Source organism: Rhinoderma darwinii, chromosome 1, assembly GCF_050947455.1.
Source record: "Rhinoderma darwinii isolate aRhiDar2 chromosome 1, aRhiDar2.hap1, whole genome shotgun sequence".
Lineage (NCBI taxonomy): Eukaryota > Metazoa > Chordata > Amphibia > Anura > Rhinodermatidae > Rhinoderma > Rhinoderma darwinii.
In genome coordinates this window covers 590769893-590914071 of record NC_134687.1, presented here as the reverse complement: position 1 = coordinate 590914071, position 144179 = coordinate 590769893, and the positions used below count along the sequence as shown (strand labels likewise).

The 144179-nt window shown below is 43.8% G+C and overlaps 1 protein-coding gene and 1 long non-coding RNA gene across 6 annotated transcripts; one reads left to right on the top strand and one right to left on the bottom strand.

Moving 5' to 3' along the window:
* Positions 1-44650: 44650 nt before the first annotated feature.
* Positions 44651-124165, bottom strand: LOC142662012 (von Willebrand factor A domain-containing protein 5A-like). Of its 5 annotated transcripts, XM_075839817.1 has the most exons (23): positions 123589-124165; positions 108378-108445; positions 98932-99134; positions 94628-94850; positions 93440-93609; positions 91808-91949; positions 89335-89397; positions 88314-88483; positions 88073-88161; positions 86965-87109; positions 85890-85969; positions 84755-84869; positions 84445-84603; positions 84074-84177; positions 81283-81491; positions 79589-79672; positions 66104-66127; positions 64792-64809; positions 56426-56449; positions 55835-55858; positions 49540-49703; positions 47742-47868; positions 44651-45372 (listed from the first exon to the last, which is right to left on the bottom strand). In XM_075839817.1, the coding sequence occupies exons 1-23, from the start codon at positions 123672-123674 to the stop codon at positions 45293-45295; spliced, it is 2571 nt and encodes an 856-aa protein (XP_075695932.1). In that variant the 5' UTR covers positions 123675-124165; the 3' UTR covers positions 44651-45292. The 5 variants fall into 5 exon arrangements, with proteins under 5 accessions (XP_075695932.1, XP_075695950.1, XP_075695941.1 ...); XM_075839835.1 differs by lacking the exon at positions 55835-55858; XM_075839826.1 differs by lacking the exon at positions 66104-66127.
* A 76-nt stretch (positions 124166-124241) lies between these two features.
* LOC142746690 (uncharacterized) lies at positions 124242-127068 on the top strand. The gene is made up of 3 exons (XR_012881708.1): positions 124242-124281; positions 125383-125497; positions 126749-127068. It is a non-coding gene; the product is annotated as an uncharacterized LOC142746690 (long non-coding RNA).
* The last annotated feature ends 17111 nt before the right edge of the window (positions 127069-144179 follow it).

The following is a 144179-nucleotide window of genomic DNA, read 5'->3' as shown; positions in this document are numbered from 1 at the left end:
CAGTCGACGATGCCTTTCAATACAGTTGAAAAAAAAAAGTCTGGTCAGGCATATGCCAAAAGGATGCTCTACTGGCAAATGTTCGGTCCATAGAAGTCTGTGTATAACAGGCATATGCTGTATTTTCCTGGCATGTACGCCATATATACATTCTGAATATAGTGTGAACAGTAGCTTAGATACATCAATTCTTCAGACCGTTTCACATATTATAGATTTAGAAACACCCAGCTAAGCACACAATATCACACATGATAAGCGCTTAGGCACAGACAGCAGAGCGTATCACTCATGTAAGACTGAAATACACCAGATCATCAGACATTATCACACATCATAGGCGTATTATACATGCACAGTCTCCGCATACAGAATCACACATTATAGGCTTCGATACACAATCACAGCAGACAGTATCACACATGATATACTTCGATACACAATCACAGCAGACAGTATCACACATCATAGGCTTAGATACACTTTCACAATGTCTCTAGAAATCATTTTCTAATATTGGTAGCTATGCATATTAGTGGGCTTCAATTTTTTTATTGTAATGAGCTGCTCATCCTCAGTCGGCCGTCCAGTCCTGCTGTATATAACGTAAAATATCATAGCCAAGAGCTGCAGCCAACGCGCGCTTTGTTTTGGCCACCAATACTGCACGAAATTGTTGTGGATGCCAAAAGACAGGATGGTGAGCCGTTCAGAGAGGGATGTGCCGGTGTACTGTGTATAGTTTTGCTATCCTCCTTTGAGGCCCTTTAAGGGTATGTTCACACGGCAGCGTCCGATACGGCTAAAAATTACGGAGCTGTTTTCAGGAGAAAACCTCTCCGGAATTTCAGACGTAATGGCAAGTGCAGGCGTATTTCGCTGCGTCCATTACGGACGTAATTGGAGCTGTTTTTCCATTGTGTCAATGGAAAACGGCTCCAATTACATCCCAAGAAGTGACAGGCACTTCTTTGACGTGGGCGTCTTTCTTACGCGTCGTCTTTTGACAGGGGGGCATAAAAAAAATGACCGTCGGCACAGTGCATCGTAAAACCCATTCAAATGAATGGGCAGATGGTTGCCGACGCTTTGGTGCCGTATTTTCGGACGTAATTCGAGGTTAAAACGCCCGATTTACGTCCGTAAATAGGGTGTGTGAACCCAGCCTAATATGGGACAATGATCGGGCAGAGGAGAGCTCGTATTACGGCTCGTTCCTGATCATTACCATGTGCAAACAGGTCAACCGACAAATGTGTGAATGCTTGTTTATCAGCTCATCAGATCTTTTATGCTGCCCAAAAATAGTCGCTTGTCGAAAGCACATCTCCCCATGTAAACTAAATGTGCTGGCAACAAAATGCAATATGGTTTCAACTGTATTTTTATTGAAAGTTTTCAAAATACACACATGACATTAGGACGCATGGGCAAGTCACGCAGTCCATTTGACATAGCAGTAATTCCAAACAGACAAAACAAGACACCTGGGAAAAGACAAAGGGGAAGGGGGGGAGGACAATCAGAGATCAATCTACAATCTAAGGGCTGATTCAGACGAACGTGGCGTTTTTGCGCACGCAAAACACGCAGCGTTTTGCCTGCGCAAAAGCCACTTACCTGTTCCATGAGGCAGCATCATATGACGTGGTGCTTTTCTGTTTACATTCATCCTTTTGACAGCTGTTGCGCGAAACAGGCAGTTCGCACGGAAGTGCTTCCGTGCGACCTGCGTGGTTTTCACCCACCCATTGACTTCAATGGGTGCGTGATGCGCGAAATACGCCGAGATATTGAACATGTCACGCTTTTTACGCAGGGGACAAACGCTGCGCTAAAAGCACGGACTGTCTGTACTGCCCCATAGACTTCTATTGGTCCATGCGAGCCGCGTGAAAACCACGTGGCCTGTACGGACGCAATTCACGTTCGTGTGAATACGCCCTAACCCTGAGATATCGGTAGCCAATACTTATCCCACGGATCCCACACCACTCTAAACCTGTCCAGCGTATTGTCAATTGAGGCCGTCATATGCTCCATAGTGCGAATTTTCCTAATTCTAGTCAGTAAGTCGATGTGAGAAGGAGGGGCGGTCTGTCTCCATTTCCAAGCAATCAAGGTAATTAGCGGCAGTGAGAAAGTGCCGAAAAAGTTGAGCTAGTGGTTTCTCCAAGAACCTTGGAGGGACATTCTCGAGATAAAGAAGAGGTTCTAGTGGAATATCCTGATGCAACACCGCTACCGTCAAATTCCTAACCTCCAGCCCAGTGGCGTAACTACCACTATAGCAGCCGTAGAGGCTGCTACGGGGCCCGCGGCATGAGGTGGCCTGTGTCGCCCGCCGGCACGGGCCCCCACCATGGCCGGAGGCTCCGCTAGCAGCCGCTATGGCTGCTACAGCGCGATGCCACTGAACACTACGGCAGAGCAGGAAGGTATCTCCCCGCTCTGCCATTAAACAAAAGACATGTATCCCCTATCCACAGGATAGGGGATACATGTGTGATCGTTGGCAGCGATAGGGAGAACGGGGGACTGAAAGTCCCCCAATGTTCTCCATGACAAACCTCGGACTTCCGGGGTCTGTGTTGGCAGCTCCGTAGAAATGAATGGAGCGCCGGTCGCGCTTGTGCGCATGCGTGACCAGTGCTCCTTTCATTTCTTTTTTTTTTTATAACATATTTTTATTGCATTTTTCCAAAAAAAACACAAATCATACAGTAATGCATTGCCATAATAATAAACATTACAAAAAATGTACAAATGAACATGAGATAGTAAATACTTCCTAACAAAATAGGTTTAATCATGGATGGTATTCCCCAGAGGCTATCAACCCTCCTTCATCTCCTCTGCCCTTCCCATCCATTAACCCCCCATGTCTGGTAGTCCTGTAAACCTAGTTACATAAACTCGCGTAACTGCCTAACTAACACATCAAAACAATACAAAAAACAAATAAAAAATGAGAGCATACATAACATCTGGAGCTTCGTGAAGCAGTTCACCCACTCAGGCAGCTAGTCTGCAAGAAGAAAGAAATCAAAGAGGAGATATACGCTTTACTCCCGTGGTATTTTCAGTGCCCCTAAAGTGCCCTTGAGATCCTCAATCAAGTACCATGGCGTTCCTGTGAATGGGCCTATAATGTCCCTTCGTTCTGTACTAGTGAAATATTTTGTGAGGAAAAGCTTCCATTTCTCAAAGAATTTTTTACTCTGCGTGTCTTTATTCTGTAATATACCAATGCGGTCTAGATAAAACAGTTTCCTCAACCCCATGACCACCATATTCTGAGTCGGTACTTCAGCTACCAGCCAGTTTTGGAGTATGCACCTCTTTGCCACTATCAGTGTGGCATGAGCCATGGGGGATAAATGTGTCACTTCTGCCTCTTCTAATTCTCCATCGTGTTGTATATGGAATAAGACCTCCTTTGGCCCTACAGTCCCGTGGAACCTGCCCACCTGCTGCATTAAGGATGTTATCTCCCCCCAGAATGTCTGAATATGTGCACACGCCCAAAGGCCATGATACATGTCCGTCTTTGAGATATTACATCTAGGGCATGACGTTTTCCTATCTGGTTGTGAGGCGGAGGGGGCCAGGGTAAATGCATATATTGCTTGGTGTATAATCTTCAGTTGAGTTTCCCTCCAGTTTTCGTTGTGTACGTGCGCCCTGAAATCCACCAGCCCTTTTTCAATATGCCTTTCAATGCCTGGTAAATTAAACAGTTTTTCCCATCTCCCAAAGGCCTGCTCCGGGGACATCTTCAGTAGTAATGGTCTGAGTGTACTATATAATTGGGAAATGGAGTGTCTGTGATTGTCCGTGAACCATGAGTCAAACAGGTTGGGGGGACCTCATCCGCTACATCCGCAAGTTTAGTTTTACAGTGATTTACTATTTGCATGTATTGTAAGTGCTGATGCCGTGCAAAAACGTATTTATTCTGGAGCTCTTGCAAGGTTAACCACCTCTTATCCTGTGCGTGAAACATATCCCCCAGTGTCGCTACCCCTTTCTCCCTCCATTCTGACATTAGTTTGTTAGATCTTCCTGCTGCAAACTCTGGGTGCTGCCATAAGGGCATATATTTTGAAATGCGGTAAGAAAGATTATAATGTTTGCGCAGTACCTTCCAGGCAATGATGGTATCTCGTAACAGAGATGATTTCTTGACGATCTTTGGGAGACAAGTGAACGTTGTGTGTACCAGAGCCATGAGATCCCAAGGTTTTGCTAGCTGTCTCTCCAATCTAGTGTTGGAGTGGAACTCTGTGTTGTGTTTCCAGTCTAGCAGGTATCTACTCAGACAGGCCAGGTTATAACCCCGGATGTTAGGGAAATTGACCCCTCCTTCCGCCTTCCGCATTATGAGTTTCGTGAGCGCTATTCTCGGTTTCTTTCCCCCCCCCCCATATGAATTTGGTAAATGATGAGTTGAGTATATTGATTTCTGAGTGTTTGACCAGAAGAGGAATAGTCTGGAGCGGGTAGAGTAATTTCGCAAATCCTGACATTTTGACCAAACAGCTCCTTCCCATAAGTGATAGAGGTAGACTGTGCCATCTCAAAAGATCTGCTTGGATATCCTGTATAAGGGGAGGATAATTTAGATCATATAGGGAGTTGGGTGCTCGACCCACCTTAATACCCAGATAAGTAATGTTTGGCTTTGCCATCTCAACATCCAGGGTGGCTAGGGACCGCCTATATGCTGGGTCCTGTGTTCCCAAATCTAATAACTGGCCTTTTAACGTGTTAACTTTGTACCCTGAATAGCTCCCAAAGTCGTTCAATGCCTGAAAGATACGCGGAACATCTTTAAGGGGGTTTGCGAGAAATAACAGGATGTCATCTGCAAACAACGTTTCCTTGACCTCCATCTCCCCCACCCTTATGCCCGTATATAGATTGGATGACGCCAAATAACGTGCCAGCGGCTCCAAAGCCAGATTGAACAATAGTGGCGATAGCGGACACCCCTGCCTTGTACCTTTACACAGACGGAATGGTTTAGATTGAAAGCCCGGTGTGGAGATTCTAGCCTTAGGGTCTTTGTAAATGTGGTGTAATAAGATCCTGAATGCCCCCGTTATTTCCATCCTATCCAGGACTGCATCCAACCATTTCCATCGGACATTGTCAAAAGCTTTCTCCGCGTCTAGTAAAAGTAAAGCCGAATGTTCCTCCGGAAATGGGGTATGCTGTACTCTATCTAACACTGCCAGAACCGTCCTAATGTTAGTGACCGCCGACCTACCTTTAATAAAACCTACTTGTTCTGGGGCTATGATGAACGGCATTATATTCGCTAACCTATCAGCTATGATTTTGGAAAGGAGTTTGGCGTCCACGTTTATGAGCGATATGGGCCTGTATGACCCTGGTAGTAGGGGATCCTTTCCAGGTTTTAGCAATAATTTCACATAAGATGTGTCTGCTGATGGTGGTAGTCACTCCTCTCCCAGAGCATTGTTAAACAAGGAGACCAAAGTCTCCGTAATCTGTTCCCGCATTACTTTAAAAAATTCGCCGGTCAGCCCATCTGGGCCAGGTGCCTTACTATTTTTTAGGTTTCTTATTGCCTCATCTACCTCCTCCCTTGTAACCCTGGCATTTAGCAGTTGCAGCTGTTCCGCGGAAATGACCGGTAAAGTGACCTTGTCTAACAGTGTGTCTGTCAGCGGAAGGGAAGATGTATCAGAGTACAGCTCCTCATAGAATTTGGCCAGGATGGTGTTAATACTAGATGGATCGCATGTTTCTCGCCCATTATGATCCCTCAATTTCGCTATGTGTTGCACTGAGCGTTTTCCTCGAGCCATATTGGGCAAAAGTTTACCCGCCTTATTTCCAAACTTATGTAAAGTAGCTTCAAAGTCTCGAGTATGCAGTGTTTCTTTCTGAGCTGCCCACTCGTCAAAAGATTGTTTTGCCTGAATCCAGGCCTGTCTAGCATCCAATGTGGGGTGTGCCAAGTATGCTGTATAAGTTGCCCTCAGTGTAGCACTAGAGGCATTACATTTTTGCGTTATTTCCCGTTTTTTGCTGACGGTATATGCCATTATCCTCCCCCTCAGCACTGCCTTGGCCGTATCCCAGAACAGTGAGGGGTCATCTCTGTGTCCTGAATTCGTCGACGTGTATTCTAACCACCACCCTCTTAGCTGTCTCACAAAGGTGTCATCAGTTGCGAAATGAGCCTGGAATCTCCATATGAAGTCTGTTCCTCTGGGATATATTTCCTGGAAATCTACCCATACCGGGGTGTGATCTGAGATCACTAGGTCCCCTATCTCGGCGACCCCCAGCCTCGGTTGTAATGTTGGAGATATTAAAAGGTAGTCTATCCTGGACCAGGACTGTTGAGCGTGGGAGTAATGCGTAAATTCCCGGGTATCCGGGTTACCCCTTCTCCAGGGATCTATTAAGTGTGTTCTTTCCATCAGGGGTCCTAACACTCGGTCCTGTTTTCTGGGGGCCCTTGTAGGAATGAATTCCGTGCTTTGTGAATTGTGTGTGCGCCTATCCTCCTTGTGATCAGAAACTGAATTAAAATCACCTCCCACTATTTTGTGCTGGACATTATCTGACAGAAGGGCCCTCTCCAAACCATTGAAAAACGAAATATTATCACTGTTAGGTCCATACACGTTATAAATGCTTAATACCCCGCATGGTGTGCTTAGAGTAATATGGAGCAGTCGCCCTTCCTTATCTGCATCAGTATGAATTACCTCATGTACCAGGTTTCTATTTATTAAAATAAGTACCCCCGCTTTACGGCCACAAGCTGAAGAGCCGTATACTTGGCCCACCCACAATTTTTTAATGCGGTGGAAGTCGCTCTCCTCCAAATGTGTCTCCTGAAGAAGAGCGATGTCTGTATGGAGTTTTTTTAAGTGACGGAGTACCATCATTCTCTTGTTAGGGGACCTGAGCCCCTTTACATTCCATGAGGTCAGCTGCATAAATTGGGCGTTCCGAAAAGGTTCACTATTGACTGGTCATATATATCTATTTCTAGGCAAGAGTGCTTTGCTGCCTTGGTAGCCGCTCGGCGGCGTCTGCTCCAGATTGCTCCCAACATTACAATAACAACATTTACATTTGGAGCCAGAGAATTGGCACAACCTTTAACAACAAAATGCCCATCCAGGTATGTCACCAGCATTTCCTGTGAGACAAACTTTAAATTGGCATACATAACTTCACTTTTTTCTGGTCTGTGACCCATCCCCCCCTCCCCTTCCCGCCATCTTTTCGTGACATACTGGATATTCATATTTCAAATTTTTAAAATATTAAAATAAGTTGGACTTCCTATACATCACAGGTACAAGTGCTTATGCCTATTATAGCAGGAATTTTGTCGAAATAACATCCCACCCAAACCAATTGCCACATGAATATATAAGGCACAATCAAATGCGCTCATGGAGCCCCTATGAGATACTTATCAGTCCGGGATGGTTGCAAGCCGGTTTTCTGAGCGTTGTCGGTGTGGCGTCTTAGACGATTCTGCCCGTTGTTGCTTGGGTGAGGAAGTGGAATTGCGGGCGATATCTGACCATGTACAGTCCCTCGGTGGAGAAACTGGTGCACGGGGTCCTTCCCCTCCTGTACCTTGACTCGCCGTCTCCTCTCCCGATTTTCTAGGGCCCCGAAGTCCAGGAATCTTGTCTACATACAATGCCGCCTCCTCAGGATTGTGGAATATCTTGGTGGCGCCATCCGTCTGCATGATCCTCAAGGTGGCCGGATATTGTAGTTGGAATTTGATTTTGCGTTTGTAAAGGGAGGTGCAGACCCCTCCAAATGCTCTCCGACGCCTTGTGACTTCTGCCGAATAATCTGCAAACAGGATGATTTTTGCACCCCTTATATGCAGAGGGGTATTACGGTTCCGGAAAGTGCGCAGAAGTTCCTCTTTATCATTGTAATCCAAGTAACGCATGATCACCTGGCGCGGTCTGATTTGCGGCTCTCCTTTGGCGTTGGCGCTCGGACCAGGGGGGCCCACTCGGTGCGCCCTTTCCACTCTGCAAGATCTGGTCAGGCCTAGCTCTTCTGGTAACTCCGTCTCGCAGATGCCCTGGAGAAGCTGCGGTCTAATATGCTCAGGCAGTCCTACTATCCATAGATTATTCCTTCTGGAACGATTCTCAAGATCTTCTAAGCGGTCCCTGAGTTTTGTGTTATCTCGCATTAGGCCTCTAATGCAGGTATATGCCCCTGCAGATTCATCTTCCATGAGACCAACCCGCTGTTCCAATTCATCTAGTCGATTGCCATGAGATGTCACCTCATTTTGGAGTTTTTGGAGCGTTGTTGTGACTGTGGCTATTAGGGAGTCTCTGATGTCGGGGGCCAGTTGGGTAGCCACCTTAATTGCCAGCTTCCGATAATCAATCTGAGAGTCAGTCATTACCGACGGCGATAACATTTCCCTCTGTATTTCTGGGCTCTGAGACCGGCTCTGTGAAAGTGATGGCTGCAGCGGCGCCGCCATCTTGGATGGCGCCTCACCTCGTGTGCTGTGTTCGGCCGGGCTCCGGAGGAGATATCTCTCCATAAACCGCCCGGTTCTTGTCACCCAACTCTCCTCCAAACGCCTGGGTGGTTATATCCTGCGGGTGTGTGGCGTCGATGGGTTAGGGGATCAGGGCTTCAGGAGCTCATGCAGCTCCGTCCTCACATCCCAGCGCCGGAACCGGAAGTTTCGCTCCTTTCATTTCTATTGAGCTGCGCAGACGCCGGAAGTCAGAGGTTAGTCATGGAGAACTTCGGGGGGACTTTCGGTCCCCCGTTCTCATCGCTGCCAGCGATCACACATGTATCCCCTATGCTGTGGATAGGGGATACATGTCTTTTGTAGGACACGCAATAGGTCGCATTTTTTTGGGAGGGGGGGGCTGTATGGCGTTCCCTGCAGGGGGGGCTGTACGGCGTTCCCTAGAGGGGGGGGCTGTATGGCGTTCCCTAGAGGGGGGGCTGTATGGCGTTCCCTACGGGGGGGCTGTATGGCGTTCCCTACAGGGGGGGCTGTATGGCGTTCCCTACAGGGGGGGCTGTATGGCGTTCTCTACAGGGGGGGCTGTATGAGCCCCCTCTGTAGATAACGCCATACAGCCCCCCTATAGAGAATGCCATACAGCCCCCTCTGTAGAGAACGGCATACAGCCCCCCTCAGTAGATAACGCCATACAGCCCCCCTGTAGAGAATGCCATACAGCCCCCTCTGTAGAGAACGCCATACAGCCCCCTCTGTAGATAGCGCCATACAGCCCCCTCTCTGTAGGGAATGCCATACAGCCCCCCCACTGTAGAGAACGCCATACAGCCCCCCTGTAGATAATGCCATACAGCCCCCCTGTAGATAATGCCATACAGACCCCTGTAGAGAACGCCATACAGAGTCCCCCCTGTAGATAACTCCATACAGCCCCCTCTGTAGATATCTACAAAGGGGGCTGTATGGCGTTATCTACAGGGGGGCTGTATGGCGTTCCCTACAGGGGGGGCTGTATGGCGTTATCTACAGGGGGGCTGTATGGCGTTATCTACAGAGGGGGCTGTATGGCGTTATCTAGAGGGGGCTGTATGGCGTTATCTACAAGGGGGCTGCTGTATGGCGCTATCTAGAGGGGGCTGTATGACGTTATCTACAGGGGGGGCTGTATGGCGTTATCTACAGGGGGGGCTGTATGGCGTTATCTACAGGGGGGGCTGTATGGCGCTCTCTAAAGGGGGCTGTATGGCGTTATCTACAGGGGGGCTGTATGGCGTTCTCTACAGGGGGGGGGGCTGTATGGCATTATCTACAGAAGGGGCTGTATGGCGCTATCTACAGGGGGGCTGTATGGCGTTTTCTACAGGGGGGGCTGTATGGCGTTTTCTACAGGGGGGGCTGTATGGCGTTCTCTACAGGGGGGGCTGTATGGCGTTCTCTACAGGGGGCTGTATGGCATTAGCGCCATACAGCCCCCTCTGTAAATAACACCATACAGCCCCCCCTGTAGAGAACGCCATACAGCCCCCTGTAGATAATGCCATACAGCTCCCCCTGTAGGGAATGCCATACAGCCCCCCTCTGTAGATAACGCCATACAGCCCCCTCTGTAGATAACGCCATACAGCCCCCCCTGAAGATAACGCCATACAGCCCCCTCTAGATAGCGCCATACAGCAGCCCCCCTGTAGATAACGCCATACAGCCCCCCTGTAGATAACGCCATACAGCCCCCTCTAGATAGCGCCATACAACAGCCCCCCCTGTAGATAATGCCATACAGCCCCCTGTAGATAATGTCATACAGCCCCCTCTAGATAGCGCCATACAGCAGCCCCTGTAGATAACGCCATACAGCCCCCTCTAAATAATGCCATACAGCCCCCACTGTAGATAGCGCCATACAGCCCCCTCTGTAGATAACGCCATACAGCCCCCTCTGTGGATAATGCCATAAAGCCCCCTCTGTGGATAACGCCATACAGCCCCCTGTAGATAGTGCCATACATCCCCCTGTAGAGAACGCCATACAGCCCCCTGTAGAGAATGCCATACAGCCCCCCTGTAGATAACGCAATACAACCCCCCCTGTAGATAACGCCATACAGCCCCCCCCTGTAGATAACGCCATACAGCCCCCCTGTAGATAACGCCATACAGCCCCCCCTATAGATAACGGCATACAGCCCCCTCTAGATAGCGACATACAGCAGCTCCCCCTGCAGATAACACCATACAGCCCCCTCTAGATAACGCCATACAGCCCCCTCTGTAGATAACGCCATACAGCCCCCCTGTAGATAACGCCATACAGCCCCCCCTATAGATAACGGCATACAGCCCCCTCTAGATAGAGGCATACAGCAGCTCCCCCTGCAGATAACACCATACAGCCCCCTCTAGATAACGCCATACAGCCCCCTCTGTAGATAGCGCCATACAACCCTCTCTGTAGATAACGCCATACAGCCCCTCTCTGGATAACGCCATACAGCCCCCTCTGTAGATAGCGCCATACAACCCCCTCTGTAGATAACGCCATACAGCCCCCTCTGTGGATAACGCCATACAGCCCCCTCTGTGGATAATGCCATACAGCCCCCTCTGTGGATAATGCCATACAGCCCCCTGTAGATAGTGCCATACATCCCCCTGTAGAGAACGCCATACAGCCCCCTGTAGAGAACGCCATACAGCCCCCTGTAGAGAATGCCATACAGCCCCCCTGTAGATAACGCCATACAACCCCCCCTGTAGATAACGCCATACAGCCCCCCTGTAGATAACGTCATACAGCCCCCTGTAGATAACGCCATACAGAACCCCCCTGTAGATAACGCCATACAGCCCCCCCCTGTAGATAACGCCATACAGCCCCCTTTGTAGATATCTACAAAGGGGGCTCTATGGCGTTATCTACAGGGGGGGGGGGGAGGCTGTATGGCGTTATCTACAGGGGGGGGGCTGTATGGCGTTATCTACAGGGGGGGCTGTAAAAAAGGCACTATCTACAAGGGGGGGGTTGTGTGACACCCAGGGGAGGGGGGGCCCCAGTCAAAAGTTTGCTATGGGGCCCAGTCTTTCCTAGTTACGCCCCTGCTCCAGGCAAAACTGTTGCCAAAATGCAATATGTATGGAGACGAACGATCATATTACCGATCGTTCATCTGTTAAACCCACCTATATCTTGGCTTCCAGTAATACAATAGAGCTGTCATTACCTTGTCCACCCTCTAACGATAATGAGAAGGTTCTCCTCATCCTGTACCTGTGAATAGTGAGCTATAGAGAACAGGAAATATCCACGCTTTATGACACATCTAGTGGCCGGTGTGAAAATTGTTACAGAAAAAAAGGAAACCGACAATAATGTTGAAAAAGTATTTGTTTAATAAAAACCTATGTCATTTTAGAACGATTCATGCACTTTATAAAGTTTTTCAGCAGTACAGCCACTTTAATTATCAGGTTCTCCCTTCAAACGCTATTAAGTATCTCACCCCCTCAAGTTTGTGGCCTCCTGCAGTCTATACACAATCCTGCGCAGGAACACGGAACGCGTCTCACACTGCGCCTGACATCCCACACAGTACGGTACACACAAGGTCTTTAAGTAACAGATTTATTCCTGAACTGAAGCTGAATGATCAGCAAAGAACAGACCATTTTTCATCCGTATGAATCTTTGTGTTGCGTCCGTTCGTGTTTTTTTTTTAACTTGTGTCAACTGTTCTTCTCCTGTTATTTTCTCTGCAAGCCCTTTCTGGTTTCACTTGTTTTTCCTGCATCGCTTTGCAACGGATCCATAAAAAAATAGACCGCACTATGGATCACGTAATCTGTCGAGATTTGGATAAATCTCATCCACACGCTGCAGAAAAAATCAGCTGAGAAAATGTTCATAAATTGACCTGTGTTGTGTTTTTTTTTAATCCACAGCATGTCAATTTAGGGCTTATTCAGACGAACGTGATATACGTCCGTGCAACGCGCGTGATTTTCACGCGCCTCGCATGGACCTATGTGAGTCAATGGGTCAGTTCAGACAGTCCGTGATTTTCACGCAGCGTGAGTCCGCTGCGTAAAACTCACGACATGTCCGTTCTTTGTGCGTATTTCGCGCATCACGCGCACCACACGGAAGCACTTCCGTGGGACGCACGTGATTCGTGCAACAGCAGTTTGTATGAATGTAAACAGAAAAGCACCACGTGCTTGTCTGTTTACAAACAGAATGTCATAATGATGGCGGCTGCGCGAAAATCACGCCGCCACGCATCAAAGGGTGATGACACACGGAGTTGTTAAGTGCCTTTTGCGCGCGCAAAACGCTGCGTTTTTTGCGCGCGCAAAACGCACACGCTTGTGTGAATCCGGCCTTATGCAGTGGAATCGTTGCACTTTTGTTGCGGTTTTTCCACATTAAGTTCAATGGGGAAGTAAAAGCCTCAATGTTGCGATTTTTGTGGCGAAAAAGCTACGATTTTGCTGCAAAAATCACAAATCTAAAAAAATTAATTAATAAAATATTTTTCAAGTTAAAATGTTATAAATAAAGTCCTTACACCCTGGCATTGTCATAGAGACAGACCCTTGTCCTCCGTGCAGCCTGGCTTCCTGGGATGAAGTCACAGGCTGTAGCGGTCAAATGGGCAGTGTCATCACAGGAGGCCGGGCTGCACGGAGAACAGAGGGAGCACGGAGAACAGAGGGAGCACGGAGAGACGTATCGCTATGACAACGTCAGTGAGGTAAGTATTGGCTTTTTTTTTTCTTCATCTCTTCTATCTGCAGCAGCGATTCGAGTCGAAAATCTGTACTACAATTCGGTGCGGTTTTTCAGCCGGAATTCCCTGTGGGTTCTAGTTCGCATACACTTTGTAGTTTTACGCAGTGCATCCGACCTGTGGGGACATACCCCAAGGCTATATTCACACGACAGTGAAAAAAAATGTCCATTAAAAACTGATCAACTGTCCGTTTTTCATGGCCATTTTGCATCAGTGTGTCTCCAAATTTTCATCCATTTCCAGTCCGTTTGTCTGTTTTTAAGGGCCTGTTCACATCACCGTTCGCTTTCCGTTCCGGGGTTCCGTCTGAGGTTTCCGTCGGGTGAACCCCGCAATGGAAAGTGAAAGTGAAACCACAGCTTCCGTTTCAGTCACCATTGATATCAATGGTGACGGAAACATTGCTAATGGTTTCCGTTCATCACCATTCCGGCAGGTTTGTGGTTTTCCGACGGAATCAATAGCGGAGTCGACTGTATATGATGCCACACACCTCCCTGTATATGATGCCACACACCTCTGTATATGCCACACACCTCCCTGTACGTGATGCCACACACCTCCCCGTACGTGATGCCACACACCTACCTGTATATGATGCCACACACCTCCCTGTATATGATGCCACACACCTCGGTATATGCCACACACCTCGCTGTACATGATGCCACACACCTCCCCGTACGTGATGCCACACACCTCCCTGTATATGATGCCACACACCTCCCTGTATATGATGCCACACACCTCTGTATATGCCACACACCTCCCTGTATATGATGCCACACACCTCCCTGTATATGATGCCACACACCTCCCTGTATATGATGCCACACACCTCCCTGTATATGATGCCAAACACCTCCCTGTATATAATGCCACACACCTCTGTATATGCCACACACCTCCCTGTATATGATGCCACACACCTCTGTATATGCCACACACCTCCCTGTATATGATGCCACACACCTCCCTGTATATGATGCCAAACACCTCCCTGTATATGATGCCACACACCTCTGTATATGCCACACACCTCCCTGTATATGATGCCACACACCTCTGTATATGCCACACACCTCCCTGTATATGATACCACACACCTCCCTGTATATGATGCCACACACCTCCCTGTATATGATGCCACACACCTCCCTGTATATGATGCCAAACACCTCCCTGTATATGATGCCACATACCTCGATGTATATGATGCCACACACCTCGATGTATATGATGCCACACACCTCCCTGTATATGATGCCACACACCTCCCTGTATATGATGCCGCACACCTCCCTGTATATGATGCCACACACCTCCCTGTATATGATGCCACATACCTCCCTGTATATGATGCCACACAGCCTCCCTGTATATGATGCCACACACCTCCCTGTATATGATGCCACACACCTCCCTTTATATGATGCCACACACCTCCCTGTATATGATGCCACACAACTCCCTGTAGATGACACACAGCCCCGATGTAGATGATGCCACACAGCCCGGCATGAATGCCCTACATACTCACCGATGCAGCGCTGTAAGGTCTCCCGTCTTCACTGGATCTGAGAAGGCGACTCGATGACACTCACCGATGTAGTTCGTCTTCACGCGTGGTCTCCTGTCTTCACGGGATTTGCGAAGGTGGCGTCGCCTTTGCAGAACCCATGAAAACTAGCGACCACACCAGAAGAAGACGGCGCTGCATCGGTGAGTGTCATCGATTCGCCGATAGCCAGCAAGGGAACTAGTAGTTCCCTTGCCAATCTCCATGTCACAGATCCGTTTTTAACGGTTGTTACATGTATTGACAGCCGTTAAAAACTGATCCATTGACTGATATGGGGGCCGTCTGCCCGTGAAAACGGCCAAAAATAGGACATGTCCTATTTTTTGACGGCCATTATTCACTGGCCGTTAAAAGAACGGCCGTGTGAATACACCCATAGAACATCATTGTTCTGAAAACGGCCGTGTGACGGCCGTTAAAAGAACGTCCGTCACGCGCCGTTTTTCCACTGTCGTGTGAATAAGGCCTAAAAGAGTTAACAAGAGGCCTGGATGTTTCTCCTGAGTGTAACAATATTACAAGTTATGGTTATTAGATCACTGGAAACGGAGCATTGATCAAGGGATGTATTCTAATTAAAAGAGTCGGAAGATGAGGAACATTGGCTTTTGCCCCCTGATGAGGGTTCTTTCCTTCATCTGGATCAATTGATCAATATTACAGGATACTATGCTGAACTGGATAGACTTGCAAACTATTTTGCTATGTAAATCTGGTATAAGTTATGCTCTTTTTGTATATAGTGATATGGACCATGGTATAATCTGGGCATCTTCTGCTATATAATAAAATATACACAGCTGGTATAAGTTATACATCTTTTTTTATATAGTGATATGGACCATGCTGGTATAACCTGGGCATCTTCTGGATATAATTATATATGTACAGCTGGTATAAGTTATACACCTTCTTGTAGATAGTGACATGTACCATGCTGGTATAACCTGGGCATCTTCTGTATATAATTATATATGTACAGCAGGTATAAGTTATACGTCTTCTTGTATATTGTGATTTGTATCATGCTAGTAGTACCTGGGTATTTTTGGTATATAATTATATATGTACATCTGGTATAAGTCATATATCTTCTTGTATACAGTGATATGTATCATGCTGGTATAACCTGGGCATCTTCTGTATACAATTATATATGTACAGCTGGTATAAGTTATACATCTTCTTGTAGATAGTGATATGGAGCATGCTGGTATAACCTGGGCATCTTCTGGTATATAATTATGTACGTAAAGCTAGTTTAAGTTCTACATCTTCGTGTATATAGTGATATGGAGCATGCTGGTATAACCTGGGTATCTTCTGTAAATAATTATATATGTACAGCTGGTATAAGTTATATATCTTCTTGTATAGAGCGATATGGAGCATGCTGGTTTTACCTGGGCATCTTCTGTATATAATTATATATGTACAGCTGGTATAAGTTATACACCTTCTTGTAGATAGTGATATGGAGCATGCTGGCATAACCTGGGCATCTTCTGTATATAATTATATATGTACAGCTGGTATAAGTTATACATCTTCTTGTAGATCGTGATATGGATCATGCTGGTATAACCTGGGCATCTTCTGGTATATAATTATATATGTACAGCTGGTATAAGTTATACACCTTCTTGTAGATAGTGATATGGAGCATGCTGGTATAACCTGGGCAGCTTCTGGTATATAATTATAGATGTATAGCTGGTATATGTATATAGTGACATGGAGCATGCTGGTATTACCTGGGTATCTTCTGGTATATAATTATATATGTACAGCTGGTATATGTATGGAGTGATATGGAGCATGCTGGTATAAAATGGGCATCTGCTGGTATATAATTATATATGTATAGCTGGTATATGTATAGAGTGATATGGAGCATGCTGGTATTACCTGGGTATCTTCTGGCATATAATTATATATGTACAGCTGGTATATGTATATAGTTATATGGAGCATACTGGTATTAACTGGGCATCTGCTGGTATATAATTATGTATGTATAGCTGGTATATGTATATAGTGATATGGAACATGCTGGTATTACCTAGGCATCTTCTGGTATATAATTATATATGTACAGCTGGTATATGTATATAGTGATATGAAGCATGCTGGTATATAATTATACTGGTATAAATTGAGAAACTGTTTAGAATATAGAGAATTGATTTCTGTAACACGATGTAGTATATAATATTTTCTTGTAACAGTTGGCATTGTGAATATAGACACCTGCCGCTACATTTCTCGACTCTGTATAATATAAAGTCTTAATACAAACAAAACCAGAACGATCACACTTCCTGCTGGTACTTGTGTTGTTGTTATTTTGTTACATTGTCTCAGTCACAATAGCCCCACTTGCAGCTGCTGTTTGGAACACAGAGTCCTGAACGGTTAATGAGAGGGAGGGAGACGAAGACAAGAAATGGAGAGAGAGGGTGAGATCCGGGGTGGTACAGAACAGAGTGTTATGTATCAGAGGATGAGACTGTTTAAGAAAATATAATGTTCCAGACGACAAGTTTTTTCTAAAAAGGAAGGAATAAAAAAGGTGGATGGAGGGGGAGATGGTTTGTGGGTGTAGGACTGATGCAACAACATAGAGGATAGTGGGTAAACACAGATCCTGAGCCTCATCCATGTGGTAAAGAAGAACGGCCAAAACACAAAACCAGTGAAAATGATCTTCTGATATGTCATTGACACACGTAAGAAGATTACATTGGTTACTCTAGGATTTCGGAAGCTGCCCAGGTTATACCAGCATGCTCCATATCACTATCTACAAGAAGGTGTATAACTTATACCAGCTGTACATATATAATTATATACCAGAAGAGGCCCAGGTTATACTGATTTCCAAAATAAAAGGCCTCTATAGAGAGACTAAACCCCTTTGGCACTGCTCATAGATTTCTTTTCCTGGACAAGTGACACAACATTTTGCAGCATTCTTATAAACAGCAGATACAGCATCCAGGTAAACATTGACATACAGTGTCCAAATAAACTTCAGATGCTGCATACAATGAGTTGATAAATAGTGGCACACAACATCCAGATAGTGTCATACAATGTCCAGATAAATAGTAACATAATGCACTGTCTTGATAAATTCTAACATACAATGTTGACATCAATACTCTATATAATATTCAGATAAGTTGTATATGCAGTCTTCAGATAAAAAGGAAGATAAAGCTCACAGATAAACAATGACATACGACATCCAGATAAAAAGTTCTATACAGTGTCCAGATAAATGTTGACATACAAGGGTGGAAATGGAGGGCAGAGCTGATGAAATGGTAGTAGGCGGAAAATTTGGGTCATGCAGAAGCTTGATGGGCGGTATGGGCCTTCTCACATGACATAACCCAGGACAGTAGAAGGTCGGAATTTAGTCCTGAAAATGAGGACAGCTGGCATATATGCACATACAGTATATTAATAACATATGGAGATGAAGAATCATGGGTGATAACTAAAAGGGACTTGCACATTTCTATTCTACAATTTTCAAACCCAATCAACACATTCTCTAACAAATCTTCACATTCTCCAGCAGGGAGGTCACCCGGATTTCTTTGTTTTTTTTTGTAGTGATCTAGCACAATGTAGTACTTTATTGGATGACACAACATGTCTACATCAGTGTGGCCCAGTCCTACCAAGGGTTGGGGTGGGGGCACTTTTGTGGGTTATATTCGCCAATGTGAAAGGTGGAGCAGTCATTTAGATCGTACATAAACTATCCTTTATTTTATTGTCAGCATTCTGTATAATGCTTCTCGGAGGATCTGCGGCTATTTCACACTAAACCGGAACTTTCTCTAAAGCTTTATGGTTTTATTTATTCGATTTAATAAGACGAAGCATTATGGATCTCTAGCATTAATGATCACAATGTTCCAGTATGTCCACATGTCCCATCCAACCATCTACTCTGCATTCTTCCAATCACCGTAGCTTGAAAGCTGTCATGACGTCTTGACCATTTGTATAACTGGGCACATTATTATTCATGTTTCAAAAACGTAAAGATCCAGTAAGGAAGAAGAATAAATATGGTGAAATTCACCCTCCCCTCCCCCCCCCACAGCATCCTACGTTATTACCAGATGACCTCGGGGCCTACAGTCCAAATTGATAGATGACCGGAGCTGGCAGAAACTGGCCAGGCAGAAGCATTGTCCCCAGACCTGTCCCTAGTTGGCACACTTGCTGACTATATGGACCATGAATCATCAGCGCGACAAGTCGATAACGCATGTATTGAATACCTCTTCTTCTGACATCTTGGTAATATTTGTGAGTTGCTATGTGTTTACATTGATGTGTGATGTGTTACATATATTATTGTGTAGAGGATGACAGTTCTCTGAGATTCCATAATGGACAAGATGTCCACATTCAGTCTTTATCCTCACATGACCACCAGAACTCCGCAAAATATCATTAGTATTCAGGGAGTGAGACGGCAGAGACAAATCAGAAAATGAGGTCCACGCTGGTCCCCTGAAGTTTTGTAGTTTGAGGGATGATGGGTAATTTTCAGGGGATGAAGGAAACGCTCCTGACTGATCCCCTAAACGGCATCTCGTATTCGGGGATTTTTGCTTTTTCAGGGTTAACCTGATCAAAATTTGGGATCATGATGCCTTGTGGATACTGCATGGACGAGGAAAGTATATTATGTGATATGTTTTTTGTGTACTTTTTCTTTGTTAATATTGCAGTCAATATTTATAATGATGATAATAATAATTAGATTAACCCTTTCCATACAGAGGATTGAAAAAGTCTACACACCATTGTTAAAATGCCAGGTGTTTGTCATGTTACAAAATCAGTCGAAGATGTATCATTTCAGAACTTTTTCCACCTTTAGGGTATGTTCACACACACACTAATTACGGACGTAATTCGGGCGTTTTTGCCCCGAATTACGTCCGAAAAATGCGGCTTGAAAGCGTTGACAAACATCTGCCCATTGAAAGCAATGGGCTGACGTTTGTCTGTTCACAGAGGCGTATTTTTATGCGCCGCTGTCAAATGACGGCGCGTAAATAGACGCCCGCGTCAAAGAAGTGACCTGTCACTTCTTGGGGCGTAATTGGAGCCGTTATTCAATGACTCCAATTAAAAGCAGCGCCAATTACGTCCGTAATGGGCGCGGCGTTCAAGCGCCTGCACATGCCGTTACGGCTGAAATTACGGGGATGTTTTCTCCTGAAAACATCCCCGTAATTTCAGCCGTTACGGACGCTGCCGTGTGAACATACCCTTAATGTCACCTATAATCTATACAATCGTATTGAAAAATAAACTGAAATCTTTAAGGGTGGAAAAATAAAGAACAAAAATAATGTGGTTGCATAAATATGCACAACCTTAAAGGGAAGGTGTCATGATTATTTTTTTTTATTATTATTATATTGCTTTTAATATAATATTAACAAAAATTGTATTTAATTGTGTTCTCATTTTTTACTTTTTAATGTATTCTTACTTTACTTCTCTATAGGAGCTGCCATTTTTTTAAAATCTCTGTATATGTCGATTAACTACACATACAGAGATGGAATACGGCACATACAACCCCATAGAGAATGCGAACGGGAGCCGTTCCATTCTCAGTTGCGTGCGCCGTCTGTGTGGGAACAGCGCATGCGCCGCTCCCACACAGACCAAAACGAAGCTCGTTCGTAGAGCGAAATCCGGCGCCATTTTCATGTGGACCGGAAGTTGCTGCCGGACAGTAAGATGACGACTTCCGGCCACGGCTTCCCGCCATATGTTCAACGAAGCGAAGGCGCAAGGAAGAGGAGCATAGACCAGCGGAGGCGGCGGCAGGAGCAGGTAATTTATGTTTGTGTATGATGTGTGTATTATGTTCGTGTATGTGATGTGTGTATTATGTTCGTGTATGTGATGTGTGATACTGTCTGCTGAGCCCAGTATCTAATCCTCCTACACTGTGCAGTCGCTCAGAAAATGGCAGCTCACAGTGTAGGAGGTTTGAAGACATTCAAACCCTTCCTTCTCCTGGCACTAGCCAGAAGAAGGGAGGGGGGATTGTGTGAGGACACTAGAGGAGAGTGTGTCCACCCCAAATTTGCAGCATAAATCATTGAGGTTGCTTTACCACAGTGACCATGCTGCAATTTTGGGAACTGCTCCCTTTAGTGGCCAGCACATGGAAATGTTATAAATTAGAATCTAATTTATAATATTTCCTGACTTGTGAAAAAATTTAAAAAATTAAAACAATGTGTAATCACTTAAATACTAATTGTTTAACTGAAAAAAAAAAATATTTCTAGCAACACATTCCCTTTAAACTAATACTTTGTTAATTACCCTTTGACTTTATAACAGCATTCAGTCTTTTTGGGTAGGAGTCTATCAGCATGGCACATCTTGTCTTGGCAATTGTTGCCCAATCTTCCTTGCAAAAGTGCTCCAAATCTGTCAGATTGCGAGGGCATCTCCTGTGTACAGACCTCTTCAGATCACCCCACAGATTTTCAACGGGATTCAGGTCCGGGCTCTGGCTGGCCCACTCCAAAACTTTCATCTTCTTCTGGTGAAGCCATTCTTTTTTTGATTTGGAGGTTTGCTTTGGGTCGTTGTTGTGCTGAAAGGTGATATTCCTCTTTATCTTCAGATTTTTAGCAGTGGCCTGCAGATTTTGTGCCAATATTGACTGAATTCCCTCCACCTTGACTAAAGCCCCAGTTCCAGCTGCAGAAAAACATATGCAAAACATAATGCTGCTTCCACAATGCGTCACTGTGGGTATGGTGTTCTTTTGGTGATGTGCAGTGTTGGCTTTGTACCAAACATACCTTTTGGAATTATGGCCAAAAAGTTCAACCTTGGTCTTGTCAGACCATAACACGTTTTCCCACATGCTTTTGGCTAACTTGATGTAGGTCTTTGCAAAACATAGCCGGGCTTGGATGTTTTTCTTTGTTAGAAAAGGCTTCCGTCTTGCCACCCTACCCCACAGCCCAGACATATGAAGAATACGGGAGATTGTTGTCACATGAACTACACAACCAGTACCTGCCAGAAAGTCCTGCAGCTCCTTTAATGTTGCTGTAGGCCTCTTGGTATCCTCCCGGACCAATTTTCGTCTAGTCTTTTCATCAAGTTTTGAGGGACTTCCAGTTCTTGGTAATATCACTGTTGTGCCAAATGTAATCCACTTCTTGATGACCTTCTTCACTGTGTTCCATGGTATATCTAATGACTTGGAAATTCTTTGGTACCCTTCTCCTGACTGATGCCTTTCAACAATCGGATCCCTTTGATGTGTCGTAAGCTCTTTACGGACCATAGCTTTTGCTGTCACGTGCAACAAAGGCAATGTCCGTTAAATGGGGTTACTCAGAATCACTTTAAATAATGGCAGCTGAGTACTGACTACTATTTAACATGAGTTTAAATGTGATTGGCTAATTCTGAACACAACCACATCCCCAATTATAAGAGGGTGTTCACACTAATGCAACCACATTATTGTAGTTTTGTTATTTTTATATTTCTCCTCTAAAAGGTTTCAGTTTGTTTTTCAATACGATTGTATAGATTATAGGTGAAATTAATGGTGGAAAAAGTTCTGAAATGATTCATCTTGTACTGATTTTGTAACATGACAAAAACCTGGCATTTTAACAGGGGTATGTAGATTTTTTAAATCCACTGTATGTCCCGTTTGGCTGCGCTTAGCTGATAGAGAAGGTCCACTGCAGGATGAGTCTAGCGGACCATCAGAATCAATGGATGCCCTGAAACGCAGCATAAATGAGCTTTGAGGCTGTGGATCCCTCGTCATTAGCTGATTTGGATTCTTTTTTTCAATTTTGCTTGGGGCGTTGGCTGATTGTCCCCCTTGAAGGTTTCTACTGCTGATAAGTCATCCACTGCCCAATTTTCTGCAGTATTAAAGTTGGAGTATGTGGTCAAAGATGCTGGCACCCTTACAAATCTTACAATCAGGGGAGCCCACTTATGTAAGCCTTGTAACAGTAGTGGTGGTGGTGGATACACAGGAATCAAAAAATGAGCAGCAACTCCAATAGTTTAGGTGAAAAAAAGTGGGTACTTTATTGCCCGTGCAACGTTTCAGCTCCGTCCACTGGAGCCTTTCTCAAGCAAATGACAGAGTGTAGGTTCACACAATATAACAGGAAACCAATCAAGCAATGTTACAACAGTAATCAGTGAAAAAGTGAACAAATCATACAGAATAACCAATATATGGCATCAGATACAGTATTGATGTGTGACAGAGATTTCAAACAATATGTAAAACGGCTGTATTGATACATACAGACAGGCATATGTATGTAAAACGTATAAACAGGGTGTGTAAAATCAGGTGTTACGTGAATTAAAATAATTACATCACCTCTCATTATGCCATAAGTGTTATCGCCGAAAGCGGCGTCCGTGCACCGCAACTGCACATGTCCGGAAGTCAGTCTAGTTGCGGGTAACAGGATATAGACGGCGCATGCGCCGTAGAGAAAATGGAGCCAGAATGGCCATGGAGGTGTGAGTAATATCGTACAAACGCCAGAAAGCGTGTGTAAGTATGTAACATCAATGATTAATCGTAATATACCTCTCGGTCATTCTGATAATATAGAGTAGAAGAAGTAATTACAAATATTAGGGAGATAGGGAAAACAGTTGTATCGATGTGTCCATATAATGTGTACACGTATAGTAGCGTAACATGGGTATATTAAACCATGTGCCAGAACGCCAAGGAAACCTCATAGACACTGAATAAGGGAGAGAGGAGTGAAAACAATGGTCATCGTCGGATAACCACAGTACACACCCCAAAACGCGGGGTACCAACAACAGGAATATGCGTTAGCATACTCTTTGGCTTAGGGGACCCCACATAGCACCCTGGGTTGAGTGTGGGGGAGACCACACATATGTGTAAAAGCAAGGAGACCAGAGCATGGCAAACGCAGCACTAAATGTGACATAAATGGGCATCCAATAGAGTTTCCTATCAGGAGACCAATTTATCAGAGAGGTATATAAAACAGAAAATACATCAAATTACCCTAAAGTAGATAACATAACAAGAATATAACAAAAAGACACCGATGAGATATCGTAGAGGTGACGAATGTTCATAAAACTGAAGGCAATATCGAAAACAGGGTCAAGAAGGTACCACAGGGAACAGTGGCCTCAGACCAAACCACCTAGAGCAAAGTCCACATTAAGCCCATTTGGTTTGAGAGAATTAAGTCTACTGATCCATTGGAGTTCACGGATCTTAAGTGCTTTCGACCTGTTACCCCCTCTCCTCAGAGGAGGAATATGGTCAAGGATCCAAAACCTCAACTGGTTTTCTTGGTGTCCCATGTCAGTGAAATGTTTAGACACGTGCAAGTCCAACCTCTTTTTCCTAATAGTATATCTGTGTTGGTTAAGTCTGGTCTTGAGGTCAAGTGTTGTCTCACCAACGTAAAGTAATTTACATGGGCATTGGAGAACGTAAATAACATGGGCACTGTCACAGGTAAGAAAATGTCGTATGTCATACGTTTTGTTAGTAGTAGGATGTGTCAAATTAGGTCCCTTATGAATGAGTTTACAGTTGACACAACTAAGGCAAGGGAAACAACCTAGTTTAGGGGATGTAAGGTATGTTTGTCTACTCACTCTATGCGGCCCCATATCAGTTTTCACAAGTTTGTCCTTCAGATTGGCCAACCTACAATAGGAGAACAGAGGAGGTTTAGAAAATTCAGGAATGTGTTGATGGCAGTTGCCCAACATGGGCCAGTGACGGCGGATAATATCGGATATCTGCCCGCAGATGTTGTGGATAACCTCGTCTCTTAAATTTATTGACCATATTGTCAATGGAATCCTTTAGAAGTGTCAGTGTTACTCACAATTCTCTTGACACGCATGAGTTGGCTAGTGGGCAAACTTCTCACCATTTTCCTGGGGTGATTACTGTGGAAGTCAAGCAAGTTATTGCAGTCAGTGGGTTTAACATACAGTTCGGTTGAAAAAATGTTTCCTAGTGTGACAAGAACCTCAAGGAACTGTATCTATTTATCAGAATATACTATAGTGAATTTAACAGTCTCATCTATCCGGTTAAGGAAAGTGTGGAATTCTTGTAGATCTGTCAGATCACCTGTCCAAATTAAAAAAATGTCGTCAATATAATGCCACCATCTTAGGACATGTGTAAACAGGGGAGAAGTGTAGATCAATGTTTCCTCAAGTGTACGCATGTACATGTTGGCATAGGTGGGTGCCATGTTTGAGCCCATTGCAGTGCCTTGTAGCTGGTAAAATAAATTGTTGCCAAATAGAAAATAGTTACGTCTTAAAATAACATTCAATAGTTGTATAAGAAATAAACGTCAATCAGCAGTGTAATCAGAGTTACGCAGAAAATATTCAACAGTAGAAATGCTCTTAGTATGATCAATGACCGTGTATAGACTGGTTACATCGAAAGACACAAGTCTCAACTGGGTACCTGGGAGAAACGTAACATTTTGTAATTTACACAGAAAGTCAGAAGTATCTCTAATGTGAGAACTGGCGTCTAGTGCATATTTTCTCAGAATTTTATCTAGGAAAACTGCAATGTGGTAAAAAATGGGCAAAAACGTTACACTGACGTATGGGTGAATATACCTTTTTTCACTGAATTGACCTGTGTTGTGCTGCCTATTCGTTTGGAAATACATATGTGGGACTGGAGTCTGAGGTCCTAAGGCTTGTGCACACACAACTACGCATACTTTGGGTTTATATGTGCTGCTCTTCTTTTTTTCTACTAGATAGATAGATAGATAGATAGATTAGATAGATGTGATATAGATACTTCACTGCCAAACATTTGCAATTCTACAATCTTCTATTGTGTCCCCGCTAGATACATGAGCAGGACCAGAGATGTCTGCAGCTTGGCTAAATGGTAATGGTAATTATGTTTAGGGGGGATGAGTGGCTGTGGGACAATTGTGGTACCACTTATCTTGGTGAAAAAAAAACACCCGTCCAGTCTATTTTTGTACAGAGAGTCCCATTGCCCTATACACAGAGTATAGGCTAGCCCTGCAAAGGCTGGCATCTACCAGGGCCCAAAACACCCCCTTCCACTCTATACAAGCGATAGCGCCCAATGAGGAACCCCAGCCGATGCTGTGGAGACGATTACTTTTGACGCCCCAGTCTTTGACATTTAGTGACGTGCCTGGCATGATGATAACCCTAGTCTGGGGCCCAAGCATTCTCAGCCCCTTCCGGACTACAAACCTATGGCGTTTTACTTTGTGATTTTGTCAGATTGCATAATAGATACTTGGGAACTGAATCAGGATTATAGAAAAAGCATATAGGGGCGAGTATGTAACTATGTACTATAAGTATGGAATTCCCCTTTAATTACCTAACACATGCTGGGAGCGGTAGTTCCACAACAGCTGGAGAGTCACAGGTTGCAAATTACTGATAAAATGTTCCAGGACTATTCAGTACAAGTATACACAGTCTCCTCATCCTTATACATTAGGTGATAAATGAACAGAATCCCAGAAAGAACAATTCTCCAGTGTTCTATGTTGTCACGGAGATATCAGAACCCGAATTCTAAGAAAATGTGAGATTTAGAGCAGAACAACTTGTGCCGTTGTGTCTGCTTCTTAGCTGATATAAATAATATGCACTTTAAACTTTAATAAGGAATTCTAGTCACGACTCTAATAAGCGTGAGCGGCGGGAGAGCGGAGTATATGGCAAAATGACTAATAAATAATACACCGCACATACACATCAGTAACCTGCTCTAAGGTGTTAATGTGCCCGTTCAGTCTCCTGTAACTAAACCGTAACTCTTTAAAGGACCAGAAAAATTATTATTTTTTACTTTCCGGCGGTTACAACTTTTTTACTATTTCGTTGACATAACAAGATGAGGCTTAGTTTTTTGCAAGATGAGTTAAATTTTAGGTGCCATTTTGAAATACGTATCAGTTAGGGCAGTTGTCTCCAAACTGTGACTATCATGGCATGCTGGGAGTTGTAGTTTTCCTATAGCTCATGAGGCACAGGTTGGAGACCACTGAGTTAGAGCATAGTCTATATGGACTGCTACTTTATGACATTTTTACATTATTTGTTAATTTTTAGGTCATTATTTTGACATTATAAAGTACTAATCTATTAAAGTAGCCTGTGTATGACTTATACCTAAACATATCCTATGCCGTATGCAGTGTACAAGGAGTTAAATGATGTAGATCAGAGGTCTAGATTGCATGGACACAACCCCTGTCATATAGTTTCCTAATCTCCTGAAATATCTGGAAGACTCCTTAAAAAAGTGGAGACCTCTAGGCTTACGGGAAGTGCAGGTCAATCTACTGGGGGCCGGTTCTTGACTCCTAATGCCAGGACCGATGATCTCCTTCGTCCTTGGTGCCGGCGCCTGGAAATAGACCGAGTAGAGGAAAGTGGGTCTGGGGTCTGCATTTATTCTGGGGTCTAGTTTGGGGTCTGAATTTATTTTGGGGTCTACATTTTTGGGGGAATCTGTGTCTGAATACATCTTACGCCTCATGCACACGAACGTGCTTTTGCGGCCGCAATTCCCCCGAAAATCCACGGGAGAATTGCGGCCCCATTCATTCCTATGGGGCCATGCAGGAGCCCGCACCGCAGAAAGAAAAGGCATGTCTTATTACGGCCGTGTTCTGTGGTCCGGGCTCATTGAAAATAGTGGCCTCGGCCATGTGCACGGCCCGCGATTTGCAGGCGGTTCGCGGCTGACAGTCCACTGTCGGACGACCCGAAAATAACGGCCGTGCACATGGCTACAGTCGTGTGCATGAGGTCTTAGTATTTGTGCGTCGCCACTTATCACACCATTTCTCGTAATTTCCCTGATGTCACTGCTCAAATGTAGGCTAGTATAGTTATGCATGATGTCACAGGAAGGGCTATATTGTTGTATAATAAAAGATTTTTCAGCTTTTTAATATACTGTATTTTTTTTTTCATTCTTCATCAATTTCAAGATCTTGCTGTCAGTAAAGGGGCGTGTCTTGCTTGCATTTCGAAGTAAAAAATCCGTCCTGACCTAGAATTTCTTTTTTTTGCAGGCGGAAAATCTTTGCTAGGCCTGCACGCCGCTTTTCGCAGCGTTTTTCGCCTGCGGCCATTGAGCGCCGTGGGCAAAAAACACAGCGAAATACGCTTTCTCTGCCTCCCATTGATTTCAATGGGAGATCAGAGGCGTAAACGCCCGAAGATAGGGCATGTCCCTTGATTTCCCAGCGAGCCGGTTTTTCCGCTCGCGGTAAAAAAATAAATTCTGCCTCCCATTGAAATCAATGGGAGTCATTTTCGGACGTTCTTTGGCGCGTTTTCCGACGCGGTTTCCGCGTTAGAAAACTCGTAAAAAAACTCTGTGTGAACTCCCCCTTTTACAGCTGTCGGGTTTTAACAATGTATCAGTGTAAGAAAAAATTAGTGGCCCGGTGACCAGCACAGTAGAGAGTTTTGTTCTAGTTCTGTATCTAGCTCATAGAAGATTACCTGCACTGACACATTGTAACAAGCACGTCTTAGATACTGTGGAAGAGCTTTAGGGGCAACGAAAATGTAGTTTTTGAAATTTATGAGCTCTTTTATACCCAACAGCCGTGTAAGCAGGACTAAGTATCCGAGATCACCATTGTTCTTATCACATGCTGGATTAACAGAATTTCTAGACTATTGTGTGCCGGACTAATGGACATTTAATGTAATTAATATCATATAATAATATGCTAGCTGCCGTTAACACAGCCTATACCAGTGGTCTTTCACCTGAAACTGTTAGTGCTGTATAACTACAACTCCCAGCATGTCAAGTTCTTTATATAATGTAAAATATACTACAGATAGCACTTCTTGTAGATAATACATTCATCAATGAACATCTGGGATACGGAGCTCAGTCACATAACACAGATGAGTCAGTGGTGATGCCCACACACAAGTCAGGCGGAGGTAGCACGGAAGGAGTGGGGGGCTACAGTGTGCGGGGGCTGCAGCTGGCCATGTTTGCAGATAGCCGGTTGTCATGACAACAGGGAGAAGCTCTACCAAGATCCGTAGCAATGTACGACAGTGTGGTCTAGAGTCTCTGTTAATACTGAGGATCATGCCACCAAAAACATAAGAATAATAGAAAACCAGCCCACCCATAATTATACTAAAGACCCAACCCCCCCATAAAAATACTAAAGAACTGCCCTGTCCCCATAACACAAGACAACCACTGAGAATGACACCCGGTATATAAAGATCAGTAGTACTGTGAATTATATACAGATCTAGAATAATAATATATACTGAGAATGACACTAGTATATAGAGATCAGTAGTACTGTGCATTATATACAGATCTAGAATGATAATATATACCGAGAATGACACCCGGTATATAAAGATCAGTAATACTGTGCATTATATACAGATTTAGAATAATAATATATACTGAGCATGACACCAGGTATATAGAGATCAGTAGTACTGTGCATTATCTACAGATCTAGAATAATAATATATACTGAGAATGACACCTGGTATATAGAGATCAGTAGTACTGTGCATTATCTGCAGATCTAGAATAATAATATATACTGAGAATGACACCAGGTATATAGAGATCAGTAGTACTGTGCATTATATACAGATCTAGAATAATAATATATACTGAGAATGACACCAGGTATATAGAGATCAGTAGTACTGTGCATTATATACAGATTTAGAATAATAATATATACTGAGCATGACACCAGGTATATAGAGATCAGTAGTACTGTGCATTATATACAGATCTAGAATAATAATATATACTGAGAATGACACCAGGTATATAGAGATCAGTAGTACTGTGCATTATATACAGATCTAGAATAATAATATATACTGAGAATGACACCAGGTATATAGAGATCAGTAGTACTGTGCATTATATACAGATCTAGAATAATAATATATACTGAGAATGACACCAGGTATATAGAGATCAGTAGTACTGTGCATTATATACAGATCTAGAATAATAATATATACTGAGAATGACACCAGGTATATAGAGATCAGTAATACTGTGCATTATCTGCAGATCTAGAATAATAATATATACTGAGAATGACACCAGGTATATAGAGATCAGCAGTACTGTGCATTATCTACAGATCTAGAATGATAATATATACCGAGAATGACACCCGGTATATAAAGATCAGTAATACTGTGCATTATATACAGATTTAGAATAATAATATATACTGAGAATGACACCAGGTATATAGAGATCAGTAGTACTGTGCATTATCTGCAGATCTAGAATAATAATATATACTGAGCATGACATCAGGTATATAGAGATCAGTAGTACTGTGCATTATCTGCAGATCTAGAATAATAATATATACTGAGAATAACACCAGGTATATAAAGATCAGTAGTACTGTGCATTATATACAGATTTAGAATAATAACATATACTGAGAATGACACTAGTATATAGAGATCAGTAGTACTGTGCATTATCTGCAGATCTAGAATAATAATATATACTGAGAATGACACCAGGTATATAGAGATCAGTAGTACTGTGCATTATATACAGATCTAGAATAATAACATATACTGAGAATGACACCAGGTATATAGAGATCAGTAGTACTGTGCATTATCTACAAGTCTAGAATAATATACACTGAGAATGACACCCGGTATAGGGATCAATAGTACTGTGTATTATATACAGATCTAGAATAATAATATATACTGAGAATGACACCAGGTATATAAAGATCAGTAGTACTGTGCATTATATACAGATTTAGAATAATAACATATACTGAGAATGACACCAGGTATATAGAGATCAGTAGTAGTGTGCATTATCTACAGGTCTAGAATAATAATATATACTGAGCATGACACCAGGTATATAGAGATCAGTAGTACTGTGTATTATCTACAGGTCTAGAATAATATATACTGAGAATGACACCTGGTATAGAGATCAGTAGTACTGTGCATTATCTGCAGATCTAGAATAATAATATATACTGAGCATGACACCAGGTATATAGAGATCAGTAGTACTGTGCATTATCTGCAGATCTAGAATAATAATATATACTGAGCATGACACCAGGTATATAGAGATCAGTAGTACTGTGCATTATATACAGATCTAGAATAATAATATATACTGAGAATAACACCAGGTATATAGAGATCAGTAGTACTGTGCATTATATACAGATCTAGAATAATATATACTGAGAATGACACCTGGTATAGGGATCAGTAGTACTGTGCATTATATACAGATCTAGAATAATAATATATACTGAGAATGACACCAGGTATATAAAGATCAGTAATACTGTGCATTATATACAGGTCTAGAATAATATATACTGAGAATGACACCAGGTATATAGAGATCAGTAGTACTGTGCATTATATACAGGTCTAGAATAATATATACTGAGAATGACACCTGGTATAGGGATCAGTAGTACTGTGCATTATATACAGATCTAGAATAATAATATATACTGAGAATGACACCCGGTATATAAAGATCAGTAATACTGTGCATTATATACAGATTTAGAATAATAATATATACTGAGCATGACACCAGGTATATAGAGATCAGTAGTACTGTGCATTATCTGCAGATCTAGAATAATAATATATACTGAGCATGACACCAGGTATATAGAGATCAGTAGTACTGTGCATTATCTGCAGATCTAGAATAATAATATATACTGAGCATGACACCAGGTATATAGAGATCAGTAGTACTGTGCATTATATACAGATCTAGAATAATAATATATACTGAGAATAACACCAGGTATATAGAGATCAGTAGTACTGTGCATTATATACAGATCTAGAATAATAATATATACTGAGAATGACACCAGATATATAAAGATCAGTAGTACTGTGCATTATATACAGATTTAGAATAATAACATATACTGAGAATGACACTAGTATATAGAGATCAGTAGTACTGTGCATTATCTACAAGTCTAGAATAATATACACTGAGAATGACACCCGGTATAGGGATCAATAGTACTGTGCATTATATACAGATCTAGAATGATAATATACTGTATACTGAGAATAACACTGGTATATAGAGATCAGTGGCACTGTGCATTATATACAGATCTAGAATAATAACATAGTATATAGAGATCAGTAGTACTGTGCATTATATACAGATCTAGAATAATAATATATACTGAGAATAACACCGGTATATAGAGATCAGTAGTACTGTGTATTATCTACAGGTCTAGAATAATATATACTGAGAATGACACCTGGTATAGGGATCCGTAGTACTGTGCATTATATACAGATCTAGAATAATAATATATACTGAGAATGACACCAGGTATATAGAGATCAGTAGTACTGTGCATTATATACAGGTCTAGAATAATATATACTGAGAATGACACCTGGTATAGGGATCAGTAGTACTGTGCATTATATACAGATCTAGAATAATAATATAGTATATAGAGATCAGTAGTACTGTGCATTATATACAGATCTAGAATAATAATATATACTGAGAATAACACTGGTTTATAGAGATCAGTAGTACTGTGCATTATATACAGATCTAGAATAATAATATATACTGAGAATGACACCAGGTATATAGAGATCAGTAGTACTGTGCATTATATACAGATCTAGAATAATAATATATACTGAGAATGACACCTGGTATATAAAGATCAGTAGTACTGTGCATTATCTGCAGATCTAGAATAATAATATATACTAAGACTGACACCAGGTATATAGAGATCAGTAGTACTGTGCATTATATACAGATCTAGAATAATAATATATACTGAGAATGACACCAGGTATATAGAGATCAGTAGTACTGTGCATTATATACAGGTCTAGAATAATAATATATACTGAGAATAACACCGGTATATAGAGATCAGTAATACTGTGCATTATCTGCAGATCTAGAATAATAATATATACTGAGAATGACACCAGGTAATAGAGATCAGTAGTACTGTGCATTATATACAGGTAAATAATATTATTTTGATGTTTTGCCTGTATTATACTATTGTATATAGTTGATTTTCTTAGTATTCTTTATAATGATAACATTTAATAGATTTAAAATCTCACCCTCCAGAGAATATTGCTGGGTATGTGACGCCCTCTAGAGTTTATTGTCAGGTATTGCATCTAAAGTAAAAAAATAAATAAAACAATTCCCTCCAAATGAAACTTAAAAAAGAGACAAAAAAAGTCTTAGTTTACATTTTGTTGAAAGCTATGTGGGTATTTAGATATTTTTCATGATGATGTGCCATTGCCCTGTACTCCAGGAATCAATATATTATTGTCTAGGCCGATTCTAGCCTTTCTGCTGCCTGAGGCGAAAATTGAAATGGCGTCCCCAAGGTCTTGATTGACATCCCCCTGGCTGTTCTACATCACTAGCAGCCTACTCCAACTCTTGCAGATTCACCATTGCCTTGTACTCCCCAAGCATGCGCGGTGCACCCATAAAGCCGGGCGGAGTACCCCTCGCTACACGGTGTGTGCCCATGGAATGGCGCATACGAGAAAGTTGGAGGAGACTGGTAGGGATGTATAACAGCTTATAACAGGGATGTCAATCAAGCATTGTAAGATGGGTTTGGAGGCAGGAATATGTGACTCATTAGGATAGCGGTAATGCCCCATGACCCTTTAATGAGTAATTAGCATATAGTGTGCGCCGTTTTAAAAGTTCATTATATAGATTTTGCTGCCTCTGAAAAAAACATACAAGGGTATGATTGAAAATATTGTCAGGTCATGTATTACAGCATGGTGGTGGTTCAAGGGGTTAAAACTACCTGACAGGTTCCCATTAAATATACAATGAATTTGTAAAGGATCTGCCAGGCACAACTTCTGTGGATACGCCCATAGGTAATCAGTCTGCACCTGAGTTTATGTCTCTGAGACTGACTCCAGCTTCCACCACTCAGGATGGCAGGCTTAGGAGTGGGAGAGCCTATCGCAGCCTGGCCAGACGGAGCTAGCTCCCGCCCTCTGTCTATTTATACCTGCCTTTCCTGTTCCTCCTTTGCTTGTGATTCTTCCCGTGTGGTTTCCTGGCCCAGCTACAGCTTCTGACTATTTGATCCTGCTCCATACTGACCCTGGCTTACTGACTACTCTCGTGCTCTGCGTTTGGTACCTCGTGCACTCCTGGTTTGACTCGGCTCGTTCACCACTCTTGTTGCTCACGGTGTTGCCGTGGGCAACTGCCCCATTTCCCTTAGCTTTGTGTACCCTTGTCTGTTTGTCTCGTGCACTTACTGAGCGTAGGGACCGCCGCCCAGTTGTACCCCGTCGCCTAGGGCGGGTCGTTGCAAGTAGGCAGGGACAGAGTGGCGGGTAGATTAGGGCTCACTTGTCCGTTTCCCTGCCCCTATCATTACAGAATTGAAAACAATTCCATCTGCCCTGCAATTTAGTTATTATAAATATATCCTACATAACTACAGCTCCAGAACTAAGCTCAGTACATAAATACAGCAACAGAACCAAGCTTAGTACATAAATACAGCCCCAGAACCAAGCTTAGTACATAAATACAGCACTAGAACCAAGCTCAATACATAAATACAACACCAGAACAAAACTCAACAGATAAATAAAACACCAGAACCAAACTCAACAGATAAATACAACACCAGAACCAAGCTCAGTACATAGATACAGCACCAGAACAAAGCTCAGTGCTTAAATACAGCACCAGAACAAAGCTCAGTACATAAATACAGCACCAGAACCAAGCTCAGTACATAAATACACCAGAATCAAACTCAACAGATAAATACAACACCAGAACCAAGCTCAGTACATAAATACAGCACCAGAACAAAGCTCAGTGCTTAAATACAGCACCAGAACAAAGCTCAGTACATAAATACAGCACTAGAACAAAGCTCAGTACATAAATACAGCACCAGAACAAAGTTCAGTACATAAATACAGCACCAGAACAAAGACAAATGTCAGTACATAAATACAGCAACAGAACCAAGCTCAGTACATAAATACAGTACCAGAACAAAGCTCAGTACATAAATACAGTACCAGAACAAAGCTCAGTAGAGAAATACAGCACCAGAACAAAGACAAAGCTCAGTACATAAATACAGCAACAGAACAAAGCTCAGTACATAAATACAGCATCAGAACCAAGCTACATATATACAACACAAGAACAAAACTCAATACATAAATACACCAGAACCAAGCTCTGTACATAAATAGAGTGCCAGAACCAAGCTATGCACAGTACATAAATACAGCACCAGAACAAGACAAAGCTCAGTACATAAATACAGCAACGTAACAAAGCTCAGTACATAAATACAGCATCAGAACCAAGCTCAGTACATATATACAACACAAGAACAAAACTGAATACATAAATACACCAGAACCAAGCTCTGTACATAAATACAGTACCAGAACAAAGCTTAGTATATAAATACAGCACCAGAACAAAGCTTAGCACATAAATACAGCACCAGAACCAAGCTCAGTACATAAATACAGCACCAACACAAATACAGCTCAATTTTGTGCAACACCTGCCATATAGTTTTGTACGGCATAAAACTACAGCTTCTAGCATGGCCCAAAAAATGGTACAGTGACTACAGTACTGATTAGAGGAAGAATAAACATTTACATTAAGTGACAGGTGTAGTCTTCTCACATTCTAGTTCTTTTTCTCTTTCCTTCTCCATCCGGTCCAGACCTCTATGTTGACTTCTCCCTGCGACAGCCCATTTCTGCAGTTTGCCGCTCAGATGTCTTCAGCTTCTCACTTTTTAAACATATCTGCACCTATAAACCAAGATGAAATTTTCATGGTGCCACTCACTACGCCGCTAAATATAATAGCACCATACAGTGTGTCCCTGATTATAATAGCACCTAGGGTTGTCACGATACCAGAATTTGAACTTCGATACCGATACTTCGTGTAGTATTGCGATACTCGATACCAAAACGATACTTTTGCCAACAATAATGATAATAATAAAAAAAAAGTTCTTCCATTTTCTGATGTGAGGCACGTGGTATTATTAATTTTGAACCTCCATGTGCCTCACATTAATAGTAATTAACCCCATCATGTTCCTCATAATGGACAACATTGGGTTAATGTGTGAGGTACGTGATGGGTTTAACCCATTAGTGACCGGCCCATAGTCTTTTTACGTCGGTCACTAACGGGCCTTATTCCGATGCCATAGACTTTTTACGTCGCGGCATCGGGATAAGTAAACAGAGCAGGGAGCGTCCCTGCTCTGCCGGGTGAGATCGATATTATTATCGATCTCACCCATTTAACCCCTCAGATGCGGTGCTCAATAGCGAGCACCGCATCTGAGTGGTTTTGGAGAGAGGGAGGGAGCTCCCTCTCTCTCCCACCGACACCCGTCAATACGATCGCCGAGTGTCTGTGTCTCCCATGGCAGCCGGGGGCCTAATAAAGGCCCCCAGGTCTGCCTGTAATGAATGCCTGCTAGATCATGCCGCAGGCATGACCTAGCAGATGCCTGTCCGTCTTAAACGGACAGGCATAATACACTGCAATACAGAAGTATTGCAGTGTATTATAATAGCGATCGCAGAATCGCATATTAAAGTCCCCTAGTGGGACTAGTAAAAAAGCTAAAAAAAAAGTTTAATAAAGTTAATAAAAAAAAATGTGAAAAAAAAATGAAAAACCCACTTTTTCCCCTTACAAACTGCTTTAGTATTAAAAAACCAAAATAAAGTAAAAAAGTTACACATATTTGGTATTGCCGCGTCCGTAACAACCCCGACTATAAAGCTATTACATTACTTAACCCGCACGTGAACGCCGTAAAAAATGTAATAAAAAAAGATGGAAAAATTGCTGTTTTCTGTAAATCCTGACTTTAAAAAAATGTGATTAAAAAGTGATCAAAAAGTCGCATCTACTCCAAAATGGTACCAATAAAAACTATAAGTCGTCCCGCAAAAAAAAAGCCCTCATACAACTGCATCGGCGAAAAAATAAAAACTTTACGGCTCTTCAAATATGGAGACACGAAAACAAATAATTTTGAAAAAAAAGCGTTTTTACTGTGTAAAAGTAGTAAAACATACAAAAACTATCGTAACAACCCGCTGAATAAAGTTATTGTGTTATTTATAGCACACGGTAAACGGCGTAGATTTAGGACGCAAAAAAGAGTGGCGAAATTTCAGATTTTTTTCTATTCCCCCCCCAAAAAAAGTTAATAAAATTTAATCAATAAATAATATGTACCTCAAAATGGTGCTATTAAAAAATACAACTTGTCCCTCAAAAAACAAGACCTTATACAGCTATGTCGACGCAAAAATAAAAAAGTTATAGCTCTTGGAATGCGACGATGGAAAAACTTAAAAAATAGCTTGGTCATTAACGTCTAAAATAGGCTGGTCATTAAGGGGTTAATTACTATTTATGTGAGACACATGGAGGTTCAAAATTCATAACACCTCATGCCTCACATTAATGAGTGAAAGCAGTTTTTATTTTATAACAGCGTAAACATAAATGACGCTATAAATTTATTACGGTCGTGACGATACCGAATAGGTGTATATTTTATGTATCGAGACTTACTTTAATGTTGATTGTAAAAAAATATGTGTTTTTTTTAAATTTAACGTTACTTTGTTTTTTTTACTTTTTATTTTTAACCCCTTAATGACCAGCCTATTTTAAACCTTAAACTTTAATGTACTGGCATATCTATATGCCAGTACATTAGCCTGTGTACTGATAGTCCACAGGCAGTTGTTAGGACATACCAAAGTATGCCCTAACAGGAAACATGGTCAGACAGCCCTGGGGTCCTTTAATGGACCCTGGGCTGTCTGCCCATATATGGTATGGCCCTCGATCCGTCACAGGGATTCCCTGTGACGCAATCCAAAGGGTATCCCCTTCTCATTTACCCCTTGAAAGCTGCGGTCAGCATTGATCGCAGCATTCAAGGGAATAGCGGCGGAGATTAGAGGTTTCTCTGATCTCGGCCGTTATAGCGGGACTGTGGCTGTGCAATACAGCCATTGCCCCGCTCCTGACAATAAGTGCGCGCGCACGGTCAGCATGAGGTGATGCGGCCAGCGCTGCACTAATGAGCGGCGGCGCAGGCACTGAAAACAGAACATGGGGGTGTTTTGCAGTGCGCCCACCATGTTCTGTCTTCAGTGCCAGTGCTTATTAGTGCAGCGCCGGCCGCATCACATGGTGCTGACAGCTTAGTATCGAAATACATAAATTAACGGTATCGTAATGTTTGAGGGTGCACAATATCGAAAATGTATCGAAGTTGCGATGCATCGTGCATCCCCGACGGCACCATACACTGTGTCTATCATTATAATAGCACCATACACTGTGTCCCACACATACACAGTGCCCCCATAGAGCCCCCTGTAGATAGTGCCCCCAGAGTCCCCTGTAGATAGTGCCCCCCATAGAGTCCCCTTTAGACAGTGCCCCACATATATAGTGCCCCCTATAGAGACTCCTGTAGATAGTGCCCCACATAGAGCCCCCTGTTGATAGTACCCCCTGTAGATAGTGGCCCCATAGATCCCCCAGTAGATAGTAGCCCTTGTAAATAGTGAACCACAAATAGACCCCCCTGGAGATAGTACCCCACCCTGTAGATAGTGTCCCACATACTTTTAACAGTATGGACAGTGACGTCAGTGGCTCCTCTAGGAGCGGAATCCCTGGCCAGAATGGTGCCGTCGCTCTGGCCAGTGATTCTGATCCTGGAGAAGCCCCTGGCATCACTATCCATGCATGGACCGTGACGTCAGGGGCTCTTCTTGAATCGGAATCCCCAGCCACAGTGTGGCCGATTCTCTGACTGGGGATTCTGCTCCTAGAGGGAGCCCCAATGGAGCTATATACAGGGGGGTGTTATCGCTATCTGCTCGTAAGGTGGCGCTATCTTTAAGGGGATGTGGCACTATCTACATAGCACTGTGGCACTATATGGGCACTATCTACATGATAGACACTGTCGCACTATGTGGGCACAGGCACTTTATATGTGGGCATTGGCACTTAATATTTGGGCACTGTGGCACTATCTACATGGGCACTGTAGCACTATGGGGCACCATTTACATGAGCACTGTGGCATTATGTGGGCACTGGCACTTTATATGTAGGCACTGGCACTATGTGGGCATTGTGGTATGTGGGTGCTGGCACCATCTTTGTGGGCACTATCTACAGTGGGCGCTATCTACAGTGACATTGTGGCACTATGGGGCATTATACTGTACGGGGGAATCTGTGTGCGCATTATACTCTATGGAGGCAGCTATGAGGGCATTATGCTGTATGGGAGCATCTGTGTGGGCATTATAGTGTATGGGGGCATCTGTGTTGGCTTTATACTGTATGGGTGCATTTATGGGGGCATTATACGGTATGGGGCATTATACTGTGCGGGGGCAGCTATTTGGCATTATACTGTGGAGGAGGCACTATGGGATATTACACTGTGTGGGGGCAGCTATATTGGCATTATACTGTGTGGGGGTTCTATGGGGGCATTATACTGTGGGGAGGCACTATTCGAGCATGATAATGTGTAGGCTGAACCGGGTGTGTCATGGGCTGGGTTAGACGCGTGGCTTAAAAGTAAAAAAATTTGCCACACTATGCACGCTGACTGTGTCATTGTTCTGTAATGTGTTATTGGGAAAGTGCCAGAGGTGTCCATGGTGGTTTTCCATATTCTTATGTAGATCAAGTGTGCAAACCTTCCAACTTTCAATGATCGCAAAGAGGAACAGCTTGTGCCCCCTCCCAGTATCAAGCCACTGAAGCGTCCCCACATTGTATAATTTCCCTTATTTCCCTCTACACAATATCCTGCCTTCATAGTGCTCTTACACAATATCTTCTTCCTTTAGTGCTTGCACATATCGTCATTCCCTCATAGTGCCCCCACACAGTGGGATGCCCCCATAGTGCACCCACAGTTACATGCACCCATAGTTTTATTTCTTGACAGTGCCCCCACTCAGTATCATGCTGCCATAGTGCCCCAAACAGTATCATGCCCCCCCCCCCACAGTATTATGCCTCAATAATGCTCCCTTCACACAGTATAATGCCTCCATAGTGCCCCAGAAACCCAGGGTCGGACCAGAAACTTGGTGTGGCACATTGGAATAGGTTTATGATGAGCCTGTATTGATTTAACTTCTTGTGTGTATAATAAAAATGTTTTTTTTATCAAGAACACTACAGTGCTGCGCTGCTCTATGCTTTATTATTTTAAAGGTGACTGTATTGTGTAACAAGAGAGAACACAGTAAAAGGTCCAATTTTGCCGACAGCAACAACTTACTTTTTAGGGTAATCTCTGATCCTGGCTGTTGTAGCAGAGTGTCAGCTGTATGTTACTACTAATGTAGTGGGCACAGATTCTGAACCCGCTACAGCCCCACGCCTTACATTTACAGCGCATGGGGAAGTACATCCTGCTAAGGTAGGTCATGCGTGGGAAGGGGTTAAGAACAGTCTGTAAGTGGTATTTATAGTGGTATAAGTGGTGGGGGTAGTCATGGTGGTTGGGTAGCATCTATTCCTAATTAAAAGTGGACATTTTGAATTCTTGTGTCAGACTCAGGCCGGGACTGAAAATCTATTGTTTCTATCAGTCTCCAGATGGACCGTTTTAAGCAACTGTAGCAGGGCCAGCCTCTGGTATAAAAACAAATAAATAGGTCTAAAGTAGAGATAAAGGGATATAAATCTCACAGGGACAAAGAAAGCTGTTGAGATTCTGACAATCCTTCCTATTGAAATAAGAAAAAAAAAAACATCTCTCTAGTACCACCTCTAGATGACTACCCTGTGTCACGATCCGTGGGTATGTGGACCCACTAGGCCGCACCGCCGTAGTGGAGTAGCAGCTGGCCAAACAACAGTTCTAGTACAAGAGTACCTTAGATAGTCCAGACAGTAGTGGAGGCTTAGGCACATATGGACTTGCAGGCAGATGACACCCGATGTGGTGTGAGACAGCAGGCGTGACAGGTGGCACAACATGATTCCAACACTGCAAGGCACAGGAACTACTATAGCATGGGTACAGGATACAGGTAGCAGGGCACGGGAAAAATGGGAACAGGAAAACACTAAGGGACCATTTGCTAAGACTAACATGGGTATAAACAACGCTCAGGCAAGGAGTAGAGGGCCAGGGCCCTTCTTATAGTCCAGGGTGATCATGGGCTAATTAATGATTATTTGCGCGCACTAGCCTTTTAAGGCCGGGCACGAGCGCGCACCCTAAGAGACACAGCAGAACGGCTGCGGCAGTCGGGAGGTGAGTAATCCCGACGGTCTGGGGCCGTGGACGCTAAACCCTGTAAGTAAATGTCCAAACCTTTATAGAGCCTTGAAACACAACTCTGGTTAATAGGTAAACCAGAGATACTCATCTGTAGACAGCACTGTTTCTGAATTGTTGCTCCTTCACAGTAAGGGCAGATTCAGACGAACGTTGCGTTTTTGCGCGCGCAAACAACGCTGCGTTTTGCGCGCGCAAAAAACATTTGACAGCTGCGTGTCATCCATGTATGATGCGCGGCTGCGTGATTTTCGCGCAGCCGCCATCATAGAGATGAGGCTAGTCGACGCCCGTCACTGTCCAAGGTGCTGAAAGAGCTAACTGATCGGCAGTAACTCTTTCAGCACCCTCGACAGTGAATGCCGAACACAATATCGAGAAACCTGTTAAAAAAAAAGAAAAAGGTTCGTACTTACCGAGAACTTCCCTCCCGGCCGTTGCCTTGGTGACGCGTCCTTGGTGACGCGCCTCTCTTGACATCGGGCCCCACCTCCCTGGATGACGCGGCAGTCCATGTGACCGCTGCAGCCTGTGCTTGGCCTGTGATTGGCTGGAGCTGTCACTTGGACTGAATTGTCATCCCGGGAGGTCAGACTGGAGGAAGAAGCCGGGAGTTATCGGCAAGTCAGAACTTCGTTTTTTTTTACAGGTTCATGTTTATTGGGATCGGTAGTCACTATCCATGGTGCTGAAACAGTTTAACTCTTTCAGCACCCTGGACAGTGACTATCTCCTGACGTTGCGTGCCGGGTTCGGCCAAAACGAGTTCGGCCGAACCCGGTGAAGTTCGGTTCGATTGTCCGGGTTCGCTCATCTCAAAGACACTCCATTTGGATGTTTGGAAACAGAAAAGCACGTGGTGCTTTTCTGTTTACATTCATCCTTTTGACAGCTGGTGCGCTGTTTCAGTCGGTTCGCACGGAAGTGCTTCCGTGCGACCTGCGTGGTTTTCACGCACCCATTGACTTCAATGGGTGCGTGATGCGCGAAATACGCGGAGATATTGAACCTGTCGCGTTTTGTACGCAGCGAACAAACGCTGCGCACAAATCACGCACTGTTTGAACTGCCCCATTGACTTCTATAGGGCTGTGCGTGGCGCGCGAAAAATACGCGGCCTGCACGCACGAAAATCACGCTCGTGTGAATCCCCCCTAAAGAGGAGAGCTATTTTGCAAACTTTCCCTGGGAGCATTCCCCTTAGGTTTGCCTATCAGCTGGATCTTCGCAAGGAGAATCAGAACCTTCCAAGAGCTGCATCAAAAGCATTTCACAAAGCCAACAAGAACCCGACTGTACTGATGAGAATCAACAACTCCAAAACAGTGCTGTCTACAGATGAGTGGCTTTGGTTTAGCTATAAACTTGACTCAAGTTTCAGGGCCCTATAAAGGGTCAGACATTGATTTACAGGGTAACCTATAGGCGGCACTAGAAAGACAGTTTTCTTCCTTCTGGAAGAGATCTATTATACAGACTTACTTCCAAAGGAACATGGCCTTTAAGGGCTTACACATGGCGTAGTAACATTGTATTTCCGCAGCGTAAAAATGCAATGTTTGCCTATGGGAAAAAAATTCTGCAACTTGCTGAATATTTTTTTCATAGGTATATGTAAGTTGCACTGAAAAAACGCAATGCAAGTATGCCGCATGTGTGCGCACCGTTAGACTCCTTACCAGATAGACTTATGCACGGAGTATTAGGGTATGTTCAGACGCAGTGGTTTCAGACGTAATTCGGGCGTTTTACGCCTTGAATTACGCCTGAAAAAACGGCTCCATTACACCAACAAACATCTGCCCATTGCTTGCAATGGGATTTACGGTGTTCTGTTCCCACGAGGCTTAATTTTACGCGTCGCTGTCAAAATACGGCGCGTAAAAAGATTCCCATGAAAAACAAGTGCAGGACACTTCTTAGGACATTTTTGGAGCCGTTTTTCATTGACTCCAATAATGACCGTAAAATACGCAGCGAAAAACGCGAGTTGTTTCAAAAACTTCTGAAAATCAGGAGCTGTTTTTGCTTGAAAACAGCTCCGTATTTTCAGACGTTTTTTGTTAAGCCGTGTGAACATACCCTTAGTATCAAGCTGGTCATGACTGAAATACTCTAATGATATTACAGTTGCTTATTTGACTAAAACTTACTGTGATGTCATAGCATGTTACTTGTCTGAAACTCACTTGTGATGTCACAGGAGCAGACACCAAAAAAAGAGGCCCCTCTGCAAGAACAGTATATGGTCTTCTTAATTTCTGAATACTACTTTAATTTATTATTAATTCATTTACTTTATTAAATAAAAAAATTTCCAAAAACGTTTTGGACTCGTGGAAGTATTGCACCTAGATGGTGTATTTTTTACAGTGGATCCCACGTGGTTCCCATTCTTTTTATCTACCTGCATTCACTCCCCAGTGAGGTTGGCACCTGACTCTCTAGGGATTACGGCACCGTACGGCAGCATTCTTCATAACCAACTGGCTCCGCAATAGGATTGTGCCTAGCCATGCACAACCCCTAAAGGTGAGCCTCCTTTTACTATACCTAACAGAGAAAGCCATTGCTAATCTGATGTACTGACCCTATGTAGTAGCGCCTGTTTGTTCTCTCTTTGTTCTCAACCAGCCTTTATATACTAATTTAATGACAGTGGTGTGCTAGAGAGACCCCTTCATGGCCTTCCAGATTATCCCTCATTGCTGCACCAATCCACCAGTAATGTCAGACATGGCTAGAAAGGAGTGTAGCCCCTTACATATAATTATATAGACAGTACGAATTACTATTACTTTTTTAAGACAGCAGAGTCACCCATAGACTGCAGGGCCCCATGATGCTGCACAGGTTACATGTAATGTCCACCCCTGTAATAACAGGTTGTTATCGCACACTTTGGAGGTACAGCTGTGAGATAGAGGTGTCTATAATGGTGGTGGGCTCGTGAAAAAAACGTAAACATCATTGACGAAACTAAAGGGGGTGCAGGTGCATCTGGTGCCTGAAGAAGCCCAATGGCCCCTCTGTCACATAAGATAATAATTGACTCTGGTATAGATTTTGCATCTGAGCCTAGGCGCTTCATATTACGTTTCTGATAAATGTGTTCCTGTGATGGACACAGATGACTACAACATCAACATCTGACCAATAACTGTGTTTATTTATAATGATATGTATACACGTGCCGAACGCTGTAATCATTGATTAGATCATTTAATAAACACTTAAACATTTCAAAAATGTATGACTGGAATATGTAAAAAGAAAAAGACCCACAATATGCACAAATACCATACATAATAAGCTGTAGACATGCCCGCCCTGCGGTCTCTACTCCGATTTTTTCCTATTCACCATAGTTGACCCATTGTTAGAGGTTCTGTCAATCATAAACCGATTTTAGTAAAGAGTAATTCCACCTATCTCTAAAAATGTCACACATTTGTGTGTGTCTTATTGTTACATCACTAGTACGCCAATATGTCAATACACCCGTAAGGACTGTCCTCCTGAATGAATACATTTTGGGTGGAGTTGCTCCTTACTTTTTAATAATATGTGGATATTGAAGCTCCTGTATAATGAGAATATAACTAGAAGATTATTCTCTAGGATAAATACTTCTATCTTTGGCTTGTGTTCTAGATGTAGAGTAATAAGGCACAGACATATTATTATGCAAACTGAATCCAAAGTCAAGACGAGAAGCAGCGACATTCTGGAGGACGGCAATATTCAAGGATTCAGGAGGAGAAGCCTTCCGCCATCTTTATTCTTCCTCTCACAGGCCAAACACTTTAGGATCCACGGAGGATTTCAACAGCTCATTCCCAACTGTGACAAACTTATCCAGAGACGAACCTGAAAAAATACAAAATGCCCCTCCCGGTTAGAACCATCAATAGCATTAGACACATTACCTAACTGATCAAGGCAATTGCCTCACTAGCTGTGACTACAACCAAAATGGTATACTTTGGAGCTGCATTTGCTGGAAATAATTCAATGTAAGTTGAAATGTTGGAATATGGATTATGGATTAGTAATTCTGCCTCCAGCAAATACAGCTTTGTTATAGACAATCCGCCTTTTGGCAAAATGGCGTCAAGGAGAATTTTTAAAGATTTGCTCATCTGTAGCTCCAACATGTCTAGAATAAAAAAAACTAAGCAACTGTTTTGTGTATATAGGTCCAATGCAGACCTTTGTGGGTCCATGGTTAGACTACAAACACACCGTGTGTCAAGTCAGATAAAGCAGTCGTGTATTCCCTTCCATCTGCTTACGTTTCTACTGACTGTAGGTTATTAAGAAGAGGGAGAGGAAGTGAAATAAGAGAAAACTGCAGGATCAGACTATACACGGTTTGTAGTCTGTAACCATGGAAAAAAATAGGTTTGCATAGGAACTGTGTTCACAAACCTGTAGGAGACTTTTATTCAATACTATTTGAAAAACTGCTTAATTTTTTTATATTAGATACATTGGAGACATACAAAAAATGGTGGCACAGGTCATATGACTCATGATCCTGCACAATCTTGTCTTGTGCTTCGTTCTTCAGGCTTCTTGTCGACATCTTCATGAATTCTATTATTGTCTCCATTCACCACCTTGCTATTTGGTTGGCCTTTTTTTCTTGTTACTTTATCTCTTTTTCAAACTTTTATCTTCTCCAATGAGATGTGTCTTGTCTTAATATGTCCAGAATTAGATAAAACTTAACTGAATGTAGCATTTTTTTAAATTTAAAATCCATCCCTTAAGATGGCGTTATAGGAGACACATACTTCCTTCCTGTATTGTCTGTGTATATATATATATATATATATATATATATATTACAGCAGAGTGTATGCTTTACGGCAGCTCCAATGAATGGAAGTCAATTAAGAGAAATGACATAGAGTAATACAATTTCCAGGAAGTGATGGAGTACAGCACCTCCCCCAAAGACCTAGGAGCGACAGGGGAGCTGAATACAGAGCCTACTCTGTGTGTTTAGTGTTACTATCCTGCCTTATCTAGACCTCCAGCAGTACAATAGAGATGTCATTAACTCGCACACTTTTTTATGATAATGAGCTGACTGTTCTCTTTCTGCCCCAGTCTACACAGCAAAGCTGACAAGTGAGCTACATGAATAAGGAATATTTCTATATAATTTTTACGTAGATAATAACAATAAGAAAACACCACCAAAACAAAAATAAATAAATTTATAATACAACCTGATTTAAATAATAGGTTATTTTCTTAAGATACAAGAATATGTGTATGGGTAATAAAATTAGAAGACTTGTGTCCCTGCACACGTTGCGTATCCACAGCAGAGTTTCCACAGCATTTTCGTAATATGAATTTGACATGTTGAAGTTTCAGAAGCCGCACCGCAGGTCAATTTCCACGCCTTTTCTGCAGATTTTTTTCCACAGCATGTGGTTGCGATTTGCTTAGATCTCATCCACTTTGGTGCTACTGTAACATGGGGCGAGATTTCTGCACAGAAAATGCGAATGGAAGCTCTGCAGCAAATACACAACGTATGCAGGAGGCCTTAAAGGGAATGTAAGTATCATAAGTCGATAGCTAAAGGCTTCCTTGTACTTCTCTATAGCTTCACGTCTCACTGAAGCTTAGAATTTCCTTTTTAAACTCATGGATCCTTGTTTTTCCGGGTTTGTTTCCATCAGTATCTTTACCTTTGTTGTTGTTATAGTTGCCTTTGTCCTTCCTGGCAGTTCTGAATGTTTATGCATCATAATTTTTACATTTTCCTATATCTATTGTCCTTCTCATTTCTTTGTGTTTCCTCTTTTCTAAAGCGGACTAAAAATATAGCATCTACTTTTCCTATTAGATCCTTCGATAAATTAAAATCTATGGGGTCCAACAGAACCTTGCTTACCTTACGTGCACTCATACAAGTGAAACAGAACTGAAGGGATTGTTTATTGCGGCTTGTGATCGTTTGGGTTGGGTAATTTTAATAGATGCCTGACTATTTGTTAATGACCACAATCGTTCATATGTCTTGGAATGATGATCCAAACACATAACAGCCACAAAATAATCTGAAGGTAAACAGTCCTGCCTAAACCTAGTATTCTCCGTAAGATTGGACCTATGAATTTGAGATGTCCGTCGTTTTGACGGGAAATATAGCGCTGCACATTTAGTTAAATAGAATCTGCGATGGAGGCACTGAATGGACTTCTGTGAGATGTTACCTGCTTTGGCCTTAAGCCAAGAGATGGCTTTTCCCTCCAGTAATTCCCATTCCTCTCTCTGGTCCTGACAAGATGTATGGAGCCAGATCACAGCAAGGACTGTCGCCCACACAGATGAGTCCATTTTCTAATGAGGATGAAAAAAATTGAATCAAATTGGAATATAATATTTATAGGAATAAATACATATAGATGCTAAATCCGTACAGATCTAATGTTTCTCCACTCACAGCTGAGAATTTTCTACGCAGTCTAGACAATCTTCTGTCAGCTAAGCACAGCAGCACAAATCTTTTTGATGTCTCGAGGGTTTGTCGGTGATAAACACCCCATATGTGTGTACCCTGTGCAGCTGCACCAGCGCCCTGCTGTCAAGGGGGCACATTGCTACGTCAAAAAGAAAAAATAAATAATAGTAATCCCAACTTTCTACTAGATGATGTGTCAGGGGATACATTCCTTCCTATCGATTCCTCACAATTACTGGTGGATTGGTACAGCAGTGAGGGATTATCTGGATAGCCATGAAGAAGGTAGTCTATTGCTGGCACCCCACTGTCATTAAATATGTATTCCGAAATCAAGGAGCCCATATACTGTTCTTGCACAGGGACCCTCCTTTTTTGGTGTCTTCTCCTGGTTGAGCTGCTGTGATATCACAAGGGTTTTTCAGTCGGGTAGGCAGCTGTGACATCACCAATGTGCTATAATGAGGTAAACCTCAGTTACATCACAAGTGCGTTTTAGACTGGTGACATCACAAATATATATCACTCAGTTATGCTGCTGTGACATCACAACTAACTTTAGTCAGGTAAGGGACTGCGATATCATGAGTTTCAGTCAAGTAAGCAGCTGTGACATCACAACTTTTTCTATCAGGTTTGCAACTGTGACATCACAAGTGTGTTTGTGTCAGGTAAGCTCAGGGCTGGAAAACACAGATAAGACATGTACTGTTCTTGAACAGGGGTCTTCTGTTGTTGGTGTCCGACCCTGGGTTTGCTACAATTTGTCAGTGCACATATCAGTCTGGAGTCCAGTCTGTCTAGCGTACGAAGCGGAGGATTTTCTACACTGTCACATTGTAACAAGCCTATCAGCTTTGTGGTAAGTATTAGGTCAGGAAGTGTAGTCAACCTCTGGATGTAAGTAATAAATATTTCCATTTATTGACAGCTAGCACAGATCTTGAAATGGTTAGGAATTTAAACACAAAGGGGGAATTTATTACTAGTTCTGTGCAAGTTTTCTGGTGTAAGAAAGTAGCAAACGGCACATAAGTCGGAATTTGCATAAAAAGATAGTGACTTTAGTGGCAGGGGCGTGGCCAGACACAGCCTGATAAATGTACTATAATTTTGGCGAGAAAAAGTCATAAATTATAGCAGAAATTTACGCCAACTCGTAGCTGGCATACACATGCCTTTCAGGCGCACAGAGGTCTTGGAATGTGCTTAAGTTAATAGGAGGTGTGCGCCTCTTAATAAATTAGGCAAATCTTACTCCAGCGATCTTTGGAATAAGACTGGATGAAATGTAAGACTTAAAAATCCCCCATTTATTTAGAGGTTGCAGAACTTTTCATTATACAGTGATTATGACTTATTCACAGACAACCTCATTGTACATTTGGCCATTTCGTCAGCCCATGATTTGACCATCGCATAGTTTTGGATGAATTGTTTTATGGGTTTTTAACATTTTAAATGAAATAAACACCACACGTTATACAATGTACATTATCCAAGAATGCTAGAGCAAGGCTAAGATTATCCAGACACAGTATCAGTCATACCTGATCCGGATTCTTGTTGTTTATATCCTGCTCAGATATTCCCAGCATTGAGGAGAACGCAGGGTTAAGATTCCAGGAACCGTCAGCATTTTGAAGAGAAATCAAACTGACAAAAGAGGGCGTCTTCTCGATTACAGCTGAACACGCATCCATGAGGAATTCATCTTATTTAGGCAAAAGACAGAAAAATACAGATAATTACATTAGACATTAAGTAACAAGAATTATGCAGTGAATATTTCACAAGTATCAATGACCTGATACCGATGAGCTCCATTTTACACTTTGTACAATAATATAATCTACAAATAAAGTTGAGTCACTTTGCAAATATATTACATTACTGAGTTACAGTATTTTGCTCCAGAGCTTTATTCACAATTCTGCTAGCTGTTACTGTAGTCAGCAAGCGTGTGGACAGCCACCTACCTCCCTTAGGTCTCATACACACAGCCGTGCCCAATGGCTGCCCGCATTTTCGGCCCTTGCTCCCATACAAATATGGGAGTATGGCCTGTAAAAAGCAAAAGATAGGACAAGAAATAAGTATTTGATCCCCTACCAACCATTAAGAGTTCAGCCTCCTCCAGACCAGTTACACGCTCCAAATCAACTTGGTGCCTGCATTAAAGACGGCTGTCTTAAATGGTCACCTGTATAAAAGACTCCTGTCCACAGACTCAATTAATCAGTCTGACTCTAACCTCTACAACATGGGCAAGACCAAAGAGCTTTCTAAGGATGTCAGGGACAAGATCATAGACCTGCACAAGGCTGGAATGGGCTACAAAACCATAAGTAAGACGCTGGGTGAGAAGGAGACAACTGTTGGTGCAATAGTAAGAAAATGGAAGACATACAAAATGACTGTCAATCGACATCGATCTAGTGCTCCATGCAAAATCTCACCTCGTGGGGTATCCTTGATCCTGAGGAAGGTGAGAGCTCAGCCGAAAACTACACGGGGGGAACTTGTTAATGATCTCAAGGCAGCTGGGACCACAGTCACCAAGAAAACCATTGGTAACACATTACGCCGTAATGGATTAAAATCCTGCAGTGCCCGCAAGGTCCCCTTGCTCAAGAAGGCACATGTACAGGCCCGTCTGAAGTTTGCAAATGAACATCTGGATGATTCTGAGAGTGATTGGGAGAAGGTGCTGTGGTCAGATGAGACTAAAATTGAGCTCTTTGGCATTAACTCAACTCGCCGTGTTTGGAGGAAGAGAAATGCTGCCTATGACCCAAAGAATACCGTCCCCACTGTCAAGCATGGAGGTGGAAACATTATGTTTTGGGGGTGTTTCTCTGCTAAGGGCACAGGACTACTTCACTGCATCAATGGGAGAATGGATGGAGCCATGTACCGTCAAATCCTGAGTGACAACCTCCTTCCCTCCACCAGGACATAAAAAATGGCTCGTGGCTGGGTCTTCCAGCACGACAATGACCTGAAACATACAGCCAAAGCAACAAAGGAGTGGCTCAAAAAGAAGCACATTAAGGTCATGGAGTGGCCTAGCCAGTCTCCAGACCTTAATCCCATCGAAAACTTATGGAGGGAGCTGAAGATACGAGTTGCCAAGCGACAGCCTCGAAATCTTAATGATTTACAGATGGTCTGCAAAGAGTGGGCCAAAATTCCATCTAACATGTGTGCAAACCTCATCATCAACTACAAAAAACGTCTGACTGCTGTGCTTGCCAACAAGGGTTTTGCCACCAAGTATTAAGTCTTGTTTACCAAAGGGATCAAATACTTATTTCTCTGTGCACAATGCAAATAAATATATATAATTTTGACTATGTGATTTTCTGTATTTTTTTTTAATATAATCTATCTCTCACTGGTAAAATTAACCTAGCCTAAAAATTCTAGACTGTTCATATCTTTGACAGTGGGCAAACTTACAAAATCAGCAAGGGATCAAATACTTATTTCCTTCACTGTAAGTACATTACAAAGTTTTATGTTTTCCATTGTTTAGTTTAATTAAAAGTAATTTTTTGCTTCCGAAAAACCCCTTTAATCTAGAGAGCAGCCCGAGGTTACTTGTTCATATCCGTATTTAACTGTTATTCACTTTTTTAAATAATTCCACTAGGGGACTTGATCTAGAGATTGTTGGATCGCTTGCACAGTATACTGGAATACTTATGTATTGCAGTATATTTTATTTTTTTACCGGCTCCTATTAAGCCCTGCCTCTGGAATCTTTTCCCCCCTTACTCAATGTATTGTTATAAAAAAAACTACACATAATTAGTATCGCCGCATTTGTAACATCCTGCACTATAAAATGAATATGTTATTTATCCCGCACAGTAAACGCCATCAAAAATAAAATAAAAAAACAATGCCAGAATAGGTGGTCCTTAAGGCTAAAATTAGTTAGTAACAAATCTACAATAAAAGTTACATATTTGAGAGGGTTTTTCCAATTTTAATGTGACTGTCAGGGCTTATTTAGACGAACGTATAATATGTCCGTGCAACGCGCGTGGTTTTCACGCGCGTCGCACGGACCTATGTTAGTCTATGGGGCCGTGCAGACTGTCCGTGAGTTTCACGCAGCGGGTGTCCGCTGCATAAAACTCACGACATGTCCTATATTTCTGCGTTGTTCGCGCATCACGCACCCATTGAAGTCAATGGGTGAGTGAAAATCACGCGCAGCACACGGAAGCACTTCCGTGTGACGCGCGTGATTCGCGCAACAACAGTAAAAAGTATGAATGAAAACAGAAAAGCACCACGTGCTTTTCTGTTTACAAACATACAAACAGAGTGTCATAATGATGTTGGCTGCGCGAAAATCACGCAGCCATGCACGGAGCTGTTAGTGCAAAACGCACACGCTCGTGTAAATCCAGCCTCAGGGGTTACCCCTATGTTATTTCCCATTGTTCATTTTCCAATGGGAGACACAGCAAATTAATGAAAGTCTGGGATTTTCATGTCCGTTTTACTAAACTATGTAGAAAAAAAACACTGCAAAAATATCACTTGTGAACACAGTCTGTATTATCAGCGGGTGAATAATAATTGCACTTTTCTGCAGCAGTTTATCTGAAGTCAATGATAACCTAAACCAGAAGATGACACTTTACACACATCCATCAGTCCATCTGATGTAAAAAAATAAAAATTAGACCCTGTGACACTTTTTCTTTATACAAGTCCCCTCTATTTGTTCTACATGGATGTAATGCATTATTGGTATGCAAGAAGCAGCACATTTGACATGCACTTGTAAGTCTGGATTCCCATACTGAAAACATGATTACAGTACGGGACAGTTGTTCCGCAGTGAGGCAGGGACTCCTAGCGTCGTACATAACTATGATGCTAGGAGCCCGGCTCCCTGCAGTGTGTTCGGTCCGGGACTTGCGGCCGAAATACGTTCCGTCCTTTAAGGACCGAACATGCTCGTGTGAATCCAGCCTAAAGCTTATATGGGAAGACTGGTTAAAATGGTGCATTTGGGAATGTTTAGCTAATATTGGGGGAATTCATCATGGTCTCTCTTGATTAGCTGGAGGACAATGTGCGTCCAAAAAAAAAATAGGACACTTGTTGATATCAATGGGTAGCATGTATGCAGGGATGGAGCGACCATTTGGGCATAATAATAGTGCCTGAGGGTCCATGGCAATTTGGGTCACATAGGCTTAAGCATTAAAGCTTAAAGGGGTTGCCCACGAACGGACAACTTATAACCTATCCACAGGATAAGTCATTAGTGTATGGTTGGTGCGGGTCCGACACCCGGACTGCGCACTTATCAGGTGATCCGACTGCCTCCAGGCATCGGATGTCCATTCCGGAAGCAGATGGCTCCGGTCACGGTATAGCAGCCGAGCTACAGTACTGCAGCTCTGCTCCTATTCAATTGAGTAGGACCAACACCAGCAGATGACATGGCTCCCCAAACCATCACTGACTGTGGAAACTTCACACTGGACCGCAAGACACTTGGATTGATGCCTCTCCACTCTTCCTCCAGACTCTGGGACCGAGATTTCCCAATGAAATGCTAAATTTACTTTCATCTGAAGACAGGACTTTGGACACTGAGCAACAGTATTGGTCCCCACTGTGTTATATCAAGTCCAGAGTCAGCACAGCGTCTAGCAGGAAATTTTCGAGCACTTCATGCCTCCCTCTGCTGACAAGCTTTATGGAGATGCTGATTTCATTTTGCAGCAGGACTTGGCATCTGCCCACACTGCCAAAAGTACCAATACCCGGTTTAACAACCACAGTATCACTGTGCTTGATTGGCCAGCAAACTCGCCTGACCTAAACCCCACAGAGAATCTAAAGGGTAATGTCAAGAGGAAGGTGAGAGACACCAGACCCAACAATGCAGACGAGCTGAAGGCTGCTATCATACAACCTGGGCTTCCATAACACCTCAGCAGTGCCACAGGCTGATCGCCTCCATGCCACGCCGCATTGATAACACCTCAGCAGTGCCACAGGCTGATCGCCTCCATGCGACACCGCATTGATAACACCTCAGCAGTGCCATAGGCTGATCACCTCCAAGCCACGCCGCATTGATAACACCTCAGCAGTGCCACAGGCTGATCGCCCCCATGCCACACCATTGATGCAGTAATTCATGGAAAAGGAGCCCCAACCAAGTATTGAGGGCAGATGCTGTACATACTTTTCAGTAGCCAACACTTCTGTGTTAAAAATTATTTTTGAAATTGGGCTTATATAATATTCTTATTTTCTGAGACACTAAATTTTGTGTTTTCATTAACGGTTAGCCATAATCATCAACATTAAGACAAAAAAGGCTGGAAATAGATCAGTGTGTAATGAATCTATATAATATATGAGTTTCACTTTTTGAATGGAATTACAGAAATAAATTAACTTTTTGACGATATTCTAATTCATTGAGAAGGACTAGTATGTGATGTACACACACACACACACACACACACACACACACACACACACACTATGGACAAAAGTATTGGGGCACACCTGCACATTGAATTGAGGTGTTTCATTCAGTCCCATTGCCACAGGGTATAATATCCAGCACCTAGCCATGCAGTCTGCCATTACTAACATTTGTTAAAGAGTGTGTCGTAAAGAGCTCACTTAATTCTAGTGTGGTACTGTAATAGGACGCCAGCATTGTAACCAGTCAGGTCGTGAAATTTCTTTTCTCCTAGATATTCCACGATCAAATATAAGTGGTATTATTATAAAGTGGAAGTGTTTAGGAACCACAGAAACTCAAACACAAAGTGCAGATCACGTAAAGTTACAGAGCGGGGTCGCAGAGTGCTGTTGCACATAGTGCATAAAAGTCGCCAACGCTCTGCTGACTCAATAACTACAGAGTTCCAAACCTCCTCTGGCATTAACATCCGCACCTGTGCACCGGGAGCTTCATGGCGTAGGTTTCCATGGCCGAGCAGCGGCATGCAAGCCTTACATCACCAAGCACAATGCCAAGCGTCAGATGGAGTGGTGTAAAGCACGTTGTCACTGGACTCTGGAGTAGTGGAGACGTGTTCTGTGGAGTGATGAATCACACTTCTCTATCCGCTAGTCTGACGGACCAGTCTGGGTTTGGTGAATGCCAGGAGAACATTACCTGACTGACTGCATTGTGCCAACTGTAAAGTTTGTTGGAGGAGGGATAATGCTATGGGGTTGTTTTTTAGGGTCGGTCTAGGCCTCTTAGTTCAAGTGAAGAGAAATCTTCAGCATAACAAGATATTTTGGACAATTGTAGCTTCTAACTTTGTGGGAACAGTTTTGGAGAGGCTATTTTCTGTTCCAGCATGACTGTGCCTTAGTGCACAAAACCACAAAGAAGAACTTGACTGGCCACACAGAGCCCTGACCTCAACCCATCGAACACCTTTGGATGAACTAGAACGGAGCTTACGAGACGGGCCCTCTTGTGAAACCAACCTCCCTGTCTGACCTCAAATGTTTTTCTGGATGAATGGGCAAAAATTCCATCATTAAAGAGCCTGTAGGTGTAATGTGTAGGTGTCCCAATACTTTTGTCCATATAGTGTATATATATTTCAGAAGATATAAAGCACATACACCTTGCTGTACTATCTATACGGACAATGCAGGAAGAGTGTGTCTTCAATATGGCCGATCTTAGGAAAGTTTGAAAAATAAATAAGCTACAATATGAAAAAAAATAAAAAAGGACAAACACACTATTTCTCTTCTATAGACTTAAATATAATTAATGGAAGTAAAATCAAATACACATGTTATTCCCTTTAGGGTAGTACATACCAGAAATATGGGCCATAGAAGATTCTGAAAGAAAAGCAGATATTTATGACAAGAATTAAAAACCCTTGTACTGGATCTATGTTGATCCCATAATACGGTACTGATCTGAGCTCACAAAGGACGGTAATGTATCTGGGCCTAAGGGCTGATTGGAAGTTGTTTTAGCTGCAAAGGGGGGACCAACTCCATATTAATGCCAGTGGATTTAGAATGGGATGTTATAAAAGATCCTGTAGGTGTAATGTGTAGGTGCCCCAATACTTTTGTCCATATAGCGTGTATGTGTGTATATATATATATATATATATATATATATATATATATATATATATATATATATTTATTTCATAAGATATAAAGCACATACACCTTGCTGTACTAGCTGTACGGACAATGCAGGAAGAGTGTGTCTTCAATACGGCCAATCTTAGGAAAGTTTGAAAAATAAATATTTAATATATAAAAAAAAAAAAAAGGACAAACACATTATTTCTCTTCTATTGACTTAAATCTAATTAATTGAAGTAAAATCAACTACAAAGGATATTCCCATGCTATACAATATGCTATTCCCTTTAGCATAATACATACCACATTTATAGACCATAGGAGATCCTGAAAGAAAAAGCAGATATTTATGACAAGAACCAGAGACCCGTGTACTTGATCTATGTTGATCCCATAATACGGTATTGATCTGAGCTCACAAAGGACGGTAATGTATTTGGGCCTAAGGTTTGACGATTCCATATTTAAAAAGAGATACATAACAGTGATGAGAAAACTTCATGAGAGTCGAGAATATCCGTCACTGGCGCAGCCATTAGCAGGAGCTGCACTCTGCTCTAGGATTGGAAACTTGATAAATGCTGTACCGGCATATGACAGATACACAGTACTGTGCAAAAGTTTTTGAAAAAGGCTTCAAAATAAGAATTCTTTCAAAAATAGAAGTGTTAATATATATTTATCAATTAACAAAATGCAAAGTGAATAAACAGAAGAGAAATCTAAATCAAATCAATATTTGACATGACCACCCTTTGCCTTTAAACCAGCATCAATTCTTCTATGTACAATTGCACACAATTTTTGAAGGAACTCAGCAGGGAGGTTGTTCCAAACATCTTGGAGAACTAACCCCATATCTTCTGTGGATGTAGGCTTATTCAAATCCTTCTGTCTCTTCATGTAATCCAGACAGACTGTAAAGGATCTGCCAGGCATAGCTTCGGGGTTAACTTCCATAGGTAATCAGTCTTCACCTGAGTCTATCTCTCTGAGACTGACTCCAGCTTCCACCACTCAGGCTGGCAGGCTTAGGAGTGGGAGAGCCTATCGCAGCCTGGCCAGACTCAGCTAGCTCCCGCCCTCTGTCTATTTATACCTGCCTTTCCTGTTCCTCCTTGCTTGTGATTCTTTCTGTGTGATTTCCTGGCCCAGCTACAGCTCCTAACAATTTGATCCTGCTCCATTCTGACCCTGGCTTTCTGACTACTCTTCTGCTCTGCGTTTGGTACCTCGTGCTCTCCTGGTTTGACTTGGCTCGTTCACCACTCTGTTGCTCATGGTGTTGCCGTGGGCAACTGCCCCTTTCCCTTTGCTTTATATTCCCTTGTATGTTTGTCTCGTGCACTTACTGAGCGTAGGGACCGTCGCCCAGTTGTACCCCGTCGCCTAGGGTGGGTCGTTGCAAGTAGGCAGGGACAGAGTGGCGGGTAGATTAGGGCTCACTTGTCCGTTTCCCTACCCCTATCATTACATAATCACAAGCCCATATACCTAGTCTACCCTGGTCCCTGACACTACTATGGACCCCCTTGAGACCCTGGCTCAGCAAATGCAGGGTCTCTCCCTACAGGTCCAGGCCCTGGCTCAGAATGTCAACCAGCCTGATGCTACCTTGGTAGTTCCCCTCACCTCAACTCCTGAACCCCACCTCAAGTTGCCCGACCGGTTCTCAGGGGACCGGAGGGCTTTTCTCTCCTTTCGGGAGAGTTGCAGGCTTTACTTTCGCTTAAAGCCCCACTCCTCAGGTTCTGAGAGCCAGTAAGTGGGTATAATTATGTCCTGGCTCCAGGACGGGCCCCAAGAATGGGCCTTCTCCTTGGCTCCTGACGCCCCTGAACTTTCCTCCGTTGATTTTTTATTTTCTGCTCTCGGACTCATTTATGACGAGACTGACAAGACTGCCTTTGCCGAGAGTTAGCTGGTGACCTTACGTCAGGGTAAGAGACCTGTTGAGGAGTATTGTTCTGACTTTAGGAAGTGGTGCGTAGCTTCTCGGTGGAATGACCCTGCCTTAAGGTGCCAGTTTAGGTTGGGTCTGTCGAATGCCCTGAAAGACCTGCTAGTTAGCTATCCCTCTTCTGACTCCCTAGACCAGGTTATGGCTTTAGCGGTACGACTTGACCGACGTCTCAGGGAGCGACAACGCGAACGTTTATGTGTTTTCTCCTCCGACTCCCCCATGATGCCTCCCGAGTTTCCGTTGCTTCGTTCTTCCCCGGAAGACTCAGAGGTACCTATGCAACTCGGGGCCTTCGTGTCCCCCCAACAACGTAGAGATTTCCGCAGGAAGAATGGTCTCTGCTTCTACTGTGGGGATGACAAGCATCAAGTGAACAACTGTCCTAAGCGTAAGAATGCAGCCGGAGAACTTCCGCGCCTAAGTGATCATCGGGGAGGTCACTTGGGCGCACAGGTATTTCCCGTAAATATGAAACGTAATAAGATCTTGCTTCCCTTTCAGGTCTCTTTTGATGGTAGGTCTGCTACCGGCAGCGCCTTCGTGGATTCAGGGTCCTCTGCTAATATCATGTCTGTCGAATTTGCTATGTCTCTTGCTATGCCTTTGATTGATTTGCCTAAACCTGTCCCGGTAGTGGGTATCGACTCCACTCCTCTTGCTAATGGTTATTTTACACAGCATACCCCTGTTTTTGAACTCCTTGTTGGCTCCATGCATTTGGAGCAGTGCTCTGTACTGTTGATGCAGGGATTATCGTCCGATTTGGTTTTAGGCCTTCCCTGGTTGCAGTTGCATAATCCCACGTTTGACTGGAATACTGGGGAGCTTACCAAATGGGGTAATGAATGTTTGACGTCATGTTTTTCTGTTAATTCTATTTCTCCCCCTGAGGAGGTGAACACGCTACCTGAGTTTGTTCGGGACTTCGCTGATGTTTTCTCTAAGGAGGCCTCCGAAGTGTTAACTCCTCATAGAGAATACGATTGCGCTATCGAATTGGTACCAGGAGCTAAGCTTCCTAAGGGTAGGATATTTAATCTTTCTTGTCCCGAACGTGAAGCCATGAGAGAGTATATCCAGGAATGCCAGGCCAAGGGTTACATTCGCCCCTCTACTTCTCCGGTAGGTGCTGGCTTCTTCTTCGTAGGGAAGAAGGATGGTGGTCTTAGGCCATGCATTGACTACCGTAACCTGAATAAGGTCACTGTAAGGAAACAGTATCCCCTTCCTTTGATTCCTGATCTCTTTAATCAGGTTTAGGGGGCCCAATGGTTCTCTAAGTTTGATCTACGGGGGGCGTATAACCTTATCCGCATCAAAGAGGGGGATGAGTGGAAGACTGCGTTTAACACGCCCGAAGGCCATTTCGAATACCTCGTCATGCCCTTTGGGTTGTGTAATGCGCCGGCGGTCTTCCAGAATTTCATAAATGAGATTTTGAGAGATTACCTGGGGATATTTCTTGTAGTGTACCTTGATGACATACTGGTGTTTTCCAAGGACTTGCCCTCCCACATTGAGCATGTCAGGAAGGTGCTCCAGGTCCTTCTGGAAAACAAACTTTGCAAAAACCGAAAAATGTGTGTTTGGGGTACAGGAGATACCATTTTTGGGTCAAATCCTCACTCCTCATGAATTCCGCATGGACCCCGCCAAAGTTCAGGCTGTGGCGGAATGGGTCCAACCTGCCTCCCTGAAGGCGTTACAGTGTTTTTTGGGGTTCGCTAATTATTACAGGAGATTCATTGCTAACTTCTCGGTCATCGCTAAGCCTCTTACGGACCTCACTCGCAAAGATGCTGATCTCCTCCACTGGTCTCCAGAGGCTGTCCAGGCTTTTGAGGTCCTTAAGAAGTGCTTTATCTCGGCCCTGGTTCAGCCCAACCAAATGGAGCCATTTATCGTGGAAGTTGACGCATCCGAGGTGGGAGTGGGGGCTGTCTTGTCCCAGGGTACCAGGTCCCTCACCCATCTCCGCCCCTGTGCCTACTTCTCCAGGAAGTTTTCGCCCACTGAGAGTAACTATGATATTGGCAACCGCGAACTCTTAGCCATTAAATGGGCATTTGAAGAGTGGCGCCACTTCCTGGAGGGGGCTAGGCACCAGGTAACGGTCCTTACCAACCACAAGAATCTGGTTTTCCTAGAATCTGCCCGGAGGCTAAACCCGAGACAAGCTCGATGGGCGCTATTTTTTACCAGATTCAACTTTTTGGTTACCTATAGGGCTGGGTCTAAAAATATTAAGGCCGATGCACTGTCGCGTAGCTTCATGGCCAGCCCTCCTTCGAAGGAAGATCCTGCTTGTATTTTGCCTCCCGGTATAATCATTTCTTCTATTGATTCTGATTTAGTCTCTGAAATTGCAGCTGATCAAGGTTCAGCTCCCGGGAACCTTCCTGAGGACAAGCTGTTTGTTCCCCTGCAATACCGGCTAAGGGTACTTAGGGAAAATCATGACTCCGCACTATCTGGTCATCCAGGCATCCTGGGTACCAAACACCTCATTGCCAGAAACTATTGGTGGCCTGGGTTGCCTAAAGACGTTAAGGCCTACGTCGCCGCTTGTGAGGTTTGTGCTAGGTCCAAGACTCCCAGGTCCCGACCAGCGGGCTTACTACGTTCGTTGCCCATTCCCCAGAGACCTTGGACACATATCTCCATGGATTTTATCACCGATTTGCCTCCATCCCAAGGCAAGTCGGTGGTGTGGGTGGTAGTAGACCGCTTCAGTAAGATGTGCCATTTTGTGCCCCTCAAGAAATTACCCAACGCCAAGACGTTAGCTACCTTGTTTGTCAAACACATCCTGCGTCTCCATGGGGTCCCTGTCAATATTGTTTCGGACAGAGGGGTACAATTTGTTTCTTTGTTTTGGAGAGCCTTCTGTAAGAAGTTGGAGATTGATCTGTCCTTCTCCTCTGCTTTCCATCCTGAAACCAATGGCCAAACTGAGAGGACTAATCAATCTCTAGAACAATATTTAAGGTGTTTTATCTCTGACTGTCAATATGATTGGGTCTCATTCATTCCCCTCGCTGAATTTTCCCTTAATAACCGGGTCAGTAACTCGTCAGGGGTCTCCTCCTTTTTCTGTAATTTTGGGTTTAATCCACTTTTCTCCTCCGTTTCACCTGGTAGTTCCAACAATCCCGAGGTAGAGGTCGTTCATCGGGAACTGTGCACAGTCTGGGCCCAGGTTCAGAAGAACCTAGAGGCGTCCCAGAGCGTACAAAAAACTCAGGCTGATAGAAAACGTTCTGCTAACCCCTTGTTTATGGTCGGGATCTGGTGTGGTTATCATCTAGGAACTTGCGTCTTAAGGTCCCGTCCAAGAAGTTTGCTCCCCGGTTTATTGGGCCGTATAAGGTCATTGAAGTCCTCAATCCTGTCTCCTTCTGGCTGGAGTTACCCCCATCTTTTCGTATACACGACATGTTTCATGCCTCCCTCTTTAAACGCTGCTCCCCGTCCTTGGCTCCCTCGAGGAAACCTCCTGTTCCCGTTCTCACCCCTGAGGGGGTGGAATTCGAGGTGGCCAAGATTGTGGACAGCAAGATGGTCCAAGGCTCCCTCTAGTACCTGCTCCATTGGAGAGGTTACGGGCCTGAGGAGAGGACTTGGGTACCCGCCCGGGATGTTCACGCTGGGGTATTGGTCAGGAAGTTCCCCCTTCGTTTCCCCAGTAAACCAGGTCCACTTAGATAGGGTCCGGTGGCCCCTCATAAAAGGGGGGTACTGTAAAGGATCTGCCAGGCACAGCTTCGGGGTTAACTTCCATAGGTAATCAGTCTTCACCTGAGTCTATCTCTCTGAGACTGACTCCAGCTTCCACCACTCAGGCTGGCAGGCTTAGGAGTGGGAGAGCCTATCGCAGCTTGGCCAGACTCAGCTAGCTCCCGCCCTCTGTCTATTTATACCTGCCTTTCCTGTTCCTCCTTGCTTGTGATTCTTTCCGTGTGGTTTCCTGGCCCAGCTACAGCTCCTAACAATTTGATCCTGCTCCATTCTGACCCTGGCTTTCTGACTACTCTTCTGCTCTGCGTTTGGTACCTCGTGCTCTCCTGGTTTGACTTGGCTCGTTCACCACTCTGTTGCTCACGGTGTTGCCGTGGGCAACTGCCCCTTTCCCTTTGCTTTATATTCCCTTGTATGTTTGTAGGCAGGGACAGAGTGGCGGGTAGATTAGGGCTCACTTGTCCGTTTCCCTACCCCTATCATTACACAGACTCAATGATGTTGAGATCAGGGCTCTGAGGGGTGCATATCATCGCTTCCAGAGATCCTTGTTCTTCTATACGCTGAAGATAGTTCTTAATGACATTGGCTGTATGTCTGCAGTTGTTGTCTTGCTGCAGAATACATTTGGAGCCAATAAGACACCTCCCTGATGGTATTGCATGATGGATAAGTATCTACCTGTATTACTCAGCATTTGAGGACACCATTAATCCTGACCAAAATCCCAACTTCATTTGCTGAAATGCAGCCCGAATTTTGTAAGCAACCTTCACCATGCTTCAGTGTTGCCTGCAGACACCCATTATTGTCCCTTCAGCGAAAAAACTGCCTTCTGTTATAGCCAAGTACTTCAAATTTTGACTCATCAGTCCAGAGCACCTGCTGGCATTTTTCTGCACCCCAGTTCCTATGTTGTTGTGCATAGTTGAGTCGCTTGACCTTGTTTCCACGTCAAATGTATGGATTTTTGGCCGCAATTCTTCCATGAAGACCACTTCTTGCTGGACTTCTCAGAAAAAAAGATGGGTTTATCTTGGTCCCACTGGTTTCTGCCAGCTCTGAGCTGATGGCACTGCTAGACATCCTCCAATTTTGAAGGGAAGTAAGTATGATGTGTCTTTGATCTGCTTCACTAAGTTTCCTTGGTGGACCTGCGTCTACAATCCTCAACATTGCTCTTTTCTTTGTGCTTCTTTTAAAGAGCTTTAACAGCAAATCTTGAAACCCCAGTCTGCTTTGAAATCTTTGCCTGGGGGAAAACTTGCTGATGCAGTATAAAGTACCTTATGCCCTGTTGCTGTGCTCAATATTGTAGTGGTGGAGCTGTGACATGAAACGGTCTTACACAACCTCACTTTTGTAGCAGAGTTTGGCTGTTCCTCAGCCAGTTTTAAGCCTCCTACACAGCTGTTTCTGTTACAGTTAATGACTGTGTTCCAACCTACATATGAAAATGATGATCATTATCACCTGTTTGGTATAATTGGTTAATCATACACCTGACTATAATCCTACGAAATACATGACTTTGTGAAAGTGTACCTAGAAAAGATGACGCTGTTTTGAAGGCAAAGGGTGGTTACAACAAATATTGATTTGATTTAAATTTCTCTACTGGTTATTCACTTTGTATGATGTATCGCAGTTCAAACTCATTAAAGTGAATGGCTGCAACTGCGCTGTAGCGCCTGACACAATACACAAACGTAAAAACTGAAGGGATCATAGCTCTTCACTGCTACCCTATATTTCTGAGATATGTGGATTATAAAATTCTCTACTAACCGGGATAATGTTGCCCATTACTACTCTAAACCCAGGTTGAAAATGTAGAAGAGGACTGATTCTGCTGTCCATCAAAGTCTATTCTCATCTCTCATAGAATTGTTTCCTGTCCTTGCCTTTAACTTCGGGTTTACAGAACTGAAAACTCCAAAATTTCTGATCGATGGGATGTGATAATGTCATATAGTGTTTGAGCTACCGTATAAAGCACTTGTAGTATGGGAATGGTGTTGAATCATGTAGCATGAGGATGGATTTGAGTTATGATGGTCTTGGGAGCTGATGGTTCTTGGTGATGATGGTGTTAGGTGATGAGGGTGGTAGTGGGTGATGATGATGGTGATTGAGGATATTTTAGTGATGATGGTGTTGAATAATTATCTGATGTAAGAGGAGTAAAGTGTTGGTTGTTGAGGATAGTTGTGGCTTATATTAGTACTGGGTCTTTATTTATAATGGTGTTAGGTCATCGATGAGGATGGTAGTGGGAGATGATGGTGTTGAGTGAATATAGATAAACATATATAGCTGGTAGGCTATAGTTGTGTAAAAAAAAGTTAATTCCAAGAACAACATAAGTTTATATGGTGCATAAACCATGGATTCCAAACACCAGGAGTGGGACCAAAACAAGAAAAAGGTGCAAATCTTTACATTATACTTTTTCTCTGTTTATGTCTTACTCCTGGTTTTGGCAAAGTAACCGAGAGTCTTATCTTAGGCCTGGGCAAAAATTGAGCGACAGTCAGATCCTTAGGACTGCATTGAGCTGCACTTTTTGGTGCAACTTTTTAGACAGTTTTGGACTACACTACAACTTTTCTTGCTGAAATGTTGCCTGCATTTACAGTTGTTCGATAATCACGTCTATAGGTGTGAATGGAGTTGTATTATTTGATCCACCCAATGTTTCTGCAATAGGTAAATGCACTAAAATTACATCAAGACTCAAAGTACTGTATGTTCAACGCACAACAGCCTCTCAATGACTGCACTTAGATAGTACAACTGCTTGGTCTGGTCAAACTACAATAGTCTATAATTACTGGTCTATATACTATGTGGTATGATTTGTGGAGGCCGAATCTGCATCAATCACAAACAAATGGCAAATAGTTTGTTGAATTCACACAGAAGATGGGTTAAAAGGTGAAACAGAGAACAATAAGAAGAGCCATACCTTGTCGACACTTTGGAGCTGTGGAAAGAAAAGCAAATGATGATAAGTTGGAGAACATCTTCATGTACCACACATTAATGTCCTTACCCTGATTTAGTCACAATAGGGAAGAAATGTATAGGGTTAATCGATAGACAGAAACTGCTAGAGAAGGGAAAGTTTAGGAACTAAAACTGAGAATGCAAGTGAATAAGTTATCGCAATGCACAAAAGAAACAACCAAATGACTAATTCAGCTCTGCTACATCTGTAGTTATAATCAATTTCATTCTGAATATGTCTATGGGAGATTTTAAAATCCACCTAAAGACAGACAGAGGATTATACCCTTCATTGTACAGAAGACTAGACATGTAGGTGCTGCATATTAATGGGAACTGGACATGACTGATATACATTCAAATGCATAAAAGTCGCCAACTCTGTGATGACTCAATAACTGCAGAGTTGCAAACCTCCTCTGGCATTAACATTCACATAAAGATTGTTCCCTGGTAGTTTCATGGCGTAGGTTTCCATAGCCGAGCAGCGGCATGCAAGCCTTACATCACTAAGCACAATGCCAAGCGTCAGATGGAGTGGTGTAAAGCACGGCGCCACTGGACTCTGGAGTAGTGGAGACGTGTTCTGTGGAGTGATGAATCACACTTCTCTATCCGGTAGTCTGACGGACCAGTCTGGGTTTGGTGAATGCCAGGAGAACATTACCTGACTGACTGCATTGTGCCAACTGTAAAGTTTGGTGGACGAGGTATAATGCTATGGGGTTGTTTTTCAGGGTCGGTCTAGGCCTCTTAGTTCAAGTGAAGAGAAATCTTAATGCTTCAGCATAACAAGACATTTTGGACTATTGTAGCTTCCAACTTTGTGGGAACAGTTTGGGGAAGGCCATTTTCTGTTCCAGCATGACTGTGCCCCAGTGCACAAACCACAAAGAAGAACTTGACTGGCCACACAGAGTCCTGACCTCAACCCATCGAACACCTTTGGGATAAACTAGAACGGAGATTACGAGCCGGGCCCTCTTGTGAAACCAACCTCAGTGTCTGACCTCACAAATGTTTTTCTGGATGAAGAATATATAAAGCACATACACCTTCCTGTACTAGCGATACTGACAATGCAGGAAGAGTGTGTCTTCAATATGGCCCATCTTAGGAAAGTTTAAATAAATATTTAATATAAAAAAAAAAAAAGGACCAACACATTATTTCTCTTCTATTGACTTAAATCTAATTAATGGAAGTAAAATCAACTACACAGGCTATTCCCATGCTATACAATATGCTATTCACTTTAGCATAATACATACCACATTTATAGGCCATAGGAGATCCTGAAAGAAAAGCAGATATTTATGACAAGAACCAAAAACCCTTGTACTGGATCTATGTTGATCCCATGATAGGGTATTGATCTGAGCTCACAAAGGAAGGTAATGTATCTGGGCCTAAGGGCTGACGATTCCATATTTAAAAAGAAATACATAACAGTGAAGAGAGAACTTCATGAGAGTTGAGGATGTCCGTCACTGGCGCTGCCATTAGCAGGAGCTGTACCGGCATATGACAGATATACAGTACTGTGCAAAAGTTTTAAGCAGTTGTGGAAAAATGCTGCAAAGTAAGTATTTAAAAAAAAAAATAGAAGTATTAATGTAACGGCCGCAGTCGCAGACCCCTCTCATCCTGCCGACGTCTTTGTCCCCGGAGATGCCAGCACATGCGGCCGTCCTGTGTTGCAGTGACCACTAGGGTGCACGCGCGAACTCATTCCTGGCCTTAAAGGGCCCAGTGCGCAAACATGATTAACAATTAACTAGTTACTCCCAGATCACCCTGGACTATAAAAAGGCCCCTGCCCTTTCACTCCTTGCCCGAACGTTGTCTGTATTCCTGTTAGTCTTGCAAATGGTCCCTTAGCTGTATCCTGTTCCCTGCGTTCCCATGCCCTGCTACCTGTATCCCGTGCTGTATTTGTTTCTGTGCCATCTCTAGTGCTAGAGTCGTCTTGTGCCGTCTACTACGCCTGCTGACTTACACCACGTCTGGTGTAATTTGTCACGTTTTGCATCACATGCCGCCAAGGTCCCATCTGCGCCGTTGCTACTGTCTGGACTATTACAGGTACCCTTGTGCTCGGACTTTATATTGACTTGGTACTCTGTTGTTTGGCCAGCTGCTACCCCGCTACAACGGTGCGGCCTAGTGGGTCCACATACCCACAGATCATGACAGTTAATAGTTTTTTTTACCAATTAACAAAATGCAAAGTGAATAAACAGAAAAGTAATCTAAATCAAATTAATATTTGGTGTGACCATCCTTTACTTTCAAAACAGCATCAATTCTTCTAGGTATACTTGCACATAGTTTTTGAAGGAACTCGGCATGGAGGTTGTTCCAAACATCTTTGAGAACTAACCACAGATCTACTGTTGATGTAGGCTTCCTCACATCCTTCTGTCTCTTCATGTACTCCCAGACAAACTTAATAATGTTGAGATCAGTGCAATAAAGGGGGCCATATCACCACTTCTAGGGCTCCTTGTTCTTCTATATGCGGAAGATAGTCCTTAACGACATTGGTTCTATGTTTGGAGTTGTTGTCCTGCTGCAGAATAAATTTGGAGCCAATCAGACGCCTCCTTGATGGTATTGCATGATGGATATGTATCTGCCTGTATTTCTCAACATTGAGGACACCATTAATCCTGACCAAATTTCCAACTTCACTTGCTGAAATGCAGCACCAAACGTGCAAGGAACCTCCATCATGCTAAACTGTTGCCTGCAGACGCTAATTATTGTACCGCTCTCTGGACCTTATCAAAAAAACTGCCTTCTGTCGTAGCCAAATACTTCAAATTTTGACTCATCAGTCCGGAGCACCGGCTGCCATTTTTCTGCACCCCAGTTCCTATGTTGTCATTGCATAGTTGAGTCGCTTGACCTTGTTTCCACGTCGAAGGTATGGCTTTTTGGCCGCAATTCTTCCATGAGAATCACTTCTGGCCACACCTCTCCGAACAGTAGATGGGTTAACCTGGGTCCTTCCGGTTTCTGCCAGTTTTGAGCGGATGGCACTGCTGGACATCTTCCGATTTTGAAGGGAAGTAAGCATGATGTGTCTTTGATCTGCTGCACTAAGTTTCCTTGAACGACAACTGCGTCTACGGTCCTCAACGTTGAACGTTTCTTTGTGCTTCTTCAAAAGAGCTTGAACAGCACATCTTGAAACCCCAGTCTGCTTTAAAATCTTTGCCTGGGAGAGACCATGCTGATGCAGTATAACAGCCTCGTGTCTTGTTGCTGTTCTCAGTCTTGTCATGGTGGACCTGTGAAATGAAACCGTCTTCTACAACCTCAGCTTTTGTAGCAGTCTGGCTGTTCCTCACCCAGTTTTAATCCTCTTACACAGCTGTTTCTATTACAGTTAATGACTGTGTTTCAACCTACATATGAAAATGATGATCATTATCACCTCTTTGGTATAACTGGTTAATCCTACACCTGACTACTTTGCGCAAGTGTACCTAGAAGAATTGATGCTGTTTTGATGGCAAAGAGTGGTCACTCCAAATATTGATTTGATTTAGATTTCTCTTCTGTTCATTTGCTTTGTATTTTGTTAATTAATAAAAAAAAAAGTAACACTCCCTATTTAAAGAGTCACCATATTATAAGTGCCCTATTTCCTACATAATGTGATCGGCGCTGTAATGTAGAGAACATTGTTTTTTATTTTGAAAAACTATCAATTTTGAGCAAGTTATGCACAATTTTAGATTTATGCTAATTACTTTCTTAATAGACAACTGGGCGTTGTGGAGAGAAGTGTATGACGCTGACCAATCAGCATCATACACTTCTCTCCATTCATTTTTAGCAGTACTCGCAACACAGCAAGGATGCAATGTCTTTTCACTCTCAGGACACTTCGGTAAAGTTAATGTGGGAGTATGTGACAGTAAAGCGTGATCTCGCGAGATCACGCTGTGTTGCGAGTACTGCTAAAATAGAATGGAGAGAAGTATATGACGCTGATTGGTCAGCGTCGTACACTTCTTTACAACACCCAGTTGTCTATTAAGAAAGTAATTAGCATAAATCTAAAATTGTGCAGAACTTGCTCAAAATTGATAGTTTTTCAAAATAAAAAACACTGTTATTATCTACATTACAGCGCCGATCACATTATGTGGGAGACACGGCACTTATAATCTGGTAACAGAGCTTCTTTAAGCATTCTCACTTTGCAGTATTTTTCCACAACAGCCTAAAACTCTTGCACAGTACTGTATATTGAAGTAAAAAATAAAATTCAGACCAGACCTCACAACCTACTATAACATCACCATTTTAGCAAGTCTTATGGGCCAGGGTGTTCATTAGGTCTGTAACATACTTCATGCTGGAGCAACATCTGGTAGAAGTAACTGAAATTTTCATTTTAGGCCTAGGAAACAATCAAGCGAAGGACGTATCCATAGGACTACAAGGAGCTGCACTTTTTGATGCATCTTTTTGCAACTTAGTCCTGGTCTACACTACAACTTTCATTGCTGAGGCCTCATGCACACGACCGTAAAAACTCCCGTTATTACGGGTCGTGATTACGACCCCTAATAACGGGCTCATAGACTTCTATTGGCGACGGGTGCCTTCCCGTTTTCTCACGGGAAGGTGCCCGTGCCGTTGAAAAAGATAGAACATGTCCTATTTCAGGCCGTAATAACGGCACGGACAGTCCATAGAAGTCTATGGAGCTCTCGTAATGACGGGTGGCTACATGTGTGCACCCGTCATTACGGCAGCGTTGCTAAGCGACGTCAGTAAATAGTCACTGTCCAGGGAGCTGAAAGAGTTAACAGATCGGCAGTAACTCTTTCAGCACCCTGGACAGTGACTACCGATCAGTATAAACCTGTAAAAAATAAAAATAAAAGACGTTCATACTTACCGACAACTTCCTGCTTCCTCCAGTCCGGTCTCCCGCCCGTTGCCTTGGTGACGCGTCTCTCTCGACATCCGGCCCGACGTCCTGGATGGCGTTTCAGGCCATGTGACCGCTGCAGCCAATCACAGGTCAATCACAGGCTGCAGCGGTCACATGGACTGCCGCGTCATCCAGGGATGTCGGGCTGGATGTGAAGAGAGGGACGCGTCACCAAGACAACGGCCGGGTAAGTATGAATTTCTTTAACTTTTATTACAGAAAAGGCTGTCCCTTCTCTCTATCCTGCACTGATAGAGAGAAGGGGCTGCCGATTAGTGCAGTGCTATTTTGCCCCCAAAAACGTGCTCGTAAATATGGGTGGAATACGTGTGACACCGGACCCATATTTACGAGCACGGGTTCGTAAATACTGGTGCAAAACGGGTGGAATACGTGTGACACCGGACCCGTATTTACGCCAGTATTTACGGGTGGGAAAAAATACGGTCGTGTGCATGAGGCCTTAACTGTTACTTTTATTTACAGTTGTCCGATAATCACGTCCACAGGTGTGAATGGAGTTGCATTATTTGATCCACTCAATGTTTCTGCAAAAGTTAGATGCACGGATGTTGGATCTTGATGTAACTTTGGCGCAACACACAACAGTTGCTCCTGCACTTACAATTAGATAGCACAACTGCGTGGTCTGGTCATACTACGATAGACCATAACTACTGGTCTGTATTCTGAAACACAAAGCACCAAATGGGTATGTATATGAGGCAAAGAAAATACCATGAAATAACTATATAAGTAACAAACAAATATATTTATTTAGAGTTAATACACCACATAGATAATAAAAACATTTAAAAATAGCATAAAAATGCTAAACAAGAATCTCTAGGAGTGGGGGGGCACCCTGACAAATGGCAAACAATAGAAATCCCCACTCACCCACCTAGACCCCTCAACATGAGTTCTATGTATGAGACATGTAGCAAAAGAATGTTGCATCAAATCAGTATATCCTAGTCCTGAACCATGAGGGGAAAAGGGGATTGTAAGCCCCACGCGTATCGCCACAATGATTAACCCCTGATGAAGCCACATTGTGGCGATACGCGTGGGGCTTACAATCCCCTTTTCCCTTCATGGTTCAGGACTAGGATATACTGATTTGATGCAACATTCTTTTGCTACATGTCTCATACATAGAACTCATGTTGAGGGGCCTAGGTGGGTGAGTGGGGGTTTCTATTGTTTGCCATTTGTCAGGGTGGCAAATATTTGTTTGTTACTTATATAGTTATTTCATGGTATTTTCTTTGCCTCATATACATACCCATTTGGTGCTTTGTGTTTCATACTGTGGTTTTCAGGGTATGTGGCAATATTCATGCAGTGCCCGCCGGTGTCATACACATACTGGTCTATATTCTATAAGGTATGTCAGATAGTCTTCCTTTTATGATCTGAGGGGTCCCAGAGGCTGAACCTGCACCGATCACATTTTAATGGCATATATTATAGTTTGTTAAATTCACACAGAAGATGGGTTAAAAGGTGGACCTGAGAAAAAAAAAGGAGAACTATACATAGTATAGACATTGGATTTGTGGAAAGAAAAGCAAATGATGATAAGTTGGAGAACATCAGTCCATATACCCACATCAATGTCCTTACCCTGGTTAGTCACAATAGGGAAGAAATGGACGATAGAAAGAAGCTACTAGAGGAGGGAAAGTTTAGGAATAAAACTGAGAATTCAAGTGAATAAGTTATCGCAATCTACAGAAGAAACAACCAAATGACTAGGTGAGCTCTGCTACATCTGCGGTTATGATCAATTTCATTCTGAATATGTATCTGGGGAAACTAAAATCTATCTAAAGCCAGACAGAGGATTATACCCTTCATTGTACAGAAGGCTAGACAAGTAGTTGCTGCATGTTAATGGGAACTGGACATGACTGATATATATATTCTAATAATTTATTCTGGCGGAACAAATAACATATAAACATAAAAAACAAAACCGAAGTTCACATAAAATTATCTTATCAAAAATAAGTTACAGCTGGATACAGCCTAGTGCACAGATCACGAGGTTCGCCGTCCCATGCGCACACTATACGGGCTCGTCCACACGCTCCAGAATTGACGCGTTTTTTCCGGCCGGTATTTCGACGGAAAAAACGCAGTAGAATACAGTAGCAGCATAGTGGATGAGATTTAACAAAGCTCATCCACATGCTGCATATAATTTCCGAGCCGAAAATGACCTGCGGTGCGTATTTTTCGGACAGCAGAATGTCAATTCCTGCTACGGAAAGTGTGCAGAATTGCTGCATTTTTCATAGGAGATGTCACCATCTCCTAACATTGGAAAAAATGCAGCAATTCACGGACCATTTTCTACCACAAAAACAGCAGGAAATGGTGCGTTTTTGCTGCAGCCGAAAGACTTTGACTTTCAACGGAGTTGCTGCAGAAATTGTCTACAGCAATTCCATTGTGTGTGGACAAGCCCTACTAAGCACAGATCAGATAAGTCAATATCTGGGGTCTTATGAGATGCGACAGACGATCACTCTGTGGACACAGCTATACAACTGGCGTCCTGCATGTTTTGTATTCGAAACATTGTAGGTAATTATGTTTTTAAAGAGGCTCTGTCACCAGATTCTCAAACCCCTATCTCCTATTGCATGTGATCAGCGCTGCAATGTAGATTACAGCAACGTTTTTTTTTTTTGAAAAACGTTCATTTTTGGCCAAGTTATGAGCTATTTTATATATATGCAAATGAGCTTTGAAATGGACAACTGGGCGTGTTTTTTTTCGTATGTCCAACTGGGCGTGCATTGTGTTTTTAACTGGGCGTGTTTACGTGTATGACGCTGACCAATCAGTGACCAGTCAGCGTCATACACTCCTCTCCATTCATTTACACAGCACATAGTGTTCTTACTAGAACGATGTGCAGCCACATACACAAGTGTCCTGATAATGAATACACGTGACCTCCAGCCTGGGCGTCATGTGTACTCAGAATCCTGACACTTCTGAATCTTTTCTGTGAGATTTCCAGCAAGGGAAGTGAAATCTCGTTTACCTCATAATCTCGCGAGATTACGAGTGGCTTGCTGTAATCTCACAGAAAAGATTCAGAAGTGTCAGGATTCTGAATACACATGACGTCCAGGCTGGAGGTCATGTGTATTCATTATCAGGACACTTGTGTATCTGGCTGCACATCGTTCTAGTAAGAACACTATGTGCTGTGTAAATGAATGGAGAGGAGTGTATGACGCTGACTGGTCACTGATTGGTCAGCGTCCTACACGTAAACACGCCCAGTTAAAAACACAATACACGCCCAGTTGGCCATACGAAAAAAAACACGCCCAGTTGTCCATTTCAAAGCTCATTTGCATATATATATATATAAAATAGCTCATAACTTGGCCAAAAATGAAAGTTTAAAAAAAACAAAAAACGTTACTGTTATCTACATTGCAGCGCCGATCACATGCAATAGGAGATAGGGATTTGAGAATCTGGTGACAGAGCCTCTTTAAGGCTAACTTACTTTATGCTATTAAAGAGAATTAAAAGTGTAATACTGTTTCTCTGCACACCAGGGTTAGGGCAGCAAACTGAATATACCATATATTACTGATCAAAGATGCCCGACTACTGATCCTTAGATCACAGCGCATGCTACCTGCATAGGGACTTCAACTCAGAGCCATTTACTTGAATTGGGCCGTGTTGCAGTTCCCTGCAAAGTGCCAGGGCCGGAGAAGTGCTGAGCAGAGAAAATATAGAAGGGGCTGCCGCTACTTTGTTCTGGAGATTAGTGCAGGTTTCAGTGATTGGATAACTTTCTGCAGTCAAAAAGCCTCTTTAAAGGGAATGTATCATCGAAAAAGACGTTATTTAAATTTAGGTTTTTATTTGAAACATGTTTTATGACAATTTCCATATAAAAATAAATATTCCAATTTTCACACTAGTCACTGGAACCAACATTGAAGCTGACATTTCCTGTTTTCTGCAGCTCACTTTTCAGCTTTCTAGACTCTGATAGGGACAGCAGAGCAGGGGTCAGTAACCTATGGTACGTGTGCCACAGTTGGCTGGTGGAATATATTTGCCTGGCACGCTCAGTCCTAAGCCCTACTAATGCTTTCCAGCCTAAACCTAGCCCAACGCCAGCCACTTGGCTTGATTAATAGCTCTAGCGTGTGCCAACGTCACTGAGTTTCTTTAGGGCCAGGGAACGCACAGCTCTTGAGTGAGATTTCACTAAAGAAACCAGAGACGGGGGCTGCGTTTGGCCGGGATTAAGACGCCAGTCTCACGTACGCAGTGCAATTCTATGAACAGCGTCTCCGCCCCTAATACGACATGTCCCCTCATTCTTTATAAGCCACATAAGCCTTGCAAGGAACAATAAGTGAGCTTGTCTCTTATATCAGTGATCCCCGACCACCGGGCCGCGGTATCTGGTATCCACCCCGGTGGCCTCAGGGAATTTCGGGCGAAAGACCGCACCAAACTGTGGTTCAGTTTTTCACCCGGAAAACTGATGAGCATTTAGCCAGCCTGCCAGCAGGCCGGCCTCCTGGGATGACGTTTCATCCCAGGAGACCGCTGCAGCTTGCGATTGGCTGCAACGGCGGTCACATGAGATGAAACGTCATCCCAGGAGACCGGCCCTCTAACATCCAGTTAGGCCTCCTGGGATGATGTTTTATCCCATGTGACCGCTGCTGGTCCCTGTTCCAACTGCATCTGCATCCTTAGGATGCAGATACAGTTGAATTGAATGCTGGAGCAAGGAGTGACTGCTCCTTGTCCCAGCATTCACACTGCCGTGAGCGGCTCGGCGCAGGCAGGTGCGATGTTGTGACGTCATCGCGTCTGTCTACGCCGAGTCACTCATAGCACAGACCGGAGGAGAAGGATCCTCCACCTGTTGTGGGAACGGAGATAGGTATGTAATTCTGTTATTTTTTATTAGGCACATATGGGGGCATTATACTGGGTACGGGAGGGGGGCTGATATGATGGCAGCTATTGGAGCATTTTACTGTAGGGGGCAGCTAAGTGGGCATTATACTGTGAGGGGGGCAGCTATGGGGACATTATACTATCGGGCATTATAGTATGTGGGGGCATTATACAGTGGAAGCAGTTATGGGGGCATTATACTGTGTTGGGGCATTATAAGGTGGAGGCAGTTATGGGGGCATTATACTGTGGGGGCATCCATGGGGACTGTTGGGCAAGGTCAGCTGGGCATAGGTGCGGGCAGGGATCTGGTGGTATTGGGGAGGGGTAGGGGGCGCAAGCTGAATTCTTGAACCCAGGGCTGATGAGCCTTTAGCTATGCCCATACTGCTATTTGTTGTGCGTTTTACCTCCCATTGAATTAAATGGGGAAAACCCGCAACAAATAAGCAGCGTTTACGCAAATACAAATGACATGCGGCGGAATAAAGTTCTGCACCGCAGGTCCATTTCTGAGCATTTTTTCCGCTCAGTATTTACGCAGCGTGTGGATGAGACTTGTTTTATCTCATCCATTTTGCTGCTACTGTACTATGCTGCGGATTTTACGCCGTATTTATGCAATGTTAGTTGATACGAGAGTTTTGCAGCGAAAATTTCTGCAACCGTCCAATTCATCTCCAAGGGGTTTACAGAAATCCATGCACATGTTCCAAAAATAACCCTATTCAGAAATTTATGGGACAAATCTGCAGCGTGTAAATATACCCTTAGGGTGTAGTGATTTGCACAGAGCCGCAACGTGTAATAAAACTGTAAAGGGAACAATAAACACAAGCAGATGATTTAAACTGCTAAAGAAAATAGGCAGTGATGAGGCTTTAAAATTGAGAAAGAAAATAATAAATTATATAAAAAGATATTAAAGGCAGCAACGATAGAAACAGAGACTCATTGCCAAAGAAAGTAAAAGTAGATCAAGAAATGTTTTTTAAAAAATGTACATAGTAAGAAAGCAAAAACTGAAAGTGTTGGTCCTTTGAAAAATAAGTGGAAGTACATAGCGGAACTTTAGCGGGTGCAGAGGCGGAAGTAGTGCCTGTCTTAGGAGAGTGTGACCTGTGCCATTGCACAGGGCGCATCACTCCAGCAGGTGGAAGGGGGTGCTGCGCTGGCTCCCTTCCCCTGCTTGTTTCAGAAGCTTCTTCTCTCACTGGCGTCGCTGTAGCAGTCATAGCGGCTGCTAGTGGCGACATCGGGCATGAGGGCGGCTGTGCCCCCATGGCTGGCGGCAGTGCTAGCAGCAGCTGCAGCGGTAGCGACGCAACATTTAATAGTATCTGCGTCCTTAGAAGGCAGATACTATTGAATACCGTAGAAGAGCAGAGAGGTATCTACTAGCGCCACTGTAGCTCCCTGAAGGAGCAAATCCCCGTGTGGCCGGGGATTCTGCTCCTGGATGGAGCGCTTCATGTCTCTGTCTATATATAGACAGTGGCATCAGGGGCAACTCCTGGAGCGGAATCCCCGCCCACAGTGTTGCCGACGCTGTGATCAGGGATTCCACTCCAGGAAGGCCAGTGACGTCCCTGTTCGTAAATGGACATAGACGACAGGGGCTTCTCCTGGAGTGGAACGCTGTGGACGGGGATTCCTCTTCAGGAGTTGCCCCTGATGTCACTGTCCATATATGGACAGAGGGGGGCTGTGGGGCACTACCTACAAGGGGGCTCTGTGGCACTACCTACAAGGGGAACCTGTGAGTGGTGGGCTGATGGTCATTTTAGTGAGAGTGGTGGGCTGATGGTCATTTTACTGTGAGTGGGGGGCTGATGGTAATTTTACTGTGAGTGGGGGGCTGATGGTCATTTTACTGTGAGTGGCAGGCTGATGGTAAAAAATGTACGCCTTTTTTCCTTACTGTCACAGGTATACATTTTTGGTAGGGGTGCCCTGAGGATATTTTTATTTTTCGTGGGTGCCTCGAGTCCGAAAAGGTTAGGAAATTCTGTACTAAGCTACAGGATCACGCCGGCCTACGCAAGAATCCCGTCGTGGATCAGCTCAGTTCGATGTGGGAACGGGGCCTAGGTGAGTAAAATTTTTTTTGTTTGGGGGCATTGTCTACAAGGTGGATGTGGGGGGCTGTAAGACACTGTCTACAAGGGGAGGTGGGGGGCTGTATGGCACGATCTACAAGGGGGAGGTGGGGAATGTATGGCACTGTCTGCAAGGAGGAGGTGGGGGATTATGGCACTGTCTGCAAGAGGAGGTGGGGGATTATGGCACTGTCTAGAGGGAGGCTGTATGGCAAAATCTACAGGGGGGGCTATCTACAAGGGGGGTCTGTGTGTGGCAGCCAGGGGAAGGGTGCATTACACTGTGTGGAGACAACAAAGCGTACATTACAGGGGTAGGGCCACTACATGGGGCAATATACTGTGTGTGGCATTTAGGGGGCATAATACTGTGTGGGCACAATTAGAGGACAAAATACTGTGTCCTTGAAGGGGTTATAATATATTATTAAATATTATTATTATTTTACTGTATGGGGGGCACTAAAGGGGCATTATACTGTGTGGGGGATTATACTTTTTTATAGGGCATTTTTTTATGATGGGGATGGGGCGCCGAAAGATAAGATAGCACAGGGGGCCATCTAGCCTAAGGCCGGACCTGGGCAAGAGACCAAAGTTAAAATTGGGGGTTATTCGTTTTGGAAAAAAGATGGTATATGGGCAATTTATTTACTATGTACAAATATTAACAGTACAGAGATTTATTGAATTATCTTTTTATACCTGGGCCTGCAACAATGACAAGGGGGCTTCCTCTATGTCTAGAGGAAAGAAGGTTTCACCATCATCATAGACGGGGAATCTTTACTGTACGAGCAGTGAGACTATGGACATCTTTGCACCAGGTCGTTGTGACGGTTCAGTCATTGAATATGTTCAAGAGGGGGCTGGATGTCTTTCTTGATAGATACAATATAAAGATTATATGTACTAAATTGCTAAAGACATGGGTTATGGATCTAGGGACTTATCGGGTTGTCATATTTGGAGTTGGGAAAAAGAAAAAGTTGTGAAGGACGACATGCTTTAAATTTGCGACGTGGCATGGTTTCCAAGGAGTCGTAGTTTATACTATATTTCTTAAAGTAAAATAAGTGAAAATGGCGCAAATTTACGCCTTTTTTCCTTACTGTCACAGGTATAAATTTCCCAAACCTATTAAGAGGCATGTAGCACAAATCAGTCTAACTGCTTTATTTATTTAGACTGGTGTAAAAACCCCAGTCTTAGTAAATGTGGGCAATTATTTCTCTTTGACAGACTTACATATAATGAATGATACTAAAGTTAAATACATGAGATATTTCCTTTAGGATAGAAAATTCCCGTTATTAAAGCTTGTCGAACCCCTGTGAACTAGAGTGTCTTGGATTTATATTAATCTCAAGACCAGCCTTGATCCGAGCTCATAAAGGAAGGTATCTAAGCCTAAAGGCAAAAATACAGTGCAGAGAGAACTTTCTGCCCATGGTTTCCTCCTGAAGATTGATGAGCGTTGAGAATGTTCCTCATTGGCGCTGCCATAAGGAGAAGCTGGATTCTCTGCTCCAGGATTGGATTTTAATTTGCTGTTATAGCTCTTGGAAGGTACTGTTTTACCTTGCAAAGATCCTGCTAGTAGGAAGTTTTAAGGGCAATGGGAAAAAGTATGCAAAATATCTTCTTCAGAAAAGAGAAAACTGTCTCCCAGTGACACCTATTGGTGACTACCCTGTAAGTCAATGTTCGTCCCTTTATAGAGCCTTGAAACATGATTCAGGTTAATAGCCAAACAGGGAATCAGTACCTTCCAAGAGCTGTTTCAGGCATAGTATTCAGCCAACCAGAACCCTTCTCTGTACTGATGAGGAGCAACAATTCTGAAACAGTGCTGTCCACAGATAGGTGTCCCTGGTTTGGCTCATATTTCAAGGTTTTATAAAGGGTTGGACATTGACTTATAATGTAGTCATATATAGGTAGCACTAGAGACAGTTTTCTTCTTTCTGGAGGAGAGATATTTTGCTCAATCTAGTATAGCATGGACAAAGGTCGTAATGGGGAGAACGAGGCCTATACTCCTGCCTCTCATTACTATGACAGAAATACCTTTTGAAGATATTAACAAAAATCCCCAAATATTCTGATCAGGCCTGACAACCTACTTGAAGAATATCCTTTTAGCTAGTGTTATGGATAACAGTATTCTCCACTTAAGAACACACTTCATGCTGGAGCAACATGCGGCAGTAAGTCTCTCATTTTAGAACAGTTGAGTCCCATGACTTGGTATAATTCTAGACAAATGAGGAGAAACCATAAATATTTAAAATAAAAAACTATTCTGTAATAATGGTAATAATCCTCCATTTATAATAATAATAATCCAGCATGAGAACCAGAGGGGGCGTTGCAGTAACAGGGACTACTTGTAGCCAGTTTAGGTGGCAGTTTGGCTTTTTGATATTTGGGAATTTTTGTGTCCTGGTGATGCTGAGAATACTGCTACATATAAAGGGAAACCTACTGCTACCCTGTAGTATTTTATTATGATTCTTAAGCATGTTGGTAAGGGGAACAGATCTACAGCTTCTTGTTAATGATTCACAGATGTAGCCGGCTAGCCAACGGTCATTACTCATTATCTCATCCTGTGCTCTAAAGCCAACACCATGGAGCAGTACCAATGATAAGTTATATGTAAATGAAACATTATAGGAAACAGAGAAAAAAACGTTCACACCCAAAAAGTTTGACGTAGTGACACTACTCACCCATGAGTTTTTGCCTAGGCGCACTACGACAAGCCATAGCTACTGGTGAATGATGAATTCCCATTGAAGAATGAAGCGCGAAACCTAGAAAATGAAAGAAGGAAAACAATGTATTTTACTATTGTCAGTATTCACAGTGCCAAACTCTGAAGAAAACTGTGTGCATATACATTGTCAGTCACACAGAAATGTGTAGGATATACCACCACCAACAATTCTCAGAAGTCCTGACTCCGTGACTCTTAGTGCTCTTGCACCCGACCGAGATCGGGCAGGAGTCCCGTTCACCTGTATCGTGGTCGGGTGGGGAAATCCACCTGACGCTGGGACCGTTTTTCACGGCCCGATCTCGGTCGTGTGCAAGAGCACCTACTGTTTAGACCACAGAAGGTTTGAACGACTCAGAGATCTTAAGAAAAACATTCCGACATTCCTTGTAAAGACATTACTGTGACAGAAAGTGACAAGTTCTATTATGTGAGCACTGATATGTCCGGTTCTGTTATACGGGCACTGACATCAACTTTTCTATTATATGGGCCCTGATATGTCCGGTTCTGTTAGATGGGCACTGACATAAACTTTTCTATTATATGGGCCCTGATATGTCCGGTTCTGTTATACGGGCACTGACATCAACTTTTCTATTATATGGGCCCTGATATGGCCGGTTCTGTTATAGGGGCACTGAAATCAACTTTTCTATTATATGGGCACTGATATGGCCGGTTGTGTCATACAGGCACTGATATAAACTTTTCTATTATATGGGCACTGATATGGCAGTGATATGACAGGTGCTATGATAAGGGAACTTAAATGGCTTATTTTATGATAGTGGCAAAGATATGAACAATCTATTATAGTGGCACTAATTTAGAAGGTTGTATTATATGAGCACTGATATGGCGGGTTCTATTATATTGCCACTGGTATGGTAGGCACTATTTTAAGGGCACTGTTAGGATCCTTTTACCACAGCCAATTTTGGCGATAAAAACATGTGCCGATCAACGAGACAGCTCGTTGATCAGCGCTCGTTTGCTCCTTTCACAAGGAGCTATGAGCAGTAATGTATGTGGAGGAGAGATCGTTACTACAATCACTTGTCCCCATGGATTTCCATTATGTCATCAACAACAATATGTTGTGCTGCATAAACTATATGATCAGCCCATAAACTAGCGTTTGCTCGTTCATCGGTGGCCTGTTTACATAGGGCAATGATTGGGAACGAGCGTTCATATGAATACTCGTTTGCCCGATCAAATGCCCATGTAAAAGGGCCTTTATAGTTTTGCTGGTTCTATTATATGGGCACTAATATGGCCAGGTCTATTATATGGGCACTGCCAAGGCTGGTTCTATTGTATAAGCACTGATATGGCAGGTTCTATTATATGGGCATTAATCCAGCTGGTTCTATTTTAAGGGCACTGATATAGGTGGTTCTATTTATAAGGGCACTGATATGGCAGTTTCTATTATATGGGTATTAACATGGCTCATTCTTTTAAATAGGCATATGGCTGGTTCTATTATATGGGCACTGATATAGTCAGTTATATTATATCGACACATATATGGTTGGTTTTAATATATGAGCATACCTGATTTTTTTTACATGTGCACTACACTCAGCATTTTTACATTACAGTATTACTACGGAGTGCAAACAAGAAAGAGTTAGGTACTTGGAGCAGGGATGTCCCTTCGCAGTGGAGGACCTTCCACTAGGGTCTTTGTGTCCTTATTAACAGCAACAAAGGCGGTGAGTGAGGAGATGACTGTGGATTGTAGACTGGTCTCCAGGATTCTCTTCTTCACCTCCTCAGACCTTGAGTCCTTTCCACTTTCCAGCTCAGAGATCAGAGACTTGGCTGCCAGTCTATGAATGGTGGGTCTGAAATAAAAACGGGAGTTAGTAGATGGGTAGATCCGTGGTTTGGTTTCTTGTCAGCGCGGTCATTGTAGACAATGGTTCCAGGTAGAAAACATGTTTAATATCAGAGAGCAACAGAACAAGAAGCTATTTGAGCTATTTATTGTATTCATCAACCATTCATTCTTTAAATATTGAAATAAAACAAGACTGATTTTGTTGAATATTCTTTTTCTTCTTAATTCTCCCTTCACTTACCATGATGGGGCACAAAATTCATGTTCTTTTTTACCTGGGGAGAAGATTTTTCCTGTGCTCATTGTAAACCCCTACTGCTAAGTAATGTACTTTATATGACATGTCAAGAAAAGCAGCTGAGGAGGAGACGGGGAAGTGGAGGGGAACATAGGGATAGCATTAGGGTGGGGTAACAATTACCCATAAACCCCTCCAGGAGAGGCTACGACACAACCTACACCGTGTTCCAAATTATTATGCACATTGGATTTAAGTGTCATAAACATTTAATTATTAGTTTTTCAATTAAACTCATGGATGGTATTGTGTCTTAGGGCTCTTTGAATCATTATAATCAATCTCAGACACCTGTGATAATTAGTTTGCCAGGTGTGCCCAATCAAAGGAAAACTACTTAAGAAGGACGTTCCACATTATTAAGCAGGCCACAGGTTTCAAGCAATATGGGAAAGAAAAAGGATCTCTCTGCTACCGAAAAGCGTGAAATAATGCAATACCTTGGTCAAGGTATGAAAACATTGGATATTTCAAGAAAACTTAAGCGTGATCATCATACTGTGAAAAGATTTGTGGCTGATTCAGAGCACAGACGGGTTCGTTCAGATAAAGGCATAATGAGGAAGGTTTCTTCCAGACAAATTAATAGGATTAGGAGAGCAGCTGCTAAAATGCCATTGCAAAGCAGAAAACAGGTATTTGAAGCTGCTGGTGCCTCTGGAGTCCCGCGAACCTCAAGGTGTAGGATCCTCCAGAGGTTTGCATGTGTGCAGAAAGCTATTATTCGGCCACCCCTAAACAATGCTCACAAGCAGAAACGGTTGCAGTGGGCTCAGAAATACAAGAAGACTAATTTTCAAACCGTGTTGTTTACTGATGAGTGCCGTGAAACCCTGGATAGTCAAGATGGATGGAGTAGTGGATGGTTGGTGAATGGCCACCATGTCCCAACAGGGCTGCGACGTCAGCAAGGAGGTGGCGGAGTCATGTTTTGGGCTGGAATCAGGGGGAGAGATACGTAGAGTTTATGACTGACCACTTTCTTCCGTGGTACAAAAAGAAGAACCGTGCCTTCCGTAGCAAAATTATCTTCATGCATGACAATGCACCATCTCATGCTGCAAAGAATACCTCTGTATCATTGGCTGCTATGGGCATAAAAGGAGGGAAACTCATGGTGTGGCCCCCATGTTCCCCTGACCTCAACCAAAATATCTATAAGGGTGGGAGGCAGTTCACATTAAAACAGAAGCTCTGGGAGGTTATTCTGACATCCTGCAAAGATATTCAAGCAGAAACTGTCCAAATACTCACAAATTCAATGGATGCAAGAATTGTGAAGGTGATATCAAAGAAGGGGTCCTATGTTAACATGTAACTTGGCCTGCTAAGATTTTTTTGATTGAAAGAGCTTTTGATTTCTGTAAATATGACCTCCTGATGCTGCAAATTCAACAAATTACCATTTTAGTTCTCTTTACAAACTTTAAAATGTTTTGATTTCTGTTGTGCATAATAATTTGAAACAGTGCATTTTGAGTTTTTTACTTCTAAAAAAAAAATCTGTTATCATTAGATTTGTGCAATAAAATTTGCATTATACTCCAACGGTTGATGGCTTGAAGATTATACTGACTGTCATTTGCATCGACTATTTAGGAAAATCAGCGAAAAATAACATTTGCATAATAATTTGGAACGCGGTGTATGTGCACCATAGCATCGTTGTTGTTTTTTTTTTTTATTGCTGCAATGCATATATTAAATAAAAAAATTATATACTTTACAAACAGTGTCCATGGTTTGTAGTTTGCCATCATGGAGACACATAGGTCTGCATAAGAGCTGTATACACAAAATTAGGTTACAAAATGTTTTCATTTAAGATGCACTGGAGCAATAAAAAAAATGGTTGCAAAATTGTACATACCTATTAAGACATTGTGTGTGTGTGTGTGTGTGTCTCTGTATGTGCGTTGCAGAATATGTTGGTGCTATAGAAGCAATGGGAGACAAATAAATACAAATAAAGCTCCTTTGGTGAAACTGCTTGCAGTCCCATTCCTGAACACCAGATGGCAACCTCCTACTGTTTAAAGCCCCGGTTGATTATTGGTGGTTACATGTCTGCAGATAATTGTTTGTTTTCTGATTGTTTCTATGCAGGATCTGTCAGTCCTGTTGTAACATTTTCCTTTTAACTTTTACCTTTGTCCTCTGTCAGTCAGGTTGTTGTTTTTTTTTCATGTTGTCTTTTACCACAATGCACTGGTAGCCCTAATTTTTGTGTTGCCCCATTGATCTGTGGGTTGGTTCTGATTCCCTATTGTCCTATATAAATGATTTACCTGTCAGCTTTCTCAACTTTAAGAGCGAAACAAATACTGTTCTTCAAAAGTTCATCCTTGAAGTTGTATTGCAGGCACACCTCACCCTCTGCTTCAGTCTCCACCTAGAACATGGAGAAGTAAGCTTTAATGAGTTGCAATGGTGGCTGGCACACAATGAAACCTAAAAATGTTCCTGTGTCGGCATTTTGCCTAAAAAAACACCATTATTCTTGCATATGATAGTATCCGTGATTAGGAAGTGTTAAGCAATGGTGGCTATAGATGACACAATGGTTTTATTTTGGCACCAGGTATTCGAAGAGACAGTGAGGTTTTAAAAGTTTGATCTTTGGGGTCTGGATTCTTGGACTGGATATTGCCTGCAGTACCTTTCCTTTCAGTTGAGCATAGACAATGGCCTTCTGACCCTTGAAGATGGAGGTGGGGACTTTAGACAGGAGAATGGCTTCGATGCCAGACGGAAGAGACCAACTCAGTGATACGTTCTTCACGGTTGGCTGTAAGGAAAATTTCAGAGCCCGAAGAGCCTAGTAGAAAAGAGGGGGGGGGGGATAATACTGAAATATATGTCTTTTGTACCCAGATATTATCCCCACTGGCAACAGAGATGGGGTACATGCTAATGACAACACCAGATAGTCAAGGAGGAAGGCGCCCAACCAAGGAGGCTCCACTCACCTTGGTCTGCATTCTGTCTTTGCCAGTGATGAACTCAAATGTTCCATTGCCTGCTCTCGCCATGCCTTTAATGAGGGAGGTGGAGGCTCCTTCACCGATACCAAATGTGAAGCATCTACAAAGTAGTCAAGAATATCAAGGTCACAATATCAATATGTGATATAAGATTAATCCATACAAAAAGTTAGATAACCAAAGAGCTTTCTGTACGTCACTGTAGAATGCAATGCACAGTATACCATAATGGGGATGATGGCCCATTCATGAATTTATCACAATTTTAGTGAATGTGCTGCACTCTGACCTCAGAGCCATAACCAAACAAGAGGTACGACTCTCAAGGTACGGCCACACGGAGCGGCGCTGACACGGTCGCAACACGGCCAACAACCGCGCCTGCACCATGTAGGAGCGGCTGACAAATACCTCGTTAAGAGGTATTCCGGTGACATGCGCACTGCCGCTCCATTCATTCTCTATGGGAGCGCCGGATATAGCCGAGTGCAGTGTTCGGCTTTTTCCGGCGCTGCCATAGAGAATGAATAGGAGGTAAGTTGTTGTAATTTGTAAATTCGTGCGGCCATAAACGGTGTATTAACTCATGGCCGCACGATTTTGCAGATAAAGGGACGGTTTACCCGCATTAACATGCGGCCACTAACAGTCTGTTTGACAGCCGCACCGAACATGGTGGCGGCGCGGTTGTTAGCTGCGTTGTGACCGTGTCAGGGACGCTCCGTGTGGCCTTACCCTCAGAGTTACAATATGGGACAGCTGTGGACTCATGGTGGAATTGGTTTCTTTTGGGCTCCACTATCAAATCATCTGCCGTTTTCTGCTTAGCTGAATAGCCCATATTTGGCCCCATTGCTTTTGGAATTAAATGCTAGGTAATTGGCTATGAAATTGGTTCCTAATACACACCAACTGAAAAAGTATGGAAGAATTTGCCCATCACCACACTAGGCTCCTTCGAGGTGGAAGTGAGACAAGGAGTTCAATGAGTTGGGTAGAAAAATTCCAGAATGGTACAAAGAAATACTAAATACTAAAATAAAAAAGTTGGGAATCACTGTATTAGGGGTAGATTGCACAACAAAGGATTGGCACAGTAACACAATAGGGTTGTTATTACCGGTGATTATTAGAATTTTTCTGGACTTCATCAATCACTTCTTTTGTGTTTCCGACCTCTCCATCCGTGAAGAGAAAAAGCTTAAAAGACCATAAATATAAATCGTTTAAATTTATCATAGAATGCAAACATCAATCTACTGTACAAATGTTTGAATCATTCATTAAATTAAACTACCCCCGAAAATGAAAACTTCTCCATATTATTTTGACTTGGGGTCGAGCCCAAGTATAATTTTGATAAGTTATGTAGTTCTAAAACACACATAGTGATCACCTCAACTCCTTATTAATTATTGTTGTCACAGGGGCAGACATCGTCAATAGAGGGAACCTGTGCAAGAACAGTATATGGGTCCCTTACTTTTCAACTGCCGATATGATGACAGCAGGTTTGCTAACCATTGACCAACTTATTTACAGCTCTCCAGAAAATCCTTTACTGGTGTGCCAATCCACCAATAATTGTTAGACATGACTCGGAATAAGCGTAGTCCCCAATGTGATCTCTTGGACCCTGAGGAACACTATTTTTTTTTTTAATGTATTGATTAGGAAGAAGGAAAAAACAGCTGCCACTGCTGAACCAGATTAACTTGCATAAACGGAGTGCATAAAATGGTTTTCTTATCTTTGCTGATTATAGCAGCCAAGTTGCCCGGAGGTGCTCATCGATCAGTACAGCACAATGTAGCTTGAAATGAAACAAGTAGAAATTATCGAGGCACTCACCGGATATTCAACAAACTTCTTTATTTCTGGATCTCGGTCAGGATGTGGAATTCACATCCTGACCGAGATCCAGAAATAAAGAAGTTTGTTGAATATCCGGTGAGTGCCTCGATAATTTCTACTTGTTTCATTTTTTTTTAATGTATTAGTGGGCCCCCTTGTCTTCTGGGCCCCTGTTCAGCTGCACAGGTTGCATATATGGTATGTCCTCCCCGGGGTGGTAGCCTTTCAAGAAATTTAGCTTGGTGGACGGATACCTGGCTATTGAGATGATGAGTAAAAACCATGAGCCAAGCAAACTGATAAAATCTAAAGGAGGTTCACAGATTTTTTGAGTTCCATACCTGTCTTGGGTGGTCAGGCCTCCCAGCAGTATCATAGATTTTCTTTAAGGGTCTCAAGATTTCTGTTCCTCCAAAGTTAGCTTTCATCTCATTCACCTGCTTTACAGCTTTTTCCATGGTTTGTTGTGTATACTCCGTGCTCTCCCTGAAGAATAAAAATAAATTAGGTAAATAATGATCTAATAGAAGAAGCAATAAACACCAAATTGTCTTGTGACTCAAGAATCCCTAAGAATCCATAGATGGAGGATCGATTCAAGGAGCCTCTTTGATGATAGGTGAGTGCTACTGTAGAAAAATATTGCAAAAGCACAGCCTAAACTATACTGTTACGGTCGTGGACATGGACCGCAACCTCCACTTACCTCATGACCGCAAACCTCTCTCTTCCAGCACATGCGGCCGCTCTGCTCTGTAGTGTCCACTAGGGGGTGCGCGCCCTCAAAGGGCCAGCGTGCGCATATGTAATTAATTAATTACTCTCCAGATCACCTTGAACTATAAAAAGGGCCCTGGCCTTCCGTTCCTTGCCTGAGTCTTGTTGTAGTCTTCCCATGTCTGTAGCCCAAATGGTCCCTTAGTGTTATCCTGTTCCCAGTGTTCCTGTGCCCTGCTACCTGTATCTTGTATCCCGTGCTGTGTTTTGTTCCTGAACCTGTCTAGTGTTGGAGTCGTGTCGTGCCGCCTGCTGTCATCCGCCACGTCTGGTGCTACCTGCTACACCTACTGTCATCCGCTACGTCTGGCGCAACCTGCTACCCTACTGTCATCCACCACGTCTGGCACAACCTGCTACACCTACAGTCATCCGCTACGTCTGGTGTCATCTGCTACTCCTGGTATCATCCGCCACGTCTGGCGCAACCTGCCACGTCCAGCCCCATCCGTGCTAAAGCCTCTGCCATTGTCTGGACTATCTCAGGTACCCTTGTGCTACGAACTCCTTGTATAGACTTTTGCATTGACTGTGACTTGGCCAGCTGCCTCTCCGCTACGGCGGAGCGGCCTAGTTGGTCTACATACCCCTTGATCGTGACATATACTGTCCAAAAAATTAGCAAAAATGTATACATACACAAACTTGGTATCAGAAGGATGCTTAACTCACGTGAAGAAGGACTCAAAATGGGAACCAAATCCAAAAATATTAAAGTAACACCCAAGAGGCAAACTCTTCAATAGAAGGACCAAGGTCTCCTGTACAAGAGAGATAAAACAGTGTGACTGGATGGATAAAAGTAGTAGAATATAGGCATGTCCCCTCTAGCACTATTCGTTATGTGGACTAAACCTCAAAACATTAAAGTATATGGTCGCTGCTGATGCTCCTCTGGAGTCAGTTCACTGACCTTAGCACTCTGAATACGTTGTGGGGCGTTTGGCCCTGAATTCATTGCACACTCCATACTCCCAGACCGGTCCACAACAAAGATAAACTCTCCACAGTTTGTCTGTTCCTGCACAGCCGGGAAACTGGGATAGAAGTTCAACATGGCGATAGACTCGGTCATCAAAGATTCTAAAAAATAGGAAAACAAGAAAAACAGTTTGTTATATACAATGGAAGGAACAAAGATAAATATTCCAAATGTGGCAAGTTAAGAGTGATTTCATGGGTATCAGCATTTTCTGCTAGTAGCACTATGAAAGTCAAGGTAGCACTTGAAAAGGGCCAAACCTTTCAAGACTTAGCTCTTTGACCATTTTATGCCACCGGTGAAGGAAATTTTCAGGTTTGTAAAGCTGAGCACATAAGTGCTATGTTATTGTTAGACAAATGATGGCTTTACCAGCTGCAAAACTTTTTCCAAAAACATCTCTAACACTTCAGCCAATGGACCAAGATGTTTATTTCAAAAAGTACTTAATTTGTGGGTATACTGGTGATGCACTGTCTATGCTTTCCAAGTTCCTGCATTGTAAAGAATGCGACTTTATTTATTCTTTTAGCTTCGAAGGCCACCATTTGGATAAAATTGTCAAAGACTTCTCTTGATACAAAGAATCTGAAGGTCACCGAAATTATCGCCACAATGCGTTTAGGAGACCACGACTATCGGCAGAATGTTGCGTGATGGATTGACGTATAACAGCAAACCTACTGTTAAAGAATTTATTTGTGCTTGGGGGAGGAAGATAACTTGCGCCTCTAAGGATAGAAGAGGCAGACTTCAGACTACACCAGAAAACCAATAGACAATTCAATATTCTAAATAAGTTGATAACCTCGGAAATAATTCTCTTCATTCAGAATCTATGAAGGTAGGGAACTTTGTCACCTCCTCGATTGGTCAACATGACACATTTACTATAAGGTACTGTACTACACTATAATACAATATAAGTCTGCATTATCCAACGTTGACTTACCAAATCTAATGTGAGATTTTGAGATAAATTTTTGCTGAACTAGAGTCCATAACTTGTAGGCAACTAGAAGGGAATGAAACCAGGCAGTAATTAAAGAGGAGCTAAATGTTCAAAATTAGTTTTGCTCGTGTTCCGGTAAATCCTGGCACCCGTTTTTATTTGTGCCAAAATTTGACCCTGCAAAAAACACGCTGATATATTTTTTTTACGTTGATTTAGTCCTCATGGTAGAGGTAGAAGAATCAGAAGGAAAGTTCCTGTCTTGTTATGGTGAAAATCTCTACAGCAAGAAAACATTTTCGACTTCAATCTTTGAAGCAGAGAGACGAGCCTACATTTCTAGTTCGGTCAATGAGGGAATGCAGCAAGCTTGCCGCAGAGATGGTAACCCCTGTTGAATTCCTGTCATGTGATGCGGGGTCTATAAGGACCACATGTTTATCCATCTGTAATTGACACATCATAAAAGTTCATAGTGGATAAAACTTTGAGAAAAATGAGAAAAAAAGGAACGCAATGTATCAGCATAGTATAAAGGAATAAAAAAAATCATAAGAATTAAAGGGGTTGTACAAGATTTGGAACAGCACCACACCTGTCCATGGGCTGTGTCTGGTATTGCAGCTCCACTGCAGTGAATGGGGCTGTGCTGCATTACGACACACAGCCTGTGGACAGGTTCATTCATCAGGAGTCTTTCCTCACTGGTGTGAGACAATTGCATCTGCTTTGGGGTGATGCTATCAGCGAGACATGCTGGTCGAGCCCAGGCAACTGTTATGGCCTGTAGACCCAGAAGTCCATGGGATCCCAGATTTCTAAAGGTGGCCTTAAACCTTAGATAGCTGTCAGCCGGACTGCTATTCCCCCCAACCCTCCCGTACACATGTGCGCTTGGCACAACAGAAAAGATCTCATCCTTGATCAAGGAATGTGTCCGCTAACTTGGAGCAGAGAGATGCCTAAAAATGTGTAAGCTCCCGATTTCGTTTTTTGTCGCTAAAAATGGATTGTCTATCCTCAGGATTGGCCATCAATAGCGGATGGGTCGTGGTTCGACTCCTGGGACCCCTGCCGATCAGCTGTTTTGAAGGGGGTGCAGCTCTCATTGAAGTGAATGGGAGAAGAAGGCTGCAATACCTGTGAATTACGGAAGGAGATGCAATGTGGACGCAATACCTGTGTGCGTGTCGGAAATTCCCAGTAAGCAAGTAGAAATGAAGGGGAAGCACTGAGCGCTGCACCCCCTTCAAAACAGCTGATCACCAGGGGTCCCAAGAGTCGGCCCCCCAACCCATCAGCTATTGATGCCCTATCCTCTGTATAGGCCATCAATTTTTAGCAACTGGATAACCCCTTTTAAATTTACATGCCAGTAGATAAATATGGCCTGCCAACATGTAGACGCTTCAAGAGGCATTCCTTTCAACATTTGAGATTTTATTGCTACGCTCACCCTCTATGCACTAGCTTTTTCCCACAAGGGAAAAAATATATATTTTCTTCACGTGGCCACAACATGCCCCAGTCTCCTCCTTAGGAGACGCCAGCGCCCTCTTCCGCTCACCTTGGCCGGGTCACGTAGGGTGCGCGCACATGCTCGTGCCCGCTCTTAAAGGGGCAGTGCGCGCACCGGACTTTAATATAAAATCAGCCCATGAGTACTCTGGACTATAAGAGGGGCCCATCCCCTTACTTCCTTGCCTGAGCGCTGTTGTCGTACCCTAAGTTTGTCTTGTAAATCGTCTCCTAGTGTTTTCCAGTTCCCAGTGTTCCCTGTTCCTGTATCCCTTATCCTGTATCCCATGCTATCCTGGTCAAGTGCCGTGCTGTGCTGTAATCGTGCTGTGCTGTATTCTACGCCTGTCCTGCTACTCCACGCCTGATGTCTACCTGCTGCCTAATCCCAGCCGAGCCTGCCTTGCTACTGTCCAAGCTGCCACAGGTACCCCATACAAACTATAGACTCTGACCTGTGCCCTGTTGGCCAGTTGCTATACCGCCAAGGCGGTACGGCCCAGTGGGAACCCTACGTGACACTAATATAAGGACAGTCTAACAGATGTTTGTACTCGGGGAAAACTGTCAATCATTGTGTGTGGTCGGGGGAGCAGGACTTACAGGCTTTTTCTATCTGTTCTAGCAAAATTGAAACAGCTTGTTACATAAAAATACTGAATTTAATAATAGAGAACGATATATCCCTGAGCTCATCGCCTCGCCCTCTATCCTATGCTGCCCTCACATAGGAGAACTGACAGACCCACTTTCAGTTAGCAAAAAATACAGAAAACAGTTTGCTTTTTAGTGATTAAAAGTGTGTTTTTTTTCTAAACTTGTGACAGGAATGCCTGACCATTTGCTCCTGAACTGCTTGGATATTATGGAGAGTTTCTTGGCTAGCTTTTGAAAAGCCATACTGTTATTTGAAGCCTGTACTTGACGTGTGCATAGGATGGGGTATATGAGTCACCTGATGTAGATGATCTTGGCTTTTTGGCTGCATCGGAAGATTCAAGCCCCGCCTCCACAGTCACACTTGGTTTGTTCACCTCTGAGTAATAAGCAAGAAGCTCCACGTCTCGTTCAAATTTGTGTCCCTCAGTCAGTGATACCTGGAAATATTTGAAGACACAACATAATAATTCAAATGTACTACAGGGATAAGTGGGAACTTCTGAAATGTTGCACCAAATCATCTTTTATGAAATTCACTCATCCAAGAACCATATGCCTGTTTCTGTTACTCTTTCAAATTCTTATATCAACAGTAGATATCTCACATTGTCCATGTAATTATATCTCCCAAAGTAGTACTCTTATAATATTGTCCATATAATAGAGACAGCCACAGTACTCACATAACAGTACCAGACACAGTGCCCCTATAATAATACCGGATGTGGTGCCTATTTAATAGAGCCAGCCATAGTATCCACATAACAGTACCAGGCACAGTGGTCCTATCACAGTACCTAACATAGTCCCCACATAATACAGCCAGCCATAGTTACTACATAACAGTACCAGGCACAGTGGTTCTATCACAGTACCTAACATAGTCCCCATATAATAGAACTAGCCATAGTAACTGCATAACAGTACCAGGCGCAGTGATCCTATCACAGTACCTAACATAGTCCCCATATAATAGAGCCAGCCATAGTAACTACATAACAGTACCAGGCACAGTGGTCCTATTACAGTACCTAACATAGTCCCCATATAATAGAGCCAGCCATAGTAACTACATAACAGTACCAGGCACAGTGGTCCTATTACAGTACCTAACATACTCCCATATAATACAGCCAGCAATAATAACTACATAACAGTACCAGGCACAGAGGCCCTGTAATAGTACCGGACATAGTACCTGTATAACAGAGCCACAGTACCCACATAATAGTTCTAGACATAGTAACCCTATAAAAGATCCTTCCATAGTGCCTATATAATTCAAGCTGTGGTACATGCTGGGTCTCATGGTCCCTCAACAATCACTATCCTGATTATATAAATCCTGATCTGGATTTTTTTAATGTGGAATTTCATTCATTTTTAGGGCTTGTCCACACGTAATCCGCAGCAATTCAGTCCACTTCCCGCAGCAGGAATTGACATGCTGCAGTACGAAACATACACACCGTAGGTAAATTTAAGGTCGTAAATTTTACGCAGCTTGTGAATGAGATTTGTTAAATCTCACCCACTTTGCTGCTACTGTATTCTGCGTATTTTTCTTCCACAATTCCGGACAAAAAATACGCAGCAATTCCGTTACGTGTAGACAAGCCCTAAGTGTTGCTTTATTTGCTCTAGGGAGCTCACAGCATATGAATTTATACAACTCCCATTGGACTTAGTAATAAATCAGTCTTCAGCAAGCTCCTTAGCTCAGTGAGTCAGAATTTTATCATGTGACTCTATGGCTGTGTAGAGAGACGCAGGGGATTTGAATCTCTGTTGCAGAAAAACATGACCGGTCTGCCCCTCTAAAGATATAGTAGCACAGACAACTAAAACCTAAAATATACTTTCTTCATTAAGTCACACATTCACTAAGTATTAATCAAGTCGGCACAGCTCTGTGTGATCCCCTCACCTTGGCAGTGGTCTTGTCTTCATTTATGTACTGCACAGGGCTAATATCACAGTTGGATTCTATCTTGGCGATGCCGTATGCAGACTGGAAGTGAGCGCTCAGACTCAGGGTGTACGGGATGTCTCCAATAGGAAGCTGCGGGCGGGTGGCAGTTATACTCACATCATGATCTGCGTAGTTAAGAGGAGAAAATCAGGAAAAGTAGATCACTATGATAGATCTCTACATGTTTATCAAACAGAATGTGATATGTGATTGCTGTTGTGTATCATCATCTGCCATCATCATCCATCACTATGAGACCTGTATACAATCAACTACTGTTTCCATTGTCCTCTTTATTCACCATCCAAATAAATCCTCCTTCTTATGGGTAAAGGTACATACCTGGGACCGCAGGGAATTTCGGCCAAAAAACGGCACCAAATTGAGGTGCCGTTTTTTGGGCGGAATGTCCACTCTGGAAAACAGCAGGTTAAAAAAAAAAAAAAAAAAGCTTATACTTACCTGTAGTCAAGGCAACGCGTCCCTCTGATGTCCTGCAGTCTGGCCTCCTGGGATGACGTTGGATGGAGAAGCATAGAGATCTGGGTATATATAAGCTTTTTTTTCCCATAGTTTTGATTTTTGCGGCGGAATCGCAGCTTTTCCAGTGCTAAAATTCAATGAGGAAAACCCGCAACAGAAAAGCTGCAATTCCGAAGCATACATTGACATGCTGCAGATTGAAATACCGCACCGCAGGTCAAATTAGGAAGGTTTTTTATTATGTATTTTTTTAAACAGCTCCTAGTTGAGATTTATTCAAATCTCATCCACTCTGCTGCTACTGTATTATGCTGCAGATTTTCCACAATGAAATCCGTTGCGGAAAATCTGCAGTGTTTAGGCTACATGTGAAGATACCCTAACTGTCATCATAAAGATTATCCATAATCTTCATCCAGTCCTCATGATTATACATTATTTTCCATCATTCTCATAACCCTTTTCTATCATCCAGCACCCACACATATCATCATTCATCCTCATGATCTGTGCACATCCTTATTTCATCACCTGCTTCTTCATCATCCTCATCATACAACATCGTTGAATTAAGTCCTCCCCCTCATCATCTATCATTATATCTAGACTTTCTGAGGGCTAAACAAAAGAATGAAAAAAGTTGACATTTCATTGTGTTACCTTTTGGGGTGTATCTCGGGTTAAGAACAGCAGGAAGCACAAAACGGACGGCGCCATCTGCCTCGACTGGAAGCTCTCGTACATATTTTATGGTCACTTCAGCTTCCTGGCCAGGTGGCAGGTTCCCAACATTGCAGGTGAAAATATCAGCAGAGCTCTCGTCTTCTTCCAGAAGAAAAGCCTGCTGACCTCGACTGATGGCCTCATCGTAGGTCTTATGAGCCTGGGGGAAGACAAAAAGAGGACTCCCTGATTAAATATGCTTACCATGTGTGAGAAAGTAATGTTAGAAATTCTAAAATATTGGAATATCCAAAAACAACATGAGAAATATGGGAAAATATTTCATGATATTCCTTTGTTTGCTTATCGATCTACACTCCTCAACAATGAAATCTCATATTCAGGGCCCTGGATGAGCATGCCTGAGACATATGAGTTAGCCCTCAACTTTCGAAGAAACAGCTCTAATGTAAGAATAAAAATAAGTGCAGATAGTGGGCACCCCTGTCACATGCCATTTTGAATTTGGAAGTCTTCCGAGAGGATACCATTTTCTTGAAACCTCTCTGAGGGAACAGAGTATAGGGCGATAATCCGATGCATCATGTTAGTGCCAAGCCCAATTTTCTACAGACTTTCTTTCATGAAAATCCAATTCACTTGATCAAAAGAATTCTCTGCATCCGTAGAGAGTAAGATAAGAAGGTTATTGCCAAGTCTAGCCTTATAAATAACATTTATCGCCTTTAGTATTCCCTGTCATAAAGCCCGATTGGTGTGGATGAACAATGGGTTCCATCAACAACATTAGTCTAGTTGCAAGTATTTTTGGAAAGATTTTAATATCCGCATTAAGCAATGAAGTTGGTCCATAGCTGGAACATTGTAGGGGGTCTTTACTAGATTTAGGAATCACCACTATATGAGCCCTCAGTGAATCAGCTAATGGGAGATTAGGAGAGGAAAAGGCATTAAGAAACCAAAGAAAAAATGGTCCGAGTATGTTCTGCATTGTCTTGTAATAAGAGAAAATCCATCTGGCCCAGGGGCCTTCCCTGATTGAGAGTTTTTAATTGCCTTTTTCATTTCCCCCGTGAAGGGAAATCTTACTGCTTAGCATACCAAGACATTTTGGACAATTGTAACTTCCAACTTTGTGAAAACAGTTTGGGGTTCGGTCCCTTTATGTTCCAGCATGACTGTGGCCCAGTTCACAAAGCAAGGTCCATAAAGACATGGTTGGGAGAATTTGGTGTAGAACTTGACTGATCCGCACTGTCAAGAGTCCTGACCTCAACCCCTTCCAACACCTTTGGGATGAACTAGAACGGAGATTGCGAGCCAAGACCTCTCCCCCAACATCAGTGTCTGACCTCACAAATGCTCTACTGGAGAAAAGAGACTGCAGCACTCAAAGCGAAAAAAAAAATGGTGTTTTCTTTAATTTATCAAAACATGAACATGCAACGTTTCAACCCTGTCAGGGTCTTTCTCAAGCATGTAAAAAACACCACTTTTTTTTTACTTTGAGTGCTGCGGTCTCTTTTCTCTGTATGGATTCGTGATCCCTTTTGGACCGGGGATACTTACCTGCGTGCGCTCCCCATTAAGTTGGGATACTGTTGTTCCGTCTCAAATGCTGGCAGTGCTGCTGCTGGATATTCAAATGCTCTACTGGATGAATGAGCAAAAATTCCCAGACACACTCCAAATTCTTGGGTAGAATCCTTCCCAGAAGAGTGGAAGCTGCTTTAGCTGCATTGGGGGATCAACACCATATTATGACGATGGATTTACAATGGGATGTCATAAAAGCTTCTGTAGGTGTCCCAATGCTTTTGTCCATAGAGTGTATGTGTAATTACTGACGCAAACCCAGTATGGCATTTTATGCAGCTCCTCCTATGCGTGGTGTGCCCAGGTCCATGTGCATAAAAAAAGCTGGAAGAATGAATTCCCCAGCACGGACCCTAATGTCTTTCCAATGCTGATTTGCATGAAATGATTTGAAAACCAATGGAATATTGTATATATTAACTTGCAAAAGGAAAAATGTATAAATATTTAAAAACAAAGTGCATGCGTTCTCTTCTATCTTCGAGAGATTTCAGTCTAATGTCTGTGGATGAAAAAGTATGTCCACCTTTGATCACCATTTTACAGTTAATATTTAGAATGAATCTACACAAAAAGTTTATTCACTATGTAAATACATGACATCACTTATCTTGCAGTGACACAGCCTGTATTATACAGTCACCATTCTGCAGAATTCCCAGCTGAAATCACTTGTTCAGTGTCTGTACGTAGCTTGCTCTGGTGATTTTCATGATGGGAAGTGTTATCTTTACACCAGGCATTGTACAGTCATCTAATGTGGAAGAAACAAACTGTACCCTGCATTATAGGGCCTCCGTTAACCTGTTAGAGGTATGCCTGTAGCGGTAGACAAGCTTGCTGACTGTTTTTTATAACGATCGGGTAGAATTGTGATGGCAGCTCTGGAGTTAAATGCAAACTTACTTAGGATCAGTGCAAGATAAATAATGCAATATATTTGGGTGACTCAAATGTGTATGTAGATAACATCTACTGTAGATATGAACGTTAAAGTGGTATTCTCGTTGTCCCACTTCCTTCAGCTGACTACTTGCAAAACACGTATTTCTACCCAGTGAATCATCATACCACCAAAGAGTATTTTGTAAATCTTAAATTTTTCTCATCTGCAATACCCTCCTTTGTAAGGCTAGCTAGTACTAGCAATGACCTGTGTGATTTTACATTAAAACATTTCATTATACTGTATCTTATAGCATGTAACATATTAATCTTTTAATATTTAATTTAAATTTATTTAAAGCTCAAATCACTTCCAACTTTTTGGAACTTTTTTCATATTTGAACACCATCTACAGTATATATAATGCATAAAGTTTAGCAAATTTGCAAATACTTTGCTTCACTTGTATTGATTTATACAGCTCATCCCCTGCTTGTTCAGTGTCTGCACAGAACATGCTTTGTTGACTTGCATTGCAGCAGCCTCTGTATAGTAGTATAGATTAAACACATCGTACCAATATCCCGTTGTACCCAACCTATTGATAATATAGATTTAAGTTCACGTTTACAGTCTGTGGTTCAACAGAGAATATGATAGTGTGGGGTTAGATCAAAGCATGATTTTCTGCCTTTTTAACTTGTGCATCATGTTCTTGAAGGAAGAGCTTGGTATGTCAATTATAAAGTCTGTTGTGGACATAGAATACCCAGTTATTGGCAATCATCTAGAAAATCAAGACCGGACCCAGGCTGAAAGCCGTAGGGTTATGCCAGCATGACTAGGGGTGTAGGAACAGGAGGAAATGTTTAAGAGGAGTAAGGAGGAGAGGGTTATATTACCTGGTGGCATAGTGGACTTAGTGCCATTAGCGGCAGAGACAAGTAAGCAAAGTGCAACATGTAGAGGGAATAATGGTTGGCACTACCTTTAGCTTGCAGGTTCCTGTGCTTACTGGGACTTGTAGTTCGACAACCTTTATATAGCGGTGCTCAGTGTGTATAAAAGAAAGACTTTGGCAAATGTCAACACGTAGAAGAATGGACAGCACGACACTCACCACTTGCAAAAAAAGGTTTCTTTTTATTTATGTTGAGGCAGGCATAACACGGGATTTGAAGACAATGGAGCCTACGACCGTTTCAAGTCCTCCAGACGCTTTATCAAGGCCTTGATAAAGCGTCTGGAGGACGGGAAACGGTCATAGGCTTCATTGTCTTCAAATCCCGTGTTATGCCTGCCTCAACATAGAATAAAAATAAACCTTTTTTTGCAAGTGGTGAGTGTCGTGCTGTCCATTCTTCTTTTATACACACTGAGCACCGCTATATAAAGGTTGTCGAACCACAAGTCCCAGTAAGCACAGGAACCTGCAAGCTAAAGGTAGTGCCAACCATTATTCCCTCTACATGTTGCACTTTGCTTACTTGTCTCTGCCGCTAATGGCACTAAGTCCACTATGCAAGTGGTGAGTGTAGTGCTGTCCATTCTTCTACATGTTGACAGAAGTAAGCAAAGGTTGTCCCGTTTATTGGTAGCGTATCTGGCCACGTAGGTTATTGGTAAAAAAGAAGTAGGTAATAACGGAGCGTTCTCTACAATCCAGTAGACTAAGGCCTTTAATTGTGGATAGACGACAAGAAACTTGGTTTTCATCCTTACAACACCAGAGATGTTGTTCAAAGATGAGCCTTAGTTGGCATTGTTAAGACATTCTTCAAAAACACCAAATAATTACCTCTTTCTTCTCCTGGAGATCGGCTACAATGGTCTTGCCCTCCACTGTGGCCTCGAATGTGTAGACAGCAGAGTCTTCATCCATGGGGAACACAAAGATTGCCTCCACCGCCTTCTCCTCCTCATTCTTGTACTTGAGTGTTGCAGACACATCAGCCACAAAACCTTTCACCTGAACGTCAACCGAGATCCCCTTGAGAGGAACTGAATGACCAAAAGAAAATGGAAAAATTAGATGTGTTTCAGCCACCTGAACAATGTTCAATCATGTTACAAATACAGGCGGGCAAGTTCAAACATTGGTTATTGCACCTCTTAAACATATTTATGGACTAGAAAGGGGTTTATATACACCAAAAGAGCAGTAAGGGGGTCAAGCCAAAGCAGAATGGAACCTTCAAGGATTCTGGAAGCTAGGGGATTTGGAAGGTAGAAGGGACTGTGTGACCACTGGCTCCAGGATGTATTGAGGTGGCCAGGGATAAATGAAAGGTGTGAGTGCATCGGCGAGAGTATGTGGGGCAGTGATTGGGTAAGGAGTGGAGTAAAGGGCTATAAAATAGGGACCAGGTGAAAGTTCCTAAACTATGTAATGTTCAGAGAATGATCCTCAATGCCCCAATTAATATCGAGGAGATGCAGATAGCAGCAAAATCCATCCCTTAAACTTACTAAGGCTCCAGGCCCTGATGGCTTTAGTAACGAGTATTATAAAATCCTAGGACCTATTTGAATAATCACCTACTGACCCTTTTTAACAACATTATACAGACTAAGTCTATCCCCGATAGGTTTCACGAGGCCAGAATAACTGTCTTGCCGAAACGTGGTAAAGATCCACTTTCCATAAATTCCTATCGTCCAATATCACTCCTCAATTCGGACTTTAAACTGTTTACAAAAATACTGGCCAATAGATTACAATCCATTTTCCCAGAACATATTACTTCTTCCCAAACGGGTTTTACCCATGGTAGATCACTAACTTACAATATCAGGACTGCGATTAGTGCCATAACTAACTCTCCTCTTAAACGACAGATGAAAAATATTCTGGTTAGTTTAGATGCCGATAAGGCAGTTGACTGTGTATCTTGGGCCCACATTTTTAGAATCTTAAAATTATGTCATTTTGGAAAGGACTTTATATATGCTAATCAAGCCATTTGCTCTGGTCCCCAATCTTCTGTCTGGGTTAATAACTTTCCTTCCCCTTTATTTGATATTGGTAGGGGTACAACACAGGGGTGCCCACTTTCCCCTCGTCTGTTCAATTTAGAACTTGATCCTTTGTTAAGACTGTTGAATGACGGATTGGTGGTGTGGAAACTAAATTGTTCACTTTTGCTGATGATGTTTTATTACTTATTTCAAATCCGAAACAAGCTGTTCCAGATGCAATGTCGCTGATTAACAGTTTTGGCAAAATTTCAGGATTTAGGGTCAATTTTGATAAATCTAAAGCTTTACCTATCTTCAGATCCGCTAAAATACATTGGGGACAAAGCTTCCCATTCCAATGGAACTCTGGTTTTAAAACATACCTAGGTATAAAATTGTCTCTTGACTCAGCTTTTTTATACTCATTGCACTTTAAACCAGTCGTTGCCTCCCTTGTGCAACTCTTGAAATCGTGTCAACATTATAAAATTGCTTTCTCTGGTCGCTGCCACTTGATTAAAATGGTGATTTTCCCCAAATTATTGTACCCCATTCAAACACTTCCCTTACTGCTCAAAAAAACTGATATTGAACTCCTTTACAAGGCCTTAAGGACCTTCATTTATGGGTGAATGGTGCAATCGCATCAGTCTACTTAAGATACAAGAACATAAATCATTGGGTGGTTTTAATTTAATTTACCTGATCATCGGTTATATAGCTTGGCAGCTAATGTTTGGTATGTTTGTGATTGAATGCACAGGGAGCCACACATTGCTAACACGGAACTGGAAGCACAATTTTATCCCCATACATCCCTTAATTCTTTATTACATCTTTCTGATTTGGAACTCCCGGAGAGAGTGAGAAGTCCCAGCGCTTTGGCCCACTATCCGGGCATGGAGACAAGTAAGACACTTATGTAAAGTAGATAGTAGACATTCAATTTTTTTTTACCGTTCTGTGGTAACCCATGTTTCTTGGGTGGAAGACCTCCAGCAATATTTAAGGTACTGGCCACACAGGGTTGTAGATTGCTGTTAGATTTGCTGCACCAGAAATACTCTGTTTTGCCCTTTGTAGAAGCCTGTCATAAATTTCCGCCATTTGAAGGCTCCCAGTTTTACTACCTACAAGCTCATAGTTATGTCTCACACACTTACTGAAATTATTCTAGAAACTATGGATTCTTGCATCGACTTAATTTTCAAAAGAGCACGGGTTAAACTTAGCTCTATTAGTTCCATATATAGACTTATTAAACCTTCTATAGAATGGGACAAGGTCCTATTAGGTGGTCACAGGATATTCCTGGTCTGGAGGTGGAAGATATTCTCAATGGCACTCAGATTGCAGAAGACAATTCCGGTGAGCATTTATCAAGATATGGCCTTGATGATATTCAACCGAGTGTATACAGGGCCCTTATATACAATCTAAAATGTCTCCAGGTTCATCGTATGTATGTGCTAAGTGTGGTCTCCCCAATGTTAACATTTTTCATAACCTTTGGGACTGTCCAAAAATCAACGATTTATGGTAGAAAGTGCAAATTTATCTAAGCACTACCTATAATTTACTGCTTACCCTTACTCCGGAATGGGTTTTATTTAATATTTGGTACTCTGCAGGGGATCGTTTGTCTAAACAGGCTAGGAAGCTCCTATGTTTCTGGGCAGCTGCTGATAAAAAAATAAAAAACATACTGCAATATTGGCTAAATCCTAAAATCCCTCCATTATCCCTAATTCAAAATTTTTTTACATTTATTTTTAGAATGGACTGGTTGAGTGCCCTTACTGATAAAGAAAAATGTACTCAGAAATTATTTGAATCCTGGTCACCTCTTATCAATACTCTCTCCTCTGATATGAGACAAAAACTTAAAACGCAATTTGAACAAACTAACTGGTATCTCATGGAGGTTCTTTAGGGTCGCACTCCATAGGCTTCAGGACAGATTCTTATTGGGGATTATAATGCTACTCTATTATTTTACATACCTCTGATGCACACTGAACAACAGGGAGGGGCAGGGTTTGTTATTGTTGATTGTCCTTTACTTTCTCTAACCTTATGTGCCTTAAAAGAGACCGAGTATATATTTTTTGCTTACAATGTATTTCTACAATGAAGAAGTGTACCCACACTGCATATATGTTTCTGTTTGTATGCTCTGTCTATGGAAAAATTTAATAAACGGAATTTGGAAAAAAAATAAAATAGGGATTGGGGGCCAGGTGAGTAAGTCACTTGGCAGGGAAGAAACAGAGGTTCCCCCACCCTTGTATATTAAGGGAAAAAGGTGTGTAAGGCTCGACACCCATATTGAGTAAGCTCAAGGGGGTAACGATGGGTGGACCATGGACTGGTACATTAGGCCCAGCCACCAGTGGCTGGACACATGCTGTAGATCCCCATGGGTTAGCATGGAATAGTCTTGGAAGTCGGTTGGGTAGACCAGCAATTGGGGTCCTGCAAGCCTGACTGCTAGAGAAATGGGCTGGGAGTTTGGGTGGTTAGGAGAAGAGTTCCCAGTTCAAGACCCTCATCTATAACGTCTCACGTTCTAGAGGACCCAACATCCATGCATTTCACGAACAGCCCGCTGATTTTGAAGGCCAGAAAAGCTCCTGTCGTGACCATGCAAGGGATTTGAAGACCTGCTTGCAGATCCTTCCACAGATTCCATCAGATTGTCTGGGGTGTGAGCAGCAGGACACTCTGATCAGTTTATTGTTGTCAGGGGACCTTTCTAACAAAAAGGGATAGTTCAAAGTGGACAACACCTTTAAATCAATATCTCAAGAATGAAATCATTCCGTCTGAAGACCCAGGGCCGGCGTCAGCATGAGGGTTTTGGGCCTATGGTGACCGGGCAATTATTCCTCTATGTTATTTCTTTTTCTGTCTACCCCCCTTAATAAAAAGATATCTATTCTTTATTTTCATGGAGGCTCACTTTGATTTCAATTTTATCTTGGGAATGTATTAGAGTTTGGTATCTCCCCCCTCCTTTAGTTTCCTTTACATTCTAATACTCAGTATTCTATTTAAATGGGTGTTTGGTTTTCACGTAAAAAAAAAGCTTAATTTTTGTTCTGCAACTTTCTAATATACTTTGTGTTTTAATTCCTCCCTATTTTCAAGATATGTGCTTACTGTCAGTGGATGAAAAAAGTCTAGTTTTGATCCAGAGGCTTTCCTTATCTACTCCTGCTAACATAGGGACATGCTAGTTATAATACATTTTCAGGACTCTAAGGGCCAGTATACATTTTTGACGCGTTTTTTGACGTGGAAACTGCGTCGGAAAAGGCACCAAAAAAAACGACCGAAAATGCCTCCCATTGATTTCAATGGGAGGCGAAGGCGTTTCTTTCCTGCGAGCGGAAAAACTGTCTCGCGGGAAAAAGAAGCGACATGCCCTATCTGAGGCATTTACGTCTCTGACCTCCAATTTACATCAATGGGAGGCAGAGAAAGCGTATTTCGTGGCATTTTTTTCCCGTGGCGCTTAATGGCCGCGGGCGAAAACTGCCGCGAAAACCGCGGCAAACGGCATGCAGACAGATCAAAATCTGCCTCAAAAATCCAGACGGAATTTTGAGGCAGAATTTTCTGCCTGGAAAAAAACTCAGTGTGAATATAGCCTAAGTTTAAACGAGAATGTATTCATTCACCAACAACAAGCAAAGATCTTGAAAACAGTGAGAAATGTATATAACAAAATAATTAGAAAGTTGCAGAACTTTTTATTATACTATAATTACGTTTTATTTACATTAAGCGCAAGAACTATAGTCACAGTAAGAACAAAAAAGGAGGATAAATCACTATGGGCAAATTTATTAACTTTTCTATAACAGTTTTCTGCAGTAGAAATGTTGCAAATGGCACAAAAGTCAGGAAAAAGCTCAGCAGGAAAAATTGAGACTTTTGTTCCTAAAATGTGGGCATGGGCTTAGCAAAAGGGGCATGCTCACTCACGGCCCGACTCAGATACTATATTGTACCAGAAATCCGCTTGCGGAGATTTCACTCTGTTGCGCACAAACAGCCAGAGATGCGCCTAATTTATTAAGAGGTGAGTTCCTTCTAATAAATTAGGCGCATTTTACTTTAGTGCTCTTTATATTAAGACTGGCGTATGAAACACCAGTCTTATTGAATTCCCTTCTATGTTTTTGTGTGGATCATTGGAGCTAAAATAATTGCATAGTGTGAGACATCTATCTGCTATGCATGACTGAAGTAGTTTTAGTCAGCCCTAGCAGAAATGCCTCATAGCCAGGGGCGTAACTAGGAAAGACTGGGCCCCATAGCAAACTTTTGACTGGGGCCCCCCCTCCCGTGGGTGTCACACAACTCCCCCCCCCTTGTAGATAGTGCCTTTTTTTACAGCCCCCCCTGTAGATAACGCCATACAGTCCCCCCTGTAGATAACGCCATACAGCGCCCCCCCCTGTAGATAACGCCATACAGCGCCCCCCCCTGTAGATAACGCCATACAGTGCCCCCTGTAGATAACGCCATACAGCCCCCCCTGTAGACTGTATGGCGTTATCTACAGGGGGGACTGTATGGTGTTCTCTACAGGGGGGCTGTATGGCGTTCTCTACAGGGGGGCTGTGTGGCGTTATCTACAGGGGGGACTGTATGGCGTTATCTACAGGGGGACTGTATGGCGTTCTCTACAGAGGGGGCTGTATGGCGCTAACGCCATACAGCCCCCACTGTAGAGAACGCCATACAGCCCCCCTGCAGGGAACGCCATACAGCGCCCCCCCACTGCTGGGAACGTCATACAGCGCCCCCCCTGCAGGGAAAGCCATACAGCGCCCCCCCCTGCAGGGAACGCCATACAGCGCCCCCCCTGTAGGGAACGCCATACAGCCCCCCCCCCCCAAAAAAAATGCAACCTATAGTGTGTCCTACAAATAACATGCATCCACAGGATAGGGGATACATGTGTGATCGCTGGCACTGATAAGGAGAACGGGGGACTGAAAGTTCTCCATGACTAACCTCTGACTTCCGGGGTCTGTGTCGGCAGCTCAATAAAAATGAAAGGAGCGCTGGTCACGCATGCGCACAAGCGCGACCGGCGCTCCATTCATTTCTACGGAGCTGCCGACACAGACCCCGGAAGTCCGAGGTTTGTGATGGAGAACTTCAGGGGACTTTCAGTCCCCCGTTCTCCCTATCGCTGCCAGCGATCACACATGTATCCCCTGTCCTGTGGATAGGGGATACATGTCTTTTGTTTAATGGCAGAGCGGGGAGATACCTCCCTGCTCTGCCGTAGTGATCAGTGGCGTCTCGCTGTAGCAGCCATAGTGGCTGCTAGCGGAGCCTGCGGCCATGGTGGGGGCCCGCGGCGGCGGGCGACAAGGGGCCCCCTCATGCCGCGGGCCCCGTAGCAGTCGCTACTGCTGCTACGGCGGTAGTTACGCCACTGCTCAGCGCAGCAAACAGCACCACACTGGCTGGTTGAGTAAGGTCCCTGTCTAAGAAGTCCATATACCCTAGTTCACACAGAGTTTTTTGGTGTTGTTTTTGACACGGAAACCGCGCCAAACAACTTCAGAAAACGCCTCCCATTGATTTCAATGGAAGGTGGAAGCATCATGCCCTTTCTTCAGGCGCTTCCGTCTCTGAACTACCATTGACATCAATGGGGGGCAGAGAAAGTGAAAAACAGCGCAAAAAATGCGGCAAAGAAAGTGCAGGCAGGTCAAAATCTGTTTTAAAATTCCCAGAGGAATTTTGAGGCATATTTCTCTGCCTACAAAAAACTCAGCGTGAACAGGGCTTAAAGTGTAGCTAAACGTTTGACAAACTTCTGACATATAATAGTGACGTCAGAAGTTTATATTGGTGGGGGTCCGAGCACTTAGACCCCCACCAATCTCTAGAATGAATCAGCTGAAGTGCTCGTGTGAGCGCTCAGCCGCTTTGTGTCCGTTCGGCTTTTTCCGGAAAGCCAATGTATCGGAGTACGAGCTCATAGACTTTCTATAGAGTCCGCACACTGATACATTTATTTCTGAAAAAAGCCGAACAGACACGAAGCGGCTGAGAGATCACATGAGCACTTCAGCTGCTTCGTTCTAGAGATTGGTGGAGGTCTCAGTGCTCGGACCCCCACCAATCCAAACTTCTGACATGTAACTATGACAAGTCAGAAGTTTGTCAAACGTTTAGCTACACTTTAATAGAGCATACGGACAGGGGGATGTCGTGATGGCAAAATTCCTTTAGAGACGCACATAAGAATCCCTTATAATCTTCTATTTCAATTATTTCATATTTTTATAAATTTAGGGAAAGTTTTTACTGTGTTGTGAAAGAATGAGAGAGCCATCCCTCCTTCTTAGTTAGGTTTCTTTCAGCATTGTCAGGCTCTGCAGCATTCTTCTGTTAGGAATCCTGGGTGGGAGTCTGTTAAAATGGCACAAGAACAGCTAAAAAGAGCTGATCTCTCCTCGACACACCCAAATACACAGAAGAACCTGTCTGCCCTATCTGCATCTATTAAAAAAAACTCTTTTGTAGAGATTCTGCGGATCGCACTGGTGTTCATTTCCTTCTGAAATATTACATTTTCAGCTTACAGGCAGCTGATTGAAGTGGGGTTTCGTCGTGGGGCATCACTTATGTCTGGTCTTCGATTGCTTCAGAATACTTGAGGGGGGAGTTCTGCTGCTGCAGCTTAAGGCTGGATTCACACGACCTATTTTCAGACGTAAATGAGGCGTATTATGCCTCGTTTTACGTCTGAAAATAGGGCTACAATACGTCGGCAAACATCTGCCCATTCATTTGAATGGGTTTGCCGACGTACTGTGCAGACAACCTGTCATTTACACGTCGTCGTTTGACAGCTGTCAAACGACGACGCGTAAAAATACAGCCTTGTCAAAAGAAGTGCAGGACACTTCTTTGGACGTTTTTGGAGCCGTTTTCTCAGACTCCAATAAAAACAGGTCCAAAAACGGACGTAAAAAACGCAGCGAAAAACACGAGTTGCTCAAAAAACGTCTGAAAATCAGGGGCTGTTTTCCCTTGAAAACAGCTCCGTATTGTCAGACGTTTTTGGTCACTACGTGTGCACATACCCTTACAGCCAGAAACAGGTCTGATCTGAGGTTTGTGAGGAGGGATGGAAAATATCAAAACTGCCTAGATACATAGACAAGAATTCTTTCTATGTTTTTCCACAGTTTTAAGTGCATAAAGTGAGAAAGGATGGGATCAAAAAGAAAGGAGGATATTAAAGGGGTTGTCCCACAATTAAATATGACAATTCTTCGTCAGATCACACAGAATATAACCATTTTTCCATTGGAATCATTTAAAAAGGACCTGTCTGCCCTCTTGACATGTCTTTTGCAGTTAATACTTGTATTCTCCATATTATAAAAATTCTTGAGTGTCTTTTTTTTAGAATTCTAAGTTGTTCCATTCCCCTATTATTCCTTCGAGAAATTTATGAATAATTGACAACTGGGTGTTACCAGTTAAGGACACTGTCCAGTTAGTGCTGATGGAAATTGTGTAGGTACACACTCTTTTGACAAAGAAGACAGAGAAATCCAGTTGTCAATTTATTCATACATTTTCAGGAGGAATAACAGAGGAACAATAAAAAGTCTGAGGTAGTTAGTGCATGCTAAGGCTGGGTTCACACGACCTATTTTCAGGCGTAAACGAGGCGTTTTACGCTTCGAATTACGCCTGAAAACACGGCTCAAATACGTCGGCAAACATCTACCCATTAATTTCAATGGGTTTGCCGACGTACTGTGCCAACGACCTGTAATTTTACGCGTCGCTGTAAAAAAACGGCGCGTAAAATAACAGCGTCGTCAAAGAAGTGCAGGACACTTCTTGGGACGTAATTCCAGCCGTTTTTCATTGACTTCAATGAAGAACAGCTCCAAATTACGGCCGTAATTGATGCCTCGCAAAACGCGAGTATGAGCAATTACGTCTGAAATGCAGGAGTAATTTCAGCCGTAATTGTCGATATCGTGTGCACATACCCTAAGAGTTGTAGTTTCATGACAGCTGGAGAACCACAGGCTGGAGACTAATGATGCTTATAATAATAATAATCTGTAAGGAAATGATAGACATCAGTATGCCATAAAAGTGTATGGTAGGATAATACTTTAATAGAATAACCGTTGTATCTTTGTATAAAGATTAGGACAATAAAAAAACATCAAAGGTCACATATCTCATTTTCTTGAAGGCAAAAACCGAAGAAGGATTTCTCACCTGGCTGTTTGGACGCAACCACGATGAGACCACAACATGAAGGAAGCAACGGCATCTTTGCTCTTGTTCTGTTAGAAGATAAGACATAATCATCAGGATGCGTCTTTATCTGGGCTTTATCAGTTCTCAATCTCAGACTTGTTTACAGAGGAAAGTATGAGAATTATAACTGTCAAACGTGAAGTCAAGATTTTAACTAAAAGCTCAAAAAAAAAGTTCCTCTATGCCCCAAGGTTCTCTAAGTACTGGTTGGCTAACGAAAACTTATCTTAATCTATTTCCTTTATTCATTGCCTGAAGTAAAAAAAAGGGAATCTTGTAAAAGGGTAGAATTTGTCTTCAACTTTTTGAAAGAGTAAATGTGTATACATTTTCTAACATGACATCTTCTGACATTGAAATCAGATAAGTTCCTGGCTGTAACATAAAGTAATAATAACATTTAACACCGCAACAACTCCGTACACAGTTCTACTGTTGGAATGGAGGGGGAGAAGCCCGATGACTCATGATCACATATTGTACAGTAATATACACAGCAAACAGTGCCAGCAGTTCTGAAGAATTTTGTCCCTGGGTGTGTGTTTTTTTTTTTAGTCTTTTTTATTTGTTACAGGATTACAGTCTTTATGAGTCATAGTCAGGAATTGGGAGGTTATGGGTCAGCTGCCTGTTTCCTGATTACTCCGCATGTCAAGTGCTTAGCCCTATGTCACACAGCAATTTCTGGAGAACCTTTCCAGAACACCTTAAGTAATTCCGTATTTAGTGATTCCCTCTTAGAATGTTATTATCGGAAACATTGCTTTTACTTTTTGAACATCGCCAGAAATATGGAAGATGAAGTTATACATTACATGAAGTGATTCAGCTATCAAAGGTGCAGATGGTGCAACCATGACAGGTCAGACCACAACAGCCATGGAGTCCATGATGGCCTAGAACATTTTTGTGCTCCGCAACCGATTAAATTACTCTGCTGGTTAGACAAGAGTGTCTGACTTGACAGACTACGGAGCTCAGAGCAAGTCTGGTTGTTGTCATCAATGATAAAACCATAAACTTTTTATTGGTCCTGGTGCTCCAGTGGTGTCCTACAACTGAGGGGAGACAGCAGACCCTACCTAATTGTATTTTTAACATCTCTGTACACATTAATTATGATGGGTGCAGACGCACAGATTTTCCAGAAAGACAATGAGCAATAGTTCTTCTGGTCAAAATCTTTACTATCAGAAATACACGTAACACTTTTACTAACAAGGTGATTACGATCCAAATTATAATAAATTTATGTTGTAATGATGGGGGTAGGGAAACAGACAAGTGAGCCCTAATCTACCCGCCACTCAGTTCCTGCCTATTTGCAACGACCCGCCCTAGGCGACAGGGTACAACTGGGCGACGGTCCCTACGCTCAATAAGTGCGCGACAGACAAACAGACAAGGGTACACAGAAGCAAAGGGAAATGGGGCAGTTGCCCACGGCAACACCGTGAACAACAAGAGTGGTGAACGAGCCGAGTCAAACCAGGAGTGTACGAGGTACAAAACGCAGAGCAGGAGAGTAGTGAACAAGCCAGGGTCATATGAAGCAGGGTCAAATAGTACAGAAGCTGCAGCAGGGCTAGGAAACCAAACAGAAGAATCACAAGCAAGGAGGAACAGGAAAGGCAGGTATAAATAGACAGAGGGCGGGAGCTAGCTCCGTCTGGCCAGGCTGTGATAGGCTCTCCCACTCATAAGCCTGCCATCCTGAGTGGTGGAAGATGGAGTCAGTCTCACAGACATAGAAGCAGGAGAAGACTGATTACCTATGGGCGTATACACAGAAGCTGTGCCTGGCAGATTCTTAACAGTACCCCCCCTTTTATGAGGGGCCACCGGACCCTTTCTAGATGGACCTGGTTTATTGGGGAAACGAAGGTGGAACCTCCTGACCAATACCCCAGCGTGAACATCCCGGGCGGGTACCCAAGTCCTCTCCTCAGGCCCGTATCCGTTCCAATGGACCAGGTACTGGAGGGAGCCTTGGACCATCTTGCTGTCCACAATCTTGGCCACCTCGAATTCTACCCCCTCAGGGGTGAGAACGGGGACAGGAGGTTTCCTCGAGGGAGCCAAGGACGGGGAGCAGCGTTTAAGGAGGGAGGCATGAAACACGTCGTGTACTCGAAAAGATGGGGGTAACTCCAGTCGGAAGGAAACAGGATTGAGGACTTCAATGACCTTGTACGGCCCTATAAACCGGGGAGCCAACCTCTTGGACGGGACTTTAAGGCGCAAGTTCTTTGACGATAGCCACACCAGATCCCCGACCATAAACAAGGGGTTAGCAGAACGTCTTCTATCTGCCTGAGTTTTTTGTATGCTCTGGGACGCCTCTAGGTTCTTCTGAACCTGGGCCCAGACTGTGCACAGTTCCCGATGAACGACCTCTACCTCGGGATTGTTGGAACTACCAGGTGAAACGGAGGAGAACCGTGGATTAAACCCAAAATTACAGAAAAAGGGGGAGACCCCTGACGAGTTACTGACCCAGTTATTAAGGGAAAATTCGGCGAGGGGAATGAATGAGACCCAATCATATTGACAGTCAGAGATAAAACACCTTAAATATTGTTCTGGAGACTGATTAGTCCTCTCGGTTTGGCCATTAGTTTCAGGATGGAAGGCAGAGGAGAAGGACAGATCAATCTCCAACTTTTTACAGAAGGCTCTCCAAAACAAAGAAACAAATTGTACCCCTCTGTCAGAAACAATATTGACAGGGACCCAATGGAGACGCAGGATGTGTTTGACAAACAAGGTAACTAACGTCTTAGCATTGGGTAGTTTTTTGAGGGGCACAAAGTGGCACATCTTACTGAAGCGGTCTACTACAACCCACACCACCGACTTGCCTTGAGATGGAGGCAAATCGGTGATAACATCCATGGAGATATGGGTCCAAGGTCTCTGGGGAATGGGCAAAGAACGTAGTAAGCCCGCTAGTCGGGACCTGGGAGTCTTGGACCTAGCACAAACCTCACAAGCGGCGACGTAGGCCTTAATGTCTTTAGGCAACCCAGGCCACCAATAGTTTCTGGCAATGAGGTGCTTGGTACCCAGGATGCCTGGATGACCAGATAGTGCGGAGTCATGATTTTCCCTAAGTACCCTTAGCCGGAATTGCAGGGGAACAAACAGCTTGTTCTCAGGAAGGTTCCCGGGAGCTGAACCTTGATCAGCAGCAATTTCAGAGCCTAAATCAGAATCAATAGAGGAAATGATTATACCTGGAGGCAAAATACAAGCAGGATCTTCCTCCGAAGGAGGGCTGGCCATGAAGCTACGCGACAGTGCATCAGCTCTAATACTTTTAGACCCAGCCCTATAGGTAACCAAAAAATTGAATCTCGTAAAAAATAACGTCCATCGAGCTTGTCTTGGGTTTAGCCTCCGGGCCGATTCTAGGAAAACCAGATTCTTGTGGTCGGTAAGGACCGTTACCTGGTGCCTAGCCCCCTCCAGGAAGTGGCGCCACTCTTCAAATGCCCATTTAATGGCTAAGAGTTCGCGGTTTCCAATATCATAGTTACTCTCAGTGGGCGAAAACTTCCTGGAGAAGTAGGCACAGGGACGGAGATGGGTGAGGGACCTGGTACCCTGGGACAAGACAGCCCCCACTCCCACCTCGGACGCGTCAACCTCCATGATAAGTGGCTCTATTTGGTTGGGCTGAACCAACACCGGGGCCGAGATAAAGCACTTCTTAAGGACCTCAAAAGCCTGGACAGCCTCAGGAGGCAAGCGGAGGAGATCAGCACCCTTGCGCGTGAGGTCCGTAAGAGGCTTAGCGATGACCGAGAAGTTAGCAATAAATCTCCTGTAATAATTAGCGAACCCCAGGAAGCACTGTAACGCCTTCAGGGAGGCAGGTTGGACCCATTCCGCCACAGCCTGGACCTTGGCGGGGTCCATGCGGAATTCATGAGGAGTGAGGATTTGACCCAAAAATGGTATCTCCTGCACCCCAAACACACATTTTTCGGTCTTCGCAAACAGTTTGTTTTCCCGAAGGACCTGGAGCACCTTCCTGACATGTTCAATGTAGGAGGACCAGTCCTTGGAAAACACAAGTATGTCATCAAGGTACACTACAAGAAATACCCCCAGGTAATCTCTTAAAATCTCATTTATGAAATTCTGGAAGACCGCGGGAGCATTACACAACCCAAAGGGCATGACGAGGTATTCAAAATGACCTTCGGGCGTGTTAAACGCAGTCTTCCACTCATCCCCCTCTTTGATGCGGATAAGGCTATACGCCCCCCGTAGATCAAACTTAGCGAACTATTGGGCCCCCTGAACCTGATTAAAGAGATCAGGAATCAAAGGAAGGGGATACTGGTTCCTTACAGTGACCTTATTCAAGTTACGGTAGTCAATGCATGGCCTAAGACCACCATCCTTCTTCCCTACGAAGAAGAAGCCAGCACCTACCGGAGAAGTAGAGGGGCGAATGTAACCCTTTGCCAGGCATTCCTGGATATACCTTCTCATGGCTTCACGTTCGGGACAAGAGAGATTAAATATCCTACCCTTAGGGAGCTTAGCTCCTGGTACCAAATCGATAGCGCAATCGTATTCTCTATGAGGAGGCAACACTTCGGAGGCCTCCTTAGAGAAAACATCAGCGAAGTCCTGAACAAACTCAGGTAGCGTGTTCACCTCCTCAGGGGGAGAAATAGAATTAACAGAAAAACATGACGTCAAGCATTCATTACCCCATTTGGTAAGCTCCCCAATATTCCAGTCAAACGTGGGATTATGCAACTGCAACCAGGGAAGGCCTAAAACCAAATCGGACGATAATCCCTGTATCAACAGTACAGAGCACTGCTCCAAATGCATGGAGCCAACAAGGAGTTCAAAAACAGGGGTATGCTGTGTAAAATAACCATTAGCAAGAGGAGTGGAGTCGATACCCACTACCGGGACAGGTTTAGGCAAATCAATCAAAGGCATAGCTAGAGACATAGCAAATTCCACAGACATGATATTAGCAGAAGACCCTGAATCCACGAAGGCACTGCCGGTAGCAGACCTACCACCAAAAGAGACCTGAAAGGGAAGCAAGATTTTATTACGTTTCATATTTACGGGAAATACCTGTGCGCCCAAGTGACCTCCCCGATGATCACTTAGGCGCGGAAGTTTTCCGGCTGCTTATTCTTACGCCTAGGACAGGTGTTCACTTGATGCTTGTCATCCCCACAATAGAAGCAGAGACCATTCTTCCTGCGGAACTCTCTACGTTGTTGGGGGGACACGGAGGCCCCTGAGTTGCATAGGTACCTCCGAGTCTCCTGTGGAAGAACGAAGCAACGGAACCTCGGGAGGCATCATGGGGGAGTCAGAGGAGAAAACACAAAAACGTTCACGTTGTCGTTCCCTGAGACGTCGGTCAAGTCGTACCGCTAAAGCCATAACCTGGTCTAGGGAGTCAGAAGAGGGATAGCTAACTAGCAGGTCTTTCAGGGCGTTCGACAGACCCAACCTAAACTGGCACCTTAAGGCAGGGTCATTCCACCGAGAAGCTACGCACCACTTCCTAAAGTCAGAGCAATACTCCTCAACAGGTCTCTTACCCTGACGTAAGGTCACCAGCTGACTCTCGGCAAAGGCAGTCCTGTCAGTCTCGTCATAAATGAGTCCGAGAGCAGAAAAGAAAAGATCAACGGAGGAAAGTTCAGGGGCGTCAGGAGCCAAGGAGAAGGCCCATTCTTGGGGCCCTTCCTGGAGCCGGGACATAATTATACCCACCCGCTGGCTCAGAACCTGAGGAGTGGGGCTTTAAACGAAAATAGAGCCTACAACTCTCCCGAAAGGAGAGAAAAGTTTTCCGGTCCCCTGAGAACCGGTCAGGCAACTTGAGGTGGGGTTCAAGAGGTGAGGTGAGGGGCACTACCATGGTAGCATCAGGCTGGTTGACCCTCTGAGCCAGGGCATGGACCTGTAGGGAGAGACCCTGCATTTGCTGAACCAGGGTCTCAAGGGGGTCCATAGTGGTGTGAGGGACCAGGGTAGAGTAGGTATATGGGCTTGTGATTATGTAATGACAGGGATAGGGAAACAGACAAGTGCGTCCTAAACTATCCCGCAACTCAGTCCCTGCCTACTTGCAACGACCCGCCCTAGGCAACGGGGTACAACTGGGCGACGGTCCCTACACTCAATAAGTGCACGACAGACAACCAGACAAGGAAACACAGAAAGGGAAACGGGGCAGTTGCCCATGGCAACACCGTGAGCAACAAGAGTAGTAAACGAGCCGAGTCAAACCAGGAGAGTACGAGGTGCCAAACGCAGAGCAGGAGAGTAGTGAACAAGCCGAGTCAAACCAGGAGTGAACGTGGTACCAAACGCAGAGCAGAAGAGTAGTCAGTAAGCCAGGGTCAATACGAAGCAGGGACAAGTAGTTCAAGAAGCTGCAGCAGGGCCAGGAAACCAACAGAGAAGAATCACAAGCAAGGAGGAACAGGAAAGGCAGGTATAAATAGACAGAGGGCGGGAGCTAGCTCCGTCTGGCCAGGCTCTCGCACTCCTAAGCCTGCCATCCTGAGTGGTGGAAGATGGAGTCAGTCTCACAGACATAGAAGCAGGTGCAGACTGATTACCTATGGGCGTGGATACAGAAGCTGTGCCTGGCAGATCCTTAACACTATCATTATTGTCCGAAACTGCCCAAAAAAATGCTAAAACTGTAGCCACCTTTAGGATCAATGTTGGTTTACAATATATTCTCAAGCGTTTTTATGCGCTTTGAACCTCTGGATGTAAATAAGATTTTACTTCTAGAATGTGACCCTGGACCGGCAGTAGATGGACCCTCATGCCCACTGTCAACCTCTCCATTTGCCAATCCACTCTACTGCTCTTTATTTGCCTGTCTTGCCATATTCACTTCTCTTGCCATGACAGCAATATTGTTAAGACTGGCACCTGGCTCACCAGAGACACCAGTATTGTGGAGCAATTTGATGCCACATGACACTCTAAAGTGAGTTTTAATCCCACGTTTATGGCATACCTTAGGTAAAGAACCAATATGCATCATGCCTGAGAAATTATAGGATATGTGTCACCATGTTACCTAATCATTTGAGCTTGACCTGGGAGGTCCATGACCCAAACCATATACCCCTCTTATTCAGGTTCTTCCTCAGGGTCTCTGCTCAACCAAGTCTCATTTCTGGTAAGAGCAGTTTGATGTTTTTTGTTTTTTTTTAATCATTCCATCTGTTTATAGGGATTACAACAAATCCTTTCCACTCATCATTTAAATTTAGTTGAATCCCTCTGACCTGCACTACATTGCGTCTTTTTGGCTGACGGAGCAAACCAGGAACGCACACTAGATGCTCACAATGTCTCAATGCCATGCCAGCTAAGCTAACGCCAACCTTCAGGGAGTAGACACCTGCCCTCAGAACATCCAGCTTTTTTCTTACCCTTTCATTCATAATTAGCAATTATTGACTAAAGGGGTTGTCTCATGAGCTAGAACAAAGAGTCACTCACAAAGAGAATTAAGCTAGGGGTCCTGGTGAGCCGGCATCACTTGCAGGTCCTGGTAAAATTATTGCATTACCACGACTGCAATGTTTCCCAATGGAAACAACTTAAAGCCAAATTCTTAAAAAATCCAGTTGTAGAATTGTGTTGGTGTGATAGTCACATGGTTTCGGGATTTTTTTTTTTCTAAGGAGAACATTGACGCTCCATAGCTGTGATCGTTTCGCCGTGGATCACTAGCCTTATCTGGAGCAGTTTCTTTGTGTTGAGATACCTCAGTCCTGGACATAAACACATCCAGAGTCAGACCACCTTGCCCAGCTTAATTCTCACACATCTGCACACTGGTAGGGTGCTCCACAGCAGCAGCAGCAGCAGCAGCAGTCTCAGGTGCTACATCCAATCCACTGCTGAGAAGTGTCTGTTCTGCATGAGGATGGAGAGCCAGGTAATTATGGATCTAAGGCCTGCAGCCAAGTCTGGGAAGTCTAGTGCGTGAAAGAAGGCGAGCCAGGCACCTGGTGTGGACCCACAGTACTTTAGGGTGAGGTCGGCCCCTAGCGCACGGAGTGAAGTGAGCCAGGTGTTTGGTTATGATCCTGTAAGCAGCACCAGCAGGAGGAGGATGCAGAGCAAGGCGGCAGGGACTGGCCAGAAACAAAGGGGTCAAGCCACATTTACCTGGAGGACTGGTAACCGCAGCAGCGGAGTCACTGAGGGCCTCTGGCTCCCGTATTACACAAAGATGAGGATACATTTCAATAGGGGGATTAAAAAATGCAAGTATAAACAGCAATAGTCACAAACATACAAAACTCAAATAAGCTTAGATACAGCAGCTCAGTAGACAGTATCCCACATGAAAGTCGTTACGTTGCACGTTACTTTATTTCAGACAGAAGATTCAGTAATAAAGTAAACGTTCCAGTTTCAACACGAGGTAACATTTCTAGACTTACATATGGGTCCTTTTAGCTGCAACTGATTTGGCGCTGGCAGATTGGGGTGCGGAATCTTAGGGATCCTCTGGTGTTTACCCTTGCAAGAAGGGTTGGAGTTTGCGGCAGGATCATTCCCGATTATGGCCCCCAAATTAATCACAAGTTGGCAGCCGGACGCAGCAATAATGAGTGGATCAAAAAGATCAGACGTAAAGAGTGGAACAGGAGCACAGACACCAGGTTAAACCGAGAGCTGAAAATGATCACAACACTGGCATAGTCAGGCATAGCCAGGACAAGAGTGGTACCACAAGTACCAGGAAACAATGACGCAGAGGGCTGGACAAAACCAGTATCAGGTACTGGACTTGTGAAATGTATATTGACACTCAGGCAGTGAGTAAGGGTGAGAACACACAAGGCGGCCAAAACCACGTCCACATGCGGTGGTGATTGTGTGCATAATTTTGTCTGTAATACCACAATTTTACCAGCTAAATCGTGTAGCCATTCGTCACCGATGTGGGTGTGGTGCCGGCTGCTGAGAACCATGGTTGGGTATAAATAGCCAGGCCTTGATGGGCTCATCAGCAACTGAACCAGGCAGAGCGTTGACCATTGCTTTGCTGGTGAAGGGTGTGGTCATGCAATAGAGACAAAATAACGGGAAGTTCCAATGGAACGTCAGAACGGGACCCTGACGGAGATGTGAACGAAGTCTTAGACACACTAGTTTAGCAGACAGTATCACATAACACAGGCTTAGGCTGGATTCACACAAGCATGGTGTTTTTGCGCATGCAAAAACGCGGCGTTTTGCCTGCGCAAAAGCCACTTAACAGCTCCATGTGGCAGCAGCATATGATGCGCGGCTGCGTGCTTTTCGCGCAGCCGCCATCATTATGACACTCCATTTGGATGTTTGTAAACAGAAAAGCACGTGGTGCTTTTCTGTTTTCATTCATCCTTTTCACTGTTGTTGCGCGAATCACGCAGTTCGCACGGAAGTGGTTCCGTGCGGCATGCCTGGTTTTCACGCACCCATTGACTTCAATGGGTGCGCGATTCGCGCAAAACGCCCAAAGAACGGACATGTCGTGACTTTTTTTCAGCGGACTCACGCTGAGTAAAAATCACGCACGTCTGCACGGCCCCATAGACTAATATAGGTCCGTGCGACGCGCGTGAAAATCAAGCGCGTTGCACGGACGTAATTCCCGTTCTTCTGAATAAAGCCTTAGATACACTGGTTCAGCAGAAGAATACCACACATAAGAGGCTTAGATAGCCAGTATCACAAATTATAAGATACAACACGTAAGATGTATTATGATGAGATTCAGTAACAATACATGATAAAGCAATACAAACTCTTTCACCGCCAACTAACTCTCCCTCCCTCCCTCCCTCCCTATCTATCTCTCCATCTATCCATCTATCTATCTATCTATCATCGTAAATGGTAATATACCTGGTTTTCTGTGGTGGTAAAGGTTTAAAGTTCATGTCCCTAGGTGAGCTGACCCCTTGTTGTTATCCCTCCAGTTATCACATCTTCCCATTCTCCATGCAGGCACCTCTCACTGGTAGAATAAATGGGAGTCATCCAAACCGAATAAGCTATTCGCTTCAATTATATATGAGACGGGGACACTTGTATAATTAATACAGAGGCGATGTCCCCCTCCCCCGATGTTTTGCTGCTAAATTGCCATCTTCAGTGATATTGGATAAAAACAGATGGCTGCCCAGCGTGCCTTCTATTTGTAAGTTTAATGTATACTTGCTGCTTTTAGAAATCACTTTAGGGGGATAATGTGTGCATCGTGCTTTGCGCGCCACACTAAAGTTTTTTGGGGGGGTAGAAAAAAACCTGAAATTTCGCCACTCTTTTTTGCATCCTAAATCTACGCCGTTTACCGTGTGATATAAATAATACAATAACTTTATTCAGCGGGTTGTTACGATTGCAACGATACCAAATTTGTATCGTTTTTGTATGTTTTACTACTTTTAAACAGTAAAAACGCTTTTTTTTTCAAAATTATTTGTTTTTGTGTCTCCATATTTGAAGAGCCGTAACGTTTTTATTGTTCCGCCGATGCAGTTGTATGAGGGCTTTTTTTTTGCGGGAAGACTTGTCGTTTTTATTGGTACCATTTTGGAGTAGATGCGACTTTTTGATCACTTTTTAATCACATTTTTTTTAGTCAGGATTTACGGAAAACAGCAATTTTTCCATAGTTTTTTATTACATTTTTTACGGCGTTCACCGTGCGGGTTAAATAATGTAATAGATTTATAGTCGAGGTCGTTACGGACGCGGCGATACCAAATATGTGCAACTTTTTAAATTTATTTTGGTTTTTTAATAGTAAAGCATTTTGTAAGGGGAAAAAGTGGATTTTTCATTTTTTTATTTTTATTAACTTTATTAAACTTTTTTTTACTTTTTTACTAGTCCCACTAGGGGACTTCACTATGTGATTCTCCGATCGCTATTATAATGCACTGCAATACTTTTGTATTGCAGTGTATTACTGCCTGCCCGTTTAAAACGGACAGGCATCTACTAGGTCATGCCTCCGGCATGATCTAGCAGGCATTCGCTACAGGCAGACCTGGGGGCCTTTATTAGGCCCCTGGCTGCCATGGGAGACACAGACACTCGGCGATCTTATCGCCGGGTGTCGGTGGGAGAGGGAGCTCCCTCCCTCTCTCCAAAACAACTCAGATGCGGCGCACGCTATTGTGCACTGCATCTGAGGGCTTAAACGGTTGAGATCGATACTAATATCGATCTCACACGGCAGAGCAGGGACGCCCCCAGCCCGCAGCTACATCTGGCAGCTGAGAGCAGGGAGATTTGATGGCTCCCTGCTCTGTTTACTTATCCTGATGCAGCACCGTGAAAAGGCTTATGCATCAGAATAAAGCCCGTTAGTGGCCGCCGTTAAAAGGCCTATTGGCGGTCACTAACGGGTTAATATATGCCTCATCCATACCTCCCAACCGTCCCGGATTCAGCGGGACTGTCCCGGATTCCGGGCGGTGTCCCGGGCGGCCAGGGGTATGTCCCGCTGTCAAACTAATTCTGAAGCAGGGAACCATCAGCTCCCTGCTTCAGAATTAGTTCAAAGCGGAGGAGCACAGAGAGCTCCTCCACTCGCTGAGGACTCCGCCGACACAGTGCTACTGTAAGCGCTGTGCTCGGGGAAGCCCTTGATGTTACTATCCATATGTGGACAGTGACGTCAGTGGATACTTTTGGAGCGGAATCCCTGGCCAGAGTCGGCAACGGGGATTCCGCTCAAGGAGTAGCCACTGACGTCACTGTTCATATATGAACAGTACCGTCAAGGGCTTCCTCGAGCACAGCGCTTACAGTAGCACTGTGCCTGCGGAGTCCTCGGCGAGCGGAGGAGCTCCCTCTGCTCCTCCGCTCTGAACTAATTCTGAAGCAGGGAGCTGATGGTTACCTGCTTCAGAATTAGTGGCTACTCCTTGAGCGGAATTCCCATTGCCGATGATCTGGCCGGGGATTCCGCTCTTAGAGGAAACTCCTGAGGTTACTGTCCATATATGGACATTGACGTCAGAGTCAGCCACAGGGATTCCGTTAAAGGAGTAGCCACTGATGTCACTGTCCATATATGGACAGTGACATCAGGACTTCCCTCTGGGAGCAGAATCCCAGTCCTATGCTCTGGCTGAAGATTCCGCTCCTAGAGGGAGTCCCAATGGCGCTATCTACAGGGGGGGCTGGCGAAATCTTCATGGGGGTGTGGCACTATCTACATGGACATTGTGGCACTATATAGGGGCACTATCTACAGAGGACACTGTGGCGCTAGGTACATGGGCACTATATACATGGGCACTGTGTCACTATCTGCAAGGGCACTGGCACTAGGGGCAGCTAAGGGGGCATTATACTGTATTGGGCAGCTATGGGGGCATTATGCTGTATGGGGGAATTTGGGCATTATACTACATGGGTGCATCTGTATGGGCATTATACTGCATGGGAGAATATGTGTGGGCTTTATACTGTATGATGGCAGCTATGGGGGCATAATACTGTATGGTGGTAGCTATGGGGGCATTATACAGTGTGGGGGTTGCTCTTTGGTATTATACTGTGTGGGAGGCACTATGGGAGCATGATACTGTGTGGGCTTAAAAGAATAAAAATTGTCCCTGTTTTTGATTATTGAAAGTTGGGAGGTATGGCCTCATCCCCTAAAATTTAGGTTACGATCCCAAAAGTCGTCTATACTCTTAAACACATAAGCGTACCAGCCACTGTGCTCCCCAAACTAGTGTCAGTCACAGTGCCCTTTCTCTTAACTGGTCATGAGACCATTTGTGTTTTTCCTTGCTACGTGCACAATAGCAGAAATATGGACATGTTACTGCTATTCCCTGCTGCCATTAGCGAACCACCAACGAATACAGGAGAAAAGCCTACCCCTTATTAAAAGAAGATTTTAAATAACCCTTTAGTGAACATTAAAATTGTGAAACCTTTATTTTCCTATCTCTTTCTTGATAAGCTGAAATCTAATCACTTGATATAACAGGCCCAAAGCCTGAGGCTGCACTACTGAGAGATTCTGATGGCGTGTCAGATGCAGTGTTGTCATGGAGACCTTGTGTGGGTCCAGATCACCAAATACATTGATCTCCTCACATAAACAAATAACTGCGGATATTCAGGCCAGACAGGATATAGATATTGATGTAGATTATGTAGGTTTTCAATATGTATGTAATGAGTGAAATGCAGGAGTGGTGACTGACACTATGATAGTGACTGAGGTGTTCTTCTTCTGGGACATTACCCCACAAAACACCTGCATTTCTTTAATGTGTCATTGACAATGTAAACCTTTAGGCACACACGTTTTCCAACCTACACCCATCAACTTCTTAGGGCACGGCCAGACGTGGCGGAATTGCTGTGGAATTCCGCTGCGGACAGTCCACAGTGGAATTCTCCAGTGGCCGTTTTTTACATAGGCTGCGGTGCGGAATTTTTCTGTTGCGGAGAAGAAGCGGAATTTCACTGTGTATTTCAGCCTTTGCAATGCAAAAACTGAAATCTGTGGCAAGTCCGCTGTGTTTTCTGAAACGTCTGAATTACCTGTCAAATACGCAAATGTTGGTGCAGATTTGTTGCGTAATTGGCCCAAATCTGCACCAACATTTGCAGGGGAAAAACTCTGCCACGTCTGAACATGCCCTTACAGGAGAATTAGCAGAGAAATTACAGATGAGCAAATAAAGTGTAATACTATTCTGTCTGAGAAAGACATTCATAATGCAAAGTCTAAACCACAATATTACACTGCAATATTATACCTCTATATATACTATACTGTATACCGGATGTATCATACCTCTATATAATGTATACTGCCTCTGTGTATATACTACTGTATACTGCACGTACTATAACTGAGTATACTATGCTGTATACTGCATGCACTGCAGCTATGTGTATATACTATACTGTATACTGAGTACACCATACTTCTCTGTAAATACTATACTGTATATTAGGTGTACCATACCACTATATAATGCATACAGCATGCACTGTACCTCTGTATACTATACTGTATACTGCACTTACAATGACTGAGTATACTATGCTGTATACTGCATGCGGTGCAGCTATGTGTATATACTATACTGTATACTGAGTGCACCATACCTCTGTGTAAATACTATACTGTATATTAGGTGTACCATACCACTATATAATGAATACAGCATGCACTGTACCTCTGTATATACTATACTGTATACTGCACTTACAATGACTGAGTATACTATGCTGTATACTGCATGCGGTGCAGCTATGTGTATATGCTATACTGTATACTGAGTGCACCATACCTCTGTGTAAATACTATACTGTATATTAGGTGTACCATACCACTATATAATGCATACAGCATGCACTGTACCTCTGTATATACTATACTGTATACTGCACTTACAATGACTGAGTATACTATGCTGTATACTGCATGCGGTGCAGCTATGTGTATATACTATACTGTATACTGAGTGCACCATACCTCTGTGTAAATACTATACTGTATATTAGGTGTACCATACCACTATATAATGAATACAGCATGCACTGTACCTCTGTATATACTATACTGTATACTGCACTTACAATGACTGAGTATACTATGCTGTATACTGCATGCGGTGCAGCTATGTGTATATACTATACTGTATACTGAGTGCACCATACCTCTGTGTAAATACTATACTGTATATTAGGTGTACCATACCACTATATAATGAATACAGCATGCACTGTACCTTTGTCTATATACTATACAGTATACTGGTTATACCATACCTCTGTGTATATACAATACTATCTGTTGTACAATATATAATGTACCTCTGTAGGTATAATAGACTGTATGTTCCATAGCTTTATGTATATACCTTCACTGTATACTGCATGTAGAGTACTTCTGTGTATATATTATAATGTATACTGCATGCACTGTACCTCTGTATATACTATACTGTATACGGCATATACTGTACCTTGGTATATATATATATATATATATATATATATATAAAAGTATATATATGTGTGTGTACCGCACTTCCATATATATATATAGAGTATAGACATACACACACAATACTGTAAGCTTTATTTGCATTACCTCTGTCTGCGTCTCCTGTGCTGCGTGTTGAGCTCTAGATTTGTTTCTGTTACTTCCTCGTATATAGGAGGGAGCTGCTGTGTCATACATGGGAGTGTCAGTGGCAGGCTCCCAGCAGCTCACAGGGAGGAGAACTCTGCAGTCTGTGTGCACAGAGCGTTATATCTTCCTATAAACCACAGGGATAGTCTATAATATAATACTGTGCTCCGTTATAAACTGCATCTCCAGAGACAGTGCGCTATTGAGCCTATGTATGTACAGTATGTAAGTAATAATTGCCAACTCTCCCGAAATGTCCAGGAAACTCCTGAGAAAAGAGGAGATCTCCAGGACTCTAAGGCCTTATTCACACGAACGTGCTAAACGTCTGTGTGACGATCGTTGAAACTCTAGTCTATGGGGGATGCGTGATATCGCCTCCCGCAGCGCACGGATGCACCTCGGACGTAAAAAAACTTCCGAGATGCGCAACGCCCATGTGAATCTCCGCCCCAGTGACCGCACGGAATTCCGGGCGAAAAACCGCACCAAAATGTCATCCCAGGAAGCCGGCCCTCTGACATCATCCAGGCCGGCCTAATGGGATGACATCTCATCCCATGTGACCGCCGCTACAGCCTGTGATTGGCTGCAGCGGTCACATGGGATGAAACATCATCCCAGGAGGCCGGCCTGCAGAACCTGTCAGAGGTAAATATAAGGGTATGTTCACACGGCGGGGGTCCGTAACGGCTGAAATTACGGGGATGTTTCAGCCTGAAAACATCCCCGTAATTTCAGCCGTACCGGCATGTGCAGGCGCTTGAACGCCGCGTCAATTACGGCCGTAATTAGCGCTGCTATTCATTGGAGTCAATGAATAGCGGCTCCAATTACGGCCAAAGAAGTGACAGGTCACTTCTTCTACGCGGGCGTCAATTTACGCGCCGTCATTTGACAGCGGCGCGTAAATATACGCCTCGTGTGAACAGACAAACGTCTGCCCATTGCTTTCAATGGGCAGATGTTTGTCAGCGCTATTGAGGCGCTATTTTCGGGCGTAATTCGGGGCAAAAACGCCCGATTTACGTCCGTAAATAGGCCGTGTGAACATACCCTAAGGTGTTTTTTTTTTCTAAGTTGCGATTTTTGCGTTGTAATCGCTGCGATTCCGCCGCAAATGTCGCAACACTTGACTGTTTGTTGCAGTTTTAGATCCCTTATTAAATTCAATGCAGAAAACATTCTGCTACCACAATTGACATTATTAAAAAACCGCACCGCAGGTCGATTTGTGTGCGCAATCTCCGCATATCACTTATGCAGCGTGTGGATCAGATTTCTTGAAATCTCGTCCACTCCTCTGCTACTGTATTATGCTGCAGTATTTATGCCACGTGTGGACTAGCCCTTTGAAGTGCAAGCAAATCTCCTGGGCACCCTGCATCCTTACAACATCCTTTCTGCAGTCCTCTTCACTACTGGGCACAGCCGCCGGGAGTGAGCAGGATCTGTGAGAATGGGGGGAGTTGAGGGAGCTGAACCGCATAGGGAAAGCTCCAGGGACTGCAGGGAAGAGGAGGGGGAGTACAAATAATTTGAAAGAAATGCCCAGGAGCGTGATTGGGCAAAGTGTCTAAAGCAAGAGTGATTAAGGGGATATAGGGTTGACTTCAAGGGCATATCCCTCTCTTACCTTCTGCTGCAGCGTGAAGTAACACCCTGGAGTTACACTCTCTGTAGTGAGGAGACCTTTTCTTATATCTGTCCTCTCTTTTTCTTCTTTCCATCATGGCTGATGCTTTGATGCAGCAGGTGGCTCAGCTGGTGGCAGCAGAAGGTACCGCCTGGCTGGAGGAATTCCTGAAAAAGAAGAATGGAGGGGTTAATCCACCGGCCCTAGGACTACCGTCGGGTGCTACTAGAGGTAGGATTGCCAGCCCTCCAACGCGACTAAGCCCCCAAGTCCACTTCCCAGACTTGCCCACTCTTCAATGTCGTCACCAACGATGCCGGGAGGCACACAGGGCAAATGCGGCATGTTTCTCCCTCCACACCGTGTGGTCCTCCCCATCCCCCGGCCTAGTCCGGGCTTCCACCATCCCCCCGTATACGACCAGCGGTCGCCGCACTAACACGACTCCTGGTGTAAACCTATAGAATGTAGGGCACAATTAACACAAATAACTTGAAAAAATGTATAAATTTTATTGAATGTTACAACATTAAAAAATGAGTCATACTGAGCATAAAACACAGAAGACGTCTGACAACATACAGAGAACATACACAAAAAAGTAGAAAAATGACAATGTCACGGGTGTCGGTAAAAATCTGTACCTAGGCAATGTAACTGGTGATTAAAGCCTCAATGCCAAGTGGACAATTGTGTGTATACAGCTAAGAGAGAGGCTGGCAAATCAGACATATGTGCCCAGTGCACTGATGTACTGATGTAAAAACAGAGCTGAGGCTAGAGGCTAAAGTCAGGTATAAATAGCACAGCGTGTCTGTGTTGGTAAAAAAAGGCAGCTAAAGTGAACAAATGCCTAGGGAGAGAAGATATGTGACATACCCATATTGTGGTCCTCTGCATGGAGAGACGTCAGTCCCGACGCGCGTTTCGGCGAAATGCCTTCGTCCGGGGGTCCGTGGTGATTGGCTGGTAGGAGTGAGGACCGGGCTGGTGAGGCGAACGGTGCATATTTCTTCCGCTACCCAGGGTAGGGGCGGCTCCGGAGGACATGGCCGCCATGGTGGCCAACCACGAGGCCTACGCCCTGGAACTAAGCCGCGCTGCCACCCTTTCCGGCATCGCTGCACCTCCCGTGCTCCAGGAAGCGGATGAGAGGGATGAAGCAGCGGTGGCTGCGAGGGGGGTTGGAGGTAAGGTCAGGTGAAAAAGGCAGCGCAGGGGTGCTGCTGCGGGAGTGCCTCATGGCCCAGCTCCATGTCCAGCTGCACGATCTGTGGATGGGAGATTGGATGATGACGGTGCTCAGCCAGGGCTGCAGAACTATCCACAGCAACGACAGCTGTATCCTTTGCAAAGTGATCCCTCCTGTTCAGCACTTCCTTTGGGGGGTCGGGACAGGGAAGGCTCCACTAGGACTGTTTCCAAGGGGAATAGAGGTGATGCTGGTCACTCTTCTGCCTTTTTCTCTCGTTTCTTTTGCAGGTTCAACGAGGAAGTCGTCCAGAAGGGGGAGGAAATGCTGATCTGGAGGTGGGCCTCGTCTCGATCGCCATAGACATCGCCATCTTCAGAAAGATTACCCTCCTCTTCTTCACCGTCATCATCATCATATTCTCCACGGCGGAGGTCGAGCCATGCGGCTGAAAGGCAAATCCGCAGTCGAAGTCACGACGTCTCTCGCTGTGTCGAAGATTTGTGCCGGCCCTCCCAGGTTGCTTCTTTGGCCAGTATTCCATGTGAGGCACAGTCCGTGGTCCCAGCAGCGCCCGCCGTGGATGAAACAACCTCGAGAGTGGCAGGGACCCCTGCGCTAGGTGAGACTTCATGCATTGACACATGGCTTAGTAATAAAACAAATGTGTGGTAATGATTTAATATCTGTTTTGAAGGCCGTGGTGGCCGGTTTGGAGAAAAGTGGCAGTGCACCTGCACCTCCTGTTCCGCCAGGGGGTGACAAGCCCCCGTCTGCGAGGGAAGCCAGCTTGGCTTGTCTTACGTTTAGGGTTTCCATTTTCTGTGGTGTAGCTCCTTTCACTTGTCTGACGAGCCCAAGGAAAAAATTTGGAGAAAAATTTGTGGATACTTGGTCCTTGGTCTCGGTAGAACAGGTGACGATGGACAAAGAGCGCGTTTTTGAGAGAGGTTCAGATAAGAAGGTTAGAGTTGTCAAGTTGGCAATTGGCTCCAGGGTTTTGCTACCCTGGCGCATGTAGCTTTCCAGCGCCACCCTGAGCGAGGTGCTGAGCTGTTTGTGTAAAGAATTTAGTCGGCGTCTTCGTTGCCTGAGATTGGTTGGGCTTCAAAGGTGACGGATGTATGGTTGCAATTAATTCTAGCTCAAAGTGGAAAGCAGTCTAGACCCTTTCCCAGTGGGGCCGTGGGTTCAGGAACAGTCCCTGGGACCGCGGCCACACGCCCTACGGGAGCCTGCTGGCTCTACAATGAGGGACATTGCAGGTTCTTTGCAACCTGCAAGTTCCGACATGAATGCTCCATTTGCGGTGGCGCCCACACGGCCCTTCGATGCTTCCGTAGGGGCAAACAGCCTGTTAAAGTGGCCCCCTCCGGCGCAGCAGAGAACGCCAGTGAGCGTCCTCGCGATGGGACCAAGGCTATACCGGTATCACAGGAGGCTGAGGCTCTCGCTAACGGTTTTACCGAGGGTTTTGTTATTCCTTACGAAGCATCATCTTTTATGATGTTAGCGGACAACCTTGACCCCTTCCCGCCCAATCACGTTACTGTACGTGACAATTGGCGGTGCTTTCCCGCATTCTCACGTACAGTAACGTCCCGACAATAAACTGTCACCATGTCATTTGACATGGTGACAACGGGCAGATCGCGGCGGCAAGTAGCAACAAACACTTATCGCTCGCCGGCACAGGACCAATCAAAGCGGTTCTGTGACGTCGATGGGTGTGAATCCCGTGATTGGTCATTCAAAACTGAATGACCAATCACAGCATATGTAAACAAAAGACACAGAATTCGCCGGCTCCGACATGCTCATTTCTGTCAGAGAGCTTGTGAGAGTCGGTGTGTGAAGCCCTGTCAGAGATAAAAAGTGAATAAAGATCTCTTCTAGATCTCCCCAGATCTCCCTAGATCCTCCCAGATCTCCTCAGATCTCTCGTGTCCCAGTAGTTATAAAATAATCCCCAAATCACCCACCCATTACCCCAGTGAAATTACTGCGCCATATTACGTTAGGCGATAGCCTAAATACCCCCAGATCGCCCCCTCACTGCCCAGCGAGAGAACATTGATCCGTGTCAGTGTCCAGTCCGATCCACACAGATCGCCACCATTCACTGTTGCCGTGCCACATATAGTGACAGTTTTACGCAGTGATCCAATCAGTTCCATCCCACTCCTACGTTTTTGCGATCGCCAGTTTGTTTCCAGTTAATACAAAAAAAATATATAAAAAAGGGACAGTTACGTTTTAGGGTTACGATAAACTTAGATCTGTTACATTGTACAGTAGTGTACATTACTGCAATATGGCACAGAAATTTGATAGCCCAGAGGAGGTATACGCTATTCTGTGCTCGGATACAGACTCTGCTAGCGAGGATGAAATGCAGTTCGTGCTGACATCTTTGTCTAGCGAGTCTGATGAGCCCCTCCAGCAGCGCAGAAGAGTTGCTGATTCTGACCAGCCCCCGATAGTGAGGCGATATGGATGCCTGCTACAAGTTATGCCCCCAGGTTCCCGACTTCACCGCATCCTCGGGAATCAAAGTGGAGACCACGGGGTTCGGAGAGTTTGATTTTTTTTAATTATTTTTCTCCGCTGAATATATCAATTTAATGGTCAAACAGACAAATTTATATGCGGAACAATTTCTCGCCCACAATCCCACATCCTACTTTGCCAATGGCTAAAATTGGACGCCCACAAACTAAGAGGAGCTTTGCAAATTTTGGAGCCTGTTACTGAATATGGGCCTCATAAAGAAACCCAGCATTAGGGACTACTGGTCATCTGATGTCCTATATAATACCCCCCTTTATGGCATCATTATGACCAGAAAATTTCATTACGCAGATAATACCCGCTGCCCACCCCCCGATGATCCAAATTATGACCATTTATTTAAAATAAGGCCTGTCATCAATCATTTTATTTTAAAATTTGCCCAAATTTACACCCCAGGTAAAAATATTGCGGTCGACGAGTCTCTCGTCAGTTTTAAGGGAAGGCTCCACTTCCGTCAATACCTCCCAAATAAAAGGGCCCGGTTTGGAATAAAGCTGTATAAGATCTGCGAAAGTTCCACCGGGTACACACATTGTTTCCGGATTTATGAGGGAAGGGATTCCAAAATTGATCCCACAGAGTGCCCCCCTTCCCTTAGTGTCAGCGGAAAAATTGTGTGGGATCTTATACACCCGCTACATGGCCAGAGATATAATGTCTATATAGACAATTTCTATAATAGCATCCCTCTCCAAAAGTGCCTTTTGGCAAGAGCGACAGTGGCCTGTGGCACGATCAAACAAAATTCTAAGGGCCTCCCCAAAACCCTCCTGGGCCAGACATTGCCAAAAGGAGAAAGCAAAGCAATGTGCAGTGACAACATTTTGCTAGTTAAATATAGGGACAAGAAAGATGTCCACATTCTATCAAGCATCCATAAGGATAGCACCACAACTTCCAAGCCTGCCTGCGTACTGGATTATAACCGCTTTATGGGTGGGGTGGATCTATCTGATCAGGTCATAAAGCCGTATAGTGCCATGCGGAAAAGTAAGACCTGGTACAAGAAGCTGGCAGTCCACCTCACCCAAATACCAATGTATAACGCATTTGTGGTGTCCAGATACGCAGGCAATCGAAACACATTTCTCCAATTTCAGGAGACAATAATCAAGGCCCTTTTATTTGACAACCCAGAAGGGGAGGGCACTTCCTCGGGAGATTATAGTTGCCGTATAATTGCAGGCCAGCACTTTCCCTCAGTAAATCCCCCCACTGACAAGCAAACAAGACCCCAGAAAAGATGTCGGGTGTGTTCCAAAAAAGGCATTAGGAAAGCCCCACAAAGCCAGGCCTGTGCATCAATGAATGCTTCAAAATTTACCATACCTCCACTGAGTTTTAGATTATTTTATTTATACACCCGTTTATTTTACAAATTGGCCATTCTAAATAGATTTTTGAAGCTGAGTAATGTTATATCATATATTTTTGCCCACTTACTAAAATTTAAAAGAAGCCCAAACAAAACTAAAAATTCTTACAACACCCCTAGATGAATACCTAAAGTGGTTTCACATTATAATTAGTCATACCAAATTAAAATATTTTTGAAAAACCCCTAACAAAATTCTCACTGTACCCCTAGATGAATACCTACGTGGTTTCACGTTCTAATTAGTCACACCAAATTAAAATATTTTTGAAAAACCCCTAACAAATTTTCTCACTATACCCCTAGATGAATACCTTAAAGGGTAGAGTTTTCAAAATAAGGTCAGTTGGAATCACTGAAATAGCATACTTGAGATAAAAATTAAATTTTTTTATTTGACAGCATCATTTCATATAAATGTAATATTCCTTCAATACATATTCTTTTTATAATTTTACTGAGTTTGCTTATTATTATAACTATGTCCTGCCATATAAAGCGGTTATATTAATTCTTATAAACTGTTTGGTGATATGGGCATAGTTCTTTATATTTGGAGGTTACTCAATTTACGAACTCTTCCTGATCAATACATTATGGGCTTTTTTGTTCAGGCTTTTGCACAACCTGTTAAACCCGAAAATACTTCCAGGAAAACTGACAATATCTTAGGGGATTAGTGATCCTTTACTGTCCATAAAGATGGTGTTGGACACTGCCCTGTTAAATATTCTGTAGGTGATTGGTTGTTTTGCGCAAATTACGGTTCCTACTTTGACGGACAGGGACCTGTAATGGTGTGCCAACGTCCCTTGGCACGTTCGTCTCTGATATAGAGATCGATGGGGCAAAAGAGATGTTGTATGACCAGTCCCTTTGAAAAAAAGAAGTGACTGTAAAGGATCTGCCAGACACAGCTTCTGTGTCAACGCCCATAGGTAATCAGTCTGCACCTGCTTCTATGTTTGTGAGACTGACTCCATCTTCCACCACTCAGGATGGCAGGCTTAGGAGTGGGAGAGCCTATCACAGCCTGGCGAGACGGAGCTAGCTCCCGCCCTCTGTCTATTTATACCTGCCTTTCCTGTTCCTCCTTTGCTTGTGATTCTTCTCTGCTGGTTTCCTGGCCCTGCTGCAGCTTCTTGAACTACTGACCCTCTGCTTGTTATTGAACTTGGCTTTACTGACCACTCTTCTGCGCTGCGTTTTGTACCTCGCTCATCTCCTGGTTTGACTCGGCTCGTTCACCTCGCTTGTTGCTCACGGTGTTCCCGTGGGCAACTTCCCCATTTCCCCGGCTTCTTTGTACCCTTGTCTGTTTGTCTGTCGTGCACCTATTGAGTGTAGGGACCGTCGCCCAGTTGTACCCCATCGCCTAGGGCGGGTCGTTGCAAGTAGGCAGGGACTGAATGGCGGGTAGATTAGGGCTCACGTGTCTGTCTCCCTACCCCATCATTACATAATCACAAGCCCATATACCTAGTCTACCCTGGTCCCTGACACTCTATGGACCCCCTTGAGACCCTGGCTCAGCAAATGCAGGGCCTCTCCCTACAGGTCCAGGCCCTGGCTCAAAGGGACAACCAGCCTGATGCTACCCTGATAGTGCCCCTTACCTCACCTCTTGAACCCCACCTCAAGTTGCCTGACCGGTTCTCAGGGGACCGGAAGACTTTTTTCTCCTTTCGGGAGATTTGTAGGCTCTATTTTCGCTTAAAGCCCCACTCCTCTGGTTCTGAGAGCCAGCGGGTGGGTATAATTATGTCCCGGCTCCAGGACGGGCCCCAAGAATGGGCCTTCTCCTTGGCTCCTGACGCCCCTGAACTTTCCTCCGTTGATCTTTTCTTTTCTGCTCTCGGGCTCATTTATGACGAGACTGACAAGACTGCGTTTTCCGAGAGTCAGCTGGTGACCTTACGTCAGGGTGAGAGACCTGTTGAGGAGTATTGTTCTGACTTTAGGAAGTGGTGTGTAGCTTCTCGGTGGAATGACCCTGCCTTAAGGTGCCAGTTTAGACTGGGTCTGTCGAACGCCCTGAAAGACCTGCTAGTTAGCTATCCCTCTTCTGACTCCCTAGATCAGGTTATGGCTTTAGCGGTACGACTTGACCGACATCTCAGGGAACGACGACTTGAACGTTTTTGTGTTTTCTCCTCTGACTCCCCCATGATGCCTCCCGAGGTTCCGTTGCTTCGTTCTTCCACGGAAGACTCGGAGGTACCTATGCAACTCGGGGCCTCCGTGTCCCCCCAACAACGTAGAGAGTTCCGCAGGAAGAATGGTCTCTGCTTCTACTGTGGGGATGACAAGCATCAAGTGAACAAATGTCCTAGGCGTAAGAATAACCAGTCGGAGGAACTTCCGCGCCTAAGTGACCATCGGGGAGGTCACTTGGGCGCACAGGTATTTCCCGTAAATATGAAACGTAATAAAATCTTGCTTCCCTTTCAGGTCTCTTTTGGTGGTAGGTCTGCTACCGGCAGTGCCTTCGTGGATTCAGGGTCTTCTGCTAATATTATGTCTGTGGAATTTGCTATGTCTCTAGCTATGCCATTGATTGATTTGCCTAAACCTGTCCCGGTAGTGGGTATCGACTCCACTCCTCTTGCTAATGGTTATTTTACACAGCATACCCCTGTTTTTGAACTCCTTGTTGGCTCCATGCATTTGGAGCAGTGCTCTGTACTGGTGAGGCAGGGATTATCGTCCGATTTGGTTTTAGGCCTTCCCTGGTTGCAGTTGCATAATCCCACGTTTGACTGGAATACTGGGGATCTTACCAAATGGGGTAATGAATGCATGACGTCATGTTTTTCTGTTAATTCTATTTCTCCCCCTGAGGAGGTGAACACTCTACCTGAGTTTGTTCAGGACTTCGCTGATGTTTTCTCTACAGAGGCCTCCAAAGTGTTACCTCCTCATAGTGAATACGATTGCGCAATTGATTTGGTACCATGAGCTAAGCTCCCTAAGGGTAGGGCTGGGTCTAAAAATATTAAGGCTGATGCACTGTCGCGTAGCTTCATGGCCAGCCCTCCTTTGGAGGAAGATCCTGCTTGTGTTTTGCCTCCAGGTATAATCATTTCCTCTATTGATTCTGATTTAGTCTCTGAAATTGCGGCTGATCAAGGTTCAGCTCCCGGGAACCTTCCTGAGAACAAGTTGTTTGTTCCCCTGCAATTCCGGCTAAGGGTACTTAGGGAAAATCATGACTCCGCACTATCTGGTCATCCAGGCATCCTTGGTACCAAGCACCTCATTGCCAGAAACTATTGGTGGCCTGGGTTGCCTAAAGACGTTAAGGCCTACGTCGCCGCTTGTGAAGTTTGTGCTAGGTCCAAGACTCCCAGGTCCCGACCAGCAGGCTTACTATGTCCTTTGCCCATTCCTTAGAGACCTTGGACCCATATCTCCATGGATTTTATCACCGATTTGCCTCCATCTCAAGGCAAGTCGGTGGTGTGGGTTGTAGTAGACCGCTTCAGTAAGATGTGTCACTTTGTGCTCCTCAAGAAACTACCCAATGCCAAGACGTTAGCTACCTTGTTTTTCAAACACATCCTGCGTCTCCATGGGGTCCCTGTCAATATTGTCAATATTGTTTCTGACAGAGGGGTACAATTTGTTTCTTTGTTTTGGAGAGCCTTCTGTAAAAAGTTGGAGATTGAGCTGTCCTTCTCCTCTGCCTTCCATCCTGAAACTAATGGCCAAACTGAGAGGACTAATCAGTCTCTAGAACAATATTTAAGGTGTTTTATCTCTGACTGTCAATATGATTGGGTCTCATTCATTCCCCTCGCCGAATTTTCCCTTAATAACCGGGTCAGTAACTCGTCAGGGGTCTCCCCATTTTTCTGTAATTTTGGGTTTAATCCACGGTTCTCCTCTGTTTCACCTGGTAGTTCCAACAATCCCGAGGTAGAGGTCGTTCATCGGGAACTGTGCACAGTCTGGGCCCAGGTTCAGAAGAACCTAGAGGCATCCCAGAGCATACAAAAGACTCAGGCAGATAGAAGACGTTCTGCTAACCCCTTGTTTGTGGTCGGGGATCTGGTGTGGCAACCGGCAAAAAATTTGCGCCTTAAAGTCCCGTCCAAGAAGTTGGCTCCCCGGTTTATAGGGCCGTACAAGATCATTGAAGTCCTCAACCCTGTCTCCTTCCGACTGGAGTTGCCCCCGTCTTTTCGAGTACACGACGTGTTTCATGCCTCCCTCCTTAAACGCTGCTCCCTGTCCTTGGCTCCCTCGAGGAAACCTCCGGTCCCTGTTCTCACCCCTGAGGGGGTAGAATTCGAGGTGGCCAAGATTGTGGACAGCAGGATGGTCCAAGGCTCCCTCCAGTACCTGGTCCATTGGAGAGGATACGGGCCTGAGGAGAGGGTACCCGCCCGGGATGTTCACACTGGGGTATTGGTCAGGAGGTTCCACCTTCGTTTCCCCAATAATCCAGGTGCACTTAGAAAGGGTCCGGTGGCCCCTCATAAAAGGGGGGGTACTGTAAAGGATCTGCCAGACACAGCTTCTGTGTCAACGCCCATAGGTAATCAGTCTGCACCTGCTTCTATGTTTGTGAGATTGACTCTATCTTCCACCACTCAGGATGGCAGGCTTAGGAGTGGGAGAGCCTATCACAGCCTGGCGAGACGGAGCTAGCTCCCGCCCTCTGTCTATTTATACCTGCCTTTCCTGTTCCTCCTTTGCTTGTGATTCTTCTCTGCTGGTTTCCTGGCCCTGCTGCAGCTTCTTGATCTACTGACCCTCTGCTTGTTATTGACCTTGGCTTTACTGACCACTCTTCTGCGCTGCGTTTTGTACCTCGCTCATCTCCTGCTTTGACTCGGCTCGTTCACCTCGCTTGTTGCTCACGGTGTTCCCGTGGGCAACTTCCCCATTTCCCCGGCTTCTTTGTACCCTTGTCTGTTTGTCTGTCGTGCACCTATTGAGTGTAGGGACCGTCGCCCAGTTATACCCCGTCGCCTAGGGCGGGTCGTTGCAAGTAGGCAGGGACTGAGCGCCGGGTAGATTAGGGCTCACCTGTCTGTCTCCCTACCCCATCATTACAGTGACATTATAAAGCCCTGTTCTTTCAACCTGTGAACATGCTCAAGTTCTAAATTTTTTCCTCCAGTTCTCAAATATATTGCCCTTCAGTCCAATACAGTTCTAATTTAAATTCTCAGCTTTAACTGTTGTTAACAGCTGTGGACTGACACGTTTGTTGGTCATCTGCTTTGTTAGCACGACATAGTTACATACACTAGCAAATGCACTTCTACAGGTTAATATGCTATGGAAGGCAACCATGCCCCAAAAATAATAGATTTGGTAAAAAAAATTACCACCTAAATACCATGATTCCGGCTATGAAAACCTAGCGGTACAAACACTCATTAATCCACTAGGTGAATACCTTAGGGGTGCAGTTTTCAAAATGGGGTCACTTCTAGGGGTGTCAGATCGTTCTGCCAGCTCAAATCCTTTACAGGCATGGAATGGGGCCTATCAACTCATTCAAGCTAAAATGACCTTCTGAAAAGCCAAAGGGTGCTTCTTTGCTTTGGGGTCACACTGTGTGGGCATGCAGCAGATTACGGCCTAAGTGGGGGTATTTATTGACACAGGAGAAACTAGGTAATAAATGTTGGGGTGTGTTTCATCAGTTTCATGTACTATTTTGGAAAAATATGTCCTAGAAATGACGCATTTGTGAAAAAAATAAAAATTAAAATGTTATTCTTGAGGGGTGTAGTTTCCAAAATGGGGTCACTTTTGGGGGTTTCTACTGTTTTGGTCCCTCCAGTGCATTGCAAACGCGACATGGCACTGAAAACCATTCCAGCAAAATCTGCGCTCCAAAATCCAAATGTCGCTCCTTCCCTTCTCAGCTCTGGCTTGGGTCTAAAAAGCCGTTTATTACCACATATGGGGTATTGCCGTAATCTGGAGAAATTGCTTAACAAATGTTGGGGTGCTTTTTCTCCTTTATTCCTTGTAAAAATTAGAAAATTCTATGTTTTTTCAGAAACAAAGTAGATTTTCATCTTCACAAACTAATTCCAATAAATTCAGCAAAAAAACCTGTGGGGTCAAAATGCTAACTATACCCCTAGAATTTTTTTTTGAGGGGTGTAGTTTCTAAAATGGGGTCACTTTTGGGGGTTTCTACTGTTTTGGTCCCTCCAGTGCGTTGCAAACGCGACATGGCACCGAAAACAATTCCAGCAAAATCTGCACTCCAAAATCCAAATGTCGCTCCTTCCCTTCTGAGCTCTGGCGTGGGTCTAAACAGCCGTTTATTCCCACATATTGGGTATTGCCGTAATCGGGAGAAATTGCTTTACAAATGTTGGGGTGCTTTTTCTCCATTTTTCCTTGCAAAAATTAGAAAACTCGATGTTTTTTCAGAAAAAAAGTATATTGGGGTGTCGGTCAACGATGGGGTATCGAAAGACGTGGCTGCGGTGTCTTACATGTCTTTTCATGTGGCCGTGCAAATGGAGTATTTCCATTTATTAGGTTGTTGCTTGGATGGGCAGTATTACGTAGATATGTGCCTTCTGATGGGTTGTTCAATTTCCTATTGTTATTCCGAAATGTTTGCTTCTTTTTTAGAATGGGTGGTTCGTTTCGAGACAGGCGTGTCTTCTGTTATACATTATTTGAAGGATTTCCTTTTTGTTGGTCCGAGTAAATCTGGAGTTTGTGCGATGTTACTTAACCCCTTCGGGACGAAGCCATTTTTTTCTTTTTTCTTTTTGTTTTTCTCTCCCCGCATTCCAAGAGCCATAACTTTTTTATTGTTCCATCAATAGAGTGGTGTGAGGGCTTATTTTTTGCGGGCGGGAGGAGTTGTAGTTTATTTTGCTACCATTTATAGTTCCATATAATGTACTGGGAAACTGAAAAAAAAATTCTTTGCGGACTGAAGTTGGAAAAAACTGCGATTCCTCAATTGTTTTTTGGGTTTCGTTTTAATGGCTTTCACAGTTCGGTAAAACCGACAACTTATCTTTATTCTGTGGCTCAATACGATTACAGTGATACCAAGTTTATATACTTTTTTTTATATTTTACCACTTTTATTGATAATAAACTCTATGATAAAAAAAATGCTTTGTGTCGCCACATTCTGAGAGCCATAACTTTTTTATTTTTTCATTGATTGTGCGGTGTGAGGGCTTATTTTTTGCAGGACAAGCTGTAGTTTTTATCGGTATCATTTTTTGGTACGTAGAACATTTTTATAACTTTTTATTACATTTGTTTTGAGAGCTAAGTTGATCAAAAAACAGCGATTTTGGTGTTTTACATTTTTATTTTTCATGACGTTCACTGTGCATATTAAATAACGCTATATTATAATAGTTCAGACTTTTACAGGCACATCGATACCAATTTTGTTTACATTTTTTTATTTTTTACATTACTTCAGGGGGAAAATGTTAAAAGTTGTTTTTTAACTATAAATTTTTTAGAATTTTTTTTTTTCACTACTAGAAACTTTTTTTCACTTCTTTTTCATAAACTTTATTAGCCCTCCTAGGGGACTTGAACCAGCGATCGTTAGGTCGCTAGTACAATATACTGCAATACTAACGTATTGCAGTATATCGTCATTTTTACAGGCATCTGTTAAGCCCTACCACAGGCAGGGCTTAGCAGAGGCAGAGTGAAGGCAGCCATAACAACCGTAGTCACCCCCCGATCTCACTCCGGGGGGGGGCGATGAGCTGTTGGAGGGGGCCCCCCCCTATTTTCAACGCCTCAGATGCTGCGGTCGCGATTGACTGCAGCATTTGGGGGGTTAAACAGTCAGGAACAGTGCGATCGCTGCTCCCGGCTGTTAGTCCCGGGTGTGCACTGTCAAATACAGCCGACACTCGCAGCAAATGGAGCACGCTCAGCGCGTGAGTGCGCTCCAAACATCAACCCTCGCAACCGGACGTAATGGCGTGATGTGCGTAATGTGCATGAAGGTGTTAATGTCTTTAGGAAGCTGATGTTGCGCTTTGGTGTCCCGGTGTCTGAGGAAAAGACAGAAGGCCCAGTTACTGTGTTGTCTTTTCTGGGTATCGAGATTGACACCCAGGAAATGATTTTTAGACTGCCCGAAGAGAAGCTAGTGAAGTTGGTGTCGCAAGTCGAGCAGGTAGCTGGATCTAAGAAAGTAACAGTCCCTGTTGGGCCTTTTGGTCTTCACGTGTCGTATAATTCCCATGGGTAGGGTCTTCTCTTGTAGATTGTTATTGGCTACAAAAGGCGTTCAGAGACCTGATCATTTCATTAGAGTGTCTAAAAGCATGCGTGAGGACCTAATCATATGCGATCTTTTCTGTACTCGCCTTATGGTCGCGCGGTTTGTCAGGACGGGGAGGTATCCAACATTGATCTTCAATTGTTTACGGATGCGTCGGGCAGGGTTAGTTTTGAAGCTATTTTCGGCAAGCATTGGTGCAAAGCGTCCTGGTCAGTTTCTTGGAGCGATATTGGCTTGACGAAGAACATTACGATTTTAGAACTTTTTCCGATAGTAGTGACTTTGGAGTTGTGGGGCGAGAGTATGGCTAACAGACGTATTTTTTTTTTGGACTGATAATATTGCGGTAGTCCATGTAGTTAACAGTTTGTCATACAGTTCTTTGCCTGTATTAGCATTGTTACGTCGTTTAGTGCTGAAGTGTTTATTCTTGAATGTGTGGTTCGTGCTAGACATGTTCCTGGTGTTGATAACAAATTAGCAGATGCTTTATCTCGTTCACAGATGTCGGTCTTCAGGAATTTACATCTAGGGGCAGCGAGCAAGGGGGCGGGGTTTCCCTCCAGGGGGGGTTTCCCTCCCTCACTTGTGGGCACTGGTCAAGAACAACTTATAAACCTCCTGGAGAGTTCGGTAGTCTCGTCTACATGGAAAGGTCATTGTCGAGCTTGGTTTAACTGGTTGGAATTAGCGGGCTGTGATTTCCCAAGTGACGCGGGTAGGCATCTTGACATCACGTTGGATTTCTTGGTTCATTCACGGAAGGTGGGTAGCAGTGACTCAGTGGCGAATAGATATTTCACTGAAGTAGCATTCCTATTGAAACTATGGGGTGTTCAGGACGTGACTAAAGTGTTTGTGGTGTGACAGGCGCTTAAGGCATGGAAGAAAGAATGTGTCACGCGGGACATGCTGCCGCCTGTTAAATTTGTTTTGCTTACTAGGATTGTGGATATCCTGTCTGAAGTATGTGTTGCGGAGTATGAGCAGTGTTTATTTAGGACGGCATTTGTTCTGGCTTTTTTCTGTGCTTTGCGGATTAGAGAGTTTGTTGCCCCCAGTGTTAAGAAAGTTGGGGGCTTGTTGGCAGACGACGTGATCTTATTACAAGATGTGGTACAGATCTGCGTTCGGCGGTCCACAACGGATCGCACCGGTAAGGGAGAGTGGATATCACTTGGGTGTTTTGGGGGGGATATGTGTTCGGTCGAGGCCGGGGAAAAATCTATTTTGAATACACGCCTATGGCATGTCCCTCACCCGCTTCCAGTTTTCGGCAGTTTTTAAGTTTTGTCTAGAGAAGTTGGGTTTGCCAACAAAAGAGTTCGGCATGCACTCTTTTAAAATAGGTACTGAGGCTGACTCGCAGGCGTTTGGGCCGGTGGAAATCTGACTGCTATAAGTCTTATGTGAGGCCTGACTTGATTTGTTAGTTTTTATTTAGTTTTTTTATTCTCTTTTTCCTTTCCCCTTGATTTTTACCTGTCTTTCCATGCCTCAAATATGGATAGTTGGACATTCCTATGTTTATTGGGCCTTCAGGCGCACTGCTAGGTTCCCCCTTGGTTCCAATTGGGGTCTCAAACATTGTGATGTACACTGGAGAGGCTTAAGGGGATTATGGTGGGTACAGCTGTTGCCCAAAATAGTCTCCATTAGCCGGGATATCGTGAGTCCAGTGGTCCTCATTGTGCACGTTGGGGGTAATGACTTGGGTCAGATCAAGTTGGCGGAACTCTTGTCCCTGATGAAGACGGATTTAGATCGCTTTAGAAGGCCTTTTCGCTCGGTGCGTGGTGGTTTGGTCAGAGGTGATATTTCGCACTTATTGGAGGAACGCGAGGGATGTTTCGAGGATTGAAAGGGCCCGCCGATTGTTGAATGTCTGGGAGGTCTAGCTATTTTAGAAGGCGATAATGCCGTAGACGGCCCAGACGGTGTTCACCTAAATGACATCGGACTGGATATTTTTCTGTTAGACCTGATGGATGGTGCAGAAAGGGGTTTGGCTTTGTTGGGTGGGGGTGGTCGGTGAATCGAGGAGGTCTTTCGTTTCACCTCCTTGGCAGAGCTATGGTCTTGAAGGTGGGATACGATACCCTACATGACCGCTGCTGGGCAGCAGCCGGTGCATTGCAGGAAACAAGGTTTAAGAATAATGAAAGTTATGCCTTCAGGTCAATTGTTTAAAATCATTGGATAATTAATAAAGCTGTGGCCATTCCCCAGATTTTACCATCAAGAAGTCATTGAGCCATTATTTATTTAAGTTTATCTTCTGGAGCGCATGAGAGTTAAAATAAAAAAAAATATATAAATAAAGGTGTGGACTTTCCATGCAGTCGTGAGTAACTGCATGTCTGGTCTGAGTTTACCTGCAGCAATGCAGAGACCACCAGAGATGATACCAGGTGGGAGTCATGGACCTGATATGGACCCGACCAGCATCTCTGCAGCGAGATGAGGATGATGAACGGAAAAGCGTGAAAAGCAACATGAGGAAATCACTGCAGAGCTTGAGCATTTAATCTTCAGTAAGAAGCAGGAGAAGAATGCAAAGATTTATGGTGTTGTCAAACGCTGCGGAATTGCTGCGAATTTTCAGGCCAGATTCCGCACTGAATAACTGCAGTAAGTTACAGTACAATATATGTGGATGGGGTTTTTGAAAGTAATTTTCTAATCAGCAGTATGTCAATTCTGCAATGGATGTATTGTGGCATCGAAAACGCACCAAATCGTAGTAAAAACACGTGTTTTTCAGATGCATTTTTTTAAAATGTGGTTTTAACTGCACCTCAACCGCTATGTCTGAATACACCCATTAGAATGAGTATTTTGGCCACAATATCAACTAATTCTTCGCGTTCATTGTGTTTATTATTTTTGCAAGATTCACTCTGGCCTTGTGATGTTGGGGGAGAATAGGGTGTCAGTATTTTGTGGGGTGGACTTAGAAGGTGTTGGGCAGCCCGTCTCATCTAATACTGTGGGTGTAACTAATAGGTTGTAAGCTAGCATGATGCACTACACGTAACTGTGTGACTGGCACCCTATAAGAGCCTAAGGGTTCATTCAGGAGTTGCGGTTGAGGCAGGGGTGTAGCAAGAATTCAGCTTGGGCCCCCCTACCCCTCCCCAACACCACCAGACCCTTGCGCGAGCTAAATGCCCAGCCGTCTTGCCCAACATCCCCCATGGGTGCCCCCATAGCTGCCTCCACATTATAATGCACCCCATAGCTACCCCCACACAGTATAATGCCCACCATCGCTGACCACCACAGTATAATGCCCCGGATAGCTGCCCCATAGTTTATTGCCACCCATAGCTTCCCCCACAGTATGATGCTTCCCCATAGCTGCCCCCACAGTATAATGCCACTACACAGTATAATGCTCCCCATAGCTGCCCCATACAGTATAATGCACCCCATAGCTGCCCCCACACAGTATAATGCCCCCAAAGCTTCCCCCACAGTATAATGCACCCCATAGCTGCCCCTACAGTATATTGCCACCCATAGCAGCCACCCTATCAGCCCCCCTCCTATACCCAGTATAATGCCCCCATATGTGCCTTATAGAAAAATAATAACATAATAACTTACCTATCCCCATTCCCATGACGGGTGGAGGAGATCCTTCTCCTCCTCTACACAGTGCTATGAGTGACTCTGCGCAGACAGGCGCGGTGACATCACTACATCGTGCCAGCCTGGGCCGAGCCGCTCACGGCACAGTGAATGCTGGAGCAAGGAGCCATCATCTCCTTGCTCCAGCATTGAATTCAACAGTATCTGCATCCTGAGGACGAATGTTTGTTAGGATCTAGTCCAACGCAGTCAGCGTTGTGTGGCAACGCGGGGGCCCTTTGTGCCACCAGGCTTAGGAGCCTGGTCGCAGCTGTGACCATTGCGACCCCTATAGCTACGCTACTGGGTTGAAATGTGGTTAAAACTACATAGAAAAACCGCATCTGAAAACCGCATGCGATTGTACCTCAATTTGGTGCATTTTGCAATGCAGTTGTGTTTTTTGCCAAAACCGCATAAAAAAAACTCAACAAAACCCTATAAAACCCTATGCGCTTTTTGGATGCGGTTTTTCAATGTGATTTTAACCAAACCTCAACATCAGAATGGACTCTGAGGCTACATGTCCACATTGCAGAATTTTATGCATCAAAACCGCAGACAAGTGCAGGCAATTCGCAGGTAAAATCCACACTTAACCCCTACCTCGAGAAGTTTCTTCCAGCAACAGGATGTACAGTTAATGAGACGTTCGCAGTGCACACTGTCGACAGCTGACACCCCACCTGTTCTATGATTTGAAATCGCAATTGGGAGATGTTATGATTGAATTTGATAAAATGATCGGGGAGTGGTAACCACGTTTTCTTGCATCTTATTGTGGATTTGTGGCTCGATATTCGATCTCTAATATGTTGCGTTGTTTCACCGACATAAGTCAAGCCACATGGGCATTTGATCAAGTAAACAACAAAATTTGAGTCGCATGTGAAAAAACCTCTAGCTGGGAAGGTTTTATTAGTGTAGGGGTGTTGGAACGTGTCCCCCTTGATAATGTTAGAGCAGCACGAACAGTGTAAGCACGGAAATGTGCCGTTACGTCTTGTCTGTAAGAAGGTTTGTCTCTGTACTTTCGAAAAGCTGCCAATGTCGGCTCTAATAACTCGGTCACGAACATTAGGGGGCCTCTTCGAACACATCATTACTGGATTCCCAAACTCTTCGATCTCAGGGTAGGCGGTATGTAATACCGACCAATGTCTACGTACGCTCTGTAATAGTTTTGGTATTAGAGGATGGTATGTCAATATTAATGGTAACCTAGCTTGTTTTGGTCTTCTCACTATAGTCTCATGATTGGTCTCTGTAAATCTATCCAGTTCCTTAGACAGAAGTGATTTGGGATAACCCCTCTGTTCAAATTTGCTGAACATATTCTGTAATCTCATTTTTTTGGTGTCCACATCTGACACAATCCTCGATACTCGCATGAATTGAGAACGTGGTAAGGAACAAAGTGTGTTCCTAGGATGATTACTACTATAGTGTAATAAGCTGTTTCTGTCTGTGGGTTTAGAATAGAGGTCTGAAGTAAGAGACCCACCTCGTCTATTACAATAATAGTATCCAAAAAAAGAGATCCTTTCCTTACTGAAGTTAAGAGTAAATTTTAGTTCATCTCTTACTTGGTTAATGTGTTGGACAAAGTCATTAAGTGATCCCACAGGGCCATCCCAAATACAGAATATATCGTCTATATATCTGAACCAGCACAGGGCATGCTGTATAAAGAGAAGATTGTTATAGATGTATTCCTCTTCAAATAGAGCCATATATGCATTAGCATAGGGTGGGGCTACGTTCGAACCCATGGCTGTTCCACATGTTTGAACATAGAATACGTCTCCAAATAGAAAGAAATTTTTGTGCAGAATTACTGTAAGTAGCTCAAGGCATAGCGATATTGAATCAGGAGACATAG

Excerpts from the sequence above, each read along its gene's own strand:
- LOC142662012 (XM_075839817.1), bottom strand. The coding sequence starts at position 123,674 with ATGACACAGCAGCTCCCTCCTATATACGAGGAAGTAACAGAAACAAAT. Across the intron at positions 99,135-108,377 it reads GGTTGCGTCCAAACAGCCAG|TTCCTCTCAAGGGGATCTCG; the intron begins GTGAGAAATCCT and ends TTGGTCATTCAG. Across the intron at positions 81,492-84,073 it reads AAAGTTGAGAAAGCTGACAG|ACCCACCATTCATAGACTGG; the intron begins GTAAATCATTTA and ends TTTTTATTTCAG.